The sequence below is a fragment of the Neoarius graeffei genome, chromosome 6 (assembly GCF_027579695.1).
Source record: "Neoarius graeffei isolate fNeoGra1 chromosome 6, fNeoGra1.pri, whole genome shotgun sequence".
Classification (NCBI taxonomy): Eukaryota; Metazoa; Chordata; class Actinopteri; order Siluriformes; family Ariidae; genus Neoarius; species Neoarius graeffei.
Window position 1 is genome coordinate 14,261,770 of NC_083574.1, and position 143,209 is coordinate 14,404,978.

Below are 143,209 nucleotides of genomic sequence, written 5' to 3' on the forward strand. Positions count from 1 at the left end.
ATTACTTTAAACACTATATGTAGACTGCGAGCTGTCCTTGTGCTTAGTGTGTCCACCTTTCGACTGGGAGATTGTGAGTTCTACTCATGGTTGGGTCATACCAAAGACCATCATAACAAGTTTTTCCAGGCAAAACAAACCTCGCCTGGCAGCACTTATTTTATACCTATATATTGATAATGGTAATATTTCTCAATCATCAGCTGTCAGGTTGGAGTCCTAAGAAAATCCATGACCTTGAGTTTGACATTTCAAAGTCATCCAACGTCATGGCAGCAACTGAAAGCCCATGTGGGACTTCTTATATGTTGATAATGGTAAACATCTGGCTATCATGAACCATTTTAAAGTGATAGCCCTTTGAAAACCCATGGCCTTGAGTTTGACCTTTAAAGGTCACTCAAGGTCAAAGATCATGGTGCCAAATGAAAGCTCATATGACACTTCCTATAAGTTGATAATGGTAAATATCTGTCTACCATCAACCATTTTCCAGTTACAGCCCTCTGAAAATCCATGACCTTGAGTTTGACCTTTCACGGTCACTCAAGGTCAAAGATCATGGTGCCAAATGAAAGGCCATATGGGAGTTCCTAGATGCTCATAATAGTAAACATCTGTCTATCGGCAACAGTTTTTGAGTTATAATGGAAAATATGTTATTTTGACGGAAAGGTTGATCACCTTGACCCGATTACCCCCAAAATTTAATCAGGTAATCTACATACCATTGCCCACCTACCCTGAAAATTTTAAATCAATTGGTGCAACCATCTAGATGCTAGATTGTTAAAAGACAGACACACAGACACACAAACAAACAAACCACACTGATTACAATACCTCGCCCCGTTTACTCTGTCGCGGGTGAGGTAAAAATGGTACCAACTGCCATCTGGCAAGGCACACTGCAATACAGATGTGAGTAGTGAGTCAAACTCTCACAGTTACCAGAGGACCAGCCCCTCACTGTAACCAGAGCTATATAATAGGCGAGAGGCAGAGGGCTACTGAAACGGAGATCGGCGCCGCACCCATGTGCCTCAAAGAACTGGGTAGTACTGGGACAGGAGATTGCCTGGGAAGACCAGATCCTGGCATGGGAGGGACTTTGACTTGACTTGATAGACACAGTAGCATATTGAAACGAATACAGTAAGATAAATCTTCTGACCAATCCAGTGAACTCAAGAGCACTGTGGTATAAATATATTTAGTTAATAAAGCAATATTTAAAGGCTTTACTGGATTGTTGTTCTTTTCCAGAAGATATTTTTATCAGGATAATAATGCTAAACTGACATTATTTGACATCAATGTGGAAAACACCCTGACAACCAACTTAAGAAATAAAGTGGTATGAGTTGTGAGGAAAATGCCGCTGGTGGTGCCAGGGATGGCAGTACCACCTTAGCCACCAAAACTGTGCATTTATCTCTGATTGGCAGCTGATGAGGGGGGGTATAAAGCAGTGGTAGGCTGTATGTTTTTCTCTGGCCAAAGGTATGTGGACACCTGACCACCAGCTCTGTTTCTGTAGCATTATAATTTCCCTTCAATTGAATGAAGAAGCCCAAACATTTTCCAGCTTGATGATGCCCCTAGGGCAGCACGGTGGTGTAGCACTGTCGCCTCACAGCAAGAAGGTCCTGGGTTTGAGCCCAGTGGCCGATAAGGGCCTTTCTGTGTGGATTTTGCATGTTCTCCCCATGTCTGCATGGGTTTCCTCTGGGTGCTCCAGTTTCCCCCACAGTCAAAAGACATGCAGGTTAGGCTAATCGGTGGCTCTAAATTGACTGTAGGTGTGAATATGAGTGTAAATGGTTGTTTATCTCTGTGTGTCAGCCCTGCGATTACCTGGCAACTTGTCCAGGGTGTACCCCACCTCTCGCCCATAGTCAGCTGGGATAGGCTCCAGCTTGCCTGTGACTCTGTACAGGATATGTGGCTACAGATAATGGATGAATGATGCCCCATACACAAAGCAAGGTTCATGAAGACATGGTTTACCAAGGTTGGACTGGAAGAACTCAAGGGATCTACACAGAGCAATGACCTCAACTCCACTGAACATCTTTGGGATCAACTGGAACTCTGACTGCACCGCAAGCTTCCGACATCAGTGCCTGACATCAGTAATCCTCTTGTAGCTGAATGAACACAAATCCCCACAGCCACACTCCAAAATCTAGTGGAAAGCCTTCCCAGAAGAGTGGAGATCACAGAAAAAAGGGGACTAAATCTAGAATAGGATGTTCAAAAGGTACATATGAAGAAGACTTGTTAGGTGTCCACAAACTTTTGGGTACATTGAACTCTACTGTTCTAATATGGTTGGCCACATGGGTGATGCAGAGCATCTGAAATACTGTAGGTTTTGTAACCCCACTTGCCAACTCTGATGTCATCTTGCGCTAATGAGGAAGTTGTGGCTCAGTGATTCTGGACTACTGAACAGAAGGTTGCGAGTTCAAATCTCAAGCTATCACTGTTGGACTCTTAACCCTGAGATTGATCACAGACTGCTTTGGGTAAAAGCATCTGCCAAATGATTAAATGTAAAATTGATTTAAATGTTTATAGTCGTATGAATCCATTTCATGCACAATCATTTTAAAAGAATAAAAAACAAAACCAGATATTTTGCACTTTTGTTCTAGACATGCAGTAATTCATCATCACAATGTGTTTATGTGTAAAAACCTGCTCATGCCACTGGGATTATGAGGCCAATGATGGGTAAAATAGTGGATGTGAATGGTGGACATCTTCCCTGGTCCATCTCTGTTCCTCTTTCTATGGCCCACTGCACTTGTGTCCATTTGGTCTTCCTCTCCCAGGTTTAATCCCCGTACTCTTCAGTGCAGAAACGGACAGAGGCAGCCTTGCTGATCCCTATTAGTACAGGCCACAGTCCTGGTAGAGGGGGAAAAAATCATGTCATTTCAAGAAGAGTGCTTTTTTTAAGCCCCTCTTCTTTTTTTCACCCCCACATCCCAAGTTGAAGCTTGTGGTCCTTCTCCTCCCCCTGTTGACCTGGATTCTCTTAAAATGCATCGCTTGCAAGATCTTGTCTCATGCATTTGTAATTTTGCAAGGGCCCAAGAAGTTCCAAATGAGGGCAGGGTGAGAGGTTTTTTTTCTTTGTTAACACCATCATTTACATTCATCAATGAATCCATTAATTAGGTCGGTGATCAAAGCCAGATTGCTCTATCGCTAAGAAGAAAAGAGGTACAGTCAGTCTTGTGCCTTTCTGACAAGCTGTGGAGTATCAAAAGATAAAACAGAAAAAGATGTGAGGGTGGGGGTTAGTTGGGGGATTCAGATGCAGATCTATCACTTTTTTTTGAGATGGTGCTGAGGACATGTTCTGTACTCTTATGTATCTCTGAAACACTGTTATTAAAGTAAGGAGCATCCCTGGGCCAGCCGCTGAGTTTAATATGCATCACCTCTGCCATCTACTGGCTGGAATACTGAGAACACATTTAAAAAAAATCAAAACATGATATACATAAAATTATATTGCTTATATTAGATGTATGTAATGTAAGTCCAATGTCATGGCTAAGAAGCATCAAATATACACTCCCTTGCTTGTTTTTTTTCTTCAGATATATGCAAGGCATCACAGAAGAAACAACAAAAAAGGGAAAATCATAAACCAAAGTGCTGACTTTGGTAAATGATTTTCTGCCCTACTGGAAAAAAAAAAAGTGGGCCCAATTTGATAGGCATGAGCGCATTTAAAAAATGACTGTTGCCTCGCTTTAATTGTATCCACTGAAGTGGTTTGTGCTTCATTAAGTGTTCCATTATTTTGACTGCGTGGTACTTTCACCTCGAAGCAAAGGCTCCACAAGCAAAGACATCATCCGTTATTCTGTCTGTGCTTGCACAAAGTGCTCAGTTCTAAATGATTGTAATGATCCTCAAAGCAAACAGTGCTCATGATTAAAATGCTTCCACTTGCATGGACATGAAGAGCAAAAAGCTGTTATGCTAACCCTGCAAACACTTTAAACGTTTTACCCAGCATAAAAAGGCAAAAAGTAGACCTTTCCTGAGAGCTTTTTTGTTTTGCTTTGTTTTCTACATCCATCATATGAAGCCTTTAAATTCCTAGGACTATACACTGTGTACAAACGTACATTCAGTCACGTAATGACATACAATTCTTACTCATAATAATTAACAGTTATTCCACGAAATCGAGTCGTACATGAGCTGATAGCCAACGAGTTGGCTATAATCCATGTATGATGAAATTGAGTAGAATAACTATTTTATTCTATCCATATTCACTGGATTTTGAGAGAGTATTTTTATTTTTTGCAAATTCGATAATTAAAAATGTTAGACAAAATGTCTGACAAAATCATTTCCACTTAGAATGTAAACAAACCGGCGAAATGACAGCAGCAATTTGTGAAAAATGCTGTAATAATAATTCTTGGAAAAAAAATAAATGTTCTTACCATGAAATACTTTTATTCCATATTTTGCTGCTTTTTATTTATTTTTTATTTTGGGGGGGTTTGTTTTCAAGTAGAGTTTTTATTTCATCCTTGGTTGGTTCAGCAACACGCTCCGCCATTTTGTTTTTCTCTACTCATGGTATATGAACTGATATCCTAGTAGTAGAGTAAGTAGCCAATCAGAGCATGCGACTTCTCATATCCAGTGAATGTGGATAGAATAATAATTCATATTAGTTGCTGAATAGTTTTGCTTCAAGATAAATCACTGAATAATAATCCAGGGGTTTAAGGATTATGTGTTTGTGTATGAAGATCTGTATCTATTTAGTGATGAAAATATTCATATCTGTATTCGGATTTAAGCCCAATGCAGTAATGTTTGTTGTTATTATTGTTTGTTTTTAATTAGCTAACACTAACATGGCTGTTTTGTGTAATCCTACTCACACTCACATCACACACACACATCACATTATCTCTAGCCGCTTTATCCTTCTACAGGGTCGCAGGCAAGCTGGAGCCTATCCCAGCTGACTATGGGCGAAAGGCGGGGTACACCCTGGACAAGTCGCCAGGTCATCACAGGGCTGACACATAGACACAGACAACCATTCACACTCACATTCACACCTACGGTCAATTTAGAGTCACCAGTTAACCTAACCTGCATGTCTTTGGACTGTGGGGGAAACCGGAGCACCCGGAGGAAACCCACGCGGACACGAGGAGAACATGCAAACTCCGCACAGAAAGGCCCTCGCCGGCCCCGGGGCTCGAACCCAGGACCTTCTTGCTGTGAGGCGACAGCGCTAACCACTACACCACCGTGCCGCCTACTCACACTCATTTTTCTAATTTATTTTTATTATTATTGTATCCTTCTGTATTAGTATCCACTGAGATCACATTATCTGTTAAATCCACTCACTGTATTTGTATTCAGTTACATTGCTAATGAGGATACATGGTGGCTATTGTTTGAAACCTCTGTTCATTTGGTGCACTGATTGGTCATTTGGTGCAATACCAGTGTAAACAGCAGGGGCAGTATGTAAAGCAATGCACAAACCATGCATGTGTCTGGTACTTCTTGTGAAATATACGCACCACTGTTGCAACAAGATGTTCAAATGGCTGGATATAACATATGCCATGTTTCTGGTGTATAGTTTTATCAAGATACACAGGATAAGCTCAGAAAGCTTGAGAGAATGACTGGTTACCTCCGACAACTGTGTTGGACGAGGTTATGTTTGTTTGCCTGTTCCCAAAGTAACTCAAAAAGTAGTGAATGGATTTTGATGAAATTTTGAGGAAAGGTGGGCCATGGGCCAAGGAACAATTGATTAGATTTGATGCAAATCCAGATATGTGGATCCAGTATTTTTTTTTTTTTTTTGTATTTTCCCTACGTAACTCAAAAAGTAATGAACGGATTTGGATGGAATTTGGTGTACTGCTTTAGTATTATCCTAGGTTCAAGTTATTTGATTTTGACATTGATAATACAGTATGTGGCTTGGCAGAAGTATGTACTCTACCAAGTGCCCTTCTAGTTATAGCTGCTATAACTTGTGATAACAGGAAGCAGCCTGTCTCATGTTTTGTGGCCCTTCAAGAACATTAAATGTGTCAAGGGCTAGGGGTTTCCCAAGACAATATAAGAAGACAGAGGCATATGCAATGTCTCTATACATTTATTTTAAAGTCAATAAATAAGGAGTTTCACAGAATGAGCATAAAAGAAAACAAAAAGAGCAGCAGCAGCCTGGTGTAGTGAGAGTGCCAGGGAGACCGAGCTGACATCTGAGGCGCTTCTTATAGGAGCCGGCCACGCCTGTGCACCTGGTGTTGCTGATCAGCTGTAACGAGAACACACCTCAAAAGCCAAGCCTGCTCAAAAAAAATGAACATGTTATGGTTTGGCCACTAGGGCCATCACACCTCCCCCCATAAAGGGAAATCCCCTTGGGATTTCTAGTACAGGGTTACAAAACACCATAGACTGCTCAAACAAAACCAATTCAATTCAATACAACCAATACCAAACAATCAACAATGGATATCCAAACTTACAAATTCTACACAATATAAAATCACTACCATCAAAAACATCCATCACCCCAAAACCATCACCAATGCAATGTCGACATTGTATATGTGTGGCACACACTAGTGAAAAAAAAGAAAATCCAACATTCAAGTCATGACATTGCCAACTATGTTGGCATAGATTCCACGTTGTTACAAAGGTTCATTCCATATACCAAACAGTTCCGAATTACCAGACGTTATACGCGGCCTCTATGATTACCAGTTGCCCAATATTCCGGCGCCTGGAAAATAGGGACAAACAGGTTCAAAGAAATACTCATCCAAACACTAGGGGGCAAGGGCCCATGACAGCGCGTCCGCGGTGAGGTTCTCCTTGCCCTTGATGTGTGTGATATGAAGGTTGTAAGGTTGAAGAAATAAACTCCAGCACATTAACCGTTGATTCGGGTTCTGGAGGGAATGAAGAAAAAACAGTGGATTATGATCACAGTACACATGAATTTGACCTGGGCTACTCCCAAGGTATACATCAAATGTTTGTAAGGCCCAAATTAATGCGAGTGCTTCCTTCTCTATTGTTGAATAGTTTAACTGATATGAATTAAACTTTCGAGAGAAATAGCAGATGGGGTGTTCAACTGAGTCATCGCCATCTTGCAGTAAAATGGCGCCAGCGCTGACTTTACTCGCGTCTACTTGCAACTTAAAAGGTTTGTTCATTTTAGATGCTGCAAGAAGAGGCGCAGAGGTGAGAAGGGATTTTGCCTTCTCAAATGCAGTTTGGCAGACAGACGTCCAGACAAACAGTTTGCCTTTCAATAGAGACATTAACGGAACAATGACAGAGGAATAATTGGGGCAAAAGTTCCTATAATAACCCATCATCCCGAGGAACCTCATCAGCTCTCGCCTGTTCGAAGGAGGAGGAAAGGAGTCAATTGCCAGCACCTTGGCGCGTACTGGACACACGAAACCTTGACCCACGACCTTGCCCAAATAAGTCACTGTCGCCCTGGTGAACTCACACTTCGCCAGATTGACAGTGAGATTGGCTTGGACGAGGCGGATGAACAGCTGACAAAGGCGATGCAAGTGTGAGCTCCAGGTATCGCTAAAGCACACAACGTCGTCAAGATAAACTGCACAGCCCTCCAAGTTCGCCATGACCTGGTTCATGAGCCTTTGAAATGTAGCAGCTGCATTTCTCAGTCCGAAAGGCATTAATTTATACGAATATAGACCGCTTGACGTTATAAAAGCAGAAACCTCACGGGCACGCTTTGTTTAAGGGATTTGCCAATATCCCTTTAACAAGTCTAGTTTTGTTACATATCTTGCTGAACCAACTTGGTCCACACAATCGTCCATGTGAGGAAGCGGGAACAGGTCGGCCTTGGTGACACTATTTAATTTCCGATAGTCGGTACAGAAGCGGTTGGTACCATTTGCCTTCTTCACCAGAATGCAAGGGCTTGTCCAGCTTGAAAAGGACTTCTCAGCCAGATCATTGTTTAGGAGATAGTCGACTTCATTTTCTAGGAGCTGCCGTCTCTCACCCGACACTCTATAGAAACATTGCCGAATAGGGACGGCATTCCCAATGTCACTGTCATGGCTTATCAGGTGAGTCTGCGTAGGGGTATCAGAAAACAGTGAGGGAAAGTCCCTAATTAACGCACTCAACTGAGAAGCCTGATCTGGTGCCAAATGGCTAAGTATCAATTGCAAATTGGCCAACGACTCGGAATTATTCAGTTTACCAAGCAACACAGCGTCGCCTGGTTCGCAAACAGATTCCTCCAGTGCTGCCACCACTGGAGCAGGAGCGACACCAGACATCAAACAAGCGGGTGACCCTCCAGTGCTAGCCTCATCCGGAGCTGCCACCACTGGACTGAGGGCAGAGCTGGAGCTATTGGCATTGGACACACAATCACGGTCATGATAGCGTTTTAATAGATTGGCGTGGCACACCTGTGTGCGCCTTCTCCTGTCGGGTGTTGCCACTACGTAATTGTCATTGCTCTCACATCGCAAGATTTTATAAGGACCTGAAAACCTGGCCTGAAACGGAGAGTGAGCTACCGGTAAAAGAACCATTACCTTGTCCCCAGGCTTAAAAGAGCAGTTTTCAGACTTTAGATCATACACCCATTTCATTTTTCCCTGCGCCTTTTGCAGGTGCTTCATGGCCAAAGAGCCAGTTAGATACAGACGGCGTCGGAAACCATTTACGTATTCTGACAATGACTTTGGTGGCTCCGCGGTAACACAGTCATCAAACAAACACGAAACCTGCCCTCGTACGGCATGACCAAATACCATTTCGTTGGGGCTAAACCCGGTGCTAGCCTGAGTCACTTCCCTCACTGCCAGTAGCAACCAGGGAAGGCCGTCCTCCCAGTCTCTGCCCAATTCAACACAGTAGGCACGAAGCGTTTATTTGTACGTTTGGTGGAACCTCTCCAGCACGCCTTGGCTCTGCGGATGCCTGGCAGAGGATTTATTATGTTTAACTTTCAGAACGTGCAAGACTTGGGAAAATGTTTTCGATGTGAAGTTGGTTCCACGGTCTGACTGAATTATCTTGGGCAACCCAAAGATAGAAATAAACTGGGACAATGCTTTGACCACAGGCTTAACAGTGATGGAGCACAAAGGATAGGCGGCAGGGTAACAAGTAGTTTGGCACATGACCGTAAGTAGATACATGCATCCTGATTTAGAACGAGGCAGTGGACCGACACAATCTATTACCAAATGCTCAAAGGGCCTAGGCGCAGGTGTTATTGGCCTTAGGGGCACAAGTTTTGGCATCTGATTCGGTTTCCCGGTAAGCTGGCATACATGACAGGTTTTAACGTGAGAGGCTACGTCCCGTTTGATACGAGGCCAGTAATAATGACGCATGATTCGGTCATATGTCTTTTTAACACCCATGTGACCGGCATCGTCATGAGCAGTAGTTAACACCATTTTGCATAGTGAGCACAGCACCACTAATTGGCAAACACCATCAAGGCCGTGGCGGGATGGACATTTACGCACTAAAACCTCATCTTTAACCATATAACCATGATCTAAATTAACATTACTAGTAGCTTTGCCAAATAAAGGTTGCAGTGAGGAGTCAGCTTGTTGCGCATCTATTAACTGCTTGCGCGCGATGGAAGTAGGCAAACCAACCAACGGTGAGGGCAGAGAGCTGTCACCATCAGCCGCTTTGGCAGCATGCGCAGCCGCACGCGTCACAACTGTCGCTGGGGATACACAAGGGATTTCACCTTCCTCAGAGAAAGGCAGTACATCAGGTTCCCAAGCACACTCACCACCTCGCTCAGACGACCCAGTGGCCCATACCAAAGACTTAGCCAGGCCATTACCCAGGATCATGGACACCCCATGGAGAGGGAGCGCTGGACGCACTCCTACCAACAGTTCGCCGTTAATCAACTCTGAGGACAGAAACACTCGATGCAAAGGCACAGACAAAACATTCAAGTCAATCCCACGAACACAAACAGATTGGCCAGAATCAGACTTGGAAGAAAATGGTAATACTGATTGCAAAATAAATGATTCAACTGAACCAGTATCACGCAGGATATTGATAGGCACTTTTTTACCATCGGCACCTAATGACACAAAACCAGATGAAATGAAAGGGGAGAAACTAGACATGAGTTGTGACTCAAACATACTAGAAGGTTGACCAGAAATAGATACCGCCAGGGCAGAACCATGAGCTGCGTCTGTAGCTAGCGCATAGTATCTAAACTTATTTTTGTTCTTTCTTTTCAGCTCCTCGCATTCAGATTTCCAGTGTCCCATACGAAGGCAGTAATTACACCGTCGATTAGGGTTGGTCTTACTATGAGAATGTGGAGAATGAGAGCTACTAGATGAAGAGGCATTGAACGTAGAATTACTCGGGGGAGCTTGGCAGCCCCTGTATACCCGACCATGGCAAGCCGTTTGCGCACTTACAAGTTTACTTTTATGAACTAATGCATAGTCATCAGCCAATACAGCAGCTTAAGAGATTGTCGTCACTTGATGTTCACTGATATATATGGCAATATCTTCAGGAAGGCAGTTTTTAAATTGTTCAACCAACACTAAATTAGACAAGTCTTCAAATGACTCGACTTCGGAGGATGAACACCAACATTTAAACTGAAGCGACAGCTCGTCCGCAAACTCCACATAGCTTTGACCGGAGGGTTTCCGCATGCCACGAAACTTTTGACGATATGCCTCCGGCACTAGTTCATATGCTTTTAAGACAGCTTTTTTTAAACACACATACGTCCAGCTCTCAGGTACCCCAAGCGCTGAATAAGCCTGAGCAGCGCGGCCAGTCAATGTACACTGCAGCATTATACAGCGGGTTGCATTTGGCCACTTATACAAGTCAGCAACGCGTTCAAACAGATTAAAGAAAGTATCAACATCTGCTTCATCGAACTTAGGTATAAGACGGATGTTCTTGGTAATGTCAACAGCAGGACTACCAGAGTCAGACGGAGTAATTTTACCGGCTTCAATCATGCTTAAACGTGTGCGCTCGAGGGCCAGTCGCTCTCGTTCGAGCTCTTGTTTACCCAGCTCAATTTCTCGTTCTAATTGGCATCTCTCGGTTAGAACTTGTTGCTCCCTCAGCTGTTGTTTGCTTTTGTCAAGCTGGAGTAGTAACAGTTCTTTCTGTTGGTTGAATGTCAGGACACTGGCAACTGAATCAAATGAAATTGGAGGCAGCAAGTCTTTAACAAGCTCCTCGCGGACCAGCGTTTTCACCACCTCTTTTCTCCGCTTATCATAGGTGGTCATTGAAACCTCGTAATGCTCCACAAGTTGGATCAGCTGTTCCTTAGTAAACGAGTCAAACGCCTCCTCAATAGGAGTGGTCACAAAACTGTCTATTACAGACATGGCTTAAATACTAGTAAAAAACCCCAATCAAATCACAAAAACTGATACCCCTTCCGGATACTCAAAATAATAATGTTAATTAAAAATGATACATTCGATCCACAGGCTCTCAAGTAATCAACCCCATCTACGCTAGCTAGAAGGGGATCTAACTATTCTACATAGACCCTAGTCTTCGAACGGGTACTTGTGGGGGGTTGTTACGCACCTTAAACCAGGAGACCGAGAGACTACGAGACTGTAGCAACTCGGAACTCTGGACGTGCTCCCGAGACAAGTTACTTCTACCCACTTCCCCGCTCAAAAACAACAAACTAACAAAATAAACGAGATGTCCGAAGACACTTCCTGTACCTACCAGGGCCAATACTCGAAAGCCTGTAAAACAAAAACAGAAAAACAATTAGGTCCGGATTATCAGTTATCATTACACAAGTGCCGATTTCAATCCCAACAAGTGCAGACAAACCAGAACATTACAAAAAACTTTTTTTTTTTAGAGGGGGACAAACCAAACAATCCAATGTACACCTCACGCCCCCACAAAAAGAGACTGCTACAGGCACGAAGGAAACGAGCAGTCAAAATGAAACCAAGAAGTGCTCAGTGGCGACTCAGGCATGCTGCGAGACACAAAAAATACAAAGTATCAAAACACAAAGCAAGTTTGACGAGCCTCCATATTGTCAAGGGCTAGGGGTTTCCCAAGACAATACAAGAGGACGGAGGTGTATGCAATGTCTCTATACATTTATTTTAAAGTCAATAAATAAGGAGTCTCGCAGAATGAGCATAAAAGAAAACAAAAAGAGCAGCAGCAGCCTGGTGTAGCGAGAGTGCCAGAGAGACCAAGCTGACATCTGAGGCGCTTCTTATAGGAGCCGGCCACGCCTGTGCACCTGGTGTTGCTGATCAGCTGTAACGAGAACACACCTCAAAAGCCAAGCCTGCTCAAAAAAAATGAACATGTTATGGTTTGGCCACTAGGGCCATCACAAAATGTAACTACTATTACTAGTATTTACTACTAGCAGAAGTATTTATATTTAACAATTTTTCACCAAAGGCGAAGTGAATATCAATGAATAATAACTGAAACAAAGTCAAGGTTAATATTTAAATAATATTGGCTGGCTTTTTTTATTGGTATATCAGACATATTCCATTCAGCTAGCATGATACTGAACGAGTCAAAGATGAGTAGCTGAATGGAATATATCTGATATACCATGGAAAAAAAAGCCAGCCAATATTATTGCTATTATTATACATACACATTCCTTTCGGGTGTTCACCGTCTTTTTCTCTTTCAAAATTCACTCAAAATCTTCTATATTTAACGAAATAAACCTGGCAGCCATGTTTGTTTCCAAATTGTCATAGTCGCTCGCTAGTGTGGAAGTTTGACATCTCTGAAGTGTGACATCATGTTGTCTTGACAACCATTCAATATCGTAAACCATATTCAACACTCATTCTCCATTGGGTAGAGTGATGTAATACATGTAGGATAAGCAATATGCTAACAATATTGCATGCTATCAGATGTGGACAAAGTACCCAACTTCATTACTTAAGTCAAAGTACAGATCCCACTGGTCAAATGTTACTCCGATACAAGTGAAAGTTGTCCAGTCAAATTTTTACTGAAGTTAAAGTACTGAAGTACTTGCTTTTAAAAATACTTAAGTAATAAAAGTACATTTTCTATCAACACATTGTTGTATTATTGACACAACGCTTATAATACCTCATGCTTCTGAAGCAACCGACTGGATTATTTTGTGAATTTACAAAATTAATGCATGCTGTGCAATATGGTAGTTTAATGTTAAGCTAGCTAGTCAGTGAAGCTCCACCTGACATGCTAGCAAACTCTTTTCAAACTCAAAGTCATATTGGGTAGCTAACGTTACCAGAAAAGAAAGACAACCCCGATTCCAAAAAAGTTGGGACAAAGTACAAATTGTTGTAAATAAAAACGGAATGCAATGATGTGGAAGTTTCAAAATTCCATATTTTATTCAGAATAGAACATAGATGACATATCAAATGTTTAAACTGAGAAAATGTATCATTTAAAGAGAAAAATTAGGTGATTTTAAATTTCATGACAACAACACATCTCAAAAAAGTTGGGACAAGGCCATGTTTACCACTGTGAGACATCCCCTTTTCTCTTTACAACAGTCTGTAAACGTCTGGGGACTGAGGAGACAAGTTGCTCAAGTTTAGGGATAGGAATGTTAACCCATTCTTGTCTAATGTAGGATTCTAGTTGCTCAACTGTCTTAGGTCTTTTTTGTCGTATCTTCCGTTTTATGATGCACCAAATGTTTTCTATGGGTGAAAGATCTGGACTGTAGGCTGGCCAGTTCAGTACCCAGACCCTTCTTCTACGCAACTATGATGCTGTAATTGATGCAGTATGTGGTTTGGCATTGTCATGTTGGAAAATGCAAGGTCTTCCCTGAAAGAGACATCGTCTAGATGGGAGCATATGTTGCTCTAGAACCTGGATATACCTTTCAGCATTGATGGTGTCTTTGTAGATGTGTAAGCTGCCCATGCCACACGCACTAATGCAACCCCATACCATCAGAGATGCAGGCTTCTGAACTGAGCGCTGATAACAACTTGGGTCATTCTTCTCCTCTTTAGGCCGAATGACACGGCATCCCTGATTTCCATAAAGAACTTCAAATTTTGATTCGTCTGACCACAGAACAGTTTTCCACTTTGCCACAGTCCATTTTAAATGAGTCTTGGCCCAGAGAAGACGTCTGCGCTTCTGGATCATGTTTAGATACGGCTTCTTCTTTGAACTATAGAGTTTTAGCTGGCAACGGCGGATGGCACGGTGAATTGTGTTCACAGATACTGTTCTCTGGAAATATTCCTGAGCCCATTTTGTGATTTCCAATACAGAAGCATGCCTGTATGTGATGCAGTGCCGTCTAACGGCCCGAAGATCACGGGCACCCAGTATGGTTTTCCGGCCTTGACCCTTATGCACAGAGATTCTTCCAGATTCTCTGAATCTTTTGATGATATTATGCACTGTAAATGATGATATCTTCAAACTCTTTGCAATTTTACACTGTCGAACTCCGTTCTGATATTGCTCCACTATTTGTCGGCGCAGAATTAGGGGGATTGTTGATCCTCTTCCCATCTTTACTTCTGAGAGCCGTTGCCACTCCAAGATGCTCTTTTTATACCCAGTCATGTTAATGACCTCTTGCCAATTGACCTAATGAGTTGCAATTTGGTCCTCCAGCTGTTCCTTTTTTGTACCTTTAACTTTTCCAGCCTCTTATTGCCCCTGTCCCAACTTTTTTGAGATGTGTTGCTGTCATGAAATTTCAAATGAGCCAATATTTGGCATGAAATTTCAAAATGTCTCACTTTCGACATTTGATATGTTGTCTATGTTCTATTGTGAATACAATATCAGTTTTTGAGATTTGTAAATTATTGCATTCCGTTTTTATTTACAATTTGTACTTTGTCCCAACTTTTTTGGAATCGGGGTTGGATTTCAACATTGCTTATTTGGCAAGATTATGCTCATACATATAAAGGACTTTAGATAAGTTAACATTATTCATGTTAGTGTAACTCTATTTTTACATGCTAACTAACAGTATCCAAGTTAATGAGCTATGTGTAAACGTTAACCATGGACAAGGCTATGGCAACTTGGTGGGCAAATCCATAGACAGTCATTTGACTAACCAGGCTCCATAGCTATTGCAACATTATCACTAGCTCTAAAAGCACAGACAACTTCATTGCAAGCTTTCTCTTGGAATAAAATGTTTATATACCTCAATATGCTTCCGCAGGTCGGACGGCGAGTTTTTGTAGGCTGTGATGTGGTTCGTTTTAGGTAAACGAAGCAAACGTTTAAAACAAAATGAATGTTTAATCCTTTCAGAAAACTGAAACATGGGTTCTATGTATGGCCATGGGTGTGTGCATTCCCCAGAAGAACCGCCTCCTTCCATTCTGCCATCAAGTGGTCAAGTTCAAATAAAGCTGCTGAGAAATCACTGAACTTGATTTTTTGCAGTCTATGGATGTGATGTGACCCTAGTGATTACTGATAGACTGTCTCAGTGTCACCTAAGAAAAAATCAATCGTGTTTTAGAAAAGAAAAAACATCCATGTTCAAAGCCACTTCATAGTAACGAGTAACAAGGACCTTGATAGAAATGTAGTGGAGTAAAAGGTACAATATTTGTCTTTCAAATGTCATGAAGTTAAAGTCATAAGTTTCCAAAAAAAATAATACTCAAGTAAAGTACAGGTACTCAAAAAGTGTACTTAAGTACAGTACTCAAGTAAACATATTTCGTTACTGTCCACCTCCGCATGCTATCAAACCAAGTGAATGAAAGCCACGAGAAGGGAATAGAATACATATTTTTATTCCATCGAAAAAGTGTCCTGTATGTGTAATAATTCCCGATATTCACCGAGTCTGAGGCGGATAATTTTTTTAGTTAAAATACACAGGTGATTATTTAAAAAAAATAAATAAATAACTCATCTATAGATAATCACTTATCTATGCAGAGTCACATAAAATACTTTATTTTGAAATCAGTAAAATAAATCACAATTCCACTGTTAGGACTGGGACTATTTTGGCCTCTAGAGGCCGCTGTTATTTCCTTTTCTTGTCATGTTTGTTTTGGCCTCTAGAGGCCGCCACTGTTCCTGTGTTTTGTGTTTTGTGTTGATTGCCTGTTTGTCTTCATTATCTTCACCTGTTTCCCATTTATTTTGTGTATAAATACTCCCTCTGTGTGGTCCCTAGTCACGGAGTCTTTATGCTATGCTGTTAGTGCTAGTTCCCTCTGTCCCATGTACCTTGCCTGTGTCTTTGTATTCTTGGTTTTTGCTTATTTCTTTTGGACTTTGTGGATTTTGTTTTGACCTTTTGATCTTCTGAGCGTTTGAGTTTTTGCCTCTTCTTTTCTTAGTTGGATTTTGGACTTTGACCTTTTTTGATATTTTTGTTTTTGTACATCTTCTGAGCTTTTGGATTATCCTTTTGTTTTTTCCTTTGGATTGTATATAGTGTAAATAAACTGTTTGATACTCTACTTTCGCCTCACGCCACTGCACTTGAGTTATCCCCCTGGTGGCCTAGTGGGGGGTTGCTGGATTATCACACCAGTGACCTGGGTTCGAATCCCAGCAAAACCCTAACAGAAAGACTCCGTCATGACCGACTCAGCAGAGGCTGCTTCAACTGTCTACCCGGCCAACCTTCAGGGAATTATCGCACGCTTCGGAGCGACCATGGACGCTCATGGATGAACGCTCGCAAGCCAACGTGAGGCCCTTGCTCACCACGAGGTACTGCTTCAGCAAATTGGGAAAACCCTGGCACAGCTGACTCCTCTGCCCGCATCTCCTGATCCTGCTCCAGTGCCTCCCGCCACGCTGTCTCCTTCACCTCGCGAACCCAGCCTTCCTGCACCACAGAGGTATGACGGCAAGCACGGTGAGTGCCGGGAGTTCCTTACCCAGTGCCAACTCCCCTTTGAGCTCCAGCCTACCACCTACACTACGGATCGCCGCAAGATCGCCTTTGTGATAACCTTGTTAGCTGGTAAGGCACGAGCTTGGGCAACAGCTATCTGGCAGAGACGGGGACCCGAGTGCTCTGATTTCGAACTGTTTACTGAAGAGATGCTTTGGGTCTTTGACCAGGCAGACATCAGCACAGACACAGCCAGAAAGCTCATGTCCATCCGGCAAGGAGGAAGCATCGCAGACTACGCCATATCGTTCTGGACGCTCGCAGCTGTCAGCGGATGGAACGAGGCTGCCCTGGTTTCAGCATGGTTTGTCTGACCCCATCAAAGACGGCCTGGCTTCTATCGGATGCCCAAGTGACCTCGAAACTCTGATCTCACATGCCATTCGTCTCGATAACCGGATTAGAGAGCGCCGCCAAGTCCTGAGTTCCCCTTGCCTCACTGCCTCGACCTGGAGCCCATCTACTTCCTCCAGTGACTGTCCAGAGCCCATGCAAGTTGGCCATACTCGTCTCTCCGCAGCTGAGAGGGAGCGCAGAAGGAGGGACAAGTGCTGCATCTACTGTGGCAAGCCTGGCCATTTCCTAGCATCATGTCCCGAGATCTCGGGAAAAGGACCACCCCGTCCAGCCGAGGGAGGGTTGTGACGGGGCCTACCCTCTCTCCCGAACTCCCTGGCCAAGGAGTCTACATCCCGGTCTCCATCTCCTGGGGTGAGTCCGTCCACTCTTGTCAAGCCTTGTTAGACTCCAGGGCGGCTGGAAACTTTATGGATGTTAACTTCGCCCAAAGTATCAATGTCCCGACTGCACCTCTTGAAGTCCCACTGTCCGTGTCTGCCCTGGATGGCCAAGCATTAGGTGATGGAAGAGTCACCCAAGTTACTTCTCCAGTCTTTCTCCAGTCTCAAGGTCACAAGGAAGAGATATCCCTGCATCTTATTCATTCACCAGAGTTCCCAGTGATTCTAGGCCTTCCTTGGCCTACCCGCCACAACCCTCGCATAGACTGGGTAACAAGCCAGGTTGTGGAATGGGGCCCTGCGTGCCATGCCTCTTGTCTGCTCTCTAGCTCTCCTGTGTCTCCTGCCGAGCCCCCTGATCTCACCGAGCTATCCCAAGTTCCCACAGAGTACTGGGATCTGAAGGAGGTTTTTAGCAAGAGCAGGGCCACCGTTCTTCCTCCGCACCGTGCCTACGACTGTGCCATCGACTTGCTCCCTGGGACTACCCCTCCTCGGGGCAGACTGTTCTCCCTCTCTCAGCCAGAACGCAAGGCCATGGAGGAATACCTCAAGGATGCCCTGGTCTCTGGGTTCATTTGACCCTCCACCTCACCTGCTGGTGCCGGCTTCTTCTTTGTCGGCAAAAAGGATGGGGGGCTCCGACCATGTATTGACTACAGGGGCCTGAACAAGATCACTGTGCGCAACCGCTATCCCCTTCCGCTGATGTCCACAGCATTCGACCTGCTCCAAGGCGCCACTGTCTTCACCAAGTTGGACCTACGGAACGCATACCACCTCATCCGTATCCGACAGGGAGACGAGTGGAAGACTGCCTTTAACACCCCGTCAGGGTACTATGAATACCAGGTGATGCCCTTCGGACTCACCAATGCACCAGCTGTTTTTCAGGCCCTAATCAACGACGTCTTGAGGGACATGATTAACCAGTACGTTTTTGTCTACCTCGACGACATCTTGGTATTTTCCAAGACCTTACAGGAGCACTGCCACCATGTCCGCCAGGTTCTCCAGAGGCTGCTATGGAACAATCTGTTTGCGAAGGCCCAGAAATGCGAGTTTCATGTCCCCGAGGTCTCCTTCCTGGGATTTATTGTATGGACGGGACAACTCCAAATGGACCCAGCCAAGACCCTGGCCGTCCAGGACTGGCCCACTCCCAAGTCCATCAAGGAGGTGCAGCGGTTCTTAGGATTTTCTTAGGATCTAACTTTTACCGCAAGTTCGTCAGGAACTTCAGTTCCGTAGCAGCACCCATGTCAGATCTCACCAAAGGGACTGCTGGATCTTATGTCTGGTCTCCTCAGGCAGAAAAGGCATTTAAAGACCTCAAGCACCGCTTCTGCACGGCACCCATTCTGGTCCTCCCGGACACTTCCCAACCATTCATCGTGGAGGTGGACGCCTCGGACAGTGGTGTCGGCACGGTGCTCTCGCAACGTTCGGAAGGAAAGTTGCACCCCTGCGCATACTTCTCCCACCGCCTGAGCCCTGCGGAGTCCCGGTATGATGTGGGGGATCGAGAACTACTAGCAGTCAAACTGGCCCTTGAGGAGTGGAGGCACTGGCTGGAGGGAGCGCAACATCCATTCCTGGTTTGGACGGACCACAAGAACCTGGAGTACCTCCAGCAAGCCAAGAGACTGAACCCACGACAGGCTAGGTGGGCCCTGTTTTTCAGTCGTTTTGACTTCACCCTATCGTACCGCGGCTCCAAGAACACCAAACCTGATGCTCTGTCCAGGCTGTTCTCTGCCACTAACAGGGAGAGTGAAGTCGGGCCTATTATCCCTGTGTCCCGGATTGTGGCCCCTGTCCGCTGGGGTGTCGAGGAGGTCGTCCGACGAGCTCAACGCCAGGACCCTTTGTTTTTTCCTTTGGATTGTATATAGTGTAAATAAACTGTTTTTGATACTCTACTTTCACCTCACGTCTCTGCATTTGCGTCATCCCCCTGGTGGTCTAGTGGGGGTTTGCTGGATTATCACGCCAGCAACCCAGGTTTGAATCCCAGCAAAACCCTAACATCCACTTTACCTTTGAATAGTTTTAGACCAAACTTTGTAGTGTCTTTAATGCTTTTAGGATCAGCATTTTCTTTCATAATTTGTAATTCTTCCTCACTTACGGTGACAAAGCGATTAGCAGCTATTTTGCCGAAATCACTTGTGATGATTATCAAGAAATAATCTGAATCTCTCGACCAATCAGCACGCCAGATTTCCTATAATCACGTGTATTTATACTTAAAATGTATACGACAACATTAAGTGTAACTATTAATACTAAAGAAAAACAGATGCAAAATGACACAGCCATATGACAGCCATATTCATTTTCATATCACAGCATCATCTGGAATGTGTTATTTCACTTATGCCAAAGTGATTTCCTAAAGATTTTTTTTTAAATTGATGTATTACTGAACAACACATTGTATATTTTAACAGTTTATAGTTAATCTTTATGTGGAATGTCTGTGAAATAAGTCTGTTGCTTATAATGTAATGACTTACATTATTATAGCAAGAATAAGCATAAAATAAATGAATAACCAGATCCTCTCTCTCTCTCTCTCTCTCTCTCTCTAAAATGTAACTTGTCATTTTACTGAGAAACCTGAAAGAGTAAACTCCTCTGTTCTGAAGAATTTCCCGTGCTGGGAAACTTTAAGCACCACGACTGTTACAAAGTGCTGACAGCCGAGACCTCTTTCTATTTTAAGATTTATGGAAGATGAATCTGAAATAAATGATTCAAAAAAAAAAAAACCCTTCATATCACGGAGCATACGTTTTTTCCTTGTTGAACAAAACACTTGTATGAATCTGTTGTGTACTGTAAATGCATTATGCAATTCCCTGTGTGTGAGCTGTTATTATAGATGCAGGAATGTATCAGAATGGCCTTTTTAATAAAGAAAGTACATGAAACTAGATAGAGACTGTGACTAAAGTCACAGTAATTTGCGCTAGCTGACCTGTGTCAATTGGAGTTCAAGGTGAAGGTCATTTTGCTGAACAAAATAAAAAACTGACTAAAAAAATCATGAAAATTGACAGAGTTATAAGAAATTGAGGGAGCACAGTGGTGTAGTGGTTAGCACTGTCATCCCACAGCAAGAAGGTTCTGGGTTTGAGCCCAGTGGCTGAAAGGGGCCTTTCTGTGTGGAGTTTGCATGTTCTCCCCGTGTCTGCGTGGGTTTCCTCCAGGTGCTCCAGTTTTGCCCACAGTCCAAAGACACGCAGGTTAGGCTAATTGGTGGCTCTAAATTGACTGTACAGTGGTGCTTGAAAGTTTGTGAACCTTTTAGAATTTTCTATATTTCTGAATAAATATGACCTAAAACATAATCAGATTTTCACACAAGTCCTAAAAGTCGATAAAGAGAACCCAGTTAAACAAATGACACAAAAATATTATATTTGGTCATTTATTTATTGAGGAAAATGAGCCAATATTACATATCTGTGAGTGGCAAAAGTATGTGAACCTTTGTTTTCAGTATCTGGTGTGACCCCCTTGTGCAGCAATAACTGCAACTAAACATTTGCGGTAACTGTTGATCAGTCCTGCACACCGGCTTGGAGGAATTTTAGCCCATTCCTCCGTACAGAACAGCTTCAACTCTGGGATGTTGGTGGGTTTCCTCACATGAACTGCTCACTTCAGGTCCTTCCACAACATTTTGATTGGATTAAGGTCAGGACTTTGACTTGGCCGTTCCAAAACATTAACTTTATTCTTCTTTAACCATTCTTTGGTAGACCAAGTTGTGTGCTTAGGGTTGTTGTTTTGCTGCATGACCCACCTCAGGGCTTTTTCTAGAAAAATTTAGTATGAGGGCGCTCACCATGGCGAGGGAGCGAAGCGGGGGGGTGGTGCCGGTTGTCCCCCCCCGCCGTGCAAAGCCTTTGAAAAATGCTCCAATGGGACATTCTGAGGCTATCTGAGAGGGAAATTGTAACAAATTGTCTGTCAACATTGAAAAAGAAAGAAGTAATCTTCTTCTGCCCCGGACAGTCTTTGGCTTTCTTCCGTTTCGTGCCACGGGATGACATCTTTAAATGCCCAAGTGTCAACAAAAACAACTCGCGAACTACTTCTGTCAAAAGCTCCCGCACCGGTGGGTGAAAGGTCATTCAGTCTCGAGAAATCTCGCTCGACAAGTCAGCTGACCTTGTATGTAACCCATGTCAAACCTCGCGAGAGCAGCCGCGACAAGTAAACAACTAAACAACATGGCGCCTCAGTCTGGAAAACACCAATTCGGATTGTTTTTGCACCGTCTGGCGGTGTATCTACTATGATTGGAATATTTTTGGAGCAATTATAACGTATTTAATGATCAGACGCATTGTCACGTGGTGTTGCTGGGATGTTTTCACGGAGTCGGTAAGGGGGCGCACGCCGAGAGTAAGAGGGCGCAGCGCCCCTGTTCCCCCGTTTAGACGAAAGCCTGCACCTTCTCTTGAGATTCAGTTCATGGACAGATGTCCTGACATTTTCCTTTAGAATTCACTGGTATAATTCAGAATTCATTGTTCCATCAATCATGGCAAGCTGTCCTGGCCCAGATGCAGCAAAACAGGCCCAAACCATGATCCTACCACCACCATGTTTAACAGATGGGATAAGGTTCTTATGCTGGAATGCAGTGTTTTCCTTTCTCTAAACATCATGCTTCTCATTTAAGCCAAAAAGTTCTATTTTGGTCTCATCCATACAAAAAACATTTTTCCAATAGCCTTCTGGCTTGTCCACGTGATCTTTGGCAAACTGCAGACGAGCAGCAATGTTCTTTTTGGAGAGCAGTGTCTTTCTCTTTGCAACCCTGCCATGCACACCATTGTTGTTCAGTGTTTTCCTGATGGTGGACTCATGAACATTAACATTAGCCAATGTGAGAGAGGGCTTCAGTTGCTTAGAAGTTACCCTGGGGTCCTTTGTGACCTCACCGACTATTAGGCGCCTTGCTCTTGGAGTGATCTTTGTTGGTTGACCACTCCTGGGGAGGGTAACAATGATCTTGAATTTCCTCCATTTGTACACAATCTGTCTGACTGTGGATTGGTGGAGTCCAAACTCTTTAGAGATGGTTTTGTAACCTTTTCCAGTCTGATGAGCATCAACAGCACTTTTTCTGAGAATCTGTGCCCTCAGAAATCTCCTTTGTTTGTGCCATGATACACTTCCACAAACATGTGTTGTGAAGATCAGACTTTGATAGATCCCTGTTCTTTAAATAAAACAGGGTGCCCACTCACACCTGATTGTCATCCCATTGATTTGAAAACACCTGACTCTAATTTCACCTTCAAATTAACTGCTAATCCTAGAGGTTCACATACTTTTGCCACTCACAGATCTGTAATATTGGATCATTTCCCTCAGTAAATAAATGACCAAGTATAATATTTTTGTCTAATTTGTTTAACTGGGCTCTTTTAATCTACTTTTGGGACTTGTGTGAAAATCTGATGATGTTTTCGGTCATATTTATGCAGAAATATAGACAATTCTAAAGGGTTCACAAATTTTCAAGCACCACTGTAGGTGTGAATGTGAATGGTTGTTTGCCTCTGATGACCTGGCAACTTGTCCAGCGTGTACCCCGCCTTTCGCCCATAGTCAGCTGGGATAGGCTCCAGCTTGCCCGTGACCCTGTACAGGATAAGCAGCTAGAAGATAATGGATGAAACAGATGGATAAGTGATTGAAAAAAAGTTCGTTTTTCATGGATCATTCCGGTTCAGTGATCCAGGTCAGCACCAAAAGTCATAGCAATGTAATTCAGCCCAGAGGTATTCTTCATGTGAAATTTGATGATCGGTTGAAAACTAAGGGAGAAATAGCGTCCTAAAAAATGTTAGGATAATAATAATAATAATAATAATAATAATAAAGTAAGCCCTGTGATGACCTGGCAACTTGTCCAGGGTGTACCCCACCTTTCACCCGTAGTCAGCTGGGATAGGCTCCAGCTTGCCTACGACCCTGTAGAACAGGATAAAGTGGCTAGAGATAATGAGATGAGATGAGATAATAAAGTAGAAAGATCCTGAGTGAGAGTAATAATTTGTGCTAGTGCAAATTAAATATGAAATAGACTTTTGTCAATTTGCTCCTTCTTCCAGAGCAACACTGAAGAAGCGAACAGTGGAATCAAGCATGTGGCAGACTGACTGCATCTGAAGTAGAGGAAAATAGGGTCAAATTCCTTTCATTGAAGAAATGATTTAAATGCACAGCTTGTATCTTTTTATGCTTTGGGTCATGAGCTTGACCACTACAGTAGCGCAGAGCCAGGGCCGGAGCTCTGACGCAGAGTCTCTGCCTTTGGCTTCTCATTGAAAATTCTCCCGATAAATCAACTTTGTCCTGCTGAAAGTTTTATGTGCAAAAATGCACACGCGCGCACACACACCTTGCCCAAGAGAAAATTAAAGAAGAGAGTCATTGTTTCAGGTACTCACACATTATTATTCAAACATAATTTATCGACAGAATGCCCATTTTTCATTCTGGCATTTAGTCCTTAGGTGCATGTACTTAAAAGCATAATACAACTAATATGTGTATGCTGAGATGCTCATTACCGCAAAATAAACCCTGATGCAAGACCCTGACAAAAAGCAGAAGGGTCTTGAATCACCATGAAGGGGTTTGTTTTGCAATAATGACCAGCTTGCTGTATATTATCCTGCTTATTACACAACTAATTGCTAAAGAAATCAATTATCTTTTTTTTTTTTTTTTTTTTACAAAATATTCATTTAAAATGGTTTTATTGCTTCCACTGATGACATGGTTCATAGCAACAGTCTGTTACTCATACACTCTCAGAAAATACAGTATATTGTTGTTCCCTTCAGGGTACAGTGGCTTGTCATGGGGGCAGTACCCTCTAAAGTACTTATTTGCACCATTTATATATTTATACTTATATTTATATCGAGGCGGCATGGTGGTGTTGTGGTTAGCACGGTCGCTTCTCAGCAAGAAGGTCCTGGGTTCGAGCCCAGTGGCTGATGAGGGCTTTTCTGTGTGGAGCTTGCATGTGCTCCCTGTGTCTGCGTGGGTTTCCTCCGGTTTCCCCCACAGCCCAAAGACATGCCGGTTAGGCTAATTGGTAGCTCTAAATTGACCGTAGGTGTGAATGTGAGTGTGAATGGTTGTCTGTGTCTATGTGTTAGCCATGCGATGACCTGGCGACTTGTCCAGGGTGTACCCCGCCTCTCACCCATAGTCAACTGGGATAGGCTCCAGGTTGCCTGCGACCCTGTAGAACAGGATAAGCGGCTACAGCTAATGGATGGATGGATGGATGGATGGATATTTATACTGATTGGGAACATAAATGTGGGTGTCATGGTGGTGTAATGGTTACCACTGTCACCTCACAGCAAGAAGGTTCTGGGTTTGAGCCCAGTGGCCAACAGGGGCCTTTCTGTGTGGAGTTTGCATGTTTTCCCCATGTCTGCATGGGTTTCCTCCAGGTGCTCTGGTTTCCCCCACAGTTTAAAGACATACAGGTGAGGTTAATTGCTGGGTTTCAGTCATGTGACTTTTCTTAGCGATTTGACCAGAAGTGAAATAGCTGGTGGTCTAAACGGCTGCCGTAGTGCAAACAATGAGTGATAACTTATCAGAGTATGCTCGTAATCTAGAAGCCACTGCTCACTTTAGATATATTCAGAAGATTGCTATGTGCAATGGAATTGACCCCTATAGTCTGGGAAAGAAGGATTTGTCATACGATCTCGAAAACTACCCTTCGGTCAAGTTCCATGACATCTCAAACTATCTGGTGTTGCAGACGTCCTTCTACACTGCAAAACAGATGAAAGCGTCGAAGAGTATGGAGGCTTACAACATTTTTGTATGCGGCTGGGTAAAGGACCTCGGGATCAAGTCACTGCTGAATTACTCCTGTATTGTTTTTGCCTGTATAAGTATTTTTTTTCAGCTTTTCATTCGCGTCTTTACAACGAAGCGCTGCAAGTTGAAGTGTAAATAAACAACAGTTTGTTTGATTCTCACTTGTGCTGGCTCTGATCTCTCAGGTAAATCATTCACAAAGATCATCAGAAACCCCTTTAAAGACCTGGATCTTAGTGAAACAAGATGGAGAAGTGATCATGGCACATTGTGACTCTATGGCTGGGTAAAAATTTTGTTGCGACCTTCATGCATATGGACTTTCTGAGGAGTGAGGAGTAAACAAAGGAATAGCTGGGGACTTTAGCGCTTCGTGACCAAAAAAAAGTACCGTAAAATAACAACACATAGCAAGAAAAGTACTTGGAAAACACTAAGGACATAGCTGAGAGGGAGATACAAACCTTTCACCAAGTGACCACTGCAAACTCAAGCATGCTTTGACTCTGCTCCCTTCAATTTCAGTGAGAGGTTCAAAAGCCACCTTTCTCGACGTCTTTTTGTGAAATCCTGTGTTCGTTCACACTTTTTTATTAGTTCACAGGGAACCCTGAAGAAACTTTCATCAGTTTCATGGTTTGATTGATTTGAACAACCTAAAACAATGCAAGCGTCAGGCATTTTTCATGCGAGCAATGCACCTTCTCCATACAAACGCTTTGTCAACTGGTGTAGACCACCAGCTAAAGTTTTTTGGTGCAATTGGAGGCTCTAAATTGACCATCAGTGTGAATGTGAGTGTGAATGGTTGTTTGTCTCTATGTGTCAGCCCTGCAATGACCTGGCGACTTGTCCAGGGTGTACCCTGCCTCTCGCCCATAGTCAGCTGGGATAGGCTCCAGCTTGCCTGCGACTCTGCACAAGATAAGTGGTTACGGATAATGGATGGATGGATGGATGGATGGATGGATGGAACATAAATGTACCTTTTTGACCCTCCTTGGGGGACAGAAATGGACTCCTACTATACCCCTATTTCTGAGAATGTCGTAACGTTCGGGTATACAGAAATAACAGGCCGTAGAATGCAGTACAGTAATTCACCAATCAGATACAAGTAATCAACAAAGTCATGTATTAAGTAAGGAAAAACACATGACAGACTTGCTGTTCTGCTAAAATAATGGATACTAGGGAGTGTGATGCAGCACAATGTACAGTGGACTGCCACTACCCCCCTTTGAAGTGTAGTATTTTCATTGAACAATCTGGTCTGGAGCGTGTTATTCTGTTTATATGAGAAAGATTTGCCAATGATTACAATGTTTAAATACCTCCGCTTTTGTTTTTGCCTCCGTTTGTTTGTTTGACTGTTTCAAACGTAGTTTAAAAAAGTAGTGAACGGATTTTGATGAAATTTTGAAAAAGGTGAGCCATGGGCCAAGGAACAATTGATTAGATGTTGATGCAAATCTGGACATACATATGGATCTACAGTAGGATGCAGATATCTATGCAGAGGCAGGATTTTTTTTTTGTCAGTTCCCAATGTAACTTATAAAGTATTGAATGTATTTTGATAAAATTTTGAGGAAAAGTGGTCTAAATAGTTAGATGTTATGACAATTCACAACATTAAATGTAACTGTACAAAGTTAAAATGCATGATGTTTTAAACAAAAAGGGCACTTGGTAGAGTGCATACCACCACCAAGCCACATGGCCCATGGACCACCTTTCTTCAAACTTTCATCAAAATCTGTTCATTACTTTGAGTTACGTTGGGACCAAAAAAACAAACCAACCAACAAATGGAGGCGAAAACATAACCTCCTCCAACAAAGCAGGGAGAGGTAAAAATTGGTACTAAAAGTCTAATTTTGTATCAATTGCAAAATAAATAAATAAATAAGACCTATAATTGTGGCATTATAGACACCATCTGAGTTAAAAAATCACATTTATTGTGATTTTAAATGCGAGGCTAAAATCTAACATCTATCAACAACTCTCTGATGAATGTATGAGGATGAATTAATGATATCACAAGGTTTCATCAATGGCACAATAAGTATATGTGGTACAAACTATTTCACACACACATTTAAATAATTTACAGTTATTCCATGAAATCAAGTCATACATGAGCTGATAGATGACAAGGCATGTAATGTCATGTCGGCTATCAGCCATGTACAATGAGATTGAGTGGAATAATTGTTTTATTCTATCCACATTCACTGGATTTTGAGAAACAGAGCATTTTTATTTTTAGCAAATTCGATGAATAAAAAATTTATACAAAACGTCTGACAAAAATAATTTCCGCTTAGAATGTAAACAAACCAGCGAAATGACAGTAGCAATTTGTGAAAAATGTGACAATAATAATTCTTGAAAAATAAAAAAGATGCATTCCTTCCATCAAATACTTTAATTCCATATTTTGTTGCTTTTTTGTTATATTTTTGGGGTTTTGTTTTCAAGTAGTTTTTATTTCATCCTTGGTTGACCGCAAGTTGGCCTAGAGGTTAGTGTGTCCGCCTCTTGATTGGGAGATCGCGAGTTCTACTTGTAGTTGGGTCATGCCAAAGACCATCATAAAAATGGCACCTACTTCCGTCTGGCAAGGCACGCTGCAATATAGATGCGAGTGGGGAGTCAAACTCTTATGGTTATCAGAGGACCAGCCCCCCACTGTAACCCTAGCTATGTGATAGACGAGAGGCCGAGGGCTACGGAGAGCGGCGCTGCCTAATGTGCCGTGCGGGAAGGACTTTAGACTTTAGTTGGTTCAGCAAAATGCTCTGCCATTTTGTTTTTCTCGACTCACAGTATATGAGCTGATATCTTAGTCATAGACTAGCCAATCAGAGTGCACGATTACTCATATCCAGTGAATATGGATATACAACCCCGATTCCAAAAAAGTTGGGACAAAGTACAAATTGTAAATAAAAACGGAATGCAATGATGTGGAAGTTTCAAAATTCCATATTTTATTCAGAATAGAACATAGATGACATATCAAATGTTTAAACTGAGAAAATGTATCATTTAAAGAGAAAAATTAGGTGGTTTTAAATTTCATGACAACAACACATCTCAAAAAAGTTGGGACAAGGCCATGTTTACCACTGTGAGACATCCCCTTTTCTCTTTACAACAGTCTGTAAACGTCTGGGGACTGAGGAAACAAGTTGCTCAAGTTTAGGGATAGGAATGTTAACCCATTCTTGTCTAATGTAGGATTCTAGTTGCTCAACTGTCTTAGGTCTTTTTTGTCGTATCTTCCGTTTTATGATGCGGCAAATGTTTTCTATGGGTGAAAGATCTGGACTGCAGGCTGGCCAGTTCAGTACCCGGACCCTTCTTCTACGCAGCCATGATGCTGTAATTGATGCAGTATGTGGTTTGGCATTGTCATGTTGGGAAATGCAAGGTCTTTCCTGAAAGAGACGTCGTCTGGATGGGAGCATATGTTGCTCTAGAACCTGGATATACCTTTCAGCATTGATGGGGTCTTTCCAGATGTGTAAGCTGCCCATGCCACACGCACTAATCCAACCCCATACCATCAGAGATGCAGGCTTCTGAACTGAGCGCTGATAACAACTTGGGTCGTCCTTCTCCTCTTTAGTCCGAATGACACGGCGTCCCTGATTTCCATAAAGAACTTCAAATTTTGATTTGTCTGACCAAAGAACAGTTTTCCACTTTGCCACAGTCCATTTTAAATGAGCCTTGGCCCAGAGAAGACGTCTGCGCTTCTGGATCATGTTTAGATATGGCTTCTTCTTTGAACTATAGAGTTTTAGCTGGCAACGGCAGATAGCACGGTGAATTGTGCTCACAGATAATGTTCTCTGGAAATATTCCTGAGCCCATTTTGTGATTTCCAATACAGAAGCATGCCTGTATGTGATGCAGTGCCGTCTAAAGGCCCGAAGATCACGGGCACCCAGTATGGTTTTCCGGCCTTGACCCTTATGCACAGAGATTCTTCCAGATTCTCTGAATCTTTTGATGATATTATGCACTGTACATGATGATATCTTCAAACTCTTTGCAATTTTACACTGTCGAACTCCTTTCTGATATTGCTCCACTATTTGTCGGCGCAGAATTAGGGGGATTGGTGATCCTCTTCCCATCTTTACTTCTGAGAGCCACTGCCACTCCAAGATGCTCTTTTTATACCCAGTCATGTTCATGACCTATTGCCAATTGACCTATTGAGTTGCAATTTGGTCCTCCAGCTGTTCCTTTTTCGTACCTTTAACTTTTCCAGCCTCTTATTGCCCCTGTCCCAACTTTTTTGAGATGTGTTGCTGTCATGAAATTTCAAATGAGCCAATATTTGGCATGAAATTTCAAAATGTCTCACTTTCGACATTTGATATGTTGTCTATGTTCTATTGTGAATACAATATCAGTTTTTGAGATTTGTAAATTATTGCATTCCATTTTTATTTACAATTTGTACTTTGTCCCAACTTTTTTGGAATCGGGGTTGTAATCAGGACAGATATACACCTGCATTAGTGATTTCTACATTTTTAAAAAATATATTTCAAGTTCATAACACTCTACTGAGTTCATGCTACATTTCTTCTGAATAGAAAACATACCCAAGAGAAAAGTTGTAACTTTTACAACATTTCTATAGTGTTATGAAACTAGTCCGAAGTTGATTCATATTATTTTCACTATAAGACCTGATGCAGCACTGGACAAGTTATCTCAACACTATGAGAGATATATATTAATGCTTTGGGGATTAATTCATGACTGTAGGCATTAATTCAACACCATCTACTTTCTTGTCTGGGAGCTGACTTTGTGTTCCTCACTGCAAAGATGAATTACAATTATTTATTCTGACAGATTTACTGTATCATCCTTTTTCCTCTTGCACAGAAAAACAGACAAGACCAAGTTTGATTAATTTCAGAACATTTCAATGCAAAAATCCAACTCAGGCTGAATGTAATGGACATTTTTGAGAGTCCTGGTACAGTTGTGAGTTTATGAAGTCTTAATTAGCTACAAACATCAGAAATTAAAACTGATACGGATGTTTCTTCAACTCCGGACACTTTGTTTCTTCCTTGTTTTATTAATTTGCCCTGTAACAAAGTATGATAATGGGCACATTTGCATGACTGAGGAATATTGTCATTTTTTCCCCATTTTTTTTCTCAAGCATCATAAAAAAAATGCAATTTCCACCACATCTCAATTTATGTCCATGATTTGGAGATAACAGAATATATCTCATTATGTTTGATTACATTTTAATTGCCATGCTGATGGCTAACTAATCATATCACATAATAAATCATACAACTCCATAAAGTAAATTCATTATTACTCAACATTGCAAAATGGCATGAGTTATGTGTTATGTTTCCCATCATCAGAAATTCTTTTTTTTTTTCCAAGTGCATAGTTATTTTTAAAGTCACATATTTTCTAGCGGGTGGCACGGTGGTGTAGTGGTTAGCGCTGTCGCCTCACAGCAAGAAGGTCCGGGTTCGAGCCCTGTGGCCGACGAGGGCCTTTCTGTATGGAGTTTGTATGTTCTCCCCATGTCTGCGTGGGTTTCCTCCGGGTGCTCTGGTTTCCCCCACAGTCCAAAGACATGCAGGTTAGGTTAACTGGTGACTCTAAATTGACCGTAGGTGTGAATGTGGGTGTGAATGGTTGTCTGTGTCTATGTGTCAGCCCTGTGATGATCTGGTGACTTGTCCAGGATGTACCCCACCTTTCGCCCGTAGTCAGCTGGGATAGGCTCCAGCTTGCCTGCGACCCTGTAGAACAGGATAAAGCGGCTAGAGATAATGAGATGAGATGAGTCTAAATGCATGCAATCATTTGCAGTTTGCCCCCCCCCCCAAAAAAAAAAAACATGTTTCATGATGTAAATGAAAGTGCATGCCTGAAATGATGGTGAAAATTTTGTCCCTGGTTGTTTTTATCGAAATTGCCAGTCCAAATCGTCTAAACCATGTCTATCATTGTTTGTTACGTTATACACCATGCCCACCATGTCTTATGTAATTAAGTGAGGTGTGTATGTCAATGCAGTAGTAGATACAACCCCAATTCCAAAAAGTTAGGACACTGTGTAAACTGAAAATAAAAACAGAATGTGATTATTTGCAAATTATGGAAACCCATTATTTCATTGAGAATAGTACAAAAACAACATACCAAATGTTGAAACTGAGAAATTTCTTTTTTTTTTTTAATATATGCTCATCTTGAATTTGATATCAGCAACACGTTTCAAAAAAGTTGGGACGGGGCATGTTTACTACTGTATTACATCACCTCTACTTTTAACAACACTTTGTAAACATTTGAGAACTGAAGAGACCAATTGCTGTAGTTTTGAAAGCGGCTAGAGATAATGAGATGAGATGAGTTGTCCCATTCTTGCCTGATCGACAGTTTCAGTTGCTCAACAGTTCGGGGTCTCCTTTGTCATATTTTGCGCTTCATAATGCGCCAAATGTTTTAAATGAGAGACAGGTCTGGACTGCAGGCAGGCCAGTTTAGCACCTGGACTCTTTTACTACAGAGCCATGGAGTTTTAATATGTGCAGAAAGCAGTTTGGCATTGTCTTGCTAAAAGATGGAAGGCCTTCCCTGTAAAAGATTTTGTCTGGATGGCAGCATATTGCTCTGAAACATGTATATATCATTCAGCATTAATGAGGTCTTCCCAGATGTACAAGCTACCCATGTCATGTGCACTAATACACCCTCATACCATCACAGATGCTGGCTTTTGAACTGTGCGCTGATAACAAGCCGGATGGTCCCTCTCCTCTTTCTCCTGGAGGACATGGTGTCCATGATTTCTAAAAAGAATTTCTAATGTTGATTCATCAGACCTCTGGACAATTTTCCACTTCACCTCAGTCCATCATAAAAGAACTCAGGCCCAGAGAAGGTGGTGGTGTTTCTGGATATTGCTTATACAGTATCTGGTTTTAACTTTCATTTGTGGATGCAGTAATGAACTGTTTTCACAGACGATAGTTTTCTGAAGTGTTCCTGAGCCCATACAGTGGTTTCCACTACAGACACATGTCTGCTTTTAATGCAGTGTCACCTGAGGGCCTGAAGATCACAAGCATCCAAGGTCAGTTTTCAGCCTTGTCTCTTGCATACAGAGATTTCTCCAGATTCTCTGAATCTTTTAATGATATTATGTGCCATAGATGATGTGATCCCAAATTCTTTGCAATTTTACATTGAGGAATGTTATTCTTAAATTGTTGCACTCTTTGCCCATGCAGTCTTTCACAGAGCTGTGAACCCCTCCCCATCTTTACTTCTGAGAGATTCCGCCTCTCTGGGATGCTCTTTTTATACCCAATCATGTTACTGACCTGTTGTCAATTAACCGAATTAGTTTTATTAGCATGACACAACTTTTTCAGTTTTTTGTTGCCCCTGTCCCAACATTTCTGAAATGTGTGCCTGTAATCTAATTCAAAATGAGCATATATTTTTCAAATAAAAAAACAATAAAATTTGTAAGTTTCAACATGTGATATGTTGTCTTTGTACTATTTTCAATGAAATATAGGGTTTCCATGATTTGCAAATTATCACATTCTTTTTTTTATGTACAGTTTACACAGCATACCAATTTTTTTGGAACTGAGGATGTAGAATTCATAAAATAGGAATCTATAAGAAAGTTTGTATGAAAAAAAAATTAGGTGCCTAAAAATTTTGCATAGTATTGTATGTGCCTCTCTCTCTGTCTCTCTATGACACCTTATATGTGAATAGTCAGTAGTCCCTTTCAGGGTGTGTTTTCACCTCACTCCCAGTGTTCCTGAGATCCACTGCAGTCCTGACTAGGACAAAGCACTTCCAAGTGATGAGTGATGAATGAATGATAAATATTTTCTACCTACCTGATTGTGCAAGTGCATGCGCGAGTGCATTCATGTGCATGTTTGTGTGTATCTGTGTGAAATAGACTTGTGTACAGAGGGATGTCAGAAGAAGACATTCCTATCCTGCACCAATATTCATGAAAACTACATTTCACAGTAATTTTTTTATGACATACAGTACATACTGTAATTAAAAACAGAATATTATCTAGCTTTCGGATCATTGTTGTGTGATTAGAACCAATTTGCTTACAAACAGGTGAAAACATAGACAAAGTAACCAGACTTGCTAGCAAGGTAGCGAGCATTAGGCTAACAATTATTTAATTAAAGCCATTATATGACTTCACGAGCAAACTAGGTAACATTCAAGCTAATTTTAAGCTAACATTAAGCTAGCTGATACCTATATTGTGTGGGTAAAATCATTTTGCTAGCATGTGTTATACCTACTTGTAAGCAACCGATTGTTAGCCAACTTGGGTAATTATTTTCTACAATATACTGTCATTTCAAGCAGTGTTAGCTAGTTTGCTCCTGAGCATAGCTACTATCCATACAACGTCAAAGTTAGCCTAGTTATTTAGCACAAGATTTTCAAATCCAAGTGTATCCTGGTATTATTCTATAGCACGAGCTACTTCTGGTAAAATTGTACGCTCTGATTGGTTCCTTATAGGCAGAATTTTCCCGTAATGCCCATGGGTGATTACGGACTTTCTTTCCAAGACGCTGCCTTTCAATGTTGCAAAAAAAAACAAACAAAAACAAAACGACAAAAAGAAGATTCACTGAAAATCAAAATGGAATCAAAAATGTCCAAAACACAAAAGACAAACAAGATTCACTGAGTTATTCAAGAAATGAACAACAAAGAGCTTTCAGAAACCCCTAAACGCTAACAGATTCAGTTTTGAAACCGCCAGCCGTTTATTCTGCATGCATGACTCCACTATGTTATACATTAAATATGATATGACTGAAAGCAGCATCACGCCTCATTATTATGACCATCTATTTTAATCTTAGAAATAAAAAAAGCCATATAGTAAACTCCTTATTAACCTCGCTTGCTCGGTCTTTTTGTACTGACCGAGCCATAGGCGAGAACTTGGTCTAATATTTTCTTGTAAAGACCTTGCACTCAGTTAATGAGTAGTTATTAATTTGTCTCTGGTTCTAGTTTGTTGAAAGTATTATTAGCTACAGTTATTAGTTACAGTTTCCAGGAAATGCTGATCTATCTATCTATCTATCTATCTATCTATCTATCTATCTATCTATCTATCTATCTATCTATCTATCTAGCACTAATCTTTAAAACCCCATTGGCGTTTACTTCTTTTATATATTTTATGGCTCATAAAAAGAACCTGTGTTGATTTCCAGACATGAGTGTTTCCTTAATCACTACATAAAATAATAAAATGTAATAAATGTGGTATTTTATGAGTCTTACCTCTGGCTTTGGGAACCTGGAAAACTTGTACTACTTTCAATTTTAAATCCTTCAGAAGTTACACACAGAACAAACTGGAAACATTCTTTGCTTCAAGTTTTTTTTTTTTTTCCAGGTGTTAGTTTGAAGAGCTGCACAAGAAAATGTTGCTTCAATTTATTCTTGAATGGAATTGAAATCTCTTCTTGAAATTCAATTTCAAATGCTTGATAAAAATGCATTCTTAACATATTAGTATAAAAAATTAATGGATTAAGTCATAACTACATTAAAATGTTGAAAACTAAATAATTCAATGTGGACAATAAGTAAGTAGACCCAAGTGTTTAGCATAATCAAATATTTGCATACCTGAATTATTACAACATCTACAGCTAAGTCAAGTCAACTTATTTGTATCATGCTTTAAACAATCAACATTGTCGCAAAGTGGTTTCACAGAAAAATTTATATTTTTAAACATATGAACTAATAAATTTGTCCCAAATACATTTATGTATCCCTAATGAGCAAGCCTGTGGCGATGGTGGCAAGGAAAAACTCTCTGAGACTACACGAAGGAGAAACCATGAGAGGAACCAGACTCAAAAGGGAACCCATCCTCATTTGGGTGATAACAGATAGCGTGATTAGAAATAACTCGCTTATATAAGTGCGTCCTATGTGGTCAATAAGTGCAATTGTGTAACCAGAAAATTCAAAACAGTTTTAACATGAAGTCTGTTTTGTTGAAGTTATAAATTGTTCATTGATGGAAACTTATCATGGCAATTGTAGTCCTAAACCATTGTAGCAAAACTGTAAGTATCCAGAGCCATCTTCTAAGTGCGTCTTTAGACTGTCCGTATGAGACCGTCCTCCACACAAGAGATGTGATGAGACTCCAGCCAGAAGTAGGGCATCAGGATGGATCAAGCGGTCTGGTTTATAAATGAAGAAAAGAGTTGTAATGTAGAGCACGTTACACCTAGTGTACCTCTTTTCAGATATACTTACAAGAGCGGGTGTCACGGTGGTGTAGTGGTTAGTGCTGTCACCTCACAGCAAGAAGGTCCTGGGTTCGAGCCCCGTGGCCGACGAGGGCCTTTCTGTGCGGAGTTTGCATGTTCTCCCTGTGTCCACGTGGGTTTCCTCCGGGTGCTCCGTTTTCCCCCACAGTCCAAAGACATGCAGGTTAGGTTAACTGGTGACTCTAAATTGACCGTAGGTGTGACTGCGAGTGTGAATGGTTGTCTGTGTCTATGTGTCAGCCCTGTGATGACCTGGCGACTTGTCCAGGGTGTACCCTGCCTTTCGCCCGTAGTCAGCTGGGATAGGCTCCAGCTTGCCTGCGACCCTGTAGAAGGATAAAGCGGCTAGAGATAATGAGATGAGATGAGATAAAGTACACTAGTGTACATCTCTACCAAAGTATTCTTGTAGGAGGGATGTTACGGAATACAAATACATTATTCAGATTGAACGGATAATGTGTTCTAAACAGATGCAAAGATGGGTACAAACTGGAGGCACATTATTCAGTTTTTGTTTGCCAGAAGGGTTCATCTGGTTGAGACTGGGTTTAAAAAGGCTTTGAGTATGTTTAAATTAGGTGTTGATTTAAATTTTGGGAAATCAACTAAATTTGTTAGAAAATGTTGCAGGAAGGTACAAACATAATATTAATTTCATGACCAGGATTAAAGAAACACCTTGGCACTCATTTCTCATTGAAACCAATTATGAACTCGAGTGATGTAGCTGAGGTTGAGGAACTATCAGAATTCTTTGTTTGTATTTCTTCCACTGTTCTCCAATGTTTTAGGGACATTTTGTGAAAATGTTAATATTTAAGTTGACAAAAAAAAACTTGCAGTTTAGGCCACACCCTCTTTCGATTTAAATATGAATACAGATATGAATATTTAGAAAATAAATGAAATAGATACAGGCACTGAGTTATATCCATCGCTTTTCATAAGTTTGGTAGAGGATTGGAAGAAAAATTAACTTGTATAACTATGTTGAGATCTTTCCTGAGACTCAAGAGGAGACGTTTGCAAGACTACTGGGGTCTTTTGTTTCAGGTGAAAAGCTGAGCGATGTGAATAGATGTTTCCTTTCATTGCTGTCTAGGAGAAATTACAGAAATCTCTTTAAGGCTTTTGGTCCTGAATTGTTTTGTAAAATGTATTAATTCAGGCCTTGCACTCTATTGTGATATTGTTCTACACACACACACGCGCACACACACACACACACACACACACACACACACACACACACACAGTGGTGCTTGAAAGTTTGTGAACCCTTTAGAATTTTTTATATTTCTGCATAAATATGACCTAAAATATCATCAGATTTTCACACAAGTCCTAAAAGTAGATAAAGAGAACCCAGTTAAACAAATGAGACAAATATATTATACTTGGTCATTTATTTATTGAGGAAAATGATCCAATATTACATATCTGTGAGTGGCAAAAGTATGTGAACCTCTAGGATTAGCAGTTAATTTGAAGGTGAAATTAGAGTCAGGTGTTTTCAATCAATGGGATGACAATCAGGCAACTGAAGGCCTCTCTCACAGTGGCGAATGTTAATATTCATGAGTCCACCATCAGGAGAGCACTGAACAACAATGGTGTGCATGGCAACGTTGCAAGGAGAAAGCCACTGCTCTCCAAAAAGAATATTGCTGCTCATCTGCAGTTTGCCAAAGATTACATGGACAAACCAGAAGGCTATTGGAAAAATGTTTTGTGGACGGATGAGACCAGAATAGAACTTTTTGGTTTAAATGAGAAGCGTTATGTTTGGAGAAAGGAAAACACTACATTCCAGCATAAGAACCTTATTCCATCTGTGAAACATGGTGGTGGTAGTATCATGGTTTGGGCCTGTTTTGCTGCATCTGGGCTTGCCATCATTGATGGAACGATGAATTCGGAATTATACCAGCAAATTCTAAAGGTAAATGTCAGGACATCTGTCCATGAACTGAATCTCAAGAGAAGGTGGGTCATGCAGCAAGACAACAACCCTAAGCACACAAATCATCCTACCAAAGAATGGTTAAAGAAGAAGAAAGTTAAATGTTTTGGAATGGCCAAGTCAAAGTCCTGACCTTAATCCAATGGAAATGTTGTGGAAGGACCTGAAGCGAGCAGTTCATGTGAGGAAACCCACCAACATCCCAGAGTTGAAGCTGTTCTGTACGGAGGAATGGGCTAAAATTCCTCCAAGCCGGTGTGCAGGACTGATCAACAGTTACCGTAAATGTTTAGTTGCAGTTATTGCTGCACAAGGGGGTCACACCAGATACTGAAAGCAAAGGTTCACATACTTTTGCTACTCACAGATATGTAATATTGGATCATTTTTCTCAATAAATAAATGGCCAAGTATAATATTTTTGTCTCATTTGTTTAACTGGGTTCTCTTTATCTGCTTTTAGGACTTGTGTGAAAATCTGATGATGTTTTAGGTCATATTTATGCAGAAATATAGAAAATTTTAAAGGGTTCACAAACTTTCAAGCACCACTGTATACACATCAGTAACCATTTATATTATATTGACATGAGTGTTTTACTGGGAAATACACCATTCGTATATTTTTCATACGAGCTATATCCAGAATATGGAGAACCAAAACCATGACATAAATCTCTATTTTTTTCGTGGTCCGGTTTCCATCAAATCCTGCCCTCTGATTGGCTGGCGAGTGGGTCTGTATCATAGGATATGGACCCCAGTTACAGACCCCGGTTAAGGACCTCTGGCGACTCGCTCATTCACAACAACAACAAACATAGTAGCATTTTTTGTCAACATTTATCTTTTTTATAAGATTTATTTATAAGATTATCAAAAATCTTATAAATTTTTTCCAGCATTTCTCAGGAGAATAGCATTAATTTTACAGCATGGATAGTGATAACGACAGTCTTCACAGCGAAAGCGAGTTTTACTACCCTGAGGAAGAAGAACTAAAAGAAAACATTTCAGGAGAAAGCTAAAAACCTGTAACTTGCTAACGCCAAGCAAAAACATGGCTGAATCCTGAATGACTCAGTTTTGTATAAATAGGGGACTACATACAGTAGGTGGCAAAATGTAGTTTTTTTCCTGCCATGGAAGTGCACTTGTATACCGAGGAGGAAGCAATTTGCATTACAGCTTTTAATGAGGATTCAAAATGGCAGTTCGCCTCGGCTCAGTTTTCCCTTTCGGGCGCTCTCGTTTTCTGTTAGAATTTGGAAAATAAATAAATAAATATGTAATTTACCAGCTTAAAGTGCATATCACGGGTAAATTCAGGAGCAAGATCAATGTAATTCTCCTATTTTATATTAAACTTTGGTCAAACATCTGTCACATTTTGCATTTTATGCAATTTTTTTTACCTTGCGCAATACCAGAAAAATTCAGTTGAAATCAAGCCATTTGAGGCGAATTGGTCCGCCTCTGAAAAAAACTTGGCATTTGGATTTCCCAGCAAACATTGATTTTCGTGACGTCACGTGTGGGACGCCTCCTTCTGAAGCCTACGTCAGCACTGGTTTGTTTATGAGAAAACGACCATATTATTTACATCCCCGGTGTTGTCTCCATCATCTTCTCTACTTGAATCATCATCAAATCCAAACAGATGAAGTCCCAATTCTGACATCTCATTATATTCTTCATCCAAAGGTGAAGTAACATTGCGCTCAGGTGACAATACCATATTTCAATGCAAAATCGCTAGCTGCTAAACTTGGTCTACACAGGCTGTGCACTGAAACCGTGCAAGCTCTCTCAGCCTGCTGGTGCTTCTGCAGGTGACATCACGAATCTGGCTCCAGAGTCCCTTGGGATTTTTCCAGATGCATTTTGTTATTTTATTTTTTTCTGCTGTAGACAGATGCCCTTGTGCAAGATTACCCTTCTGGATGAGTGTGTAAAGGGACAGACTTTCATATACAACCCCCATTCCAAAAAAGTTGGGACAAAGAACAAATTGTAACTCAAAACAGAATGAAATAATTTACAAATCTCAAAAACTGATATTGTATTCACAGTAGAACATAGACAACATATCAAATGTCGAAAGTGAGACATTTTGAAATTTCATGCCAAATATTGGCTCATTTGAAATTTCATGACAGCAACACATCTCAAAAAAGTTGGGACAGGGGCAATAAGAGGCTGGAAAAGTTAAAGGTACAAAAAAGGAACAGCTGGAGGACCAAATTGCAACTCATTAGGTCAATTGGCAAGAGGTCATTAACATGACTGGGTATAAAAAGAGCATCTTGGAGTGGCAGCAGCTCTCAGAAGTAAAGATGGGAAGAGGATCACCAATCCCCCTAATTCTGCACCGACAAATAGTGGAGCAATATCAGAAAGGAGTTCGACAGTGTAAAATTGCAAAGAGTTTGAACATACAGTATCATCATCTACAGTGCATAATATCATCAAAAGATTCAGAGAATCTGGAAGAATCTCTGTGCGTAAGGGTCAAGGCCGGAAAACCATACTGGGTGCCCGTGATCTTCGGGCCTTTAGACGGCACTGCATCACATACAGGCATGCTTCTGTATTGGAAATCACAAAATGGGCTCAGGAATATTTCCAGAGAACATTATCTGTGAACACAATTCACCGTGCCATCCGCCGTTGCCAGCTAAAACTCTATAGTTCAAAGAAGAAGCCGTATCTAAACATGATCCAGAAGCGCAGACGTCTTCTCTTGGCCAAGGTTAATTTAAAATGGACTGTGGTAAAGTGGAAAACTGTTCTGTGGTCAGACGAATCAAAATTTGAAGTTCTTTATGGAAATCAGGGACACCATGTCATTCGGACTAAAGAGGAGAAGGACGACCCAAGTTGTTATCAGCGCTCAGTTCAGAAGCCTGCATCTCTGATGGCATGGGGTTACATTAGTGCGTGTGGCATGGGCAGCTTACACATCTGGAAAGACACCATCAATGCTGAAAGGTATATCCAGGTTCTAGAGCAACATATGCTCCCATCCAGACGACGTCTCTTTCAGGGAAGACCTTGCATTTTCCAACATGACAATGCCAAACCACATACTGCATCAATTACAGCATCATGGCTGTGTAGAAGAAGGGTCCGGGTACTGAACTGGCCAGCCTGCAGTCCAGACCTTTCACCCATAGAAAACATTTGGCGCATCATAAAACGGAAGATACGACAAAAAAGACCTAAGACAGTTGAGCAACTAGAATCCTACATTAGACAAGAATGGGTTAACATTCCTATCCCTAAACTTGAGCAACTTGTCTCCTCAGTCCCCAGACGTTTACAGACTGTTGTAAAGAGAAAAGGGGATGTCTCACAGTGGTAAACATGGCTTTGTCCCAACTTTTTTGAGATGTGTTGTTGTCATGAAATTTAAAATCACCTAATTTTTCTCTTTAAATGATACATTTTCTCAGTTTAAACATTTGATATGTCATCTATATTCTATTCTGAATAAAATATGGAATTTTGAAACTTCCACATCATTGCATTCCATTTTTATTTACAATTTGTACTTTGTCCCAACTTTTTTGGAATCGGGGTTGTAAAAAAAAAAAAACGAAATTGGTCCAGGATATGCACTTTAAGGTCGGTCCATATGGTGAAATACCGTGACCTCGGCCTTGAATACTGACCTCAAGGCCAGAGGGCCTCGGTCAGTACTTTCAAGACCTCGGTCACGGTATTTCACGATACGGACCTCCCAGCTGGTAAATAACATATATATAGGTCGCTCGTGAGGAAATCGATGAATTGTCTTGATAAATTCGGGTACTTTTTGTTTGTGAATGTGTCTATATAATAAAAAGAAAGTCTCACGTTCGCTTGAAGATATGAAGTTTATCTTCTCCTGTTGAAAAATTCGTATTTTTCATCTGAAATACATCGCGGATCTGAGTGACATCTTTCCCGATATTTCACTTTGATGACATCACTCCCAGTGTTTTCCTGCTGACTAGATGCGCATTGTGAAAATGGTGAACTGGTTCAGAATTAAAATTCTTTTGATTAACTTGCGTTTTTTTTTTTTTTTTTGTGAATGTGTCCATATCATATCAAGAACATTACACTAATATACCGTATATATAAAATGAATTACAAAAAGGGGATCTCATTGTTTTTCTAAGTATAACTATGTACAAGATGAAAGATGCACTGATTTAGTGCAGGGGTTTTTTTTCTAATTCATAGCTGTTAAATTTGATTGAACATTTTGCAAACATGAATGAAATTACACTTTTGTGTAATTAAACACTGCCGTAAACAAATGATCAGCCAAGCAATGCCTTCAACTTTGATTTTCCTCTAATGTAAGGATGCGTACTGTGTTAAGTAATGCGAATACAGAATTTTTTGTTTGTTTTGTTATCTCGGCCGAGGCGGCACAGGGATAAGATCTGTTGTTCAGCGGCGCCGGGCCTCAGGCCTCTCGGGTCTGAAGGAGTAAATAGGGCTGCAGATGACAGAGATGAACTTTACTGTAATAAGTAAACACATCCAAGAGTTTGGTGATTTATGACTTGGGCCTTAGTCACATTTCAGCCGCAGCGAGCAGAGAGAGAGAGAAGGAGAGAGATGGAGATCATGAGTGCATCGCCTGCTCTTTATCTATCTCTATTGCTTAACCTTTTTGCCCTCTCCTTTCCTTTCCTCCCTTTATCACTTCTTTTTTTTGTTGTTCACATTTCTGAAGTATCTCTCCTTTTTCCTTGAGGTGCTCTGAAAATGGGTGTCTCACTATTTCTTTGCTCTGGGTTAATTTATTTGTTTCTCTGTTGTTGTTGTTTTTTCTTCTTTTACTTCCTTCTTTTATCTCCTCGTCCCGCACTACGCCGCTGGCTGCGTATAAGGATGCAGACTCATCTAGGAGTGTGTCATGTCGCTATCCATCCCCTCTCCCTGCAGCTCTCTTCTCTTTTTCATTTACCTTTTGCAGCTTCTTCATCTATCGCTCACCTTTGTTTTTTCCTCATGACTCATTCGTCTCTTTCCAGCACGAGAACTGAATCCGGAATGTGTAAAGGACATGGGTGAGTGTGTTATCAGGTTTCCTCCATGTCCAAGAGAGCTGCATTTATGAATAGAGATGTGTATTAAGGACGTTGGAATAAAGTGCATGAAAAATAATATCCTTTGGTGAATGATCACTTTCCCCTGCTTTCTCTCTCTATCTCTCTTTCTCTCTCATTCTCACTCACGCACTCTTAGTTAAAGGGTACATCAAAGAGGCGAGTGGAATTTTAAGTGCAAAAGAGCTCTCTCTCTCTTTCTCACACACATACACATGGCACCACTGCTGCAGTGTTCAAGAATTGTAATTTGAACATATTTTTGATGAAAACATACCAATAAAAACATGCACCAGTGTAAAAGGTAAATACACCTTTCTCAAACGCTTTTCAAACAATTTTTAAACACAAAGTGATGAAGGACATGTGCATCGAGCTGTGAATGTACCGTTCCACTCCTGAAACTGTGCTCCAGATTAAAAGACAGCTCAGCATACGGCAATGATTTATGACTTGGCTTTTCAGATAATGCAAAAGAGAAAAGAAGATCTGTGGTTTTGCAATCGAGAGTGTTCTAGGTGTTCCTGCCACATCACCATGTCAGGGATGCATCGTGCCGAAGCTATCTGCACTGTAAGGAGAAAAGTAGCATTCGAAAAAAAAAAGACAAGCGAGCATATGGACCTAATTAATCTGCTGGTTCGTCAGCTAATTCGCAGCATGTCTATGAACATGGCTCATGTGAGACAGAAGGCCTGGGCACAGGAGACTCATTGAAGAGTTAATTAACATGCAGAGACTGGCCATTTTACAGCACAATAGTGTCATGGTAATCTCCCTTTACTGTCCATATAGTTTTATTTCCTGAAGGGAGAAACTGCAAAGCAATCACCTTCTAGACATTTGTTTATGAAGAAAGACTCATTTTTATTGACAAGAAAGATAAGAAAACAATAATAGACCAATAATTTCTATATTCGAATTGCAATCAAGTAGGCTTATAAGTGTTTGAGGTACCCAAATCCTTATACTTTTAATTAAAAGTACTCATTGATTTAAATTCTTCATTTAAAAGTTGATGGCCTTTCGAAATTTGGTCATTGTGACATATATTTATTTCTGTAATATTTCAAAAATATCAAGCCATTCTGTGGCTGGGAAGTTATTTAATTTGAGGGGATTCCCGAGCAAATAATGTGCATGAAATCGCTCGCTTCTCACAGTCAAACAAACAGAGGAAGTCCGTGTGCGTGCACGCATGCGCAGGTTTACCTTGACCAGACACTTGACAGTTACATCATTCTGTCGCTGAACGAACAGCTGATCACACTGAGGTGCTCGCTGACCACTGATATTTATTAGTTTGGTCCTGCGTTTCCTTTCCTTCGTATATAACATAACGTCTTTTCTTCTCGCTTTCCGTTATTGTCATCGGTCTTTCACATTTCATTTGCACACTCACGTCCTCCATTTTTCTCTCCTGTTTCAAATTTGTGTCCCACAATGCCTTGTTCGAACAGGGAAAGCCCACCACGTGATGCATGACGTAATATCTTGATTGGGTCATGGTGAACCAGGAAAAAATAGCGGACAATATAGGGCCACGTAGCCCTAAGTTCATTAATTGTTCTATTTTTTAAAAATAAAATAAAATTGGAAGTCTGTGATTCGAATTCAGTAGCTTTCAGTCCACTAAACAAAAATAATTGTGTATCAGGAGAAATTCTTTTTATGACCTCCACTTGAAAAATCTGAAAGGCAGTACAGCTTTCAGTTAAAGTATAAACAATAAACTATAAACTCAGCATTTATAAGTATTAAAATATTCACAAAAATAATATTAAAAATATCAAACCACACAGATATTATAGTTACTGATGGCAAATTAGTGCCAATCTCACAAATGTGGGGAAGCCATGGGTTAATGGTTTGAGAAGAAGCTTTGGGACCAAAAGGTTGCCAGTTCAAGTCCCTGGACCAGCAGGAATGGTTGAAGTGCCTTGAACAAGGCTACTAACCCCTAAATGCTCTCCAGGCTGCTCTGGGTATGTTGTACATTGCTCTGGATAAGAGCATCTGCTAAATGCCTGTAATGTAATATAAATGTTAGCTAGCATGATAATAAATCTCATTGAATGTCAATCGCTAGCTGTCACAGGGCAAACAAAACACTGCAAAAAGTTCTTTTCTTCATCACTTTGTGGCATTGAATTCCTTTCTCCTGTAAGATCGATAATGTCAATATTTGAGATAAGGGATAAGAAATATGAAAGAATTCCAATTTCAACTGGAAGGGCACTCGGTAGAGTGCATACCTCCACCAAGCCACATATTCGGATTTGCATCAAAATCAAATAAATTGTTTCTTGGCCCATGGTGCACCTTTCCTCCAAATTTCATCAAAATCCATTCACTACTTTTTGAATTACGTTGGGAAAAGGCAAAAAAAAAAATTTAAATCTTGGATCTGCATACATATTTGGATCCTGGATCAATATACATATCCAGATTTGCATCAAAATCAAAGCAATTGTTCCTTGCCCCATGGCTCACATTTCCTCCAAAGTTTATCAAAATCCATTCACCACTTTTTGAGTTACATGAGGAATAGACAAAAAAAATCCTGGATCTGCATAAATATCCAGATTTGCAGCAAAATCAAGTCAATTGTTTCTTGGCCCATGGCTCATGTTTCCTCCAAATTTCATCAAAATCCATAAACTACTTTTTGAGTTATGTTGGGAAAAGGCAAAAAAAAATCCTGGATCTGCATACATATTTGGATCCTGGATCGACATCCATATCCAGATTTGCATCAAACAATTGCTCCTTGGCCCATGGCTCGTGTTTCCTCCAAATCTCATCAAAAATCCATTCACCACTTTTTGAATTCCGTTAAGAACAGACAAAAAAAAATCCTGGAGCTGCATAAATATCTGGATTTGCTTCAAAATCTAATCAATTGTCCCTTGGCCCATGGCTCATCTTTCCTCCAAATTTCATCAAAATCTATTCACTACTTTTAGAGTTACATTGGGAAAAGGCAAATAAACAAACAAACGGAGGCGAAAACATAACCTCCTCCAACGAAGTTGGCGGAGGTAAGAATCTGAAGCTAAACACTTGCATAAGCCGAGTTGGAATTATGATGAACTGATGTATCTTTAGTCTAAACTTAATTCTCCAGCTTTGAATACGACCTAATGTTAAGTATGAAATACAACCCCGATTCCAAAAAAGTTGGGACAAAGTACAAATTGTAAATAAAAACAGAATGCAATGATGTGGAAGTTTCAAAATTCCATATTTTATTCAGAATAGAACATAGATGACATATCAAATGTTTAAACTGAGAAAATGTATCATTTAAAGAGAAAAATTAGGTGATTTTAAATTTCATGACAACAACACATCTCAAAAAAGTTGGGACAAAGCCATGTTTACCACTGTGAGACATCCCCTTTTCTCTGTACAACAGTCTGTAAATGTCTGGGGACTGAGGAGACAAGTTGCTCAAGTTTAGGGATAGGAATGTTAACCCATTCTTGTCTAATGTAGGATTCTAGTTGCTCAACTGTCTTAGGTCTTTTTTGTCGTATCTTCCGTTTTATGATGCGCCAAATGTTTTCTATGGGTGAAAGATCTGGACTGTAGGCTGGCCAGTTCAGTACCCGGACCCTTCTTCTACGCAGCCATGATGCTGTAATTGATGCAGTATGTGGTTTGGCATTGTCATGTTGGAAAATGCAAGGTCTTTCCTGAAAGAGACGTCGTCTGGATGGGAGCATATGTTGCTCTAGAACCTGGATATACCTTTCAGCATTGATGGTGTCTTTCCAGATGTGTAAGCTGCCCATGCCACACGCACTAATGCAGCCCCATACCATCAGAGATGCAGGCTTCTGAACTGAGCGCTGATAACAACTTGGGTCATTCTTCTCCTCTTTAGTCCGAATGACACGGCATCCCTGATTTCCATAAAGAACTTCAAATTTTGATTCGTCTGACCACAGAACAGTTTTCCACTTTGCCACAGTCCATTTTAAATGAGCCTTGGCCCAGAGAAGACGTCTGTGCTTCTGGATCATGTTTAGATACGGCTTCTTCTTTGAACTATAGAGTTTTAGCTGGCAACGGCGGATGGCACGGTGAATTGTGTTCACAGATAATGTTCTCTGGAAATATTCCTGAGCCCATTTTGTGATTTCCAATCCAGAAGCATGCCTGTATGTGATGCAGTGCCGTCTGATGGCCCGAAGATCATGGGCACCCAGTATGGTTTTCCGGCCTTGACCCTTACGCACAGAGATTCTTCCAGATTCTCTGAATCTTTTGATGATATTATGCACTGTAGATGATGATATCTTCAAACTCTGTGCAATTTTACACTGTCGAACTCCTTTCTGATATTGCTCCACTATTTGTTGGCGCAGAATTAGGGGGATTGGTGATCCTCTTCCCATCTTTACTTCTGAGAGCCACTGCCACTCCAAGATGCTCTTTTTATACCCAGTCATGTTAATGACCTATTGCCAATTGACCTAATGAGTTGCACTTTGGTCCTCCAGCTGTTCCTTTTTTGTACCTTTAACTTTTCCAGCCTCTTATTGCCCCTGTCCCAACTTTTTTGAGATGTGTTGCTGTCATGAAATTTCAAATGAGCCAATATTTGGCATGAAATTTCAAAATGCCTCACTTTCGACATTTGATATGTTGTCTATGTTCTATTGTGAATACAATATCAGTTTTTGAGATTTGTAAATTATTGCATTCCGTTTTTATTTACAATTTGTACTTTGTCCCAACTTTTTTGGAATCGGGGTTGTATAAAGCTATATCATTATTTAACTGTTAAATCCTTTGCAATCATGCATTAATGAAATTCTGTTCAGCCATTACCGTACAAGTTTGGTGTTAAGCAAATGTTTATTGGTGCCATGTCGGCTCGCATTATTCTCATTCACATACTGTAACTTTAATATATTCAGCTTTTCAGCAATAAATATTGGAGGACCTGTGACAAATGTAGATGCAAAATAATTTTTAAATGAACAGTCATTAGGCTTTGCAGTTCCAACTAAAGATACTGGCAAATATTTTATGGTCTGGGCCATAATTTGGACTTACAACCTCATGAGGTTGCAAGAAAATTTCCCCAACCTATCTATATGACCTTGATTTATGGATTATTTAATAATGAATAAATTGTTAATTTTTTTTAATTAATTTGATTAGCTATCACAAATTCCAAATTGCATTTTCATTTGCCAAGCCAGCTAAATATATCTTTTCAAACTTCTGCTCATGTTAGATTAGATTAGATTAGATTAGATTAGATTAGATTAGATTAGATTAGATTAGATTAGATTAGATTAGATTAGATTAGATTAGATAGAACTTTATTGATCCCTTTGGGAGGGTTCTCTCAGGGAAATTAAGATTCCAGCAGCATCATTACAGGATAAACAGAGAATAGAAAATAGAGAAAAAACTTCAAGATAAATTAAGTATTTACATATACAAATATAAAAAGAATAAGATATGGAGAAGGGGGGAAAGGGGGCAGCAGGAGAGATATTGCACTTTATATTGCACATTATTTTGCACATTATATTGCACATTGTCTGGTATTGCTTATTGTTAGGCTAGGCTACCACTCCTTCCCATCCTCTGTCCTCCTGTTACCCCTCCTTCCCTCCAGAGAGGAGTTGTACAGTCTGATGGCATGAGGGACAAAGGAGTCCTGCACTTGGGAAGGAGCATTCTGTCACTGAACAGGCTCCTCTGGTTGCTGATGACGGTGTGCAGAGGGTGACTGGCATCGTCCATGATGTTCAATAGTTTGTCCATAGTCCTCTTCTCTGCCACCGTTACCAGAGAGTCCAGCTTCATGCTGACCACAGAGCCGGCCCGCCTGATCAGTTTGTCCAGCCTGGATGTGTCCTTCTTGGATGTGCTGCCCCCCCAGCACACCATGGTGTAAAACAGGACACTGGTGACCACAGACTGATAGAACATCCACAGGAGTTTCCTGCAGATGTTAAAGGACTGCAGCCTCCTAAGGAAGTACAGCCTGTTCTGTCCCTTCCTGTTTAAGTGATTGGTGTTGCAAGTCCAGTCCAGTTTGCTGTCCAGCCACAGTTCGAGGTACTTGTAGGAATCCACAGCCTCCACCTCAACTCCCTCGATCAGAACTGGTCGTGACCTTGGTCTGGACCTCCCAAAGTCAATGACCAGCTCCTTGGTCTTCGAGGTGTTGAGCTGCAGATGGTTCCTGTTGCACCACACAGAAAAGTCCCTCACCAGGCTCCTATAGAGATCTTGCAGTCATGTGACCGGAAAGTACACAGCCGCCATCTTGTCGGTAAAAAACACCGCTGAATACTGCTGCACTCGTGTACAGAATGGATCAATTTCAACCAACGGACTACACCGCTCATTTTTCTAATGAACAGATAACTAGATATATGTCTAAAATAAACGATCTACAGATTAGTGACCCTTATGGCTTACCGGACGTAGTTTTCACGACCGTGTCAGTGGATACGGAACTGCCAGAGGTGGAATACCCAGACATGTATAATTACCTCATCAACTTTCCCTCGCTGTTCAGTGGTGAAGCACTGCGTGCTTATAAATCTCTGGACAGTTATCTTTACAGAAATTCAGGATTTGTCAGCAACTCAGATGTGGCATCTTGTAAACAAGAAAATAATCCTCATTGGATGGGTAAGTCACTTAAGTATTGAGTATAGCACTGACCAGCCGATTATAGAATAGAATAAGGTAATTCCAGCTGTAATTCCAAATCGTCCGTCTTGTTTACCATGGATCTGGCGTTGGAGAGATAGAGGCTTAGCAGTGGAGATTTGAGTGGCTGTTTTCTGAGCTTAGTCAACAGGCCGGCTCTGCCTGCAGCCTCGCTTTTGCTTTCGCTCCTGACGCCGCCTCCTTCACCTGCCAGAGCCGATAACAATCCACGGAGACCCCGCTGGTCTCGCTATCTCATCCGGAATGTTGTGCATGCGATGGAAATCGCTACAAACCATCATTTTCTGCTGGAAACCAATGTCCAGTAAGTCCATACGGTTGTAGTGGATATTGAAGTCCGGTACAGACGAACAACACGCAAAAATACACACAAAAAACATAAAAAACGTGCACAGGTAGGGAGAGCTTGTAGCCGCAGCCGTTGTAGTAGAATTGTATATAGTAGGGTTTTCCAGAAGAAAAGGCAGAAGTAGAACCAGAATGAAGTAGAAGGCGGAAATATGGCGTTTGACCGACAAGATGGCGTCTGTCACAATCTGGATCGGCTGTGACGTCACATGCAAGTGCTCCATACTCCTCCTCTCTGTCATCACTGATACACCCAACGATGGCTGTGTCATTGGCGAACTTCTGAATGTGACACAGCTCCGAGTTGTAGCAGAAGTCTGCAGTGTACAGGGTGAAGAGTAGAGGGGCCAGTACCGTGCCCTGGGGTGCTCCAGTGCTGGTAATCACAGTGTCAGACGTGATGTCCTTCAGCCTGACATACTGCGGCCTGTCGGTGAGATAGCTGGAGATCCAGGTGACCAGGCAGGGGTCCGCTCGCATCCTGTTCAGTTTCTCCTGAAGCATAAGGGGCTGGATGGTGTTGAAGGCACTTGAGAAGTCCAAGAAGAGGATCCTCACTGTGCCATTTCCCTTATCCAGATGTGAGTGGGCTCGGTGTAGCAGGTAGAAGATGGCGTCTTCCACACCAACATCTGCCCGGTATACAAACTGCAGACAGTCTTGGGCATGTTGTACCTGGGGTCTGAGGAGGCTGAGGAAGAGCCACTCCAATGTCTTCATCAAATGTGAAGTGAGTGCCACCGGTCGGAAGTCGTTCAGCTAGCTGGGCCGATTCTTTTTGGGAACTGGAACAATACATGATGTCTTCCAGAGGGTGAGCACTCTCCCCAGCTGCAGGCTGAGGTTGAAGATGCATTGGAGAGGTTCACCCAGTTCAGCAGTGCAGGTCTTCAGTAGTCGGGGACACACCTTGTCCGGGCCTGCCACTTTCCTGGGGTGAAGCTTCCTCAGTTGACCTCTGGCCTGGTCTGCAGTGATGCATGGAGGAGTCTATGTTGAGGTGGGGGGGGCTGCTGCAATGATTGGGGGGAGTTGTGTTGAGGGAAGAAGGAGAGATGGCTGCAGTGAGGGGGAGGGTGGGGGGGACGTGGGCTGGTTGAACCGGTTGAAGAAGTCATTCAACTCGTTTGCCCTCTCCACTGTCCCCTCAACGACTCTGATCTTTGTATTGTGGCCTGTGATGGTTTTCACACCTTCCCAGACCTCCCTCATGCTGTTCTCCTTCAGCTTCTGCTCCACCTTCCTCCTGTAGCTGTCCTTAGCTTCCCTCACGCAGCGTTTCACCTCCTGCTGTGCTGCTTTCATTGCCTCCCTGTCCCTGCTCCTGAAGGTGGCCTTCTTCCTGTTGAGGACAGCTTTGACTTCCTGTTTTACCCATGGCTTGTTATTAGGGTAACACCGTACAGTCTTAGCGGGGGAAACCATGTCTGCACAGAAGTTGAGGTAATCCGTCAGACAGTGTGTCAGCCCCTCTATGTCCTCACAGTGTGGGCTAAGCAGCACATTCCAGTCCATGATGTCATAGCAGTCTCTGAGGGCATCTTCCATTTCAGGGGACCACCTCCTGATGGAGCTAGTTGTTGCAGACTGCCTTTGAACCAGGGGGGTGTACTTCAGCTGTAAATGAACCAGGTTATGGTCAGACTTCCCTAGTGGGGGGAGGGGTGTGACTCTGTATGCATCCCTCACATTAGCATACAGCAAGTCAATTGTCCTGTTGTTCCTTGTTGGACAGTCCACAACCTGGTAAAAAGCAGCCAAAGTAGAGTCCAAAGTAGTGTGATTAAAGTCCCCAGAAATGATCATAAATGTCTCAGGGTGCTGTGTCTGCAGCCTTGCTGTGACAGAGTGAATCCTCTCACATGCAGCGGCTGCGTTAGCCCTCGGAGGGATGTAAACACAGATGGTGATCACATGACTGAACTCCCTCAGCAGATAATATGGCCGCAGGCTAATAGCTAGCAGCTCCAAGTCCAGGCAACATAAAACTGTCTTTACGGAGATACACCAGCGGTTGTTAACATAAATGATGAGTCCCTCACCTTTGCTTTTCCCACATACATTAGTGTCTCTGTCGGCTCTCACAGCAGTGAATCCCTGCAGGTCCACATTAGCATCCGGTACAAGGTATGTTAGCCATGTCTCCGTAAAGATGAATAAGCTGCTCTCCCGGTAAATCCGCTGGTTGTTCAGTGCAGATAGCTCGTCGACTTTATTCGGCAGCGAGTTCACATTCCCCATGATAATAGAGGGAATGGATGGTTTGTAGCGCCGCAGGTTGTCCGCTAGCTTAGCCTTTAGCTTAGCTCTGGCTTTGGAGCCCCTGGGTTTCCTCCTCAGCTCCGCTAGGATGGGGTGTCGTATCCCAGCTCATCCCATTGTTTTCAGGGCCAGCAGCTCCTCTCTTGAATAAATGAGAAAACTGGCTCCTGGTTGCGTGTTAAAGTTAAAAATATCCATGTGATATAAGTAAAACACACTATGTCTTTGTAAGAAGAGCAGAAAAGTAAAAAAGGTGGAAAAAAAGAGGTTTAAAGAGCTAAAAACTACAGAGCTACTGGAGAGCTCTGTTGCGTCAGAGGACAGCATAACACACACAGAGGAAAGCGCTATCTGCCCTCTTACACATACATCAACTCACAGACACCTGTGACTGGCTAGTATCACTGTGATTGACAGGAGAGAAAGTACGTAGCCTATGATATCCCTCCCAACCAGACAGCGTGGCTTTTTTGGTTCCTGGCCATGGATAGCTGTGATGTCATTGAAATGTGAACTCGTAAACTCGCCCAGATAAGGTACACATTGATTTTACACACTTGCCTTCATAACAATGTTCCACTGGTCCTCAGTTAATTAGGAGGTCAGTTTAGACCATTTTACACCAAACCACAGAGGTTCAGGACCCAACAAACTGTCATGTTAATAAAAGTACTGTAATAAGTGTACTTTTTTGCATGGTACAGTCACTACGAAATACACTCACAGGCCACTCTATTCGGAACACCCATCCACCTGCTGTTTTATGCAGTTATCTAATCAGCCACTCCCGTGACAGCAGCACGATGTATAAAATCACACAGATACAAATCAAGAGCTTCAGTTAATGTTCACTTCAAACATCAGAATGGGGAAATTGTGATCTCAAAGTGTGACTTTCTTTCACTGTGGCATACAGTGGTGCTCGAAAGTTTGTGAACCCTTTAAAATTTTCTATATTTCTGCATAAATATGACCTAAAGCATCATCAGATTTTCACACAAGTCCTAAAAGTAGATAAAGAGAACCCAGTTAAACAAATGAGACAAAAATATTATACTTGGCCATTTATTTATTGAGGAAAATGATCCAATTTTACATATCTGTGAGTGGCAAAAGTATGTGAACTTCAAGGATTAGCAGTTAATTTGAAGGTGAAATTAGAGTCAGGTGTTTTCAATCAATGGGATGACAAGCAGGTGTGAGTGGGCACCATATTTTATTTAAAGAACAAGGATCTATCAAAGTCTGATCTTCACAACACATGTTTGTGGAAGTGCATCATGGCATGAACAAAGGAGATTTCTGGGGACCTCAGAAAAAGCGTTGTTGATGTTCATCAGGCTGGAAAAGGTTACAAAACCATCTCTAAAGAGTTTGGACTCCACCAATCCACAGTCAGACAGATTGTGTACAAATGGAGGAAATTCAAGACCATTGTTACCTTCCCCAGGAGTGGTCGACCAACAAAGATCACTCCAAAAGCAAGGCGTGTAATAGTCAGCAAGGTCAAAAAGAACCCCAGGTTAACTTCTAAGCAACTGAAGGCCTCTCTCATATTGGCTAATGTTAATGTTCATGAGTCCACCATCAGGAGAACACTGAACAACAGTGGTGTACATGGCAGGGTTGCAAGGAGAAAGCCACTGCTCTCCAAAAAGAATATTGCTGCTCATCTGCAGTTTGCTAAAGATCGCGTGGACAAGCCAGAAGGCTATTGGAAAAATGTTTTGTGGATGGATGAGACCAAAATAGAACTTTTTGGTTTAAATGAGAAGCATTATGTTTGGAGAAAGGAAAACACTGCATTCCAGCATAAGAACCCTATCCCATCTGTGAAACATGGTGGTGGTAGTATCATGGTTTGTGCCTGTTTTGCTGCATCTGGGCCAGGACAGCTTGCCATCATTGATGCAACAATGAATTCTGAATTATACCAGCAAATTCTAAAGGAAAATGTCAGGACATCTGTCCATGAACTGAATCTCAAGAGAAGGTGGGTCATGCAGCAAGACAATGACCCTAAGCGCACAAGTCGTTCTACCAAAGAATGGTTAAAGAAGAATAAATTTAATGTTTTGGAATGGCCAAGTCAAAGTCCTGACCTTAATCCAATCGAAATGTTGTGGAAGGACCTGAAGCGAGCAGTTCATGTGAGGAAATCCACCAACATCCCAGAGTTAAAGCTGTTCTGTACAGAGGAATGGGCTAAAATTCCTCCAAGCCGGTGTGCAGGACTGATCAACAGTTACCAGAAATGTTTAGTTGCAGTTATTGCTGCACAAGGGGGTCACACCAGATACTGAAAGCAAAGGTTTGCATACTTTTTCCACTCACAGATATGTAATATTGGATCATTTTCCTCAATAAATAAATGACCAAGTATAATATTTTTGTCTCATTTGTTTAACTGGGTTCTCTTTATCTACTTTTAGGACTTCTGTGAAAATCTGATGATGTTTTAGGTCATATTTATGCAGAAATATAGAAAATTCTAAAGGGTTCACAAACTTTCAAGCACCACTGTAGGTGTTGGTTTGAGCCAGATAGACTGGTTTGAGTATTTCAGAAACTGCTGCTCTCCTGGGGTTTTCACCCACAACAGTCTCTAGAGTTTACACAGAATGGTGAGAAAAACAAAAAACATTGAGTTGAGTGAGCGACAGTTCTGTGAGTGGAAACAAATGTCTTGTTGATAAGAGAGGTCAGAGGAAAATGGCCAGATTCGTTTGAGCTGCCAGGAAGGATACAGCAACTCTTACAACCATGGTGAGCAGAAAAGCATCTCAGCATCCTATTAAAGTGGCCAGTGAGTGTATATCTGTGCTATCTATAGTCTTTGTTTGTTAATGTTCTAACTGCCACAGAGTGTAGTGAAAACCTCATTGGATAAATAGATTTTATGTGATCATCCATCCATCCATCCATCCATCTGTAGCCGCTTATCCTGTCCTACAGGGTCGCAGGCAAGCTGGAGCCTATCCCAGCTGACTATGGGCGAGAGGCGGGGTACACCCTGAACAAGTCACCAGGTCATTGCAGGGCTGACACAGACTACCATTCACACACTCATTCCCACCTATGGTCAATTTAGAGCCACCAATTAGCCTAACCTGCATGCCTTTGGACTGTGGGGGAAACCAGAGCACCCAGAGGAAACCCACGCAGACAAAGGGAGAACATGCAAACTCCCCACAGAAAAGCCTTCATCGGCCGCTGGGCTCGAACCCAGGACCTTCTTGCTGTGAGGTGACAGTGCTAACCACTACACCACCATGCTGCCCTTATGTGATCATATACAGTGATAATATATGTTTTTATTCTATCCACATTCACTGGATATGAGCAATCGCGTGCTCTGATTGGCTACTCTACTACTTGGCTATCAGCTCAGATACTGTGAGTAGAGAAAACAAAATGGCAGAGCACATCAAGTTATATATATATATATCACTTAGTTATGAAGTATTTAAAAGAAACAAATAGCTAAAAAAGGGTTTTTTTTGTCCCCCCCCCAATATCTCCTGTTCCACACTCCAGCCCATTCAGTGGCAGTAATGCAGCTTTAAGTTGGTTTGCCAACCGCCAAAAAAAAAACTAAAGAAGAAGAAAAACAAAACGTTGGATTGTTTTGCTGAACCAACCGAGGATGAAATAAAAACTCTACTTGAAAACAAAACCCCAAAAAATAAAAAATAAAAAAACAAAATATGGAATAAAAGTATTTGATGGTATGAGTGTATCTTCTTTCATTTTTCAAGAATTGTTATTATAGCATTTTTCACAAATTGCTCCTGTCATTTTGCCAGTTTGTTTACATTCTAAGCGGAAATGATTTTTTCAGACCTTTTGTATAAAATTTTTATTGATAAAATTTCCAAAAGATAGAAATAAAAATGATCTGTTTCTTCAAATCCAGTGAATGTGGAAGTAATAAAGCAGTTATTCCTCTCAATCTTCTTGTACATGGCTTACAGCCAACGAGGCATGTATCAGCTCATGTACGACTTGATTTCGTGGAATAACTGTTCAATATATTTCCAGGGAATTTTCAGCCCGTAAAATAGGGCCACTGACCAAAAAAATTGAGAACCTCTGATCCAGGGGAAGCATGTGAGAAGAGAGAGAAGACAAAAAAAAATGTGTTGCGGATGGGGCTAGGAACCATAGAAGAGACAGCACTAGATGGCAACACCACATGTGTGTTATAAAAGGTTGCGCAATAATGACAGTGGTTTGATTTGATCTCATCTCATTCTCATCTCATTATCTCTAGCCGCTTTATCCTGTTCTACAGGGTCGCAGGCAAGCTGGAGCCTATCCCAGCTGACTACGGGTGAAAGGCGGGGTACACCCTGGACAAGTCACCAGGTCATCACAGGGCTGACACATAGACACAGACAACCATTCACACACATTCACACCTACGGTCAATTTAGAGTCACCAGTTAACCTAACCTGCATGTCTTTGGACTGTGGGGGAAACCGGAGCACCCGGAGGAAACCCACGCGGACACGGGGAGAACATGCAAACTCCACACAGAAAGGCCCTTGCCGGCCGCTGGGCTCGAACCTGGACCTTCTTGCTGTGAGGCGACAGCGCTAACCACTACACCACCGTGCCGCCTGTTTGATTTGATATGTCATAATTTTACAAGATGGCTTTTTACCACCTGATGGAACCATATATTTATTTTGTATGACATAAAAGTGTGTGTGTGTGTGTGTGTGTGTGTGTGTGTGTGTGTGTGTGTGTGTGTGTGTGTGTACTTGCTACATACCGAGGACCAACATATTATTTTAACAAACTCTGAATTGAGAACGTTTTTGGAAAGTGAGGACATTCTGGCTGGTCCTCACTTCTTCAAGGGTTGTTTCAGGGTTAAGACTTAGTTATAGGGTTCAGGTTAGAATTAGGTTTAGGGTTTGGTATTTAGTTGTGATGGTTAACATTAAGGTAAGGGGCTATGGAATGCATTATGTCAATGAGTGTCCCCACAAAGATAGAAATACAAGAGTGTGTGTGTGTGTGTGTGTGTGTGTGTGTGTGTGTGTGTGTGTGTGTGTGTTAATGCAATGCCACTATCTGTATTTGCTTCTATATCTGTTAATACTCCAAATATCTGTATCTGCACTCTAAACCTGATTTACGATTTAAATGTGAAGTGGGCGTGGTCTTAAATCTGAAGTGGGTGTGTAAACCGTACTACTATGCCTACACTGGAAATCACTGAAAAAGGTAGAAATGTAAGTCTGTGAATTCTGGTTCTGACAGTTCTTCAGCCTCAGCTACATCACTCAAGTTAACATAACTATTTTTGTTGACTATTTTCGTTTGTACCTGCTTGCTATATATTCGAAGGAAGTTAGCTGGTTCTGCTTCCCAAAATGTAAACAAATATGTAGCCGAATTTAAATCACTACAACCCTGACCAGGCAGAGACTAAGGAGGCAGGAATGTTTGTCCCATTAAAGGGGAACTGAAGGCAAATTTATTCGCAAAATTATATTCCTCATTTTATAAAATGTAGGAATGCATTTCTGACAGCTATTTTGTCACTGCTATAGCAAGTTATGATTGTTTGAAATATGCTATGCAATATCTCAGTCCATACGTCAAAGCCATGGTCGTAAATGAGATTCGCTGAGACCTGTGTGAGACTTCATAGGATGGAAGTAAAACATACAGCAGAAATCAAAGTGATCAACGTCTGCCAACATTGTCAAAAGACGCACACACCCTTTTTCGAATGCTGACGTAATCAAGCCGGAAGTTTCCCTGTGTCCGAAATTGCTCCCTACTCACTATATAGGGCACTATATAGTGGGGATGCCATTTTGTAGTGCTGTCTGAAACCTTAGTGAGGATTATGTGGGAAATGCACTCAGTATAATATGTATTTATCACAAAAGTACATACATGTATTTATTATTTTGAAAACCCACCAGCCGCCTGATCTGGCAGGTTTTAATTCTGCGACAGTAATGATGTAAATACCAGCACAACAACCCAGTCCTTATCCTGTCATCTTTCCAACTCTTCTCTACTCCATGTTGGTTGGAAGTCGTATGGAATAATCTCCATCACTAATGAAGCTGGCAAATCTCAAAATTAATCTGAATTGGAATGATATGGCGATCTGGCCACTGTGTAAACAGTTTTCAAAATGGTGGCGCTGACGCTTCAGGTTTGAAGTTTTGCACAAGTCTCGTGAAGATCGCGCGGATAAGCAACTCCTGCTGTGGACCATACGAATTACATTCAGCATGGCTAAAAACTGAAAAGGCCGATAAGTGTAATATAATATGCCAATACGAGTCACGATATAAGGTTAATAAAACCAAAAACATAATTGAATAACACATTAATTAAGAAATAAAGCAAATTTAAAAATGACTTCAGTTCCCCTTTAACCTAAATCATCTCAACATGAAAATAAAAATTTCCCGATATTTTTTTTTGTTCGATCCTGCAGGATCCCTATCGTGATGCACACCTCTAAAAAAGAAAGAAAGAAAGAAAGAAAGAAAGAAAGAAAGAAAGAAAACCAATAGAGCACCTCTTAGTGATTCCTGTATTTGTATCAGTGTAAAACAAATTATCGAGTCAATCCGAATAATGGATTTGTATTGGGTTACATTCCCAATGTAAAGCTGTTTGATCTTCAGTGTTTGATGTTTGAATCTCCATGGCAGGGGAACCCTCGTATAATGGGAAGGCAAAGGACAAACACCAATGGGAAAGGGATACTCAGGCACAAGACAAACATTTGATGAAGCTCTGGTAGTAATTTGTTGCAACACCACAAGAATATTTGAACCTCATGGGTAATGATGTCAGTATCTGCAGTGATTAGTCCAGACATCCAGGCTATGTAAACAGATATTTAAGCTTGTACATGCCAAAGCACTGGGTTTGGTCTGCATTTTTTCTCATCTCTCTCTCTCTCTCTCTCCTTTCCCATCTTGCTGAAAGTAATTCATTTCTGTTCTGCCTCTGTACTGAGACTGGGTTTCTCACTGCATGTTGAAATGCACTACATTCACTCAGAAGCAGAGGAGGCAAAGAAAGATGCAGAAATATTTTCAAATATTTATACATATTTTCAACATGCAGTGGAAATTCTTCGTTGTTTCAAGGCAAATGTGTACAAATGGGAATTATACATACATACATACATACATACATACATACATACACTACCGTTCAAAAGTTTGGGGTCACTTTGAAATTTCCTTATTTTTGAAAGAAAAGCACTGTTCTTTTCAATGAAGATCACTTTAAACTAATCAGAAATACACTCTATACATTGCTAATGTGGTAAATGACTATTCTAGCTGCAAATGTCTGGTTTTTGGTGCAAAAAAACCCAGACATTTGCAGTTAGACATTTGTGTTTGAAAAAGTTTTGGTGCAGTGAATGTGGGTATAATAAAACAGTTATTCCACTCAATCTTGTCATAAATGGCTAATAGCCAACGTACTGCTTTGTGCGTTGTCGGCTATCAGCTCATGTACTACTCGAGTTCATAGAATAACTTTTATATATATATATATATATATATATATATATATATATATATATATATATATATATATATATATGGGGAAAAGGGAAATAAAATGATAATACTATAATACTGATGGTACAGTTTGTTTGCTGATTGGCCTTGTGTTTATATCATGGTGGTGGTTGTCTCATCTCATCTCATCTCATTATCTCTAGCCGCTTTATCCTGTTCTACAGGGTCGCAGGCAAGCTGGAGCCTATCCCAGCTGACTACGGGCGAAAGGCGGGGTACACCCTGGACAAGTCGCCAGGTCATCACAGGGCTGACACATAGACACAGACAACCAGGGGTTAAATTGGGATTGGTTATGTGGGGGGGCTCTGCCTCGTACCCGCCCCTGCCCCCGCCACCCTGCCCCCGCCACCCTGCCCCAATATACTTTTTGGAAAATAACCCTCTAATTTGATAACCATATCATATTGCACAGAGATATACACCTTATCTGTGTGTTGTAGGCCTATGTGTGTCTTGTAGTGCCCCCCTACACATTATGGCAGTTTGAATGTAGATTGGTTGGCCAATGTAACAGATTGTACAGGTTGTTGTACATTGGTTTGAAGGAAATGATTAGTGGGGGGCCTGGGGGGCCTCCCCCAGAAGTTTTTTATTATCATACATGTTATTTGCTGAATTCTGGTGCATTTTAATAAGTTGCTAGCTGACTTTACAGAGGTTGGTTGAGCAATATCATGTTAAATCTTGTCACATGCCTACAGGTGAAAAATGTGAAGAAGAAATGTTCAGTGAGAAAATTTGAAGGCTTGCACAATCTTAAACCAAAACAGTTGATTTATTTTGGAGGATAAATGTTAAATATGCCAAAACACTGTCAGTCAAATTGTCAATCAAATATATTCATGCAGTGAATGCAACCAAATACAAACAACACTATAACATTGGAAGCATTTATTATTATTGTTATTATTATGTATTCAATTATTTATTTGGCATGTGGTGCTTTTTGTATTGTCTAGAACATACATAAGATGAGCATATTATAGCAGCAAAATAGAAGCACAATCATTTGAATGCAGCAAAAGTTTTGCTGCATTCAAATGATTGTGCTTCTATTTTGCTGCTATAATATGCTCATATGTATGTTCTAGACAATACAAAAAGCACCACATGCCAAATAAATAATTGAATACATAATAATAACAATAATAATTACACTAATAATACACTAATAATATTAACAATAAATAATAATAAATTAACATTAAATTAAATATTAACAATAAATAATAAAACACTAATAATATTAACAATACAGTGAACATAATCCTTATCATATTTTTTATTATTAAAAACAAAATATCAAATAATACTGAAGAGGGGAAAAAATAATACTGATCTAAATATGTTGTGTTTTTATTTTTAGACAGTATGTGTTTTGCTAAACACATACTGTCTAAAAATAAAAACACAACATATTTAGATCAGTATTATTTTTCCCCTCTTCAGTATTATTTGATATTTTGTTTTTAATAATAAAAAATATGATAATGATTATCTCCCCCTTCCCCCTGGCTAATTTCTGTCGATAACTGGGGACTATGGAAATTGAACTCGCCAAATGCACAGACAGTTCGTTCAAGCACCTCTGATGGATTAGGATCGTATGCAGGTAAAAGGGGAGACGGTGTACGGAGAAAATTATAAACAAGTCACAACGCTGAAACACAAGCCCAAAAACCTGCAAACCACGACTTCTGATTTTTTTTTTAAAGCTAGCTCACAAAAAAAGAAACCCCAAAGTCGCTTATAAAAAGCGGAATTGGCAACCCACGCAGTGTTCCAGAAACCAGAATCTCTGATCGCAAGTTCTGTTCTAAATTGCTTTGACAGGTCGTCTTGTTATCAGGAAAACTATGATCTATCTCATAAAAGTCATGGGTTTATTGATTAATAAAACGATATTTAATTATTCAGAACTGAAAATCGTGAAAAGGGTTTGTTGCTTTTGATGTGTGCGTGATCATATGCCATCCGCTCCGAGCTTATGTGCTGGGGCTCAGCCCCAGACAGCCCCGGCCCAATTTAACCCCTGCAGACAACCATTCACACTCACATTCACACCTACGGTCAATTTAGAGTCACCAGTTAACCTAACCTGCATGTCTTTGGACTGTGGGGGAAACCGGAGCACCCGGAGGAAACCCACGCAGACACGGGGAGAACATGCAAACTCCACACAGAAAGGCCCTCGCCGGCCACGGGGCTCGAACCCGGACCTTCTTGCTTGTGAGGCGACAGCGCTAACCACTACACCACCGTGCCGCCCGGTGGTGGTTGTAAAGGTAGGGAAATGTTATTGTTTATTTAAGGTTTTTACAGTAGAGGGAGTGAATGAGTTATGGAAAATGTTTTTCTTGGCAAGGGGGACTTTGCAGCGGCAACCTGATGGTAGTAACTGGAAAGACTTGTGCAGGAGGTGGGTGGGATCTGCTATGATGTAGTTAGACTTCCTTTTAACTGCTTGTATATGAAGTACAGATAATGGAGTTTGGTTTTCACCAGTTATTTTACTTTACTGCACATTGTATAACTTAAATATATGTGACTAGGGTCTTTTAGGGTCTTTTTTTTTAATTGAACTTTTATCTCATTTTATTATTTTATTTCTACTATTGTTTAATTCTTATTAATTTTCTTCCCCATTTATTTTATGTAATTTTATTTTCTATCATTTACTGTTTTGCTTTTACTTCTGTAAAGCACATTGAACTGCCACTGTGTATGAAATGTGCTATATAAATAAACTTGCCTTGCCTTTTAATGAATAAATGAAAAAAAATGCTCACTTGGCAGATTGGCATACACCCCCAACACTTTTTCTTATTTCTTATGTCCTTACAATACTATCTGCTCACAAATGATGCAGTATTATAAGAATGAATCTTATAATTACCTAATTAACTATGTTATCTGATTTAAAAAGGCTCAGTTTAAAGTTTATTCTTCAACTGCTGTCACATTCTACACTGGAACACTTGAACAAAATGCAACTGATATCCTAAAGACCAATCTGTTAAAAAAGAAACAAGTAGTTGATATGATACAGTGGTATCATCTTGAACTAGATCCATCCATTATCCATCCATCCATTATCCATAACCACTTATCCTGTGCAGGGTTGTGGGCAAGCTGGAGCCTATCCCAGCTGGCTATGGGTGACAGGCGAGGTAAACCCTGGACATGTCGCAAGATCTTGAACTAGATGATACCATGATATTATTTTGAACTCAAGATAGTAGTTTAATTTAAACACTTCTTCATTTATTGTCAAGATAAAAATCTTTACACTCTTTGCACTGACTATTCAACACAGTGACGTTTATCTACCTGACACTAGCTAGTGAGGGATCAGCAAAAATCATGGCTTGTTGATAAGAGAGGAGAGGAGAATACCCAGAGGAGAATGGCCAGACTGATTCAAGCTGATAGCACAGCTATGGTAATCCAACTAAACATTCTTTACAACTGTGGTGAGTAGAAAAGCATCTCAGAATGTGCAACATGTCAAAACCTGAGGTGGATGAACTAAAAGAGCAGAAGTCCACATTGCCTTCTACTCCTGTCAACTAAGAACAGGAATCTGAGGCTACAGTGGGCACAGGATCATTGAAACTAGATAGGGAAAGACTGGAAAAACCATTGGATTATTACATATAAGCATTATCACTATACCTCATATAAAAGGCCATGGTTCTCTGCCAGAAAACAGTGGCGTGCCCCCTCCAAGTTGGGATTGAGTTGCTGCCCAAAGTGAAGGAGTTCAAGTATCTCAGGGCCTTGTTCACAAGTGATGGTAAAATGGATCATGAGATGGACAGGCAGATTGGGGCGGCATCAGCAGTAATGAGGGCATTGTACTGGACCATCATAGTGAAGCGTGAGCTGAGCCGGAAGACAAAGCTTTCGATTTACCAGTCAATCTACATTCCAACCCTCACCTATGGTCATGAGCTTTGGGTAATGACCAAAAGGATGAGATCGCAGATACAAGTGGTTGAAATGAGCTTTCTCCGTCAGGTGGCTGGGCTCACCCTTGGAAAGAAGGTGAGCAGCTCAGACATCTGGAGGGATCTCGGAGTAGAACCACTGCTCCTTCATGGCAAAAGGAGTCAGCTGAGGTGGTTCGGGCATCTGATTAGGATGCCTCCTGGGCACCTTCCTTTGGAGGTTTTCCAGGCACGTCCAACTGGGAGGAGACCTCGGGGTAGACCCAGAACACTCTGGAGAGATTATATATCTCATCTGGCCTGGGAGCACCTTGGGATCCCCCAGGAGGAGCTGGAAAGCATCGCTGGAGAGAGGGATGCCTGGAATATCCTGCTGAGCCTCCTGCCACCATGACCCAACCTCGGATAAGTGGAAGAAAATGGATGGATGGATCATATTATTGTTAATAGCCTAATGAAATAAGCTTATTGTGCATCAATTTGAAAATAAGCATTTTGAAGCATTGTTACTACAGTGGGCCATCACCAATTGATTGATTGATTGATTGATTGATTGACCAGCAAAGTATGCATGATACAGCAGTTGTGGAGTTTAACCAAGGTAGGTGTGCACCAACATTCAATTTTTTTTTCCTCGTTGTATTGCAGGACAGAGACTTGAGGGTCAGCCTTTGCATGAAATTGGACTATTCCTACAAATTTGACCAATTTGAAATGAGGTGGTCACGGTGGCAAAGCAGGTAGCCTCACAGACATCAGGGTCCCCAGTTTGACTGTGATCTTGGGTTACTGTCTATGTGGAGTTCACATGGTCATCCCATGCATGGGTGGGTTTTCTCCAGGTTCTCTGATTTTCTCCCATCTCCCAAAGATATGCTGGTAAGTGGATTGACGATGCTAAATTTCCCCCAAGGTGTGAATAAGTGTTTGCATTGTGTATGGGCTTGCATCCCATAAATGAAACAAAACATTTATACTACTACTACTACTACTACTACTACTAATGATAATAATAACAACAACAACAACGAGACCGTCAATGACGGCGTAGCTCACTCCGGTCCTGTCTAGTCCAGAAGGAATGATCTAAAGTGGGCCATCTTGCACAATAAATGTTGCAAGCTATATACACTATATACAAGCTATATATAGAAGTTATATACACCCTAGGAATACTGACCTATTTGCCAGAAAGAATCCAAAACGGCGAGGAATTGACCGAGAAGAAACTATTTTTGTTGAACGGCTCATTAAGGCTTAATTAGTCCATAAGTTCATTAATAATTGTAATGAAGCAAATCTGGGTAGAAGTTATATGCACCCTGGTACCCCTACCTTCATGCAAAAAAGAATCAAAATTGGTGAAGAATTGAGGAAGAAGAAGCAATTTGTGTGGAAACCGCTCGTTAGGGCTTAATTACTCCATATCTTCATTATTAATTGCAATAATGCAAATTTGGGTAGAAGCTATAATGCACCCCAGGCAGACCTACCTTTCTGCCAAAAAGAATAAAAATCAGTGAAGAACTGAGAGAGAAGAAGCGATTTTCATGAAATGTGGACGATACTGGACAAATGATGGAAACACACGATGGCATTAGCTCATCGCCTGTTGGCCGGATGAAGAAATAATAATAATAATAATAATAATAATAATAATAATAAGCCTTGTTTTCATAGTATCCTTATGTATGTGTAAACCTAAACCAACCACAGTAGGGTGCTAAACTGACACTTTGCATGCTAGTCATAGATTAGCACTGTAATAAAGTTATTAGAATTCATATGTACTATTTAATGTCAGAAAATGTGGTCTGGACCCAAAAATGTGCTTCTTGAATATTTAGAATTCTTGCCCTTCTTGTTGGGTTAAAACACCTGAGGCTGCCCAAAGATGAGTCTCAAGATATGGCCCAGGCCTGAAGGCCATGGCAGAGGTCTGCAAAACATGACAGCAAAGCAAAAGGCCAGAGCAGATAAGCCTTCATGGGGTCTAGTATGCACCTAAACAAACTCATTTAAATGTCTCTGATGTTCAAAGGGCAGTCTCAGGGCCCGTGTGGTCCCTGACACAAAGTCACTAAAGTGTTATGGAAGCACAGAATAAAGCTCTGGCTCGTGTGTGTGTGTGTGTGTCCTCGTGTTCATGTCTGGCATCGCAAATCAGGAAGGACATAGTAGGTACTGTCATTTCAAGAACAAGCAGAATGTCCAGTCCTTTCAACTCTTTGATTTAAACGAGCACTTTAGTAGACTCTAAATAACATGCAAAAATGAGAGTAATTGCATCTGACCTTTTGTTATTTCTCTGGGTAAGTGAAAGGCAGATGATATTTTACTTAGAAAAATTAATGAGCCACACATTGAATGTGGTATGAGATGAACTGAGATGGTGAGGAAGAAGCATTCCTGTGGCTTCTTGATTAAATATATTGGGTTTAGTGGAAATTCAGGAATACAAGAATGTGAAAAATGCTTTTCAAATTGTCTTCTGTCTCAGTTTTTGGCTCAGTACTTGTTTTTCTGACCTTTTACAATACATTGCTGAAGGAAATTTCAACAAAGAGCACATAACAGACTAGAGGACGTCAGGATATCAGGACATGAAGCAATGTTTACGGTACATTCTTTTGACTTCTCATTTTCTTTCCCCTTTTCTTCATCCTGTTATCTTTTCTTCCTGTAGGATTCAATGGAATGTTCACGGGATGTTTTAAAAGGCCCAAGCGTGGTGAGCATCTTACATAATCTGCACCAACCTCCTGATGTTTGCATCCACTTAACATTTCCAGACAGCCAAAGATGATTTTCTTGGAAGAGCTGTTGCGTAAAACATCATGAGATGCTAGTTTCACTTTGACTGTTCATTCCAGCAATTCAGATGGTTTAAGAAAACAGGGAACATTATTTTAGTCAGAACACCTACACACCATATGAGATTTTAACATCACTAGTTTTGATGATAAAGATTATAACATACGTATCAATGCTTGGATTGATGTAAGTGAATGCTTGGCCTAATACCTAAGGTGACTCCACCTTCTTTTTATTTTCTGTAGCCCAAAAGCTTTGCTTTGAAGCACATTGCTCAGTGTCCGCCAAGAATATGCTGTGAAAACCAGTCACTTATCCATAGAGGGTCTCATTTCAAATGAGCTGCCTGAAAATGGTTGTTCACAGCTGTTCAATTTAAATACATAATCTCAAGAGGAATGCAGTCATGCCTCACTTGCTGGCACACTTGGAACATTACTGATTAGGTGAGCCAACACAAATACCCAGTATAAGCGCTGACTTTGATAACAAAATAGGGACATTTGATGCATATAATGTTTGGACAAGACCCAATCTGAAAACCTCAAACCAAAACACGTGTACAAATGCCCTCTGAAGAAACTGCCATTAAAATGGTTAATGTAAATAAGAAGGAGAATTAAGGACATTTGCTGAATAGTTCTTCAGAGTAAATAAATTATGTAATGCAAGTAGTGGATTGGTTCAATCCATGAATACTTCAGAAGGTTACACTGCAATCAGAACATACCACTGATATCCAGTAAAGGCTTTCAAAGATGCATCTTGTATTGCCTGTCCCACTATACTTGTATTTTTTTTTCTGAATCACTTATATAGTTATGTCCTGTAGTTTTTTTTCCTGATCAGTCAAACACAACCTCCTAATTTGAAATAATCACCTCATTATGCTGGATAATTGAGCCCGTAATAATACATTCTTTAAATTCCTTAAATTATTTTGTCAGTGTCTTCTGAATGACTTTGCTAGCTCCCAGTTCACATACACATATGAAAAAGAAGCTAGTGACCTCAAGTCCTGCACCAAACCTTGTCAGCATCACTTACAAATTATATCTTTTGTTGGTTGTGTGTATCCATGAGGGAAACATGTGAATAAGGTTACAGAACACTACAACTTTGGTAACACTTACTGTATAACACTAGAGGCAGTCCAGAGGGCCTACTGGGGTTCAACAGTATAGTTTATTCAGTTGCAGTTAAAACACCTAAACACAAAAGGACCTCTGTTTCTTTTCTTCTATCTAAATTTCAAGGAGAAACTGTACTTGGTTGTTATTACTAGCCCTTCATATTTTCCCTTTTACTCATGTAAATGATTATAATGTTATGTGTGAGAAAAAAAATGATGCTCATGTATTGCTGAAACCAGGCTTTGCACCAGACATCCCTTCCTGTCCCCTTGATCAAAAGAATCTGTGCTCTGGACATGCTGGCAATCTAAATGTCTCCACAGATGGTGATGTTGACTCTGGAAACCTGTACAAAGATCTGGCTTTGCTATGGTTATAGGGAAACAGCTCTAGCACTAGGGCCATGTGGGAGGGAACTGTAGAGGGAATGAGAGTGAGTACAGAAGAGGGGGAAATTTTGGGAGAGGTTGCAAGCAATCAGAGAGGCAAATAGAGAGCTGGAGTTAGGAAGCAGTAGGCAGTTCTTCCAAGAGAAGCTTCGAGAGCAATGCTCAACCTACTGACAATTCCATACCCAAACAATCAGGAAGAGGAAGGACTGTTATACAGTTGCCTACTCTGGGATGTTAGAAGTGTCCTCTCTTCCTCACAGGTATGTCTGCACCAAGGACAATTCAAAAGACTGAATTGTAGCACTGCTTTTTAACTGTAAGGACTGCATATGGACACTGCAATCTCCATCTCTTTGGTTGTTTTGTGCACTTTGGATCAAGGATCAAGGATTATTATTCAGTGATCTGGACTCACAGAAATTCATTTTGGTTCTAAAGATTGTTGCTTTCCATGCAAATCTTGTGAAGATGCAGCCTATTCTCATATCTTGCTGGGTGTGGATATTGCTAGGCATTGTTGGGGTACAATCACAAGCTCAGTCTTCTAGTCAGGGACAAGATTCCCCTTCAAATCCCTGGAGGCAAGTGATCCAATGGGAGAACAATGGACGGGTGTTTAGCCTGCTCAACAGTGGAGCTGAGTACATCCCTGCTCGGGGACGGGAACGGGACAGAAGTCATCAAGTATTTTTAGCTGACAGCTCTAACAGAAGGTCCAGACCAAATGGAGGAAACGTACGCAGGCAGGCACCTTCCAGAGGTAACTCAGAAACCATCAGGGGCCAAGCCAGACACCCCTTTGGATTTGGGCAAGTGCCAGAAAATTGGCGTCAAGGTACTTCTAGTACAGGTGAATCAAGTCGATTTCAGTCATCCCCAAGCACACGTTACAGAACTTCCTCTGGTTCTTCTTCTTCCTCATCATCCTCTTCCTCTTCTACCTTCAGTGTACCATCTTACCCACAGTACCCTTTCCAACAGCAACCTTCCTATTATGCCCCATATGAACCTTTTGAACCACCATTCCAAGGAACAGGGTATTCAGCAGACCCAAGTGGCAGTTTCACAGGAGTAAGGTATGGTGGTGGTGGAGGTGGTGGTGGTTATTCTGTTGGAAGTTATGGTGGTGGTGTATTTACAGGAGGAGGACTAGCTCCTGTGGCTCCTAGGTCAGAAAGAAGGGATGACAGTTACCGCTATTATCCACCATATGGTGCACCACCATTTCCTGCTGTTCCTGCCCAACCTGCAGAGCCTCCATTCTCGGATGGTTTGGACCGCCGGTACACACACAGCTTGTACAATGATGAAACAGCAGGTCTTCCTGATACAAGTAATGCTGCAGAATCAGTTTCAACTGGTGTAGGCCAACCTGCCCTGCAAAGCCCCCAGTATGAGCAGTTTCCACCATTTGGAAGGCCACAACCTGTGCCTCCATTCATTCAGCAACCTGCACGTAACCCTCTCAACTCCAATTTCGCAGAGAACCCCGCCACCAATGTAGGAAGTGTCTACCGGTCTCATCAAAGAGGTACCATATAGTGACATCCACACACTGCACCATTTGTTCAAGAAATCCAATTTTTTATGTGCTGCAGAGCTTATAATATTCAAAATTCCTTTTGGTAGCTTTCAGCTTTATGTGCAAATAAAACTAGCAGCAAGAATAATTGTAGTCTACTTTTTTTCAGTCCCCTAATTCCCAGTTGTGATATTTAGTCTGAACATCATGACAAATATATATTCTGTGTTGCTGTAACTTATTCACTATGAGCTATACCTTGGTTTAGTACACCAGAGAGGAATTGTATTGTAATGCAGTTGCACAGCTGGTGGTAATTTGAAATGGATGCTCATGTGGAGTATGCTTCAAAATCCTTCCCTCTCTCTATTTGATGGAAAAGGAAGTGAGTAAAAAAATAGTGAGATCTAAAAAATGTAGCTCTCTTGCCATCTCAATGTGTTTCCTGGCAAGCATAGCTCCTTTGGGTTGGACAAACCTAAAGCCCCGGGGACTCAAACTACACTGTTTGATGCTGAAGTTTTTTTGCATGTGCAGCTGGGAAGGGACATTATTTTCTACTAGATTTTCATGATTTTGTGTTTGAACACTGACATTCTTCTTTGACACGATGCATTTCTCATTCCCTTTGTACTGGATTTCAATTTGCAAACGAAAGGAACTACAAGCTTATCTCATCTCCACAAATGGCCACGTTATTGGAACCAGGTGTTATGAAATCTGTGAGTGTATGTGTAGCATATGGCCAGGCATTCTGCATTAAATGTTCTCATTGTTTTTGGAGGGTTGGCAGTGACTTCATCAAGCCAAAGGGTAGCTAAGGGGTGTGGTGGTGAGTGGGGGTATTTACAGGGTGAATGATCCTAGTATGTGCAACAAAGGGTGGGGAGAAGTACATAAGGATTATAGCATTTGGGTGTGGGGGTGAAAACAGGAGCAAGACTCGAACATAGGTATAGAATGTTCTCCCAACACATAAGGTTGCCTCAAGAAACAGATTGCTTTTTTTCTGGTTACAAAAGTGTGTGTGTGTGTGTGTGTGTGTGTGTGTGTGTGTGTGTGTTGATTGAAGAGGGGAGGTGACTCAGGGAGGCCATATGAGACCCATTCATAGCTGAGGCCAAAAGGCTTATTTCATAATGTGGAACTCTTTTGCATGCGAGTGATCTCAGTTTCTAAAGCAACAGTCATAGGGCTGACAGAAAAGGGTGGACACTTTGTTGATGAGAAGTTACAAAAGTAAAGAAGAAGAAGAAGATCTTTATGAGTTTTGGATGTTACTATAACTGTCGGATATTCTTTTACCAATTTGCTCGTTTGTCACATAGTTAAAGGAGTTAACTATCAGAATAAAAAACAACCTGCAAGGATTTCCTTCAGTGAACCTTCATATCTCAACACCATGCCAGATTCCACACCTACCACACTCAACCATCCACCTTATTTGTTTTAATAGCTTGCAGCACTGGGTTTTGAAACACACTTTGTTTGTCATTGTTATGTCAGTGCATATGCCTGATGTAGCTGCTTATGGTGTATCGTATAGTGTATCCATCTACATTTCGGTTTGAGTGAATATTTATGATGAACCTCAATTGGAAAAGTGGAAAAATGCTGTGTCCTTATAAGATAATCAAGCTTCAATAGAAAATTCTGAACAAAGTATGGCTTTGCTTTTTGTAGTTAACAGTCTACATGTAATAGAGATGAAACATCATATACTGTAAGCACATCAACCTGTTTGAAGTGGTGGCAGGAAGGAGAAACTTCAGCCTCTCCTTTTCACACTGCTGTTACACTATTTACTAGACCTGACCTAGGAAGCCACAAAGTCTGGTTCAGAGAGAGATGACAAATCGGATGTGTACTCAGAACTGAGACTGCTGGAGCACATAGTTGAAGCACTTATTGTAGATATGTGCAGCAATCAAGTCTTAAAAGCTCCAAAGCCATAAAAGTTTAGTGGGTGTTCTCTGTGCAGCATTTTTACTGGTTTAGAGCTGCCCTTGTCTTGCCTAGTTCTTTAGCCATAAGAGGAGCTAAAAGGCAGGTTCCTTGGTGCTTTATGATATATATCTCTCTGAAAGTGTTAGATATTAGCCCTGACAGCCACCATGTTTTTTTTTCTCCTTCTCTCTATTTATTTTTATAACAGAGTTGGTTTTGGGCCCAGTTTGGGACCAGCGGGGAAATGAGATCATTGTTGTTCTACTGTTCATACTTGCTTTATCTCACTACCATGCACTGACTTTCTATTTATTTGGGTGTTTCTTAATTTTATTTTGTACTATTCTTGGTGGGGACTGTTTGTGCAATTCACACTGTATTAAATTTCAGTATAAAAGGTTTTGGTTTCAGGTATTAGCAAACATTGTGTTTAATATGATGACATCAAGCTTAAAAATGGACCTTAGAAAAAAGTCAGAGATGAAACCTTACTAGCATCATGATGAAAACAGATGAAACCTTACTAGCATCATGAGAATAAGGTTGCAATGCAATGTTTAGTCCATTTGAATCAAACCCTGGTGCATTTTCTATGTAGTGTGGTTAATTTAGAAAGGTGCAAACCCAGCAATCAAACTTGGATGTGGCCCAAAACAACCATTTGAAGAGCATCTGAGTGAGTTTGTCGCAGTCTGGTTCCAGTCAAATTATAGCATGGTTTGTTTGAAGGGAAAAGTCAAAGCTCCTCCCATGCCAGGACCTGGTCTTCCCAGGCAGTCTCCCATCCCAGTACTAGCCAGGCCCTGAAGGCACACTGGGCAGCGCCGATCTCCACTTCTTGGTATAGCAGTATAATCCTAACTGTATAGCAGTTAGGATTACAGTGAGAGGCTAGTCCTCTGGTAACCATGAGAGTTTGACTCCCCACTCACATCTGTATTGCAGCATGCCTTGCCAAATGGCAGTAGGTCCCATTTTTTATGATGGTCTTTGGTATGACCCAACCATGAGTAGAACTCATGCTCTCCCAGTCAAGAAATGGACATGCTAACCACTAGGCCAACTCACAGTGCGAAGTGAAAAAGTGAGCCAGTCCAAATTGACCCAAATGCTGGAATTAAACCGATTATGGCATGTATTTTGGGTTGTGGATGGTATTAATTTCTTTGGAGACAAGCTGGTAAACTGAGCCAAAGGACAGAGCTGTAGTGCTTCAGAACTGTCATGTGCTCTGGAGATCTAGACCACTGAACCAAAAAATAATAATAATTTAAAAAAAAAAGGAAATCAGTGCAATACACTGTATTTTATAAAATTAATCTAGCTTAATTGAGCTCTGGCTCTGTGTTCTCTGTGCTTGGGTGATTTTTGTGTTTTTTAGCATGGCCCTCTGCCAATTTCTCTTTGGCAGGGGATATAGAAACAGGTTCCGTCCGGCCGGCCGGTCACATTTTCGTTTCTGGGCCACATCTTTAAAAGTACTGAAGATATCTTCGTGAAACTTTGTATACATATCAAGCCACACGTGACCTGGTGCCTTTTGCTATTTTGGATTTTTGAAAAAAAGTATTTTTCAAATTTTTACATAAAAAATAGATTTTTACTTAGTTTCTAAGAGCAATGTTCGTTTCTGGAGCATATATCCAAAACTATTCGTGATACGGATTTGAAACTTGGAATACATGTTAACAAGGTGATGCAGATGTGCCTTTTCATACTAAGAAATTTGAGAAATTTTAATTTTTCATGTTTCCATGGGGGGCGGCACGGTGGTGTAGTGGTTAGCGCTGTCGCCTCACAGCAAGAAGGTCCTGGGTTCGAGCCCCGGGGCCGGCGAGGGCCTTTCTGTGTGGAGTTTGCATGTTCTCCCCGTGTCCGCGTGGGTTTCCTCCGGGTGCTCCGGTTTCCCCCACAGTCCAAAGACATGCAGGTTAGGTTAACTGGTGACTCTAAATTGACCGTAGGTGTGAATGTGAGTGTGAATGGTTGTCTGTGTCTATGTGTCAGCCCTGTGATGACCTGGCGACTTGTCCAGGGTGTACCCCGCCTTTCGCCCGTAGTCAGCTGGGATAGGCTCCAGCTTGCCTGCGACCCTGTAGAAGGATAAAGCGGCTAGAGATAATGAAATGAAATGAAATGTTTCCATGGAGGGCGGCACGGTGGTGTAGTGGTTAGCGCTGTCGCCTCACAGCAAGAAGGTCCAGGTTCAAGCCCCGTGGCCGGCGAGGGCCTTTCTGTGCGGAGTTTGCATGTTCTCCCCGTGTCCGCGTGGGTTTCCTCCGGGTGCTCCGGTTTCCCCCACAGTCCAAAGACATGCAGGTCAGGTTAACTGGTGACTCTAAATTGACCGTAGGTGTGAATGTGAGTGTGAATGGTTGTCTGTGTCTATGTGTCAGCCCTGTGATGACCTGGCGACTTGTCCAGGGTGTACCCCGCCTTTCGCCCGTAGTCAGCTGGGATAGGCTCCAGCTTGCCTGCGACCCTGTAGAAGGATAAAGCGGCTAGAGATAATGAGATATGTTTCCATGGAAACAATTTCAGACTTAGTATCTCAAGTTAGTCTTAGGGGTAGGTTTTGTTTCCGGAGCAGAATTTGAAAACTATTAGTGGTATGGTCTTGAAAGTTGGTATATGTGGTGATTAAGTAATGTATATGTGCCTTTTGATACTAAGAAATGTAAGAAATTCTAATATTTAGCTCACCTGAACCAAAGGTCTGGTGGGTTTATGCCATGGGCTGCTGAGGTCAGTGTAAAGAGGTAGGGTTGGTTTCCTGCAGCAGAACTTGAAAAATGTGACAAATAATATCTTGAAACTTGGTATATAGTTGGTATATAGGGAGGGGGATATAGATGACTCTGTCTTCTTTCTTTTTTGATTTGTTTAATTCCAGCATTGATATTAGAATATCTTTATAATATAAATATATACTATAATAGGTGTGAAAGCACCAGTGAACAAATTGAAAAAAAAAAAAAAATTTTTATATTATATATATATTTATTTCAAACAATTTTTAACAGGGCGGCACGGTGGTGTAGTGGTTAGCACTGTTGCCTCACAGCAAGAAGGTCCGGGTTCGAGCCCCGTGGCCGGCGAGGGCCTTTCTGTGCGGAGTTTGCATGTTCTCCCCGTGTCCGCGTGGGTTTCCTCCGGGTGCTCCGGTTTCCCCCACAGTCCAAAGACATGCAGGTTAGGTTAACTGGTGACTAAATTGACCGTAGGTATGAATATGAGTGTGAATGGTTGTCTCTGTCAGCCCTGTGATGACCTGGCGACTTGTCCAGGGTGTACCCCGCCTTTCGCCCGTAGTCAGCTGGGATAGGCTCCAGCTTGCCTGCGACCCTGTAGAAGGATAAAGCGGCTAGAGATGATGAGATGAGATGAATTTTTAACAGTATTTAATTCATGTATTGATCATAGACTGATTAAAGTTGTCTTTTGTGATAAGGATTGCCTGACCTGGTACCTGACCCTAACTACATCCAGGCTTCCACATACATCCAACGATCTCACATGTACTCTCTTCGCTGTGCCGCTGAAGAAAAGTGCCTGTCAAGGTAAATGTTTGTTTCTTGACCTTTTAGATATTTTAAAGATCTAACTTTGGACTTGTCTCCAAAAGCTTTTATTTCCAGTACTAGTACACTTGTTTTTATGATATGCAAGTCAAGTGTGACAGTGATAATTAACTGTGGCTGTAATATCACTGCTTAGAGTACACTGCGTTTTTGTACTTAACAGCCTGGGAAATGTTTGTCTTTTCCACAGTACAGCCTACAGCTCTGACATCACTGACTATGATGTCAGGGTCCTGCTACGCTTCCCTCAGCGGGTTAAGAACCAGGGAACAGCTGATTTCATGCCCAACCGACCACGGCATACCTGGGAGTGGCACAGCTGTCACCAGTGAGTCCAACCCAATTATCCTATTTCCTATGAATCTCTGTAGTGACGGGTTTAGGTTTTAGGTTGGCCTACATGGGTCGACAAATGGAAAACAAGACATCAGTGATACCAATAATTGATTTTTAACAAAATAAGCAAGCAATGGATATTTATGCCAGTCTGATAATTCTGTGCCACCTGGTCTGAAATATCACTTCTAATGTCATTGTTTTCTCATTTGTTGCAGCATTTAATAGGATTTTCTATTTGGAAGGGGGATTAGACTACAGGCTTGTTTAGCTGTTGGCCATTATCCATTGTCTAAATTCCACAGACAGCTCTGTATCTAACCTTAACTGAGCTTAATCAAAAATAAATTAAATCCTGTCGCCGTCTGCCAATATTATCTGCATGAAGCAGAGTTTTACCCCCAAGGGCTCTAGAACAGCAGCCTGTGCAGTTTATACAAAAAAAAAAAAATGTTCCCTGATGACTACATGGATTACATTAAGACTAATTTATCTCTCAAAAAATGGACGCTCATGATTAAAACTTTTAGAACTTGCCTCATTCTCATTAGCGCTCAAGGAGAAAAAAAATGGGGGGGGGGGGGGTGAGGAAGCATGAAAGGAAACGGATGATGGTCAAATTCCACTTCCATGGCTGGATAGTCAAAGTGCTCTGTCCATATTTGACCTTCAACTCTTTATTACTTTCCCTTGTTGTCCTAATTCAGTACCAGATGAGCAGAACTAGGGGTCAGACGTCATTGCTGTTTGTGCAGGTGCAGTATCTGAGTTTCCAGATCCCTTGATGGCTGTCACATGCAAATGGAGAAACTTGGTGAACATTTTCAACCCTGTCTGTTTGTTTAAGGGTGTATTCTTTCTTGTCTGAAGTAAGTAATGTTGATGTAAAGAGATGCTCTAAACTCCAGATGCTTATACCAAATTGTAAATCTATAGTCAAGTTTAACTGTGTGACAGTGAACAAAGAGACATGTGACAGCTTTGTATTTTACTCAAGCATATGAGTAATTCCGTAACATTCCATATTTAGGCAATGGTTTCCTAACACCTCAAATAAAGTGTTAATTTACATCCTAAATAGTGAACATAAAATAATGCACATGTATGTTTTGGTTATAAGGTATATGTGAAATGAATCATTTCCTGAGACTTTAAATGTTATTGAAATTGGAGGTGGAAGGAATCTTTAGCACAGTAATAAGAAATCAATATTCTCAGTCATGAATGACAGCTCATACAAATGAAAGGGAGAAATCTATACAATCAAATGTCTAAATCAGTCATAACATTAAAACCACTGACAGGTGAAGTGAATATTGTTGATTATTCTGTCCACATTCATTGGATATAAGCAATTGTGTGCTCTGATTGGTGACTCTACGACTAGGATATCAGATCATATACAGTAAGTAGAGAAAAACAAAATGGCGAAGCATGTTGATGAACCCACCGAGGACAAAATAAAACTACTCGAAAACAAAACCCCTAAAAATACAAAAAAAAAAAGCAACAAAATATGGAATGAAAGTATTTGAGAGTAAAAATGTATATTTTTAAAAAATTATTTTTCAAGAATTATTATAATCGCGTTTTTCACAAATTGCTACTGTCTTTTCATCGATTTGTTTACATCCGAAGCAGAAATTATTTTGTTGGATGTTTTGTATAATGTTCTTATTGATCGACTTTGCAAAAAATAAAAATGCTCCGTTTCTCAAAATCCAGTGAAGGTGGATAGAATAAAATGATTGAGTGGAATAATCTCATTGTACATGGCATATCTTGTTACAGTGACAGAAGTTGGATATATTAGGCAGCAAGCAAACAGTTAGCTCTTGAAGTTGATGTGTTGGATGCAGAAAAAATGGGCAAGTGTAAGGATCTGAATGGCTTTGACAATGGCTAAATTGGGATGGCTAGATGACTGGGTCAGACCCTTTCCAAAACAGCAGGTCTTGCAGGGTGTTCCTGGTATTAATACTGACCAAAAAATGTGGTCCAAGAAAGTACAACAGGTGAACCACTGATGGGGTCATGAGCACCCAAGGTGCACTAATACGTGTGGGGAGTGACAGCTATCCCATCTGGCCCGATCACCCAGAACAGCTATTATAGCACAAATTGATGAAAAAGTTAATGCTGGCTATGATAGAAAGGTGTCAGTCATACAGTGCATAGCAGCTTACTGTGGATGGGGCTGTGCCACCATAGACCAGTCAGAGTGCCCTTGTTGACCCCTGAAAGCACCTACAATGGGCATGTGAACATCAGAACTGGACCAGGGAGCAATGGAAGAAGGTGGTCAGGTGTGATCAATCACTTTCTTTTACAATGTGTGGACAGCTAGGTGCATGTGCTGCTTACCTGGGGAAGAGATGGCACCAGGATGCACTATGGGAAAAAGGCAAGCCGGCAGAGGCATTGTTCAAGTTCAAGTCAACTTTGTCAATAATGCCATATGTGCAGGACATACAGAGAACTGAAATTGTGTTTCCCTCTTATCCACAGTGCAAACAGTAATAAACATGAAATAAAATATAGGTACAAGATATAAACTATAAAAAGGAAAACGGAAAAAAGGGGTGGGAGGAAAAAACGGGGGGGGGGGGGGGGGGGGGGTGATTGTGATGCTCCGGGCAATGTTCTTCTGGGAAATCTTGGCCCTGGCATTCATATGGATGTTACTTTGACATGTACAATGTTGCAGACCAAGTACATGCCTTCATGGCAACAGGATCCCAATGGTAGTAGCTTCTTTCAGAAGGATAATGCACCCTGGCACACTGCAAAACTTGTTCAGGAATGGTTTGTGGAACATGACAAAGAGTTCAAGGTTATTTTAAGTTAGTTTCTTAAGACAAGGATTTTTAAGATGTTGCCTTGTTGACAGGTTCGGTGAGAATCTTCCGCCTTCTTCAAAACAGTCACCAGATATCGAGTGGTGACGTGCCTTATCAGCTGATGTTATGCTACGGAGGCGTGAACGTCCCGCCCAATTTGACAGGTAGTTCACGCCTCCTGCTGTCAGGTCGCTCCCCCAGGACTGCACTCCAGGTGTGTGACAGTGCGTACGCTCCCTCATCCCGGTTCATCATCCTCTGCATCCGCTTGCGTATCTCCACTGCCTCTAAAATCCAACGCTGGTATCCATTTTCTTCAGCGCGAATGACTCTGGCCTCTTCCCAATTCATTATATGATTATGTCGTTTGCAGTGGTCTGAAATGGCTGATTAAGTTTTCTTGGTTTGCTTTTTCTTTTTCGGATCTTGTGAGTCTTTTTGTTGTTTCTTTTTCACATTCTATCTATTTTGAAGAAGGCGGAAGATTCTCGCCGAAACTGTCAACAAGGTAACATCTTAAAAATCCTTGTCTTAAGAAACAAACTTAAAATAGCTTTAATAGTTGACATAATGAACTTCATCTCATCTCATTATCTGTAGCCGCTTTATCCTGTTCTACAGGGTCGCAGGCAAGCTGGAGCCTATCCCAGCTGACTATGGGCGAAAGGCGGGGTACACCAGGTCATCACAGGGCTGACACATAGACACAGACAACCATTCACACTCACATTCACACCTACGGTCAATTTAGAGTCACCAATTAACCTAACCTGCATGTCTTTGGACTGTGGGGGAAACCGGAGCACCCGGAGGAAACCCACGCGGACACGGGGAGAACATGCAAACTCCGCACAGAAAGGCCCTCGCCGACCACGGGGCTTGAACCCGGACCTTCTTGCTGTGAGGTGACAGCGCTAACCACTACACCACCGTGCCGCCCCACATAATGAACTTCCACTACATATTAAAAATAAGTTATGGAGAAGATTGTGCCAAAGAGGTACGCTAACTGGAAAAGCTAAAGAAAAAACTGGCACGACAAAGAAACCATCTCCGCTTCAATCTCTGCTGCCGGGACGAAGGCATCATTCCAGCAAGCCTCTATATAAAAAATCCAGTTCCAACAAGAAACGCGGAAAGGACCATTGAAAAAGCGCGAATGACTCTGGTAAGAGAAAGAATTAGATGCACGACAAACAAAATCAACAATTTAAATACAGAAATAGCACAAAGAACAAGATTTCAAACGCCGGTTCAAACTCAGCAGTGACATGGAAAAAAAATATGGAAGAACATCTGAATATAATACGAGAACAAGAGTTCTCAAAAACAAAAACACGCCATATTAAAAAACTAAATAGGCTTATCAAAAAGAAACAAAATAAATGCAAGGACAAGCAAATAAATGAAAAATGGATTTGCAACCTGTCTCAACACACACTAAACAGCAGAACGCATTATACTCTCACAGGGACTAAACTATGCCATTACACCAAATAAAATCCCACATGAAGAATTCATATTGGCTACGGAACTAGCATGCAACATGATACAGGACCAAGGACAGAAGGCCACATTAAGGAACGAAATAGCAGGCATCCTCACCTCAGCTAAACCGCCACCCAGAAACACAACTAAACAGGAAATGGAAGCCATCAGAACACTCAAAGAACAAGAAAATAACAATACTACCGGCTGATAAAGGGAGGACCACGGTTATCCTGGACACTATTCAATATGAAAAGCAAATGAATGAAATGCTCACAGACCCAAACACATATGAAATACTCAAAGACCCGACGGAGGAAAAGAAAAAAAGACTAAAAATTATTACTCAAACCGTTAATGGACGACAACAAAATCGATAAACAAACATACAACCACCTCATCCCCACAGCAAACATCACCCCCCGGATATATCTACGGCACACTGAAAATTCATAAACCCGGAGCACCACTAAGACCTATAGTAGACAGTATAGGATCAGTTACTTACAACCTTTCCAAGACACTGGCAGACATAATTAAACCACTCCTCGGACTCACGGAATACCACTGCAAAAACTCAAAACAACTGGCGAAAGAACTAAAGGAAATCAAGATAAAAAAGGATGAAATCTTTGTATCACATGACGTCATATCCCTCTTTACAAAAACACCGGTCACAAACACACTCAACATAGTAGAAAACCGGTTAAAAGCAGACAGAACCCTGAAAAAAAACGTACAAAACTTACAGCACAGGACATAACAAAACTATTGCATTTCATTTCCACATATTTCCAATTCAGAGGTACAATTTACAGACAAAAAGAGGGATTTGCAATGGGGGACCCGCTATCTGCCACTCTATGCAACTTTTTTATGGAGGATCTGGAAACCCGAGCCATAGAAACAGCACCGGATGACTGCAAACCCATTTTCTGGAAAAGATACGTTGATGCCATTCTTAAAATAACCAAAACAGGCCACACACAACAACTCACGGATCATCTAAACTCCATAGACAAGACAGATAAAATCAAATTCACACACGAAGAGGAAACGGACAAGACAATAGCTTTTTTGGACCTAAAAATACACCACACAGAAGAAGGTAACATTAGAATTACAACATACAGAAAACCTACACACACTGACCAATATCGTCTCTGGACATCCCATCGCACACAAAATGTCAGTAATCAGAACACTATACGACCGAACACAGAACATCACGGAGGAGAAAGACAGACAGGAGGAGGAACAACACATCCAACAGGCATTAAAAAACTGCCAATATCCACTGTGGGCAATCCGAAAAGGGAAATTACAGACACAAATAAAGGAAAAAAAAAAAAACAAACAAGAAAAAAACACCGGGATCTTGTTCACGAGTGAGGGAAGGATGGAGCGTGAGATCGACAGGCGGATCGGTGCAGCCTCCGCAGTGATGCGGTCGCTTTACCGGTCCGTCGTGGTGAAGAAGGAGCTGAGCCAAAAGGCGAAGCTCTCAATTTACCGGTCGATCTATGTTCCGACTCTCACCTATGGTCATGAGCTTTGGGTAATGACAGAAAGAACAAGATCGCGGATACAAGCGGCTGAAATGAGTTTCCTTCGCAGGGTGGCTGGGCGCTCCCTTAGAGATAGGGTGAGAAGCACAGTCACTCGGGAGGAGCTCGGAGTAGAGTTGCTGCTCCTCCACATCGAGAGGAACCAGCTGAGGTGGCTCGGGCATCTTTTTCGGATGCCTCCTGGACGCCTCCCTGGGGAGGTGTTCCAGGCATGTCCCCCCGGGAGGAGGCCCCGGGGAAGACCCAGGACACGCTGGAGGGACTATGTCTCTCGGCTGGCCTGGGAACGCCTCGGTGTTCTTCCCGAGGAGCTGGCCGAGGTGTCTGGGGAAAGGGAAGTTTGGGCTTCCATGCTTAGACTGCTGCCTCCGCGACCCGGTCCCGGATAAGCGGAAGAAGACGAGACGAGACGAGACGAGAAAAAACACCGAAAAAACAAACCGGGGCTTTGTCACATTACCATACGTAAAAGGAGTTACAGAACGCATCCAACGATCCATGAGGAAATACCATATCAACACCCCGGTCAAACCATACAAGAACCTCCGACAGCTGCTAGTTCACCCCAAAGACAAAATAAAACTGGACAATAAATGCAACGTCATCTATGAAATTCCTTGCCGTTCATGTAATAAAGTCTATATTGGTGAAACGGGCAGATGCTTCCATACTCGTAGGAAAGAACACCAAATAGAATGTGAAAAAGAAACAACAAAAAGACTCACAAGATCCGAAAAAGAAAAAGCAAACCAAGAAAACTTAAAATCAGCCATTTCAGACCACTGCAAACGACATAATCATAATGAATTGGGAAGAGGCCAGAGTCATTCGCGCTGAAGAAAATAGATACCAGCATTGGATTTTAGAGGCAGTGGAGATACGCAAGCGGGCGCAGAGGACGATGAACCGGGATGAGGGAGCGTACGCGCTGTCACACACCTGGAGCGCAGTCCTGGGGGAGCAACCTGACAGCAGGAGGCGTGAACTACCTGTCAAATTGGGCGGGACGTTCACGCCTCCGTAGCATAACATCAGCTGATAAGGCACGTCACCACTCGACATCTGGTGACTGTTTTGAAGAAGGCGGAAGATTCTCGCCGAACCTGTCAACAAGGTAACATATTAAAAATCCTTGTCTTAAGAAAGGAACTTAAAATAGCTTTAATAGTTAGACATAATGAACTTCCACTACATCTAAAAGAGTTCAAGGCGTTGACTTGGCCTCCAAATTCCCCAGATCTCAATCCAATTGAGCATCTGTGAGAAGTGCTGGTCAAACAAGTCCAATGAATAGAGGCCCCCACCTCACAACTTCCAGGACTTAAAGAATCTGCTGCTAATGTGTTGGTGCCAGATACCACAACACTCCTTCAGAGGTCTTGTGGAGTCCAGTCCTAATTGACATTGGGTGAGAAGTGGGGTACACCCTGGACAGGTCACCAATCTTTCATGGGACTAATAGAGCAAGACAGATAGCCATTCACATTCACACCTATGGGCAATTTAGTGTAACCAGTTGACAAAATCCACTTATTTGAACCATGGGAGGAAACCCAGGCAGGCACAGGAAGAACATGCAGACTCCACACAGAAAGACCCCAGTCAATAGGCAGGTTCAAACCCAGCACTTTGCTTGCTGTGAGGCATCAGTGCTCACCACTGCAATACCATGCCACCCCACTTTAAGATAAACATTTTCAAAATTTCATTATTGGTTACAAAAATCTCTTCTCTATTGCAACATTTTATGGGGAAAACAACATACTATTATAATAATGAGTTCTCAAAATTCTGATCCAAAAATAACGAGAAAGTTTATTGAAATTCGGACTTGTATTGCAGCACTGAAGTTTCTACTCATGTTTGCTGCATATATGAATGTTTAACAATAACAGGCACAGTGGTGTAGTGGTTAGCACTGTCGCCTCACAGCAAGAAGGTCCTGGGTTTGAGCCCAGTGGCCGACGAGGGCCTTTCTGTGTGGAGTTTGCATGTTCTCCCTGTGTCTGTTTGGGCTTCCTCCAGGTGCTCTGGTTTCCCCCACAGTCCAAAGACATGCAGGTTAGGCTAATTGGTGGCTCTAAATTGACCGTAGGTGTGAATGTGAATGGTTGGTTGTCTCTGTGTGCCAGCCCTGCAATGACCTGCAGACTTGTCCAGGGTGTACCCCGCCTCTAGCCCATAGTCAGCTGGGACAGGCTCCAGCTTACCTGTGACTCTGCACAGGATAAGTGGCTACAGATAATGGATGGATAATTAAAAAAAAAAAAAATTAGTAAAAAATTCACAGGATCTTTCAGTATTCTATTGGCACGATTAATTTGTAACATTAAATTTTATTTTTAATTTAGGATATAGATTTGAGCCTTTAAAGGTAGACTGCCTTTCAGATTTTTCAAATGTAGGTCATAAAAAGAATTTTCCCTGACACCCAATTATATTTGTTTCATGGACCGAAAGCTACTGAATTCAAATCAGGGGGTTGAGGTATTGCAGAAATAAACATATATCAAGTCAATTTTATTTTTTAGCACTTTGAACAATAGACATTGTCGCAAAGCAGCTTTACAGAATTTGTGACTTTAAACATGAGCTAATTTTATCCCTAATCTATCCCCAATGAGCAAGCCTGTGGCGACAGTGGCAAGGAAAAACTCCCTCAGATGACATGAGGAAGAAACCTCGAGAGGAACTGGACTCAAAAGGGAACCCATCCTCATTTGGGTGATTACAGATAGCGTGATAACATTTTAACAGTTTTAACATGAAGTCTGTTTTGTTGAAGTTATAAACTGTTCATGACAACTGCAGTCCTAAAGTTAGCAAGTCAACTGTAGTCCTCACCCATAAAAGCATTACTGTAAGTGTCCAGAGCCATCTTCCAAGTGAGACTTGACTGTCCATATGGGGCTGTCCTCCACAGGAGCGATGTGATGAGACTCCAGTGGGGCATCAGGATGGATCAGACAGGTCAACATCTCGGTCAAGATATCACAATGACCGAATTTCAGAGGGAACTAAATTTCACCAATTTTATGAAATCGAAAGGCCGTCTAGCTTTAAGGATGATAATTAAATAAATAAGGGTCCAGGTTCTCTTTTTTTTTGGCTCTGTATAACTGAAGATTGGCTGAAGGGTGCAAAACCAGAAGGCAGCAGAAAGATGACTTGGGATAAATGGGATGATTAAGAGCTTGGAAACTAGAATAACCAGTATAACAAACTAGTATAACTAGGAGTTTGGAATTGACTTTAAATATATATCACAGTGGTATATAGTTGCTTTACTCATTCTGTCGATCATACAGGATGCTAAAAACTGCTCTTTCATTCTCTGGTATGTCTACCTGTACTATATCTGTCACCTTCTCATCCTGAAGAATTAAGGGTTTGTTGTTGTTTTTTTGGCATATCATGTATAACTTTCTATCCTGGTGGAAACTTTGAGTCTTGCTCCCTGTCAGTGCCTTTCTGGTGGAAAGTAGCTTTCAGAAAGCCCTTGGCTATTTTCGTTCTTGTGCTGTAACACAAAACGTTAGACTTAATTCCTTTCTGATTCAGTATGCTCCACCATTTATTACATCACCTGCCAGATTCCTTCTAAAGCACGCCTTAGCTAAACACTTAACTCATACAGTGGGTCTTTAATTCCACAAAAGGTGCAGTGTTGAAATACTAACTTAATTGATGCTTCATATTGCTGCATTGAAAGTCAAACATTTGAATCTACACTTTGTCAGGCTGATTGAAATTCCCATGAGTTCCAATGGCTACATCACTGCCAAACATGGTTTGGAAAATGTGCAACTAAAGGTGTGTGGTGTCTGAATTGAGGTTCTTAACACTAGACACTGCTTGTTGAACAGCTCTTGCAGTAGTGTGCGACTGATTGAATTGCCCCCATGGCACTCGAACCCAACATTACCAACAAACACGGTGCTCTCAAAGTGCTGTGAGCTGACAGGCAAAATGAACAAGTGCAAATGAAAGAGAATTGCTTGCGTTGTTCCTTTTATTAGATTATGTTGACTGAATGAATGAATCACTCTCTTTCACACACTCTTCCCTTTGCAGACATTACCACAGCATGGATGAATTCAGTCACTATGACCTGCTGGAGGTGAGCACAGGAAGGAAAGTAGCAGAAGGACACAAGGCCAGTTTTTGTCTGGAAGACACCACGTGTGACTTCGGCCATCTTAAACGCTACGCCTGCACTTCCCATACGCAAGTACGACCCATTGTTTCCGATAGAAAAATGTAGTCTTGAATCAGGCTCAATTTAGACAGCATGTTTTAGCATCCTTTATCAAAATCAAGGCAACATCCTGAATAAGGAAAAAAAAAAATTACCCTTGGTTCAGTTGTACAGTAGATTTGTACTAAAGAACTTCTGCTGTAATTGTAAAGACTGTCCTGTGTTCATTAGTCACAATCTGCTCGGACTGAACAGCTTTTCACTTTATAGCTAAGATATACAGGGTCTTGCAAAAGTATTCATCCCCCTTTTTGTTTGTCCTGTTTTGTCGCGTTACAAGCTGGAATTAAAATGGATTTTGGGGGGTTAGCACCATTTGATTTACACAACATGCCTACAACTTTAAAGGTGAACATTGTTGTTTTATTGTGACACAAACAATAATTAAGATGAAAAACAGAAATCTGGAGTGTGCATAGCTATTCACCCCCAAGTCAATACTTTGTAGAGCCAGTTTTTGCTGCAATTACAGCTGCAAGTCTCTTGAAGCATGTCTCTATGAGCTTAGCACATCTAGTCAGTGGGATTTTTGCCCATTCCTCAAGACAAAACTGCTCCAACTCCTTCAAATTAAATGGGTTGTGTTGGTGTACAGCAATCTTCAAGTTATACCACAGATTCTCAATTGGATTGAGGTCTGGGCTTTGATTAGGCCATTCCAAGACATTTAAATGTTTCCCTTTAAATCACTTCAGTGTAGCTTTCACAATATGTTTAGGGTCATTGTCCTGCTGGAATGTGAATCTTCGTCCCAGTCTCAGACCTCTGGCTGACTCAAACAGGTTTTCCTCCAGAATTGCCCTGTATTTAGTCCATCCATCTTTCCTTCAGTCCTGACAAGCTTTCCTGTCCCTGCAGATGAAAACATCCCCACAGCATGATGCTGCCACCACCATGCTTGAATGGTGTTCTCAAAGTGTTGGGTTTGTGCCACACATGGCATTTTCCATGATGGCCAAAAAGATCAATTTTAGTCTCATGTGACCAGAGAATCTTCTTCCATGTGTTTGCAGAGTCTGCCACATGCTGTTGGGCAAACTCCAAATGTGTTTCCTTAAGCAATGGATTTTTTCTGGCCACTCTTCCATAAAGCCCCACTATGTGGAGTGTGCAGCTTAAAGTGGTCCTATGGACAGATACTCCCATCTCCTCTGTGGATCTTTGCAGCTCCTTCAGTGTTATCTTTGGTGTCTTTGTTGCATCTCTGACTAATGCCTTCCTTGCCCGGTCTGTGAGTTTTGGTGGGTGACCTTCTCTTGTCAGGTTTGTAGTGGTGTCATATTCTTTCCATTTTGCAATAATAGATTTAATGGTGCTCCCTGGGATATTAAAAGTTTGGGATATTTCTTATAACCCAACCCTGATCTATACTTCTTCACAACTATGTCTCTTACCTGTTTGGAGTGCTCCTTGGTTTTCATGTTGCAGAGTCAGGGTCCTTCCAGAACAGGTTGATTTATACAGACATCATGTGACAGATCATGTGACACTTTGATTGCACACAGGTGGATCTTAATCATCTAATTATGTGATGTATGAAGTGAATTGGTTGGACCAGCTATTATTTAGGGGCTTCATATGAAATGGGGTGAATACCTATGTACACTCCAGATTTCTGTTTTTTCATCTTAATTATTATTTGTGTGACAATAATTTAAAAAAACACCTTTAAAGTGATAATGTTGTGTAAATAAAATGGTGCTAACCCTCCAAAAATCCATTTTAATTCCAGCTTGTAATGCAACAAAACAGGACAAACACCAAAGGGGATGAATACTTTTGCAAGACACTGTAGCTGAATATGAATGTTTGTTCTCAACAATTAAAAATATATATACTGTGTTCTATTGACCTCAGAAGTGGAAAGCTGGAACTCAGAATGATGACATTTTTTCAAGCTACAACCCCAATTCCAAAAAAGTTGGGACAAAGTACAAATTGTACATAAACACGGAATGTAATGATGTGGAAGTTTCAAAATTCCATATTTTATTCAGAATAGAACATAGATGACATATCAAATGTTTAAACTGAGAAAATGTATCATTAAAAGAGAAAAATTAGGTGATTTTAAATTTCATGACAACAACACATCTCAAAAAAGTTGGGACAAAGCCATGTTTACCACTGTGAGACATCCCCTTTTCTCTTTACAACAGTCTGTAAACGTCTGGGGACTGAGGAGACAAGTTGCTCAAGTTTAGGGATAGGAATGTTAACCCATTCTTGTCTAATGTAGGATTCTAGTTGCTCAACTGTCTTAGGTCTTTTTTGTCGTATCTTCCATTTTATGATGCGCCAAATGTTTTCTATGGGTGAAAGATCTGGACTGCAGGCTGGCCAGTTCAGTACCTGGACCCTTCTTCTACGCAGCCATGATGCTGTAATTGATGCAGTATTTTGTTTGGCATTGTCATGTTGGAAAATGCAAGGTCTTCCCTGAAAGAGACATCATCTGGATGGGAGCATATGTTGCTCTAGAACCTGGATATACCTTTCAGCATTGATGGGGTCTTTCCAGATGTGTAAGCTGCCCATGCCACACACACTAATGCAACCCCATACCATCAGAGATGCAGGCTTCTGAACTGAGCGCTGATGACAACTTGGGTCGTCCTTCTCCTCTTTAGTCCGAATGACATGGCGTCCCTGATTTCCATAAAGAACTTCAAATTTTGATTCGTCTGACCACAGAACAGTTTTCCACTTTGCCACAGTCCATTTTAAATGAGCCTTGGCCCAGAGAAGACGTCTGCACTTCTGGATTATGTTTAGATATGGCTTCTTCTTTGAACTATAGAGTTTTAGCTGGCAACGGCGGATGGCACGGTGAATTGTGTTCACAGATAATGTTCTCTGGAAATATTCCTGAGCCCATTTTGTGATTTCCAATCCAGAAGCATGCCTGTATGTGATGCAGTGCTGTCTAAGGGCCCGAAGATCACAGGCACCCAGTATGGTTTTCAGGCCTTGACCCTTACGCACAGAGATTCTTCCAGATTCTCTGAATCTTTTGATGATATTATGCACTGTAGATGATGATATGTTCAAACTCTTTGCAATTTTACACTGTCGAACTCCTTTCTGATATTGCTCCACTATTTGTCAGCACAGAATTAGGGGGATTGGTGATCCTCTTCCCATCTTTACTTCTGAGAGCCACTGCCACTCCAAGATGCTCTTTTTATACCCAGTCATATTAATGACTTATTGCCAATTAACCTAATGAGTTGCAATTTGGTCCTCCAGCTGTTCCTTTTTTGTACCTTTAACTTTTCCAGCCTCTTATTGCCCCTGTCCCAACTTTTTTGAGATGTGTTGCTGTCATGAAATTTCAAATGAGCCAATATTTGGCATGAAAATTCAAAATGTCTTACTTTCGACATTTGATATGTTGTCTGTGTTCTATCGTGAATACAATATCAGTTTTTGAGATTTGTAAATTATTGCATTCCGTTTTTATTTACAATTTGTACTTTGTCCTAACTTTTTTGGAATCGGGGTTGTACAAACTGGGAAAAGTATTTTGTTAGCAAGAAAAACCTAGCCAGCTAACTGTGATGACTGATATATGTTTACATCCTCACATTCTCAAAAGCAAACTGTATAGTCAATCTTATCAGCTAAACAAGCAAATGTGTATGTATGTATGTATGTATGTATGTATGTATGTATGTATGTATGTATGTTAATTGATTGAAAGGGAAGTCTGGTATAAACAATATTACTCATTTGAACATCTAAAATTGCTAATTTGTTTACTGTTGACGCTGTGAGCAGCCATGTTGATTTGATGTCACTTGCTGAACTTGGGGAACTTCAGGAGACCTTCTCACGTTTCTGAGTAGTAATTCTGAGTTGGGGAGGTTTTCTTTGATTTTTCCTAGTTGGAGGTTGGAATAGTCCAAGGTACAAGTTATAATCAAATGCAGCATTCATTCATTCATTCATTCATTCATTCATTTTCGATATCACTTATCCATTCAGCTTCATGGAGTAGACTGGAGCCAATCCTATATGACATTAGGTGAAAGGCAAGGTACACCCTGGACAGGTTGCCAGTCTATCATGGAGCTAATATGAGGCATATCAGGTGAAAATTCAAATTCAACCCAAATTGCTTGGAACTGTTCTCATTGAATATAGAATTGAATGCACAACAACATACTTTTTACCGAATTAAAATATGTTTATCCATTCTCGAGATATTACAAATCAAAGATTGAAAAAACGGCTTAATTTATAGAAAACTGCCGTAATATTCTGTATTAGGATCCAAAATGGGCCTCATTAACGAATGAGATCAAATGGTTTTTTTCTTAATAACTTTTCTATTTTTCAAGATATTTACATGGAAATTGGCAGGTGAGAGCGAGGGAACATCCCTATAAAAGTTATCTGACTGATGTTCACGAGTAATCCAGTTGAAAACCGATCAGAAGAGAGAGAGCCTGAGCACTTTCCCATGACTCAAAAAGCACCGGCGGTTTCCTGACATCCCACAAGCAGACAGTGCACTCTGTTGTACCAACTTCAACCTGCCATTACTCCCAAAGTACTGAACAGATCTTAATAAAATAAATCTCTTATTATTATCTAATTATACAGACAGACAAACAGCCATTCACACTCACATTCACACCAACGGGCAATTTAGAGCTGACCTAATCCACGTCTTTCAACTGTGGGAGGAAACCAGAGGACCTGGAGGAAACTCAGGCAGGAACAGGAAGAACATGCAAACTCCATACAGAAAGGCACTGGTTGACTTGCAGGTTCAGAACCAGAACCGCCTTGCTGTGAGGCAACAGTGCTAACCACTGCACCATCATGCAGCAACAGATACGAATAGGAGGTGCACTATTAGATATATTGGTCGAGGTGTGCATTGGATTCCACAGGTCACAATAGAAAAGTGGACAGTTTGTTCTAGGGTTCATATATAATTTAAAAAGAAAAAAGAAAAGGAAAAGAAAAGCCTTCCTGTTTAGGCCACACCCAATTCAGGTTTATATATAGATGCAGATGTACAGTACGGTCATAAAATAGAAAGTCATAAAATAGAAATCTATAACAAAGTTTGTATGGAAAAAAGATAGGGTGCCTCAGACTTTTGCACAGTAGTGTAGATGTGAATTTTTGTAGCACTAACCAGATACAAAATCAGATAGATAGTGACATTGCTTTACAACCTTATTTTTTGGTGTATAGACGAGTAGAAGTGATTTGTTTCTCAAGGTTTCTTGCTCAAGTTACCACTGGTTTGCTTCATAGGAATATAAACCTACATACGGTTCATTTCTGCAGATTTTTTTGAAGGCTGCTTTGTTGCAATATGTATATACCGTATATTCTTTAAACTGCTATACAAATAAAACTGAATTCAATTGAAATGTCCAACTGCTGCTGTGTATACTGGAAGACTCATCCTCTTTTAATCTTGTTTTCAATTGCTCCTCCAGGGTCTCAGTCCTGGTTGCTATGACACATACAATGCAGATATTGACTGCCAGTGGATTGATATCACAGATGTCAAACCAGGAAACTACATACTGAAGGTAATAACATTCATATGAGCTTAATGCAATCCAGAACTCTTTCACTTTGTGTTTCACTTGCCAGTTTGTTCCATTTCTTGGACCATTTCAAGGCTACTAATTCAAAGCATGCTAATGATGGTAACATATGGAATTCAGAAGTAGCTAAATGCTAGCAGAAAGATTCTTTATTGGGGGTATTCCAGTGTTTTCTCTAAAATGGGTAGGATCACAGTTAAAAGGGGTACATCTGTACAAACAGTTTGGCTGAACAAGCAAGACAGAAACCAGCACGTGGCAAAATGACAATTCGGGATAACTGGAAAATCTAGAGAACTTGCAAACTAGAACTAAGTAAAGGCCCGGTCACACAGCGCTTTACGGCTTTATCACGGCCAAAACCCGTCAAAAAGTGCTCTCCCGTGAAGCAGACGATGTTGTTCGTGTTGATGTCGAACTTAAGACGTGTTACAGTCGATATACAGACGTGACAGGACGCAGGGGAAAATCGGAACGGCGTCGGACGCGGCAAAAAGTTTTGGACTGCTCAAAACTTTAGACCGCGGACAACCACGGCCGGCACACGTGGTAAAGACGTGCAACACACGTGAAAAACACGTGATAATCAGTGTCCCGGCCGTTATTAAAACTTGGGGAGACGTGGTAAGACGCGAAAGTTTGGCGGTCTATCACGGGCAGAGCACGGTCATCGGACGGGTGTTACGCGTTGGTATCACGGGATATAGCGTGTGTTTAGCGGCTTATCACTGAGAAATGGATTTTTCCGCGTACATACCACTGTCTAAGCCCGTTAAACGACGTCTCAAACAAGTTCTAAATTCGATTGATCACTGTCTAATCACTTCTGCATCACTTCTGATTTGCGGCATGTAAATACCGTAATTTTCTGAGACCTCGGCACTTGCAGTCTAGATGTCAAGGGGTGAACATGAACCCTCAACGCTGTGATGTCCTCATCTTAATGCTCCAGCACCAACAGAACCAACTGATACAGGCTCAACATATCCTACCGCTTTTATATGCGCAGCAAGCCGCTCTTCCAACGATGCTGAGCCGCGGTTACCCGTGATTTGACAGTGCTGCAGCAGTGAAACAGCCGCCGACGGCCATACCCCGTACAAAGCACGGCAAAGCCAAAAATTGACCAAAAATTACCACTTACGACCACGTCCACCAGATTTTTGTATCTTTTTGTACGTGATATAGACGCGGAGTGCTGTGTGACCGGGCCTTAAATAAATGAGCATAACAGAGAGACCACCGATGGAAAGTTTCTGCAGTTCAACATACAAAGCCTTACTAATGCACAGACAAAGAAAGTTGTGTTCACACATCATTTACTAAGTAAAAACAAACTAAACACAGATGCTAACAATTAAGGGAATGGTCAAGGAGGAGCTTTAGCGGGGGCTATGGAAAACAGGAAGTGAGGAACAGGAAGCCAACAAGGCAGTCTTGTGACAATCATAAACAGATCCAAGCCCAAATGAATGCTAGTGTATGCTGAAGATGTTAGTTTCATTCGGAAATTAAACATGGGATTGGATTAGGGTTGCCACCTGCTCGGTTTTAACCCAGACAGTTTGGTTTTCAGGTTGTGTCCCTATGTGTCTAGTTCTAAGTTTCATTTGTGTGGTGTTGATTTTTTTTACAATGTTCTTCAAATAAAATGATGTAGGCCATTGTATTTGTCACTCCCCAGTTCCCCATTTTCACTGGTAGCGTATTAGGCCAATTGGGTCACTTTAGAATAACTGGTGGCTTTGGTTGTTGTTGGTGGTGGTGGTGGTTTGTGAAGCAATGGTCAATCATATAGATGTCTGCCACAATTCACAGCATCTATGTAAATGGAAGAAAATCACAATCTCAATTGGATTGAGGTCTGGGCTTTGATTAGGCCATTCCAAGACATTTAAATGTTTCCCTTTAAGCCACTCCAATGTAGCTTTAACAGTATGTTTAGGGTCATTGTCCTGCTGGAATGTGAACCTTCCTCCCAGTCTCAAACCTCTGGCTGACTCAAACAGGTTTTCTTCCAGAATTGCCCTGTATTTAGTGCCATCCATCTTTCCTTCAACCCTGACCAGTTTTCCTGTCCCTGCAGATGAAAAATATCCCCACAGCATGATGCTGCCACCACCATGCTTCACTGTAGGAATGGTGTTCTCAGGGTCAAGGGCGCAGATAGCACGGGGGACGGGGGGGGACATGTCCCCCCCAGATTTATAGTGACCCCCATCTGTCCCACCCACCCACCGTCCCTACGTAAGGCGCCACACATAGGTAGAAAAAGTGAGGATTAATGTTCCGTTAGTTAGACTAACTTACACTGCAGCACAAAGTTGAAATGGCAGCAGCAGCAGCCTTGTCAGTGACCAATCCACATTTTCCCCTTCTTGAATCGGTGTAGGCTGGAGCAGATCCTTGCAGAGTTGGGAAAGCAAGGTGTTCATTTTCCACGTAATTCTTGGTTAATAACACTGCACAGCTCATCCATTTGATAGCAGCGGTGTTTCTGCTGTGACTAATGGTGCGTTCAGTTGTACTCGTAAGTTGGAAGTTTGAAGTCGGAAAAACATTGAAATCCAGCATCTCCCAGCATAAACATTGGGGTTTTCATTTCATTTCATTAACTGGCCATTTTTTTCGAATTCCATGTTCCATGATGTCCCAGTTTTTAAACTGGGAAGCGCTCAGTTCTGAGGTTATGTTGCTCGGAGCTCCAAGTTCCGACTTCCAATGTAAATGTAACGCACCATTTCGACCCCGGGGTCCTAAGGGGAGCTGGGGACTTTGCCTGTCGCGGTATCCATAGTGATCATACTGTAAACAACTGTCTAATGACCGAGCTGGTGATCTTTCTGCCACATTAAGCCAGAGAAGAGGGGGAAAAAAATCACAGCATTTGTTTCAAGAACCAAAAGATGTAAATATCCAATGCCTGTTGCCTTTCCCAGATGTGACAAGTACTTGTTTTGTAATGTTGAGTAGCTAGTCTAATAATAATAAGAAGGAATTTGGACTTACCTGAAGTAGACTAAATGTAAAATAACAGCATTCTAGGCTGTAGGTGAATATCTTTTAATGTTGTTATTTTTATGTATAATGTTATTTTAGTAAGCAGCAACTGTTAACTGAAATTATGAGATTCAAGATGTTAACATTGTCCTCTTGGCCTGCAGGCAATCCCTGGTGGGGTCAACAATGAAAAAACAAAAAACAATTAGCTACAGCGTTTTTTCAAAAACCGAGCAATGTTGACCACGTAGGCCTTTGTCTACCAATGTTCAATCAGTTCGAAAACTCACAATTCGAATGTATATTGAAGCTTCAGTACACACACACATTTTATATATATATATATATATATATATATATATATATATATATATGCATTTACACAAAATGGAATCATTTGCTGACAGCTCAGTCCCCCCCAGTTCAAAAATCCTATCTGCGCCCCTGCTTAGGGTAATGGGAAGTGTTGGGTTTGCGCCACACATAGCATTTCCCATGATGGCCAAAAAGATCTATTTTAGTCTCATTTGACCAGAGAATCATCTTTCCTGTGTTTGGGGAGTCTGCCACATGCTTTTGGGCAAACACAAAATGTGTTTTCTTAAGCAATGACTTTTTATCTGGCCACTCTTCCATAAAGCCCCACTCTGTGGAGTGTACAGCTTAAAGTGGTCCTATGGACAGATACTCCCATCTCCACTGTGGATCTTTGCAGCTCCATCAGTGTTATATTTGGTGTCTTTGTTGCATCTCTGATTAATGGCCTCCTTGCCCGGTCTGTGAGTTTTGGTGGGTGTCCTTCTCTTGCCAGGTTTGTAGTACTGCCATATTATTTCCATTTTGCTATAATGGATTTAATGGTGCTCCCTGGGACATTCAAAGCTTGGGATGTTTTTGTAACCCAACCCTAATCTATACTTCTCCACAACTTTGTCTCTGACCTGTTTGGAGTGCTCCTTGGTTTTCATGTTGCTTGCTTAATAGTGTAGCAGAGTCAGGGTCCTTTCAGAACAGGTGGATTTATACAGACATCATGTGACAGATCATGTGATACTTGGATTGCACACGGGTTGATCTTAATCAACTAATTATGTGACTTATGAAGTGAATTGGTTGGACCAGCTCTTATTTAGGGGTTTCTTATGAAAGGAGGTGAATACCTACTGTATGCACTCTCCAGATTTCTGTTTTCCATCTTAATTATTGTTTGTGTCACAATAAAACAACAATGTCCACCTTTAAAGTGGTAGGCATGTTGTGTAAATCAAATGGTGCTAACCCTCCAAAAATCCATTTTAATTCCAGCTTGTAATGCAACAAAACTGGATGAAAACCAAGGGGGATGAATACTTTTGCAAGACACTGTATCGTTTCTCTCTATGTAAAACGACATATCCTGTATGTGCAGCTGAGAGAACATGCTAGAACTTGATGGATGTTTAACTGAAGGAGCCCTTCATTTTATATCAAATGCAGCTGCTAGATGAGAGTCCTCCAACAATGTGAATAATGTGGTGCTGCAATGTGTTTGGTATGCTCCTATTTCTGATCGTACCGTCAGTGCTATTAAAAAAAAAAGTCAGGCAAATACAGGTCTGCCTTGTGTCTCAGAAAAAAATGATATCAGGAATGATGTAGACAGAGGCTTTACTTATCTCCTGATACCTGATCTGAGATCGTTTTTTCCCCCTTGTGAGTGATAATCTCTTTTCAGAACTAAATTAATGCAGTGAAGTAATAATATAATATAATATCTCTTCCTCCTTTTCTGATCTCCAGGTTCAGGTTAATCCCAAATACTTTGTGCTTGAGTCGGACTTCACCAACAACATTGTCAGGTGTAACATCCACTACACCGGGCGCCTTGTCCGAGCAACGAACTGCAAGATCTCCCAGTGAGTTAATCCATTTTACTGTGTTGAATTATGCTGGCTAAATTAGTTTATGTCTAGTTTATTTTGCTTTATTTATGCATCATGTTCCGTTTAATACATAGCAATTGCCATTTTATTGTTTCAAGCCATCAATTCAGACTTTACCTTTATCAAGGTTGCAAATTTGATTTGAAGTTTTTCAGAAGATATTATCATCCCCCTCCCTTTAATCCTGTTAACTGGATGAAGCTGAAGTTAACTTAATAGGTTGTGTTTTTCTTGTCAGTTTTGTCATTTTATTTGTCAAAGCATGCTAATTGTGACATGAACAAAGTCTCTTTCTTTTCCCTGACAAAATCTCATCTCGAGATGGGCAATCCTATAAGGGTACCATTCAAGTCCACTTCTATTAGATTTGTATGGAAAAGTAGTACAAGTAAAACATTTTAAATATAAGTGGCCTAACCTATGCATGTTTCAGACTTAAATTTAATCAAACCTATCTACAGCACTACACTGTCAGAAATATGGGTACAGTAGGAGTCCATTTCTGTCCCCCAAGGCACAATATATATGTGTGTGTGTGTGTGTGTGTGTGTGTGTGCATGCATGTGTGTATAATATATTCCCAAGCAGTATATACAGGGTACAAATAAGTATCTTAGAGGGTACTGCCCCAGTGACAAGCCATTACCCCTAAAGGTACAATATTTAACAGTTATTCCATGAAATCGAGTCGTACATGAGCTGATAGCTGACGAGCCATGTAGCACCAAGTTGGCTGTAAGCCATGTATGACAAGATTGAGTGAAAATAACTGTTTCATTTTATTCACAGTCACTGGATTTTGAGAAACAGAGCGCTTTTATTTTTTTGCAAATTTGATAAATGAAAACTTTATACAAAATATCCAACAAAATCATTTCTGCTTAGAATGTAAAAAAAACCGGTGAAATGACAGTAGCAATTTGTGAAAAATGGCATCAATAATTCTTGAATTAAAAAAAAGATATGTTCTTTTACTTAATTAAAAAAAGATATGTACTTTTATGCAGCACGGTGGTGTAGTGGTTAGCGCTGTCGCTTCACAGCAAGAAGGTCCGGGTTCAAGCCCCGTGGCCGGCGAGGGCCTTTCTGTGCGGAGTTTGCATGTTCTCTGCGTGGGTTTCCTCCAGGTGCTCTGGTTTCCCCCACAGTCCAAAGACATGCAGGTTAGGTTAACTGGTGACTCTAAATTGACCGTAGGTGTGAATGTGAGTGTGAATGGTTGTCTGTGTCTATGTGTCAGCCCTGTGATGACCTGGTGACTTGTCCAGGGTGTACCCCGCCTTTCGCCCGTAGTCAGCTGGGATAGGCTCCAGCTTGCCTGCGACCCTGTAGAACAGGATAAAGCGGCTAGAGATAATGAGATGAGATATACAGTGGGGCAAAAAAGTATTTAGTCAGTCACCAATTGTGCAAGTTCTCCCACTTAAAAAGATGAGAGAGGCCTGTAATTTTCATCATAGGTATACCTCAACTATGAGAGACAAAATGAGAAAAAAAATCCAGAAAATCACATTGTCTGATTTTTAAAGAATTTATTTGCAAATTATGGTGGAAAATAAGTATTTGGTCAATAACAAAAGTTCATCTCAGTACTTTGTTAGATACCCTTTGTTGGCAATGACAGAGGTCAAACGTTTTCTGTAAGTCTTCACAAGGTTTTCCCACACTGTTGCTGGTATTTTGGCCCATTCCTCCATGCAGATCTCCTCTAGAGCAGTGATGTTTTGGGGCTGTCGCTGGGCAACACGGACTTTCAACTCTCTCCAAAGATTTTCTATGGGGTTGAGATCTGGAGACTAGCTAGGCCACTCCAGGACCTTGAAATGCTTCTTACGAAGCCACTCCTTTGTTGCCCGGGCAGTGTGTTTGGGATCATTGTCATGCTGAAAGATCAAGCCACGTTTCATCTTCAATGCCCTTGCTGATGGAAGGAGGTTTTCACTCAAAATCTCACGATACATGGCCCCATTCATTCTTTCCTTTACATGGATCAGTCGTCCTGGTCCCTTTGCAGAAAAACAGCCCCAAAGCATGATGTTTCCACCCCCATGCTTCACAGTAGGTATGGTGTTCTTTGGATGCAACTCAGCATTCTTTCTCCTCCAAACACGACAAGTTGAGTTTTTACCAAAAAGTTCTATTTTGGTTTTATCTGACCATATGACATTCTCCCAATCCTCTTCTGGATCATCCAAATGCTCTCTAGCAAACTTCAGACGGGCCTGGACATGTACTGGCTTAAGCAGGGGGACACGTCTGGCACTGCAGGATTTGAGTCCCTGGCGGCGAAGTGTGTTACTGATGGCAGCCTTTGTTACTTTGGTCCCAGCTCTCTGCAGGTCATTCACTAGGTCCCCCCGTGTGGTTCTGGGATTTTTGCTCACCGTTCTTGTGATCATTTTGACCCCACGGGGTGAGATCTTGCATGGAGCCCCAGATCGAGGGAGATTATCAGTGGTCTTGTATGTCTTCCATTTTCTAATAATTGCTCCCACAGTTGATTTCTTCACACCAAGCTGCTTACCTATTGCAGATTCAGTCTTCCCAGCCTGGTGCAGGTCTACAATTTTGTTTCTGGTGTCCTTTGACAGCTCTTTGGTCTTGGCCATAGTGGAGTTTGGAGTGTGACTGTTTGAGGTTGTGGACAGGTGTCTTTTATACTGATAATGAGTTCAAACAGGTGCCATTAATACAGGTAATGAGTGGAGGACAGAGGAGCCTCTTAAAGAAGTTGTTACAGGTCTGTGAGAGCCAGAAATCTTGTTTGTTTGTAGGTGACCAAATACTTATTTTACCGAGGAATTTACCAATTAATTCATTAAAATCCTTCAATGTGATTTCCTGGATTCTTTCCCCCCATTCTGTCTCTCATAGTTGAAGTGTACCTATGATGAAAATTACAGGCCTCTCTCATCTTTTTAAGTGGGAGAACTTGCACAATTGGTGGCTGACTAAATAATTTTTTGCCCCACTGTGTGTGTGTGTGTGTGTGTGTGTGTGTGTGAGAGAGTGTGTGTGTATATATATATATAAGCTATTTCTGTTTCTTTTAAATACTTGATAATTTGGGGGGGTTTGTTTTCGAGGAGAGTTTTTATTTCATCCTTGGTTGTTTCAGCAACACACTCCACCATTTTATTTTTCTCTACTCATGGTATATGACCTGATAGCCTAGTAGTAGAATGTTTACAGGTATTTATCACAAAAGTATTTTAGCACAAGCTCTAAAGTCTCTTCGCACAACTCTTAGTTCTTTAGCACAAGATCCGAGAACACTTAATTTTTAGTATGAATACTTCCTGATCATGTTTAAAGATGTTTGATGGATTTTTTTATGAAAGTTGCCGAGATTCCGATCAAAAACAAGCGATTGTATTTCCCCTCGCTGCCATCTTGAAACCACCATGTTTGATGTTGTCTGTTGTTAGTCACCAATCCTCCCTCCAAATTATTTAGCACAGCATGTACCCTGACACAGTACACTGCTCAGCCAACTTCCAGGTTTGTTTTGTCTTTATTAAAGTACTAAGCTTAAATTATATCATATTTATTATTTAAAATTTGCTTATTTGTTAAAGAATGAAAAGTCAAGTGAAATTTACAAGATGATAAGAGTTTAAAGAAAGCTTTTTGTTTGTTCTTTATTTTATTTGAAGAACATATAGTTGTGCTAAGAGACTTTAGAACGTGTGCTAAAAGACTTTTGTGTTAAATAACCGGATACTGTAGTAGACTAGCCAATCAGAATGTGCAATTGCTCATATCCAGTGAATGTGGATAGAAGAATGTACTTTATCTTTTGAGAGTGTACCAAAAAAGCTTTGTGTCTGTCCCAGTGCACTTTAAATACACTTTACTTTGAAATATAATAATTAAAATGCTTCAAATGTGCATTAACGTGTGAATCCATTTAACTTGAAAGGCCCTTTCACTAGACGAATGTAACTATAGCTTTAAGCTATTCTTAAAGTATCTGAAAAGTTTACAAAATGCTAAATTTCATTATATTTGCTTATAACTTTAAGAATTATTATAGTTTAACATTAAGTGACTTTCCATGACTTCTTAAAGATAACAAAATGCTGTTAAAAAGAACATTTAAATGTCACTTTGTTAAAGTTACTAAATTTAACATTTTAACATACTTAAAATCACTACTACTTTTAAGAATACCAATAAAGAATCTTAAAGTTACTAGTATAGAGGGCTACCGCATGATGTCACCACGCCGCGAGATTTTGTTAGGTGCCGTATTGGAAGACCAAGTACATGCACTCACAATATAAAACAAAGTACGAGTGACAGTGTGGCAGCGGGGGCGTGGTCAAGCGCCGGTCTGTGACAGGAGGGCGGAGCCAGGGAAGGTGAGTGGCAGAATCGCTACACCTGACGGTAGTTAACCTGTGTTTTGTGTGTTTTCCCAGTAACCGCTCCCTATTTAAGGAGGCAGAGGGAGAGCAGAGGAAGCGCAACCCGGGACCAGAAGCAGAGTGTGTGTGTGTGTGTGTGTGTGTGTGTGTGGGCTTACGCCACATTTAGACTGAAAAGTTGTGTAAATAAATAGCCTTCTCTGCCTCTAAGCGTTGATCTGCCGTCCTCTGTGCTCCACCCACACTTTATTAGCACTACAGTGGTGCCGAAACCCGGGAAAAGGTGGAGCACCAACTTGCAGCCCCATGGAATCCTCCCCGTTCGCGGACTTGGTCCACGCCCTCGCCACGGCTCAGCAGAGCCAGCACCAGACACTCGTCACGCTCTGAAAGGAGCAGGAGCTACGCTTCGAAGCCCTGGTGCTGGCCCAGCAGGAAGATCGAGAGGCGTTCCGGCATCTCCTCGCGTCGGTGGGGTCCACCAGCACCCCGGCCATGGGCCCGTCTCCCCTCACCATGACCAAGATGGGCCCGCAGGACGACCCCGAGGCATTTATCACCTTGTTCAAGCAGGTCACCGAAGCCTCGGGGTGGCCGATGGAGCAGCGCGCGGCGCACCTCCTCCCCCTCCTGACGGGAGAGGCGCAGCTGGCCGCACTACAGCTCCCCGCCGACCGCCGGCTGGCCTACGCCGACCTTCGCCGGGCCATCCTCCAGCGCGTGGGGAGCACGCCCGAACAACAGTGCCAGCGCTTCCGTGCGCTGTGGATGGAGGAAGTCGGCTGGCCATTCGCGTTCGGCCAGCAGCTCCGGGACGCCTGCTGGCGGTGGCTGAGGGCCGACGATCGCGATGCCGAGGGAATCATCGATCAGGTGGTGCTGGAGCAATTCATCGCCCGCTTACCAGCCGGAACCGTGGAGTGGGTCCAGTGCCACCGCCCGGCGTCGCTGGATCAGGCCGTAGGACTGGCGGAGGATCATTTAGCGGCTGTTCCGGCGGCAGGACGGCCGACGATGCCGTCTCTTCTCTCCTCTTCTCTCTCTCTTTCTCCCCCCCTTCTCTGTCCCGTCCTCGCCCCATTCCCCTACCACGGAGGTGGGGGCCGGCTCCACCCCAGCCGGCCCGCCGCACCCATGGTGCCCTCCCATTTCTCCCTTCTGTGTCTGTCTCTCCCCCCCCTCAGGTGAGTGAGCCCCAGAACACAGCTGCAGAGGGAAGGCCCGGGCCGGTTTGCTGGCGCTGCGGGGAACCGGGCCACCTGCAGCAACAGTGCGCAGCAATGGAGGTGGGGGCGGTGGTGCGGATCTCCGACGCGCCAAAAGCTGCCCTCAATTGGGCCGGAGCGTATCGCATACCGGTGAGTGTACAAGGGGCTACATATCAGGCGTTGGTGGATTCGGGTTGCAATCAGACCTCGAGCCGCCAAAGCCTGGTGCAAGACGAGGCATTGGGGGGAGCACAGGGGGTGAAGGTGTTGTGTGTGCACGGGGATGTTCACAGATACCCGTTGGGGTCGGTCCACATATATTTCAGAGGGGAACAATCTATAGTGAAGGCGGCGGTTAATCCTCGCCTTACCCACTCTTTGATTTTGGGGACTGATTGGCTGGGATTTCGGGGTTTAATGGCACGCCTAGTAAAGAGTGGGTCCTGCCGGTTGACAGGGGAAGGTCCCGGTGTCACTTTGGCTGGAGCTGCGGTCGCAGAGCCGTCCACGTCATCTCCGCGACAGAGTGAGGAGCCGCCGGCTCCTCCTCTTTCTATTGGGGAATCCCTCGCGGATTTCCCACTAGAACAATCGCAAGACGAGACTCTGCGACATGCGTTTGACCAAGTGAGAGTAATCAATGGTCAAACGCTCCAGCCGAAAGCCACCCCGTCCTTCCCCTATTTTTCCATTTTGAAGGATAGATTATACCGAGTGACGCAGGACACTCAGATGAAAGAGCGAGTCACCCAGTTATTAATTCCAAAGAGCCGCCGGGAATTGGTATTCCAGGCGGCTCACTTTAATCCCATGGCTGGACACCTCGGGCAGGATAAGACACTAGCCCAGATAATGGCCCGATTCTATTGGCCGGGGATTCACGGCGACGTCCGTAAGTGGCGTACGGCGTGCCGCGAATGCCAGTTAGTAAATCCAGCGGCCATTCCAAAAGCGCCCTTGCGCCCCCTACCATTAATCGAGACCCCGTTCGAAAGAATTGGGATGGATCTCGTCGGGCCATTAGATCGGTCAACACGAGGGTACCACTTTATATTGGTTCTGGTGGACTATGCAACGCGATACCCGGAAGCGGTGCCTCTTCGCAATATCTCAGCACGCAGTATTGCAGAGGCCCTCTTCCACGTCATCTCCTGGTTTGGAATCCCGAAAGAGATTCTGACTGACCAAGGCACCTCGTTTATGTCACGAACACTGAGCGAACTGTATGGGCTACTGGGTATTAAGCCGATCCGCACCAGCGTTTATCACCCACAGACGGACGGTTTAGTTGAACGGTTCAAACGCACCCTCAAAAATATTATCAAAAAATTCGTAAGTGAGGACGCACGTAACTGGGATAAGTGGCTCGAACCCTTTTTATTTGCAGTGCGAGAGGTCCCCCAAGCCTCCACGGGGTTCTCCCCGTTTGAATTATTATATGGGCGTAAGCCGCGCGGCATCTTAGATGTACTGCGGGAAAATTGGAAGGAGGGACCTTCACAGAGCAAAACCGAAATTCAGTACGTTATGGACCTGCGCGCAAAACTCCACACGCTCACCCACCTAACTCAGGAGAATTTGCGGCAGGCCCAGGAACGGCAAGCCCGCCTGTACAACAAGGGCACGCGCCTTAGAGAGTTCACTCCGGGAGATAAGGTACTCGTCCTGTTGCCCACGTCGAGCTCCAAATTAATCGCCAAGTGGCAAGGACCCTTTGAGGTCACACGGCGAGTCGGGGACGTCGACTATGAGGTTAGGCGAACGGACAGGGAGGGGGCACTACAGATCTACCACCTCAATCTGCTGAAACTCTGGAACGAGGTGGTCCCCATGGTGTTGGTGTCGGTAGTTCCGGAGAAGGCAGAGCTGGGGCCGGAGGTCCAAAAAGGGTCATTGGCATCACGTACCTCTCCGGTCCCCTGTGGAGACCACTTCTCCCCGACCCAACTCACAGAGGTCGCCCAGTTGCAGGCCGAGTTTTCGGATGTGTTCTCGCCCCTGCCCGGTCGCACTAACCTCATAGAACACCACATAGAGACGCCCCCGGGGGTGGTAGTGCGTAGCCGCCCTTATAGACTACCCGAACACAAAAAAAAGGTGGTTCGGGAAGAACTTCAGGCCATGCTCGAAATGGGCATTGTCGAGGAGTCCCACAGTGACTGGAGCAGCCCGGTGGTCTTGGTTCCCAAGGCCAACGGCTCGATCCGGTTCTGTGTGGACTATAGAAAAGTCAACGCGGTGTCTAAATTCGACGCGTACCCAATGCCTCGTATTGATGAGCTGCTCGATCGACTAGGCACGGCTCGCTTTTACTCAACACTGGATTTGACGAAGGGATATTGGCAGATCCCCTTGACTCCATTATCCCGGGAGAAAACGGCCTTTTCCACACCGTTCGGCTTACACCAGTTCATCACACTTCCGTTTGGGCTGTTTGGGGCGCCCGCTACATTTCAGCGGCTGATGGACAGGGTCCTCCGGCCCCACGCCACCTATGCGGCCGCGTATCTAGACGATATTATCATTTATAGTAATGACTGGCAGCAGCACCTGCAACACCTGAGGGCCGTCCTTAGGTCGCTGAGGCGGGCGGGACTCACTGCCAACCCAAAGAAGTGTGCGATTGGGCGGGTGGAAGTACGGTATCTGGGCTTCCACTTGGGCAATGGGCAGGTGCGTCCCCAAATTAATAAGACGGCAGCGATTGCAGCCTGCCCGAGGCCCAAGACCAAAAAGGGGGTGAGACAGTTCCTGGGGCTGGCTGGCTACTATCGTAGGTTTATACCTAATTATTCGGACGTCACCAGCCCGCTGACTGACCTCACTAAAAAGGGGGCGCCAGATCCGGTCCAGTGGACGAAGCAGTGCCAGCGGGCTTTCTCTGAGGTAAAGGCTGCACTGTGTGGGGAGCCACTTTTACACTCCCCTGACTTCTCTCTCCCTTTTATGTTACAGACGGATGCGTCGGACAGAGGGCTGGGGGCCGTTTTGTCCCAGCAGGTGGAGGGGGAGGATCGCCCGGTCCTATACATCAGTCGGAAGCTGTCAGTGCGTGAGGGGCGCTACAGCACGATTGAGAAGGAATGCCTGGCGATCAAGTGGGCAGTCCTCGCCCTCCGTTACTACCTGCTGGGGCGCCCTTTCACCCTCTGTTCGGACCACGCGCCCCTCCAGTGGCTCCACGCATGAAGGATGCCAACGCGCGGATCACCCGTTGGTATCTGGCACTCCAACCCTTCAACTTCAAGGTGGTCCACAGGCCAGGGGCGCAGATGGTCATGGCGGACTTCCTCTCCCGTCAAGGGGGGGGGGGGGGGGGGGGGAGTCGGCTGCAGGCTGGACGGGCGACCGGCCTGAGTCGGGCGGTGGGGGTATGTGGCAGCGGGGGCATGGTCAAGCGCCAGTCTGTGACAGGAGGGCGGAGCCAGGGAAGGTGAGTGGCAGAATCGCTACACCTGACGGTAGTTAACCTGTGTTTTGTGTGTTTTCCCAGTAACCGCTCCCTATTTAAGGAGGCAGAGGGAGAGCAGAGGAAGCGCAACCCGGGACCAGAAGCAGAGTGTGTGTGTGTGTGTGTGTGTATATGGGCTTACACCGCATTTAGACTGAAAAGTTGTGTAAATAAATAGCCTTCTCTGCCTCTAAGCGTTGTCCTGCCGTCCTCTGTGCTCCACCCACACTTTATTAGCGCTACAGAGAGTAAAGTGACACGATGGATGATAATTCGGGTTATGTGAGTACATTACCAGCTGCAGAAAGGGCACGGTATGTGGAGAAACTCGCTGTGATTGATGGGTTTGACCCATATGATAAGACTCGCGGCAAGGGAGAATGGAAACATAAGGAGGACCTGACACCAATTCTGCCATCTGTTTGCTACCCAGACATTGTAAACTATTTGTTGTTTACACCCAGTGCCTACACTGCTGATGACTTGAAAGCCTACAAAGGGCTACAGGCTTACAATTATGTTGTTAGTGGCTTGGTTCGTGATATTACAGCTGTTGTTAAGAATAACCTACACATAGTTATGGCCAAGGTAATCTTGTTGATATTTATCTTTTAATAATATATCTTTTCAGTTGAAAAATTAATACTTTTTGTTACTATTAAGGTATCCATAATTTAGGTTAATTTATCCAAATTATACATATGTATTTATGATATATGCCTACACAACAACTATGCTTTATTTATATAATAGGAGGGAGAGCAAGCCCCAAACCATCCTAAATTATTATTATTATTATTATTATTATTATTATTATTATTATTAAATTGTAGAAGTCTGGGAGGCTTGCTCCTCATACAGTTATCAACTTGGGGCCAATTTAGCATGTTTTAAATCTGAATTTCTTGCGTTTGCTTACCTCAAAGTGTCCGCAGATCATGCACAGACTTATCCATTATATCCACAGTTTTTTGCCAAGTCTCACACAGGTTTCTTTCAAGTCTACTGTTGGGCCAATAAATCATAAATAAAACAGCTCAGATTTGTTTGTTTAAGTCGTTTGCCACTCCACTTTATTCTCGTGGGTTCACATACCGCTGCCGTTATTTCCCCCTGATCACGAGTTTGTTGGTCTTCCAAAATGGCGCAGGGTCTGTTTACTTCCGGTTTCGGGTGACGTCAGTGAAATCCCTCTATACTGAATGAATTTAAAAAGTTCAATAAAGGTACTTAAATTTACTACTTAATTTACGGGCTGCTCTTAAAGGTAACTAAAATCCACTACTAACTTTAAGGTTCCTTTAAGGTTTAGATTAAATGCAATTAAATTCATATTTTCACATTCAATGATTTATCCATTATCTGTGATGGAAAATGTACATTTTAGTCTGACAACATTCACTCCATGCTGTTACCGGAACTCATTCACCCTATGAAGTCAGATGTTCAGATGTCTGAAGATCTTCTTTCATTCTTTTTCCCCTTTATTTTTTAATGATATTTTGAAATTGACTGACAAGGTCACTTTGAAGGTACAACCCTGTTGGCAAAATTATAGCTTGAGAGTAAATTATTAATTAATAACATTTCAAGTACATCATTAGAATGTCCTTAATGGGCTTGTTTCATTAGTCTGGATCCTAGTTAACCACATTTTGCATATTTGCTAATTCTATGTTATACACCTCTATTACGGGCAGCACAGTGGTGTAGTGGTTAGCACTGTCGCCTCACAGCAAGAAGGTCCGGGTTCGAGCCCCGTGGCCGGCGAGGGCCTTTCTGTGTTTGCATGTTCTCCCTGTGTCCGTGTGGGTTTCCTCCGGGTGCTCCGGTTTCCCCCACAGTCCAAAGACATGCAGGTTAGGTTAACTGTTGACTCTAAATTGACCGTAGGTGTGAATGTGAGTGTGAATGGTTGTCTGTGTGTCAGCCCTGTGATGACCTGGCGACTTGTCCAGGGTGTACCCCGCCTTTTGCCCGTAGTCAGCTGGGATAGGCTCCAGCTTGCCTGCGACCCTGTGGAACAGGATAAAGTGGCTAGAGATAATGAGATGAGATGAGATACCTCTATTACTTTTAACCATGTTTTATGAGCAAAATGTAGCAAAGAAACCATGTAAAAATAAGTTGTCATTGTCTCAGGTGGGCACACTTTTTGAATTTTTTTTTTTAGATTCATTGGTGAAAAATAACATTTCATTTTTAACAGTTGCAATAAATGAATGAAAAACTTTTCATGTTTAAATAAAGTCAATCAGCAGGGCTGGTGGGATCATGCATGTACAAATACAATAAAAAACTAAAAATATATACAATCTTAAAAAAAACCCTTAAAATCTGTTGTCTTCACATTAAATTAATTAATACTATGCCTAACTATTGTCTTTGTGTTTAGTTACAGATACTATCGGATTAAAGTTTCTTCTGCTAATGTCAAATTTATCTTGTAAATGCTTGAATTCGTTTAAGTTATTGGCTATTGATTCCTTGTTAGATAGACCATTCCACGCTATTGCTCCTCTGTATCATATGGAGTTCCTAGTATTGCTGGGTTTCATGTGGCGTCACATCCGCATCATTAGTTATTCAAAACTTTCACTGGTGGTCTATCAAAGCTCAGTTGACAAAGTGTTTGTATGAAGAAGGTGCATTGCTCACATGAAAAATGCCTTCCGCTTGCATTGTTTTAGGTTGTTCGAATCAATCAAACCGTGAAACTGATAAAAGTTTCTTCAGGGTTCTCTGTGAACTAATAAAAAAGGGTGAATAATGAACACAGGATTTCACAAAAAGATGTCAAGAAAGGTGGCTTTAGAACCTCTCACTGAAATCGAACGGAGTCGTGTCAAAGCATGCTCAAATTTGCAGTGATCATTTCATGAAAGGTTTGTATATCCCTCTCAGCTATGTTGTTAGTGTTTTCCAAGTACTTTTCTTATTGTGTGTCATTATTTTATGGTACTTTTTTTAGTCAGGAAGTGCTAAAGTCCCCAGCTGTTTCTTTGTTTACTTCTCACAAAGTCCATATGAATGAAGATCGGGACAAAATTCTCACTCAGTCATACAGTTACAATGTGCCATGAGCACTTCTCCATCTTGTTTAACTAAGATCCAGGTCCTTTACCCAGCCACTTACAAAAAAGTTGTAAGCCTCCATACTCTTCCATGCTTTCATCTGTTTTGCGGTGTAGAAGGACGTCTGCAACACCAGATAGTTTGAGATGTCGGGAAACTCGACTGAAGGGTAGTTTTCAAGATTGTATGACAAATCCTTCTTTCCTTGACTGTAGGGGTCGATTCCATTGCACATAGCAATCTTCTGAATATATCTAAAGCGAGCAGTGACTTCTAGATTACGAGCATACTCTGATAAGTTATCGCTAGTTGGCTGCACTATGGCAGCTGTTTAGACCACCAGCTATTTCACTTCCGCTAAAACCACTAAGAAAAGTCACGTGACTGAAACCCAGCAATAGTTTGTTTCTGGACTTGGAAGAATTATATCTCCATTTCTTCTACTTTCACGGCTTGAATTCCTCTGTGCAAATAAATTCTTGAATTCTGTAACGGTATAACTTTTTATGTATTTGAAGACAAACTCCATGGCTATTGTGAAAAAACTTGGATAACAAAAGTTGTTTTATTAAAATCCTACTGGTAACCAAACCTCAACTGGATAGGAATGCAGTTAATGTTAAATAACTTGCATACAGTATTTTCAAAGAAGTGTGAATTCCATAAGAAGGCAACTGAAACACAAAAATTATGGATTGAAGACTTTTAGGAGCTGTTTTTAAAAAGTTGTCACATCCAATAAAGAGCTGTGATGCACTACGTAATCAGATAAAGAATCAGACACTGTGCTAATCTTTGGATTTTTTTTTCTTTTGTAGGTCCTGATTGCCAGACTCATTGAGTCAAAAGATGACGTCCTCGGAGTCAAGCAGTTCTATTGAAATGTGAATGGAATATTAGTTGTTGTTTTTTGCCTATGTTGTTGTTGTTGTTTGTGTTGTTCTGGTCCCATAAGTTGATTGGAAGCTGGGGGTCACTGTGTACTGCTTATATACTCAAAATACATACTAATGCCCCAATTACACCACACAGTGGGGTACCAAAATGGAGCTCTTTTACTTGTACCATATTGCCAGCATACCCTTTGCAACATAGCAAACTCAAACCAGAACACACCATCATCTTTAAAGCCAGATAGACACTGTAGGATTTGATTTATTCAGAATCAGGCTATGTTCCATCCATATTAGAGTCAAAATCTCTGCAAAACTGCCAAACCATGGGATGTACATTCATATCCACAAACTCAGAATAAATCAGATTTCTTGAATTACAACGTGTTCGCTAGGAACATATAAATTCATACAATGCCTGCCTGGCTTTAGATGTAAGAAAGCCTTTAGTCCATTGGAAACATTGGCTTATTTCCACCATTCATTTCTAAGCATGGTTATATTTAGCAAAGCCATTTGATTAGATGAAAAACCTGAGATCAAATAGAGACAGGTGCTGAAATGCAAACAACTAAGCCCCAAAAGGGTGCTAATAAACTGTAAATCACCACTTCAAATCAGGAAAAGTCCCTGAAACCCTCATTTTCAGTGTCAGGCGAAGAGGATAGACCTGTACAACTGGAAGCAATCATGCTGTTGAAAAGTCGTTTTTTTCCCTTCTCCACTAAAATTGAAGGTGAAATAATGAAACGTGGTTGAAAGGGACATCAGAGAATTGTGTGTGCATGAATCATCTACTATCATAGCCAGTTTGTTCGGGAAATTCACTTTAGCTTGACTGAGGCAGCCTTGAATAGATTCTCGTTCTGAAAATGCCAGAGGGGATTAGACAATTTTGAATGAAAGCCTTATATCTGAGTGCTGGCTAAAAGGTTTATATTCCCCCGTTAACTGTTTCCTTTTGAAATCGGCTTTCTTGTTATTGTGATGGTTTACAGACAATGTCTAATTTACCAATCGAATAGTCACCTCTTACAAGAAAACACGTGGTTGATGAACGATAAAATGCCTGCGTGCATCTGATAAATTGGCAGCTTTTATGCTCAGTGATTCTTGTAGATCAAAAGTTCTTTTGTGTCTTACTTTTTAAGATAAACTTGTATCATGTGAGCAGTTATAATGGGTTGTATACAGTAGATAGAAAAAGTGTACACACCCCATTAAAATGATAGGTTTTTCTGATGTAAAAAAAAACCAAGAGCACGATAAATAATTTCAAAACTTTTCCCACTTTTAATGTGACCTATAACCTGTACAATTCAATTGAAAAACAAACAAATCTGTTCAGGGGAAAACATAAAAAAAAAAACATACGATAGGCTGGTTGCATAAGTGTGCACACCCTTAAACTAATACTTTGTTGAAGCACCTTTTGATTTAGTTACAGCATTTAGTCTTTTGGGGTAGGAGTCTATCAGCCTGCCACATCTAGACTTGACAATATTTGCCCACTCTTCCTTGCAAAAGCGCTCCAGATCTGTCAGATTACAAGGGCATCTCTTGTGCACAGCACTCTTCAGATCACCCCAAAGATTTTTAATTGGATTTAGGTCTGGGCTCTGGCTGGGCCGTTCCAAAACTTTTTTGGGGTCATTGCCGTGCTGAAAGATGAAACTCCTCTTCATCTTCAGCTTTCTAGCAGACACCTGAAGGTTTTGGGCCAAAATTGACTGGTATTTAGAACTGTTCATAATTCCCTCCACCTTGACTAAAGCCCCTGTTCCAGCTGAAGAAAAACAACCCCAAAATATGATGCTGCCACCACCATGCTTCACCGTGGGTATGGTGTTCTTTTGGTGATGCGCAGTGTTGTTTTTGCACCAAACATACCTTTTGGAATTGTGGCCAAAAAGTTCAACCTTGGTTTCATCAGACCATAACACATTTTTCCACATGCTTTTGGGAGAGTTGATGTATTTTGTTGCAAAATTTAGCCGGGCCTGGATGTTTTTCTTTGACCCTACCTCATAGTCCAGACATATGGAGAATATGGGAGATTGTTGTCACATGTAGTACACAACCAGTACTTGCCAGAAATTCCTGCAGCTCCTTCAGTGTTGCTGTAGGCCTCTTTGCAGCCTCCCTGACCAGTTTTCGTCTTGTTTTTTCATCAGTTTTGGAGGGACATCCAATTCTCAGTAATGTCACTGTTGTCCCATATTTTCTCCACTTCTTGATGACTGTCTTCACTGTGTTCCATGGTATATCTAATGCCGTGGAATTTTTTTTGTACCCTTCTCCTGACTGATACCTTTCAACAATGAGATCCCTTTGATGCTTTGTAAGCTCTCTGTGAACCCTGGCTTTTGCTGGAGGATGCAACTGAGTAAATATCTGAACTTTATTTGGGGTTAATCAGAGTCATTTTAATTGATGGCAGGTGTGAACCTAAAAAGACTGAATGCTGTAATTAAATCAAAAGGTGCTTCAACAAAGTATTAGTTTAAGGGTGTGCACACGTATGCAACCAGCTTATTATAGTTTTTTTTATTTTTTATGTTTTTCCCCCTTAACCGATTTGTTTGTTTTTCAATTAAATTGTACAGGTTATAGGTCACATTAAAGGTGGGGAAAGTTTTGAAATTATTTATCGTGGTCTCATTTTTTTTACATCAGAAAAACCTATCATTTTAACACTTTTTATATCCACTGTACATATATACGTATATTGTTTTCAAAAGCTACCAACACTGGTCCGATGCCATAGGTCATCATAATCTTTAACATGTGACTGTTACTCCACTATTATACAGTGTTAAGTTGAAAAGATAGGAAATTATTTTAGCTACATTATATTTCTCTGATTTTTTTTCTTCAAAGAAAGTCTCAAGTACTGTTTTCGCACATCCATTGCTGTAATTGTTACATTGGAGGCATTTCTTCTTCCTTGATTATCACATCTGATTCCTACCTTCATTTAATAGCTGTGCTGCAGCAGAATGTAACTAAGATGATACTACTGTTGCAAAGCTAACATCACAAAGCTTGATATTGCTTACAAGCTCAATGCCATCTCAACCTACCTCTGAGATAGAGTTAGCTATTTTTCCATTGAAAGATGTGCAGTAGAGAGATCTTCCCTTTACTGCTACACTTGAAGGGACTCGAATAGTATTTACAATACACATTAAATGCTTCACAACTGAATACATGATGTGTAATCATAAATTCATAAATGCTTATTTGTAACATCTTCCCATGTGACAGGTTTTCTTATCGGCATTGTATGTTATTATTAAACACATTTTGAATATATTAAACCCGCGATCCTTTTAAAAAAAGGAACACTACTTCACTATATTACCTGATGGATGGAAATGATCAGAAGTAGGGGATGGGATGGGGGTATGTGCAAGAAAATCCAGTGCAGATCTTGTTCATTCCATTCATATAATTCATGATCATATTTTGATCATATAAACAATTGAATTCTTATATTTCATTCCTGCATTTCTTCCTATTGGTTTCAAGGATTGATCTCTCTTTAGTTATCAAATTGAGAACACAATGTGGAGATCTGCACATTTCTTTCTTCAAGTTTATTGGTTGTTTTCTTTGCTTCTGAACATTTGTTTTGGACTGTATCCTGGTGCTTCAAATAAAGATGAAAGATTAATACGACCACTTCCAAAATGTGGGAAAATGTTCTTGGATATTTTAAACATTTCTTTGCCTTGTGCGCCATTAATATTTTTTTTTAATGTGCTTTTATTTACTTCAAGTTTAACGTGTACCACATGTGATCACTTCCAGCCAAGACAAGGATAAAGTAGCAGGAAACAGATTTTTTCAGCACCTACCTTTGGCAGCAAGCTTAAACTTTTCTTACCAATGTTAATATACTTGCCAATTTGTACAGACTGTTTCTTTTGGTGTGTGCTGTTTTGCTAACTGGCCAGCTTTCCAGGTACCAATGAGCTATCATGCTAAGTACTTAGTCTGCTGCTTAACAGGCAGAATAAATAAAGTTATTGTATGCAGGTTGTCACACAACTATTACAGCATTGCAGGTTCTCTAGAAACTAAAAGACAACCATTTCCTCTACTTCTAGCTTGATATTCCCAGACCCACCATTTGTAACATGTCATGTTTTTTGGTTTTCTTACTGACAGGAAAAGAAACCACACGGCCGGCCATTTTATAGCCACAAACACTTATGTCCAGACTTACCTACATTTCTGACAACTATGGTTCAAAACCTGATCCAGTGAGATGGTTGCTTGGAATTGCACTGATCTTATTTCTTCTTCATTTCCAGTGCCTAAAACAGCACTACTACTTTCAAACATAGTGCTTTTAGCTTCGGTCAGTGGGTAGCAAGGGTACCTCACAGATCGAAGGTCTCCAATTTGATCCTGAGCTCGAGTTACTGTCTGTCTTGAGTCTCACATGTTTTCCCCATGTTTATGTGGGTTTCCTTCAAGTTCTCCGGTTTACTCCCACCTCTGAGAAACATGCCATTTGGTGGATTGGCTATTCTAAATTGCCCCTAGTTGTTAACAAAAGTGTGTGTGTATGTACAGTGAGGCAAAAAAGTATTTAGTCAGTCACCAATTGTGCAAGTTCTCCCACTTAAAAAGATGAGAGAGGCCTGAAATTTTCATCATAGGTACACTTCAACTATGAGAGACAAAATGAGAAAAAAAAAATCCAGAAAATCACATTGTCTGATTTTTAAAGAATTTATTTGCAAATTATGGTGGAAAATAAGTATTTGGTCAATAACAAAAGTTCATCTCAATACTTTGTTATATACCCTTTGTTGGCAATGACAGAGGTCAAACATTTTCTGTAAGTCTTCACAAGATTTTCACACACTGTTGCTGGTATTTTGGCCCATTCCTCCATGCAGATCTCCTCTAGAGCAGTGATGTTTTGGGGCTGTCGCTGGGCAACACGGACTTTCAACTCCCTCCAAAGATTTTCTATGGGGTTGAGATCTGGAGACTGGCTAGGCCACTCCAGGACCTTGAAATGCTTCTTACGAAGCCACTCCTTCATTGCCCAGGCGGTGTGTTTGGGATCATTGTCATGCTGAAAGACCCAGCCACGTTTCATCTTCAATGCCCTTGCTGATGGAAGGAAGTTTTCACTCAAAATCTCACAATACATGGGCCCATTCATTCTTTCCTTTACACGGATCAGTCGTCCTGGTCCCTTTGCAGAAAAACAACCCCAAAGCATGATGTTTCCACCCCCATGCTTCACAGTAGGTATGGTGTTCTTTGGATGCAACTCAGCATTCTTTCTCCTCCAAACACAACAAGTTGAGTTTTTACCAAAAAGTTTTATTTTGGTTTCATCTGACCATATAACATTCTCCCAATCCTCTTCTGGATCATCCAAATGCTCTCTAGCAAACTTCAGATGGGCCTGGACATGTACTGGCTTAAGCAGGGGGACACGTCTGGCACTGCAGGATTTGAGTCCCTGGCGGCGTAGTGTGTTACTGATGGTAGCCTTTGTTACTTTGGTCCCAGCTCTCTGCAGGTCATTCACTAGGTCCCCCCGTGTGGTTCTGGGATTTTTGCTCACCGTTCTTGTGATCATTTTGACCCCACGGGGTGAGATCTTGCGTGGAGCCCCAGATCAAGGGAGATTATCAGTGGTCTTGTATGTCTTCCATTTTCTAATAATTGCTCCCACAGTTGATTTCTTCACACCAAGCTGCTTACCAATTGCAGATTCAGTCTTCCCAGCCTGGTGCAGGTCTACAATTTTGTTTCTGGTGTCCTTTGACAGCTCTTTGGTCTTGGCCATAGTGGAGTTTGAAGTGTGACTGTTTGAGGTTGTGGACAGGTGTCTTTTATACTGATAACGAGTTCAAACAGGTGCCATTAATACAGGTAACGAGTGGAGGACAGAGGAGCCTCTTAAAGAAGTTGCTACAGGTCTGTGAGAGCCAGAAATCTTGCTTGTTTGTAGGTGACCAAATACTTATTTTACTGAGGAATTTACCAATTAATTCATTAAAAATCCTAGAATGTGATTTCCTGGATTCTTTCCCCCGTTCTGTCTCTCATAGTTAAAGTGTACCTATGATGAAAATTACAGGCGCCTCTCATCTTTTTAAGTGGGAGAACTTGTACAATTGGTGGCTGACTAAATACTTTTTTGCCTCACTGTATGTACAGTATGTATGTATGTATGTGTGTGTGTGTGTGTGTGTGTGTGTGTGTGTCTGTGTGTGGGGGGGTGCACTTCAATGGACTGGCATCCCATCCAGTGTGTATTCCCGCCTCATACCCAGTGTTCCTGAGATAGATTTTGAGAATCAATGCCTTTCTTGTTAATGAATTATAATTAGCTTTATAGATTCTTTGCTTGTGAGTACGCTAGCAATGACAGACTCGAAGCCAATTGGCAAGTTTGAATTGATTCTGTTATCTGACAGAACAAAGCTAAGTAAGGAGAAACATACAGATATGGCTAGTATTGCACCAGAGGGGTCATCCAAGAGCTCAAGTTAAAAAATAAATAAATAAATTAATTAATTAATTAAAAAAATAAAAAAAACCTCACCATATGTCAGGGGCATTGCCTAATTCAGGGGTTTTCAACCTTTTCTACTTTAAGGCCCACCTATTCATACTTGTAATGAGTTGGGACCCATTAAAAAAATATCCCTAATTATTTTGGCTCATCTATTCTATTAGAATCTACTAATATATTGTAAAGTATATGAATGGGATGCAATATCACTCCTTGTTACAGATGGGAGCCCAGGAATTAAATAAATGCAATAAAAACAAACTGTTTTTAATTGTAGGTGTTGTATTTAAAACTGTATGGATATGCCAGAAGCCAACATAAAACCATGCATGCAGGGCATTCTCAGCCAAAAGGGATTAATGATCCAAAAGTGGAGTCTACTTTTAACACAAGAACTTATTACCATGTTTGTGTACAGAAAACAAGCAAGTTATTAAAACCAAGAAGTACTGTCAGAGGAAGTGGATATAGAAACCACTCAATGGGATAGATCCTTACCTGTTAACAAAGTTGGAAGTTGAGTTAGAAAATTATCCATCCGTTGAGTTCCCCGACATCTCAAACAACCTAGTGCTGCAGATATCGTTCTACACAGACAAACAGATGAAAACCTGAAAGAGCATTAGGCATAGAACTTTTTATATGTGGCTTGATTAAAGATCTGGGAGATCAGGACACTACAAGATAGATGGCAGTAGATGGATCTAAGTGCAGGAAGAGTGTTTATTAGCAGGCATGATATTTACAAACACAAAACACAAATGAAAGCAAAATAGAAAGCAGAGTATTTAAACAGTGTTATAAACATGACGAGAAACCAATGTGACAGTGACAATATTTCACAAAGTCTCTGTGAAAACAGAGTCCTTATCTGCATGTGTTGATTGCGCTCAAATCAGTATCAGGTGTTTCCCATAATGACCAGGTCCCAAGAGTGTGCACAACGCACTCCGTGAGTGTGCGTGGCCACTCCGTGAGTGCACGTCACCAGACTCAAGCGCGCAAAGGTGTGACAGTCAAGTGTTCGCCTGCTGTGTGACCACAACTTTTAGGTCACATGTATATTGCCACCAAAATGCCTCATTTTCATTGATAACCCATCGCAAAGCATCATGAGCTGTAGTGTGACCGTAGCTTAATGAGGTGGATCTGACGGTGGATGCAACCCAGCAAATGTACCCTACTATGAGTAAAAATTAGCTTCAACTTGAGAAAAAAATTGCAGCCCACTAGATGATGGTTCACAACCCACTAATGGGCCATGGCCCATTAAATGGATTTCAGACATGAACCTATTGGAGGCTCCTTCAAAATACAACTATTATAAGAGGGCACTTGTATGAGGGTCTGAGGGTAAATGGGCAAAGCCTCAACACATAACTCACATGTCTGAGCATACAGTAGACTGAGTTTTGTTACAGAAAACCCAGTTTTGCAGTGATGTCTATAAATTTTTCCTGATGTTTTCCTCAATCCATAAAGCATCCAGGGGTCATCTTATGAATTTCACTTGGGCTGATTGTGCATAGGAACATCCTGTAAGATCGTGACAAAAGTGCACTAATTTAAAAAAAAAACAAGAGGATCCATCCAGATCAATCACAGTATCATAATATTTGGAAGAAATGTTGGTTTTGACCCTCAGTTATTTTTGTCACCTCTCAAGTATGAATAATTTCTGAAGAAAAATCCAGTCCTTGAGATATTTAATGATTTCAATTTCTGTTAAAAATGAAAATGGCTTCATAAAATATATGGCATTGTTAATATCTACAGACAGTAATATAGTACGATAGTCATGTTTGTTATATAGATCTACAATCGCTGTAACGCTTAGAAAATAAAGTACATTATTGTACCTTTAGAGGTACAATGGCTCATCACTGGGACAGTACCCTCTAAGGTACTTACTTATTTGTACCCTTTATATACTGCTTGGGAACATATATGTATCTTTTTGGCCCTAAAAAGGTACACATAGTTACCTTGAGGTCCAATAATGAGCCCTAAGGGTACATTAGTGTAGAGTGTACCTTGGGGGACAGAAATGGACTCCTACTGTACCCCTATTTCTGACAGTGTAGTGTTTGCAAGCCCTTGAGAATTGCTGCATCCAATCTTCTGGAGGGATAGTGATGGCATCTCTGGGTTATCAAGTGGACTCTCTGTTTTCTTGAAGTTTTACTGATGAGCTCACTATATCTCCTGAGGGCAACACTTCTCAGAATGCAATGCCATGGATCAACAAGTGAGCACAGGCACATCGCCACACAGAGCACTGACAAGTCCCAAGACCATTCCAAAGGATCATACAAATGACCATCAGTGAGAGCAGCAGGCACACCATAATCGGTAGCAAGGAAGTGGATATACATCACACATGGTGGATCAAGATGTGGGCAATCTTCAGCTCAAGCCTCACAACTGGCAACAAGTGGGACAAAAATAGCAAAACAGAAAATGCATGCAACACAGAAAAGAAAAAAAAAGTCTCATCCTGTCTAATCATTTCTCTATGGATGTTTCATTTGATAGAAGATCTCATCTCATTATCTCTAGCCGCTTTATCCTTCTACAGGGTCGCAGGCAAGCTGGAGCCTATCCCAGCTGACTACGGGCGAAAGGCGGGGTACACCCTGGACAAGTCGCCAGGTCATCACAGGGCTGACACATAGACACAGACAACCATTCACACTCACATTCACACCTACGGTCAATTTAGAGTCAGCAGTTAACCTAACCTGCATGTCTTTGGACTGTGGGGGAAACCGGAGCACCCGGAGGAAACCCACACGGACACGGGGAGAACATGCAAACTCCACACAGAAAGGCCCTCGCCAGCCCCGGGGCTCGAACCCAGGACCTTCTTGCTGTGAGGCGACAGCGCTAACCACTACACCACTGTGCCGCCCTTGATTGAAGATCATGACTGACAATTTTATCAGAAGCTATGGGATTTATGCTTTTCATTCTGTAAAACAAGTGATGAATTTTAGTTACATACTCATATAGTGACCTGGAAGTTGGTAGTTGAAATTATCATGGGTAAAAATGTACATTTACAAAGACAAATAATGAGACCGTCAATGACGGTGTAGTTCACTCCAGCCCTGTCTAGTCCAGAAAGAACGATCTAAAGTGGGCTACCTTGCGCAATAAATGTTGCAAGCTATATACACTATATACAAGCTATACAGTAGTACTTGAAAGTTTGTGAACCCTTTAGAATTTTCTATATTTCTGCATAAATATGACCTAAAACATCATCAGATTTTCACACAAGTCCTAAAAGTAGATAAAGAGAACCCAGTTAAACAAATGAGACAAAAATATTATACTTGGTCATTTATTTAGTGAGGAAAATGATCCAATATTACATATCTCGTCTCGTCTCGTCTCGTCTTCATCCACTTTATCCGGGGCCGGGTTGCGGAGGCAGCAGTCTGAGCATGGAAGCCCAAATTTCCCTTTCCCCAGACACCTCGGCCAGCTCCTCAGGAAGAACACCAAGGCATTCCCAGGCCAACCAAGAGACATAGTCCCTCCAGCATGTCCTGGGTCTTCCCTGGGGCCTCCTCCCGGGGGGACATGCCTGGAACACCTCCCTAGGGAGGTGTCCAGGAGGCATCCGAAAGAGATGCCCGAGCTCTACTCCGAGCTCCTCCCGAGTGACTGTGCTTCTCACCCTATCTCTAAGGGAGTGCCCAGCCACCCTGCGAAGGAAACTCATTTCGGCCGCTTGTATCCGTGATCTTGTTCTTTCGGTCATTACCCAAAGCTCATGACCATAGGTGAGAGTCGGAACGTAGATCGACCAGTAAATCGAGAGCTTCACTTTTTGGCTCAGCTCCTTCTTCACCATGACAGACCAGTAAAGCGACCGCATCACTGCAGAGGCTGCACCGATCTGCCTGTCGATCTCACGCTCTATCCTTCTCTCACTCATGAACAAGATCCCGAGATACTTAAACTCCTCCACTTGAGGCAGGACTTCTCCACCAACCTGGAGAGGGCAAGCCACCCTTTTTCTGTCGAGAACCATGGTCTCGGACTTGGAGGTGCTGATTCTCATCCCAGCCGCTTCACACTCGACTGCAAACCACCCCAGTGCATGCTGAAGGCCCTGGTTTGAAGAAGCCAACAGGACAACATCATCCGCAAAAAGCAGAGATGAAATCCTGTGGTTCCCAAACAGGATTCCTTCCGGCCCCTGGCTGTGCCTAGAAATTCTGTCCATAAAAATTATGAACAGAACTGGTGACAAAGGGCAGCCCTGCTGGAGTCCAACATGCACTGGGAACAGGTCTGACTTACTGCCAGCAATGCGAACCAGACTCCTGCTCCGTTCATACAGGGACCAGACAGCCCTTAGCAAAGAGCCCCGAACCCCATACTCCCGAAGCACCCCCCACAGAATACCATGGGGGACACGGTCGAATGCCTTCTCCAGATCCACAAAGCACATGTGGACTGGTTGGGCAAACTCCCATGAACCCTTGAGCACCCTATGAAGGGTATAGAACTGGTCCAGTGTTCCACGACCAGGACGAAAACCGCACTGTTCCTCCTGGATCCGAGGTTCGACTATTGGCCAAATTCTCCTCTCCAGTACCCTGGAGTAAACCTTCCCGGGAAGGCTGAGAAGTGTGATTCCCCTATAATTGGAGCACACTCTCCGGTCCCCTTTCTTAAAAAGAGGGACCACTACCCCAGTCTGCCACTCCAGAGGCACTGTCCCCGACCGCCACGTGATGCTGCAGAGGTGTGTCAGCCAAGACAGCCCCACAACATCCAGAGACTTGAGATACTCGGGGCGGATCTCATCCACCCCCAGTGCCTTGCCACCGAGGAGCTTGAAAACCACCTCAGTGACTTCGGCTTGGGTAATGGACGAGTCCACCTCTGAGTCATCAACCTCCGCTTCCTCAATGGAAGATGTGACGGTGGGATTGAGGAGATCCTCGAAGTATTCCTTCCACCGCCCGACAATGTCCCCAGTCAAGGTCAACAGCTCCCCACCCGCACTGTAAACAGTGTTGGCAGAGTACTGCTTCCCCTTCCTGAGGCGCCGGACGGTTTGTCAGAATTTCTTCGAGGCCGACTGAGAGTCCTCCTCCGTGGCCTCACCATATCTGTGAGTGGCAAAAGTACAGTATGTGAACCTCTAGGATTAGCAGTTAATTTGAAGGTGAAATTAGAGTCAGGTGTTTTCAATCAATGGGATGACAATCAGGTGTGAGTGGGCACCCTGTTTTATTAAAAGAACAAGGATCTATCAAAGTCTGATCTTCACAACACATGTTTGTCGAAGTGTATCATGGCATGAACAAAGGAGATTTCTGAGGACCTCAGAAAAAGCGTTGCTGATGCTCATCAGGCTGGAAAAGTTTACAAAACCATCTCTAAAGAGTTTGGACTCCACCAATCCACAGTCAGACAGATTGTGTACAAACGGAGGAAATTCAAGACCATTGTTACCCTCCCCAGGAGTGGTCGACCAACAAAGATCACTCCAAGAGCAAGACATGTAATAGTCAGTGAGGTCACAAAGGACCCCAGGGTAACTTCTAAGCAACTGAAGGCCTCTCTCACATTGGCTAATGTTAACATTCACGAGTCCACCATCAGGAGAACACTGAACAACAATGGTGTGCATGGCAGGGTTGCAAGGAGAAAGCCACTGCTCTCCAAAAAGAACATTGCTGCTCATCTGCAGTTTGCTGAAGATCACATGGACAAGCCAGAACGCTATTGGAAAAATGTGTTGTGGATGGATGAGACCAAAACAGAACTTCTTGGTTTCAATGAGAAGCGTTATGTTTGGAGAAAGGAAAACACTGCATTCCAGCATAAGAACCTTATCCCATCTGTGAAACATGGTGGTGGTAGTATCAAGGTTTGGGACTGTTTTGCTGCATCTGGGCCAGGATGGCTTGCCATCATTGATTGAACAATGAGTTCTGAATTATACCAGCAAATTCTAAAGGTAAATGTCAGGACATTTGTCCATGAACTGAATCTCAAGAGAAGGTGGGTCATGCAGCAAGACAACGACCCTAAGCACACAAGTCATTCTACCAAAGAATGGTTAAAGAAGAATAAAGTTAATGTTTTGGAATGGCCAAGTCAAAGTCCTGACCTTAATCCAATCAAAATGTTGTGGAAGTACCTGAAGTGAGCAGTTCATGTGAGGAAACCTACCAACATCCCAGAGTTAAAGCTGTTCTGTATGGAAGAATGGGCTAAAATTCCTCCAAGCCGGTGTGCAGGACTGATCAACAGTTACCGGAAATGTTTAGTTGCAGTTATTGCTGCACAAGGGGGTCACACCAGATACTGAAAGCAAAGGTTCACATGCTTTTGCCACTGACAGATATGTAATACTGGATCATTTTCCTCAATAAATAAATGACCAAGTATAATATTTTTGTCTCATTTATTTAACTGGGTTCTCTTTATCTACTTTTTGGACTTGTGTGAAAATTTGATGATGTTTTAGGTCATATTTATGCAGAAATATAGAAAATTCTAAAGGGTTCACAAACTTTCAAGCACCACTGTATATAGAAGCTATATACACCTGAGGAATACTGACCTATTTGCCAGAAAGAATCCAAAACAGTGAGGAACTGACTGAGAAGTGATTTTTGTTGCTCATCAAGGCTTAATTAGTCCATAACTTCATTCATAATTGTAATTAAGCAAATCTGGGTAGAAGTTATATGCACCCTAGGTTCCCCCACCTTCATGCCAGAAAGAATCAAAATCAGTGAAGAATTGAGAGAGAAGAAGTGATTTGTATGGAAACTGCTCGTTAGGGCTTAATTACTCCATATCTTCATTATTACTTGCAATTAGTCCTCCTTGTTAGTATATTGGACAGTATCTCTGCCTGTTACATGGAAGACCGGGGTTCAATTAATATAATTTATTTATTTATTTATAATAATTTATTTCAGGGCGGCATGGTGGTGTAGTGGTTCTCACTGTCGCCTCACAGCAAGAAGGTTCTGGGTTTGAGCCCAGCAGCTGACAGGGGCCTTTCTGTGTGGATCTGCATGTCTTCTCTTCTGCAGATGCTGAACCTCCGTCGCCTTGACATTGTCCTCAGATGCAATCGTCTTCGTTGGTTTGGACATGCCCAACGCAGTAATTCTTGGATCAACAGATGTACTACCCTGGAAGTTGAAGGAGTAAACAACCATGGCCAACCTCAAAAAAGCTGGAAAGAATCTGTCCGTGCTGACTTGAAGCTATGGAATATCACAGAGGAGGCAACACAAGACCATGCTGAATGGAGAGCTCTGCTGAAGACTGCTAGCCATACACACGTCTGACGTGTCAACTGACTCAAAACGGATAGTGAGTGAGTGAGTGAGTGAGTGAGTGAGTGAGTGAGTGAGTGAGTGAGTGATGTTACATGTTCTCCCCGTGTCTGCATGGGTTTCCTCCAGGTGTTCCGGTTTCCCCCACAGTTCAAAGACATGCGGTTAGGTTAACATGGGAGAGCCTTGGGCTGAAGTACCCTGGAGCAAGGTACCTAACCCCCAACTGCTACCTGGGTGCTGTAGAATAGCTGCCCACTGCTTTGGGTATGTGTGTGTGCTCATTGCTCACTTGTGTGTGTTCACTGTTTCAGATGGATTAAATGCAGAGGAGGAATTTCACTGTGTGCTTGAGTGTACGTGTGACAAATAGAGGCTTCTTATTATTATGCAAATTTGGGTAGAAGCTATATGCAGCCCAGACAGACCTACATTCCTGCCAAGAAGAATAAAAATCAGTGAAGAATTGAAAGAGAAGAAGCAATTTTTGTGAAATGTGGACAATGTCAGACGGACGATGGACGGATGACAGACAATACATGATGGCATAAGCTCGTCGCCTGTCAGTGAGATGAGCTACTAATCATTGTACTTGCACGTATTTTTGAGAATCAAGAGGTCTTTTACTTTCAAAGAAGACCAAACATGCAAGGAAATCTAATTCTGCAGTATGAGGTTGAAAGCATAAGATAATGCCAAGAATACCAGTTTCACCCTGAAGCTTGCTGGCCTTCACCGGGTTTATTGAAATTTCCAAATGGTTCCAAGTCAAACAAAGAAGTCATAACTGTCTTGCACTGTAATATCCATGAATTTAGTGAAGCAGAAAGAAACAGACCATGTTTGTAACAATAAGTACTACTATCAAACTTGTAGAAATAATAATAATAATAATAATAATAATAATGAGGTAAGTAAATTTGAATGGGAAAAGAATAGATTACACTGACAAGAACAAAAACACACTTGTGTTTGACTAATAAATGTTTGAGAATTGAGAACATGATGGTAAACTTTTAATTGGAAGAAGAATGCCTTAAATTTCATGGACATATTGTAAGGCACTTTTTTTTTTAGCAAAGAAACTCTTTCAGTGGACATTGAACATCAAGCGCAAGAAGGGAATATAGCCTGGATGAGACAATTGTCCATCACAAGTCAGCAAGACCTCAACTTTTTTTTTTTCTGAACATGCTGTCAATGCTTGCTGAGAGACATGTTTCCTTGTAGTGCATGCACACAATATACGCATGCACACAGTATACACATTGCATTTATCTTCGAACATGTCTCCCATAATTTGAGGACACTGAACATTTTCTCTCCATGTTAATACACCCATAACTACCAATGTCTGTAAATTAGAGGGCCAAGAGGCAGCACCCAATTGGTGGATTCCACTGTTATGACATCAGGTTTGAAACAGGGTGGGAAGCCAAATTCAGCCAAGAGCTCTGAGACTGCTTCAAATGTGATTCAGTTTAAGAAGAAACAAACCCACGGTCTCGCTTATGGGACCATTAGACAGACATAGTGGATGATGTTTGCAGAATTTTTATCCAACAAGAGTTTTATCGAAAGTGACTTTCGAGTGAGGCATAATCTGGCATCTGTTTGAGGGTTAAGGGTTTTACTAAAGGGTCCAACAGTGGTTTTCTGACAGTACTGGAATTTCACCTTCCAGTTCCAGGCACAGAACTTTAACCTTGAGATATCTTACATTCTGACATTATATACTACTTTCAAAATGGCTTTTTAATAAGGCTAAACCATGATGTAAGACTTACAGGCATTACAAATGCATCCCCACCTAGAAATATTTGGAAAATACCACCCTGCAACTGTTTTGCTAGTCTGGGAGATCACAATGAACTCTCTGTGTGCCAGTGCCACTCCACAGCACAATATCAAGACACAAGCAGAGGCGATTTGTCTACAGAGCAGAGCTCGGCTTTGCCATTTAATCAAATGACTAATGACTCACTCTGTGGAACACACTCCATGGGAGATTAACTTTAACAGTGGAGAGAGAGAGAGAGAGAGAGAGAGAGCAGTCTTGAGAGCTTGCAGCCACATGGTTTTCAGCATCACTTAAGAAATAAAGATAGAATAACAAAGAGTAACAAAAAACACAGAGCAATTTTGCATGCCTCACAGACCTGCATGCTTTTAACAACAGAAGGCAGCACCTGATTGGCTGACTCAATAACAGTTTCATCTTGCACATTTCTCTATCCCATTAAAGCTGAATGGCACTGAGTGGTTGGTCTAATCCAACTTATGTCTCGCTCTCGAGTGTCCTCTGTAGCATCTGTCCCATTTGAAGAGACGGCTCATCTGTCCATGAGCAACCATCAATCGTAGGACATATGCAAATTCCCTGTTCCCTTGGCGCTGTGGGAGTCCATACGGCAGGCACAACGGGCCGATAAATTCTCATTATGTCTGGCCTGCTCCAAGAGGCTGGAACCAAAGCAGGGATGTTCCTGTTTACAGTCTGAGACAATTGAAACAAATGACTGGTTGGTATGTGGGTTGAGAGTGAATTGGCATTCCTGCTTAATGATCACTTTTTTTCACACAAAAAGGACTCCAATTTCTGTAGAACCGCACATTATGCCACAAATGAAGTGTTTTGTTCGGCTTATGAGTACCCCCTTGAACTTTTCCACATTTTCAAACCTGGAACTGGAAAATGGACTTAATTGGGGCTTTATATCACGAATCTACACACATATTATTGAAGTAGGGTAGTAAATCAATATACAACCCTGATTCCAAAAAAGTCGGGACACTGTGTAAAACATAAATAAAAACAGAATGTGAAGATTTGCAAATCTTGGAAACCCTATATGTCAGTGAAAATAGTATAAAGACAACATATCAAATATTGAACCTGAGAAATGTTACTGGTTTTTATTGTTTGTTTGTTTGTTTGTTTGTTTTTTAAATATATGCTCATTTTTAATTTGATGTCTTGAAAATCCTTTTCAGGAAAGGCCTTCCTTCTTTCAGCAAGACAATGCCAAACCACTTTCTGCACATATTAAAACTGTATGGCTCCATAGTAAAAGAGCCTGGGTGCTAAACTGGCCTGCTTGCAGTCCAGACCTGTCCCCCATTTAAAATATTTGGTGCATTACGAAGCGCAAAATACAACAAAGGAGACCCCGAACTGTTGAGCAACTGAAATTGTATATCAGGCAAGAATGGGACAACATTTCTCTTTCAAAACTACAGCAATTGGTCTCCTCAGTTCCCAAACCTTTACAGAGTGTTGTTAAAAGTAGATGCAACACAGTGGTAAACATGCCCCATCCCAACTTTTCTGAAATGTGTTGCTGATATCAAATTCAAAATTAGCATATATTTTTCAAAAAACAATACAATTTCTCAGTTTCAACATTTGATATGTTGTCTTTGTACTATTTTCAATGAAATACAGGGTTTTCAAGATTTGTAAATCGTCATATTCTGTTTTTTATTTATGTGTTACACAGTGTCCCACATTTATGGAATTGGGGTTGTAGGTTGCAGAAATATTTATAAAAAATATAAATATAAAATGGGGCGGCACGGTGGTGTAGTGGTTAGCGCTGTCGCCTCACAGCAAGAAGGTCCTGGGTTCGAGCCCTGGGGCCGGCGAGGGCCTTTCTGTGTGGAGTTTGCATGTTCTCCCCGTGTCCGCGTGGGTTTCCTCCGGGTGCTCCGGTTTCCCCCACAGTCCAAAGACATGCAGGTTAGGTTAACTGGTGACTCTAAATTGACCGTAGGTGTGAATGTGAGTGTGAATGGTTGTCTGTGTCTATGTGTCAGCCCTGTGATGACCTGGCGACTTGTCCAGGGTGTACCCCACCTTTCGCCCGTAGTCAGCTGGGATAGGCTCCAGCTTGCCTGCGACCCTGTAGAAGGATAAAGCGGCTAGAGATAATGAGATGAGATAAATATAAAATAGTTTGCATAAGTATTCAACCCCACTGATGTGAACCCTCCAGTGGGAGATGGGAGAAGCTGTCCCAACAACCATAGCCCAGACAGGCCACAAAGCTGGGCTTTATGGAAGCATAGCTTGCCATACTGAAGTTTGGCAGAATATACATTGGAGACTCAAAAAGGCAGAATAGATATTGGAGACTTTCAGAAGGCTCAACTTGTGGAAAAAGATTTTCTGGTTCAATGATAGCACATTTGAGCCTTGCAATAAAGTGTGAAGTTTGGCAGAAACCCAACAGTGTTCATCAATCTAGAATACCATCCCAACAGTGAATAGCATCACATGGACTGTTTTTTGAGGTATTATACACAAATCACTGACATGTCTTCAGGACTACACCGTAATGTCCAGTCACCTTAATTTGGTTTAAATGGAAGTTTGGACCATGGCCATGGGGAAGCCATGGCCTAATGGTTAAAGAAGTAGCTTTGGGACCAAAAGGTCACTGGTTTGATTCCCTGGACCAACTGAAATGCCCTTGAGCAAGGCATCTAATCCTTGGCTGTTCTGGGTATGTTGTACATTGCCCTGGATAAGAGCGTCTACTAAATGCCTGTAACGTAAAAAGAAAATTGAATATATGAGGGTTTTCTTCAGATACTAATTATGTGGAAATGTTTGTTTGTTCATTCTCAGTAATGAATTTATCCTGGTCAGGACATCTGGGATCACTTGGCATAAGGTGGGAATACATCCAAGATCGGACACCAGGCCATCAAAGGGCACTATTTACTATATAAGGGACATCTGCACAGTGTTTGATATATCTCTTTAAGTCTGAAGTAAGGACTTAATGTAACAAATTACAACTGGGTGACCAGGCCTTACATTTTCACAATTGTCATTTTTGCCATAGAAATAGTATAAAAGTATCATGTGGTTTATTTCTGACACACTAAAGGCACTAAAGGTAAAATGAACATTTGTTTAATAGTTGTTTATCCATATTTCATTGAACTGTTAATAAACATATCCTCGGTTGTTGATTTGAAGATCTGATTAGTAAGTTTATCTACACTGTCACCGAGCGAGCTAAACTGTTTTTTTCTGTTGATCGGATGAATGCTAGCCAGATATATAGCATCTCAGATGTCTTCAGCTGCCTTGTGTTATTGAATGAATGGCAGTTGAAGAGTTAGCATGTGGAAAATGGCTAACTATATTGTGAGAAAATTAGCCAAATAATGGGGGGGGTAATACAGCACATCACTGGATTATTCATTACTCCATATTTCACTAACCAAATGAAAACATCGGGATGAAAGTCTGATATGCACATGTGTGTCTCATAATGGCCAGATGAGGTTATGAGATTCACTGCAGAGAGCATAACAAATTCCCATGCATTTGCAAGGTGTTAACGAGCCTTTTCCTGTTTCACTGCTAGAACGACTTTTACTGTGAGCAAGTGGTCGTTAGTCTGAGAGTAATAACAGGCAAAGCAAAACATGTTTTGACCAACAGCTAATGATAAAATCATGAACCATCATCAGAGAATAAACACTTGATTGTTGGATAAGTGCAACTTTACCAGATGTGTATGTAAAAAAAATAATAATAAGTAAATAAAAAGTTAAAGCTGGAACACGGACACGGCTTTTGAGATACTTTGAAATACAGTGGTGCTTGAAAGTTTGTGAACCCTTTAGAATTTTTCAATATTTCTGCATAAATATGACCTAAAACATCATCAGATTTTCACACAAATCCTAAAAGTAGATAAAGAGAACCCAGTTAAACAAATGAGACAAAAATATTATACTTGGTCATTTATTTATTGAGGAAAATTATCCAATATTACATATCTGTGAGTGGCAAAAGTATGTGAACCTTTGTTTTCAGTATCTGGTGTGACCCCCTTGTGCAGCAATAACTGCAACTAAACATTTCTGGTAACTGTTGATCAGTCCTGCACACCGGCTTGGAGGAATTTTAGCCCATTCTTCCATACAGAACAGCTTCAACTCTGGGATGTTGGTGGGTTTCCTCACATGAACTGCTCGCTTCAGGTCCTTCCACAACATTTCGATTGGATTAAGGTCAGGACTTTGACTTGGCCATTCCAAAACATTCACTTTAGTCTTCTTTAACCATTCTTTGGTAGAACGACTTGTGTGCTTAGGGTCGTTGTCTTGCTGCATGACCCACCTTCTCTTGAGATTCAGTTCATGGGCAGATGTCCTGACATTTTCTTTTTGAATTTCCTGGTATAATTCAGAATTCATTGTTCCATTGAAACAATCTGACTTTCAGTTGTTCATTCAGTTCTCCTTTCATTCGCTTCTTCTACATAAGGCTGAGATGGCAGCAACACCCAGCGGAGAAATCAGACAGCTGGTCCACTCATTCCCCATTTTCTCCATACTGAGTACTCCGCCATTACTGCTTGGCTCAGGCAATTACTAAAACCCAGGACGGGACAGAACGTCACTGGTTTTAGCAACAACCGTGGGGAGGTCACTGCCCAAGTGATAATATGTCACGTCCCGTTCCATCCCGGGTTTTACCAACAACCCTTGGCTCACACTCCGGGAGAACTGGTGCAACTGAACTTACTTTCCTTTAAAAAAAATTAAAATAAAATTAATACTTTCCTTTTCTTGTAGTTTTATTTAATTGTTGGTACTGCACCCTCTTTCAATAGAGGCTAATATCCAATGCTCCTCAACAGATCAGAGGTTTTGTACAAGTCTTCAGTAAAATGTGCAGAGCAGAGGAGAGACCACTTCGTAGGTGCCCAATGTGCCCATGAACTTCTCGCAAAATGAGTCCAAATCTTTGCAGTTTGAACATTCTTGGGCCATAAATGCAACTTAAATCCTCCTTCTGTCATTTTGCTGCACCAGCCAGCAACCCATCGATGTGGCATAGCGATAAATTAACTCAAAATGGAGGATCGGAGTTGCAGTCAGCTCTGTGTTTTAGTATAGGGGAAATGGCGATGAGACAGATAGACTTCCTGCTGTGATGTTATGGACGTCAAGGTCATTCACTCAGACCGCTACCTATATGAATCACTTTAATCATAAAAATTACTATATTAGATTTATTGTTAATGCTTAAAACTATTCCTGTGCCATTATGAGGTCTCAAGGCATTTATAAATGAAAGTGAGGTCATGGTTCTGCATATCTCCTTTAACTTCCTGTTAGTGATCATGATTGACTATAGCTGGTAGCTTCTCTGTGCCTTCCCAGAAAGGGTTTGTTTACAGCACTCATTGGATTGAACAACACACAGTAAAATGGGAAAGTCCAAGGAGCTCAGTGCAGATTTGAGAAAGAGGATTGCAGATATACACAATTCAGGAATGTCTCTTAGAGCCATTTCTAAACAACTGCAAATTACAAGATCAGTTCAAACAATTATATCCAAGTTATTGTGAGGTGTAGTCACTTTGTCAAGCCAATTTGCTTCAAGAAAACCCAAACTGTCACCCTCAGCTGAAAGGAAATTGGTTTGGATGGTCAGGAACAACCTGGGAACCACCATGGCACAGCTCTGTCTTGAACTGGAAGCTGATGGATCACTGTCTACAGTTGAGATCACCATGGACTAAGAGGCTGCTGTCCAAGAAATAACCCCCTGCTCCAAATTGACACCTTCAAGTTTAACTAAAGTTTGTAACTGACCACATGGACAAAGAAAAAAGCCTTCTGGAGGATAGCTGTATGGTCAGATGAGACAAAGATTGAGTTATTTGGCCACAGTGACCACCATGTACAGAGGGACACTGTACCAGCTGGTGGTGGTGGTGGTAGGATCATCATGCTCTGGGGCCATTTTGCTGCCAGTGGAACTGGTTCATTGCACAAAGTGGATGGAATAATGAAGGAGGAGGACTACCTCAGAATTCTTCAGCATAAACCATCAGAAACTTGAACACAACTTGGGAGTTACAACAGGACAATGGACCCAAACACACATCAGAGCTGGTTGTGGAGGATAAAGCAGGCGAACTTTAAGCTTAAAACAAGTCCTGACTTCAACCCGATTGAAAATATATGGACAGTGCTTATAAGTCGAGTCCATGCCAAGAAAAAAAATGTAATTGAACTCTACCAAGTCTACCATGAAGAGTCATGAAATATCCAACCAGAATTCTGCCAGAAGTTTGTTCATGGTAAGCAAAAATGTTTGGTCAAAGTGAATCTTGTGAAGAGATATTTTACCCAAATATTAAGTGTGCTGTATGTATATTTTTAACCATGTATGTAAAATTTTGACCAGTTTGATTTCAGAAAACCCAAAGAAAATTCAAACTTGTGCAGGAAATACGAGTGTTTTTTTAAGCTGTATGCTGTACATTCTGCCACAGAAAAAGAAGAGTTCAAAGAAATTACTGAAAGTCCAAATATTGCCATGACATTCATATCCAAGATGAAATTAATGTCACTGTATGTAAACTTCTGACCACAACTGTATATACAGAGGTACTTGAAAATTTGTAAACCCTTTATAATTTTCTATATTTCTGCGTAAATATGACCTAAAACAGCATCAGATTTTCACACAAGTCCTAAAAGTAGATAAAGAGAACCCAGTTAAACAAATGAGACAAAAAATATTATACTTGGTCATTTATTTATTGAGGAAAATGATCCAATATTACATATCTGATCCAATATTACATATCTAATATTATATATCATATTACATATATGTGAACCTCTAGGATTAACAGTTAATTTGAAGGTGAAATTAGAGTCAGGTGTTTTCAATCAATGGGATGACAATCAGTTGTGAGTGGACACCCTGTTTTATTTAAAGAAAGAAAGAAACCACAACTTTATTCATCACACATTTGTGAAATATCCTCTCTGCATTTAACCCATCTGAAGCAGTGAACACACACATGCACACACACTTGAACAATGAGCACATACGCATACCCAGAGCAGTGGGCAGCCATGCTAACAGTGCCCAGGGACCAGTTGGGAGGTAGGTGCCTCGCTCAAGGGCACCTCAGCCCAAGGCCATCCCATATTAACCTAACCGCATGTCTTTGGACTGTGGGGGAAAACGGAGCACCCGGAGGAAACCCACACAGACACGGGGAGAACATGCAAACTCCACACAGAAAGGCCCTCGCCGGCCACTGGGTTTGAACCCAGAACCTTCTTGCTGTGAGGCGACCGTGCCAACCACTACACCACCGTGCTGCCCAAAGAACAGGAATCTATCAAAGTCTGATCTTCACAACACGTTTGTGGAAGTGTATCATGGCACGAACAAAGGAGATTTCTGAGGACCTCAGAAAAAGTGTTGTTGATGCTCATCAGGCTGGAAAAGGTTACAAAACCATCTCTAAAGAGTTTGGACTCCACCAATCCACAGTCAGACAGGTTGTGTACAAATGGAGGAAATTCAAGACCATTGTTACCCTCCCCAGGAGTGGTCGACCAACAAAGATCACTCCAAGAGCAAGGCATGTAATAGTCAACGAGGTCACAAAGGACCCCAGGGTAACTTCTAAGCAACTGAAGGCCTCTCTCATATTGGCTAATGTTCATGAGTCCACTATCAGGAGAACACTGAACAACAATGGTGTGCATGGCAGGGTTGCAAGGAGAAAGCTACTGCTCTCCAAAAAGAACATTGCTGCTTATCTGCAGTTTGCTAAAGATCACATGGACAAGCCAGAACGCTATTGGAAAAATGTGTTGTGGATGGATGAGACCAAAATACAACTTTTTGGTTTCAATGAGAAGTGTTATGTTTGGAGAAAGGAAAACACTGCATTCCAGCATAAGAACCTTATCCCATCTGTGAAACTTGGTGGTGGTAGTATCATGGTTTGGGCCTGTTTTGCGGCATCTGGGCCAGGACAGCTTGCCCTCATTGATGGAACAATGAATTCTGAATTATACCAGCGAATTGTAAGGAAAATGTCAGGACATCTGTCCATGAATTGAATCTCAAGAGAAGGTGGGTCATGCAGCAAGACAATGACCCTAAGCACACAAGTAGTTCTACCAAAGAATGGTTAAAGAAGAATAATGTTAATGTTTTGGAATGGCCAAGTCAAAGTCCTGACCTTAATCCAATTGAAATGTTGTGGAAGGACCTGAAGCGAACAGTTCATGTGAGGAAACCCGCCAACCACGGGCGCAGATAGAGGGGGGGACGGGGGGGATTCGTCCCACCCAGATTTAAATTCACCTCGTTCGGTCCCCCCCACTTATAGGGAGGAAAAAACGTCTATGCTGTCTTTCTTTGCATAAGGCAAACCTCACGGAAAAATCAAAAGACTAATTACCATTCGGTTTATTGAGGTGCACAGCAGTGTATATAGTTGCAACTGCGCAGACTGAACAGGTTGCGAGCTCGAGCTTGGTTGCTATGGTTACCCACAAGTTTGACAGGCATATCAGGGACAGCGCCTCCTAATTCAGGACCCCAACACGGCATGATGAAGGGTGCCAAAAGGCAGAAAACAATTGCATCATTTAAAAAAAAAGACTGTAAGTAAACTGTGCCTTACTTTATCATATCACCTTGCAATTTTTTGATAGTCTGTTCAAAGTAATGTCGTAGTGAAAGTAAAATCGTACGGAGTAGAGATGCCTTTCTGGTAGCCTCCTTCTTTCGGTGGTAGCCTGTAGATACAGTGCTCAGAAGGCAGTTTTAATGTTTAATCTGGCGTTCCCTGCCATAATTTCAGCGAGCATAGTGTTTCATAAGGAGACTTTGCGAAGAGTTGTTGACTGACTGCCGCTCATGCAACACACAGGCACAGTTAGAAAGTCAGGATGCACTGGTTTACACTTTACACACACACACGTAGCCCAGCCTCTCGCTATGTTTAACAGTTGGAACTGAGCGGTTTTAAAACTAGTTTTGCAGTTTTGCAATTTCTGTGCGTGATGATAATGTGTAAACTTTGGATTTCCATAGGCTATGTTAAAATGTTATCATTGTCCTGGCCTGCAGGTAGTTCCTGGTGATGGCAGTGAGGGAGGTGAAATAACATGTATACACACTACCGTTCAAAAGTTTGGGGTCACCCAGACAATTTTGTGTTTTCCATGAAAAGTCACACTTTTATTTACCACCATAAGTTGTAAAATGAATAGAAAATATAGTCAAGACATTTTTCTGGTCATTTTGAGCATTTAATCGACCCCACAAATGTGATGCTCCAGAAACTCAATCTGCTCAAAGGAAGGTCAGTTTTATAGCTTCTCTAAAGAGCTAAACTGTTTTCAGCTGTGCTAACATGATTGTACAAGGGTTTTCTAATCATCCATTAGCCTTCTGAGGCAATGAGCAAACACATTGTACCATTAGAACACTGGAGTGATAGTTGCTGGAAGTGGGCCTCTATACACCTATGGAGATATTGCACCAAAAACCAGACATTTGCAGCTAGAATAGTCATTTACCACATTAGCAATGTATAGAGTGGATTTCTGATTAGTTTAAAGTGATCTTCATTGAAAAGAACAGTGCTTTTCTTTCAAAAATAAGGACATTTCAAAGTGACCCCAAACTTTTGAATGGTAGTGTGTGTGTGTGTATATATATATATATATATATATATATATATATATATATATATATATATATACACACACACACACACACACACAATATATATATATATATATATATATATATATATATATATATATATACACACAAAATGGAATCATTTGCTGACAGCTCAGTCCCCCCCAGTTCAAAAATCCTATCTGCGCCCCTGCCGCCAACATCCCAGACTTGAAGCTGTTCTGTATGGAAGAATGGGCTAAAATTCCTCCAAGCCAGTGCGCAGGACTGATCAACAGTTACCGGAAACGTTTAGTTGCAGTTATTGCTGCACAAGGGGGTCACACCAGATACTAAAAACAAAGGTTCACATACTTTTGCCACTCACAGATATGTAATATTGGATCATTTTCCTCAATAAATAAATGACCAACTATAATATTTTTGTCTCATTTGTTTAACTGGGTTCTCTTTATCTACTTTTAGGACTTGAGTGAAAATCTGATGATGTTTTAGGTCATATTTATGCAGAAATATAGAAAATTCTAAAGGGTTCACAAACTTTCAAGCACCACTGTATGTTGCATAATATACAGAATTAAATAATATCACATTACAAAAAAATTCAGCAGAGTTGCATGTTGTTTAAACGACTTGGTAACATTACACGGACTCTGGCTACCAGACTGAAATGCTATAAATGCTGTAAATTCCTGGTATGCATGTGAGAGACAAGGGGACTGGAGTTGGGGTGAGGGGCAGATAGGAGAGAAAAAGGGAAATGAAGAGCAGGAAAAGAACAGAGGGAGGAGATAGAATGAGAGGGGCTGAGAGCGAAAGGGTGAGACGACATAGAAATGGAGAAAAAGAAAAAGATGGAAGGTGACACAGGGAATAAACAGCATAAAGTGAAAAGAAATTGCATGTGTGGGTTTGTCCACCATGTCAGTGCCCTTCTCTCCCCCCGGTGAGGAATCACATAAAGCTTCTTGTGTGTTTCATGGCCTCTGCGGTTTCAGACAGTGGCCTCCTGTGTGTGCTCAGGGCTTGTTCCATCCGTAACTCCCTCCCTCGTCCCCTGTGATCTACTCCCACCTGAGAACCACATCAAGGTCTACTTGATGTTGTTCTGTTTGCTGCCCCCGAATCCCCTGTCAGGAACTGCTCGTCCTTATTTATAATATTGATAAGGTTGGAAGGTCATGGGGTGGGAGTGGAATGAGGTTGAGAAATGTCTGAACTGCTCAAATTCTTATGAGTTTTCTCATTAGACTGGCGACTGGCAGCCATTTTTAAGAAATGTGGCAAATGTAGGATCAGGATTTCAGGATAGGCATACACATACACTGCAACCCTGCTATAATGAACTCCTTGGGAAATGTCCAAGTAGTTTGTGATCCTGAAAAGTTTGTAATACTGAAATGGACTCACTTGTCACACCAAACACACACGTTATATGCAAAATTTTAGGCATATTTTCCTTATCATGAATTTCTCCTTCTGAATCACTATCACAGTTCATTGACTGAGTTAAAGGATCATGAACAGAGGCTATGATTTCCTCATCTGTTATGGAAATGACGTTGGTTATCAGTGTATCATTGTCAATGTCCACCAGCAATGTTTTCTAAATCTTCACCATTCAGTTCATTCATGTGTTGCAAATTATCAATGATGTCATTTATGTCTTTTTTTGGGGTGCAAGGTGTGTTGATGCGCAACTTTTGGATTTATCCGCTAGTCCTGGAAGGCAGTGTTGTTGTAAGTCCTGCCAAGCCTAAACGCCTATCACACTCAAGCCAGACTCCACCTCCGTCATTAGGACAGGTGCACCCTGGATAGCTCGGTCTTGCGACTGAGTGAACCAACGGAGTTACTGGCGACTAGGAAGTGAAGTAGCCTCTTCCTCTTAGTGATTAAGCTATTTAATACCTGAGCTTCTCAAAAGGTAAAAAAGTCATTATTACTTAGTATTTATTACTTAGTATTACTAAGTATTTGCATTTATTGTGTGCGATCTAGTTTATTATTATTAATTGTATTGTCCTTTAAATTCATCATGACAAGAATCCCAAATCCAGAAAGGGACGGAAAATAGGTAACATCTCAAAGAACTACCATCACCTGTGTTTTGGATCCATCAATGTAAGGACCGCCAAATGTGAGAACAAATTAGCTGAACACATCATTCACATCAAATCATTAAACCATGATATTTGCTGTCTACAAGAGACTCATATCATGGGGCAGGGCGAAATTGAATTTAGCGATCCAGTGCTGGTAGGATGGCGATTTATTTACAGTGGTCTGAAGAAGAAGGCTCAAGCTGGGGTAGCGATAGCTCTATCACTGCAAGTAAAACTTATTGACATAGAACATCATATGGAAGGCAGAATACTGTCTGTCAGAGCCTCTGTTGCTGGAACAAAACTCACTGTCATCTCCTGCTATTCTCCTACCGAAGAGTATGCAACATCGACTAAGGAAGCTTTCTATAATAATCTTGCAAAAGTGATAAAGGACTTCAAACAATCACATCCATCCTTCAAGCTGCTAATTGGTGGCGATTTTAATGCTACAATTGGTAACGACTGCCAAAACAACAACTGGAAGTGTATAGGCTCCAATAACGATGTTGAACCAACTAGCTTTAATGGAACAAAACTGATAGAGCTAGCCGAGAGTAACAACTTGTTTGTTCTTAACACCTTGTTTGCTACTAAATCACAAACTCATAGGTGGACATTTAAATCCAATCTCGGATACTTTTGCCGCCTTGACTACATCCTCGGTGAATGGTACATAAAGCGAGCTGCTAGAAATTGTAGAGCCTACCCAGGAGTAAGTGCCTCATTCGAGTCAGACCACCGTGTGGTTGTTCTTGATGCTATGCTTCCGAGCAAGGGTAGAAGAAAGAAAATCTTCAAAAAGAGCAGACCTAAAGAACGTCGTACGCTGTACATCAATGCACTGAGGGACAACGAGGTTATACAAGCGTCGTATACTAAACGACTGGATGAGCTTCTGGAGCATGCCCCCTCGTCTGATCAGGTTGATGTGGTTGAGAACCAAGTTGTGTCTGCCATCTGTAAAGCTTCTGAAGAGACTATTCCAATGAAAACCAGAGACGCCGAGCAGAAACCTTGGGTGAATGATGACTTTCTCTCCCTACTTGAAAAACGGCGAAAATCAACGAATGTCATCGAAAAGAAAGAACTGTCTATGGAAATTAAGAAACTCCGCTTGGATCTGAAGAGCGCCTTTTTTAAAGGCAAAGCAAATAAGATCAACTACACCAGCGAACAGAGAGCCGTCGGGGAGGAATTCAGATTGGCTAAGAACTATATAGCACTCCAGAAATCCAGACAGCAACTAATCCAGCCTGAAAAGCTCGAGGAACATTTCGCTCAACACCTAGGAAAGAGAGATTTCGTTACACAACCCGAGCTGACCCAACCCGAAAACTACCCACACATCCTACCCCCACAAGACCTGGACCCTATTGAGGAAGGCCCCCCCATACTCTCTGAAGTTGAGAGCTGTTTGTCAAAGTTTAAGAACGGCAAGTGCCAAGGAACTGATGGTATCTACGGTGAGCAGTTAAAGTACTCCAACTCAAAGCAGCTACTTGTCTACCTGGTATTCCTGCTTGGGATCATCTGGAAATTTATCAAAGTACCGAGTACCTGGCTCATCTCATTCATAACATGCCTATACAAGAAAGGTTCTAGAACCGTGGCAGAAAACTATCGTGGTCTGTCGATTATCGCTACCCTGTGTAAGCTTGCATCCATGGTCATCACGCAAAGAGTTCGGACAACCTATGAATCTATCTTGATGCCGACACAGTTTGGATTTAGACAGAACAGGTCCACTTGCGATGCAATATTCATTGTGCGGCACATATTAGCCAAAGAACGCCAACCTCTCTTCCTGTGCTTCATCGATCTGAAAGCGGCCTACGACTGGATTCCACGCGAGGCGTTGTTCCGAGTTCTAGAGATCAGCTTAAATTGCCCTACATTAATCTCCATCCTAAGGGCCCTGTATTCTGGTACCAAGGCTTGCATCAGGCGCACGGCTAGGTATTTTTAAACCTTTGTGGGATGTAGACAAGGGGCCCTCGAGAGCCCGTGTCTCTTTAATATCTACATGGACTTCGTGATGAGATGCGCTAAGCATGAAATCCATACTCAGTTCCTAGAGGCTGGAGTCCGCATAGAGTTTACAATCCCCAACGAAGTATCCCCCCAAGCGCTTCGTACCACCAAAGTGCATGGTATCATTAGAATAACGGAGTTACTATATGCGGATGATGTTGTGCTCTTTTCAGAAAGTATCGATGAGCTTCAGAAGATTGAGATCTATGACAACACCTTTACAAGATTCGGCTTATGTATGTCCTACAAGAAGACCGAAACTATGGCATTCAATGTTGATGAAAGCATAAAAGAAGAGAAAAGTCTAGTGACTGTCAATGGTGTTGCGCTTAAGAACGTGAGAGAATTCCGGTATCTAGGACATCTGATGACAAACACTAACAAAACATCAGCCTTCCTTCACCAAAGAATTGCCTCAGCATTTGAGAAATGGAACGAGCTGAAGCACATCCTTACTGATCGTGAAATCTATCTAAGTACGCGAATGAAGTTTTTAACCTCCTGTGTCCGCTCAAGGCTGCTCTACAGTGTTCAAGCGTGGGATCTCACATCAGCAGAGACCCAAAAGTTAGAGGTGATCTGGAACATCTTCCTGAGAAAAATGATCGCGGGAGGCTTTGCCCGTAAGAATGCTCCACTGAAAAACAAACAACAAAAGGGCGTGGACTCATCCTCCCTCGTTGATGGAGAGCTTGACTGGGCATATAAAATCTCAAACAGTAAGCTTCAGAGCATCACCGGCTCTACACCGATAAAACACTGCTACCAGACCAAACATCTACAGTATCTTGCACACATCTGTCGGATGAGCAATGACTCCCTACTGAAGAAAGTCCTTTTTGATAGAAGAACTAACTGGAATAAGATGGAGGAATGCCTGAATATGGACAAAAAACAGATCTTGAAAATGATGATGCACAAGACTGACTTCACGCAGCTGTTGGCCTCTTGTTTTCCATCAGCCAAGCAGCTGTCCCCCAAGGCCTACCACGTGCCACGCAGGAAAACACGATGATGATGATGATGATGATGATTTACCATCACAGTGACTTTTATTTAAGGATACAATTTTATTTCTGAATATAAAGAGCAAAAGTGTTAGTATTTTATGGGATTGGCTCCAGCACACTTTCAAGTCTGACGGATCAGTGATATAGAAAATGGATGGATGGGTGGATGCTAGGTACTATTTCATTAGCACAACAAGCTAACTGTACTAACTATGTACACTCGCCAGAGGTTTCAGTAATCTCTGCTTCTTCCTTCCAAGCTTCCTTTCTCTTTATCATTTACATATCTATACATAATTAATGAGCGATCTTTGTCAAAAGTTTTTAAAAACACTGCCAAGCAGTAAATGGGAACTAATTGCAGAAAGGAACTAAAGTTCAGAATGGGGAACAGAAGAAACTTCACACCACATAATATACGGTACCATAGAATTATTCAAAGTAATCCTTTAAGCCAGCCATCCAGATGCGTCTCTTTCCTTCGCCATTGCTAATTTGTATAGAATTGAGAAGTTGTGGTTTCAGTGTCATGTGCATACAAACTACATGTACCTATAAAATTAAAGGTCGTACTGTCATTTTATCACTTTCTAGTGTAAAGCTAGGATTACGGCTGCTTTTACTGATTTTACTTTATACACAACTGAGTACGTGGTCAGACAGAGGTGTAGCACTTGTGGCAGCACTATTCTTGTCATGCACTACAAGTAAATCTTAATTTTAAAAAAGAAATGTTTGTGTGAAAATATATAGTGTAGAGTTATAAGATTATAATTTTCTTTTCTGTTGTGTAACGATATGGAATGTAAGATTAGCTACCTTATACCATTTTTCATGTTTGTTGCCATTTCTGTTCTAGTCATGTCCCCGCCTCTGTCCAATCATTGGTTTGTTACCAGATTGCAGTCACCTGCTTCATGTTTAGCTATGCTTAATTTGTCTCTTTATACCCTATTGTGTCAAAGTGTCATTGCAAAGTCTTGCCAATTATATTTGGGAGGGACAACACATGGAAAACGCTGACTATGGACACAATCTAATTAACAGTTATTCCATGAATTCCACGGTGGTTAGCACAGTCGCCTCACAGCAAGAAGGTTCTGGGTTCGAACCCAGTGGCCGGCGGGGCCTTTCTGTGTGGAGTTTGCATGTTCTCCCCGTGTCTGCGTGGGTTTCCTCCGGGTGCTCCAGTTTCCCCCACAGTCCAAAGACACATGGTTAGGTTAATATGGGACGGCCTTGGGCTGAGATGCCCTTGAGCGAGGCACCTACCTCCCAACTGCTCCCCAGGCGCCGTTCGCATGGCTGCCCACTGCTCTGGGTATACGTGTGTACTCATTGCTCACGCGTGTGTGCATGTGTGTGTTCACAGCTTCAGATGGGTTAAATGCAGAGAGGAAACTTCACAAGTGTGTGATAAATAAAGTTGTGCTTTCTTTCTTTTACTTTTCTTTCTTTCATGAACTCGAGTCGTACATGAGCTGATAGCCGACGAGGTGCATAGCGTCAAGTTTGCTATAAGCCACATACGATGAGATTAAGTGGAATAACTATTTGATTCTATCCATAGTCACTGGATTTTAAGAAACCGAGCATTTGCGTTTTTATTTTTTGCAAATTCGATAAATGAAAGCTTTATACAAAACATCCAACAAAATCATCTCATCTCACCATCTCTAGCCACTTTATCCTGTTCTACAGGGTCACATGCAAGCTGGAGCCTATCCCAGCCAACTACGGGCGAAAGGCGGGGTACACCCTGGACAAGTCACCAGGTCATCACAGGGCTGACACATAGACACAGACAACCATTCACACTCACATTCATACCTACGGTCAATTTAAAGTCACCAGTTAACCTAACCTGCATGTCTTTGGACTGTGGTGGAAACCAGGGCACCCGGAGGAAACCCATGCGGACACGGGGAGAACATGCAAACTCCGCACAGAAAGGCCCTCGCCGGCCACGGGGCTCGAACGTGGACCTTCTTGCTGTGAGGCAACAGCGCTAACCACTACACCACTGTGCCACCCTGACAAAATAATTTCCGCTTAGAATATAAACAAATCGGTGAAATGATAGTAGCAATTTGTGAAAAAATGCTATAATATTAATTATTGAAAAATAAAAAATATATATACGTTCTTACCATCAAATACTTTTATTCCATATTTTGTTCCTTTTTTGTATTTTTGGGGCTTTTGTTTTCGAGTAGAGTTTTTATTTCGTCCTTGGTTGGTTCAACAACACTTTCCACCATTTTGTTTTTCTCGACTCACAGTATATGAGCTGATATCCTAGTAGTCCATTAGCCAATCAGAGCATGTGATTGCTCATGCCCAATGAATATGGATAGAATAATGGTTGGTGTTCACGATTTATCAAGCTAACATGTAGCTGTTAAGTCTTTTATACAGATAATGTACAGTTGTGGTCAGAAGTTTACATACAGTGACATGAATGTCATCTTGGATATGAATGTCATGGCAATATTTGGGCTTTTAATTATCTCTTTGAACTTTTATTTTTCTGTGGCAGAATGATTCTACAGCATACATTTTTAATAATTAAAAAAAACACTAGAATTTGGTGCACAAGTTTTAATTTTCTTTGGGTTTTCTGAAATCAACACAGGGTCAAAATTACACATAGAGCATCAAAAATATACATACACTCACTTTGATTATTAATTCAGAGGTGCTGCAACTTCCAAAATGTCTCTTATCTTGCCAAGGCCGAGATCTCTTAACTTCCTGTTAGTGCTCATGATTGATTACAGCTGGTAGCTTCTCTGTGCCTTCCTAAAAAGGGTTTGTTTACAGCACTCATTGGATTGACCAACACACAGTAGAGTGGGAAAGTCCAAGAAACTCAGTGCAGATCTGAGAAAGAAGATCGCAGATATACACAACTCCAGAATGTCTCTTGGAGCCATTTCTAAACAACTGCAGAGCCAAGATTGTATCCAAGTTATTGTGAGGTGTAGTCACTTTGCCAAGCCACTTTGCTTCAAGAAAACCCAAACTGTCACCCTCAGCTGAAAGGAAATTGGTTCGGATGGTTAGGAACAACCTGAGAACCACCATGGCACAGCTCTGTCATGAACTGGAAGCTGATGGATCACTGTCTACAGTTGAGATCACCATGGACTAAGAGGCTGCTGTCCAAGAAATAACCCCCTGCTCCAAAATTAACACCTTCAAGCTTAAAGTGCATATTCTGGACCAATATCGGAGGTTTTTTATATGAAAGTATGTCCCTTTACACACTCATCCAGAAGGGTAATTTTGCACAAGGCCATCTGTCTACAGCAGAAAAAAAATAAAAT

At 41.7% G+C, this 143,209-nt stretch overlaps 1 protein-coding gene across 1 annotated transcript; it reads left to right on the top strand.

The window, feature by feature from the left end:
- Positions 1–68,400: 68,400 nt before the first annotated feature.
- Positions 68,401–110,607, top strand: loxl1 (lysyl oxidase-like 1). The gene is made up of 7 exons (XM_060923339.1): positions 68,401–69,843; positions 75,233–75,341; positions 75,553–75,690; positions 85,669–85,825; positions 91,315–91,410; positions 96,208–96,323; positions 109,273–110,607. Exons 1-7 carry the CDS (start codon positions 68,781–68,783, stop codon positions 109,277–109,279), a joined length of 1,686 nt encoding a protein of 561 aa, XP_060779322.1. The 5' UTR covers positions 68,401–68,780; the 3' UTR covers positions 109,280–110,607.
- Positions 110,608–143,209: the final 32,602 nt, after the last annotated feature.

Bases quoted from the DNA above. Each gene is read 5' to 3' on its own strand.
- loxl1 (XM_060923339.1), top strand. From the start codon at position 68,781: ATGCAGCCTATTCTCATATCTTGCTGGGTGTGGATATTGCTAGGCATT. The intron at 69,844-75,232 runs GTACCATATAGT...TTTTGTGATAAG, and splicing joins CTACCGGTCTCATCAAAGAG to GATTGCCTGACCTGGTACCT. The intron at 75,691-85,668 runs GTGAGTCCAACC...TTCCCTTTGCAG, and splicing joins GAGTGGCACAGCTGTCACCA to ACATTACCACAGCATGGATG.